At 31.4% G+C, this 144,179-nt stretch overlaps 6 protein-coding genes across 6 annotated transcripts; 2 read left to right on the plus strand and 4 right to left on the minus strand.

Moving 5' to 3' along the window:
- Positions 1–5,381: 5,381 nt before the first annotated feature.
- On the plus strand, positions 5,382–12,505 carry LOC124362375 (phytepsin-like). Its single transcript, XM_046816814.1, has 9 exons — positions 5,382–5,503; positions 6,514–6,643; positions 7,513–7,639; positions 7,906–8,024; positions 8,787–8,983; positions 10,046–10,183; positions 10,858–10,999; positions 11,441–11,533; positions 12,297–12,505. Exons 1-9 carry the CDS (start codon positions 5,439–5,441, stop codon positions 12,441–12,443), a joined length of 1,158 nt encoding a protein of 385 aa, XP_046672770.1. The 5' UTR covers positions 5,382–5,438; the 3' UTR covers positions 12,444–12,505.
- A 1,434-nt stretch (positions 12,506–13,939) lies between these two features.
- Positions 13,940–42,737, plus strand: LOC124362376 (lysosomal aspartic protease-like). The gene is made up of 9 exons (XM_046816815.1): positions 13,940–14,019; positions 15,294–15,423; positions 16,805–16,931; positions 17,415–17,533; positions 18,790–18,986; positions 19,238–19,375; positions 19,965–20,106; positions 40,734–40,826; positions 42,528–42,737. Exons 1-9 carry the CDS (start codon positions 13,955–13,957, stop codon positions 42,672–42,674), a joined length of 1,158 nt encoding a protein of 385 aa, XP_046672771.1. The 5' UTR covers positions 13,940–13,954; the 3' UTR covers positions 42,675–42,737.
- Positions 42,738–48,788: 6,051 nt separating this feature from the next.
- Positions 48,789–49,448, minus strand: LOC124363518. The gene has a single exon (XM_046818766.1). It carries the CDS (start codon positions 49,446–49,448, stop codon positions 48,789–48,791), a length of 660 nt encoding a protein of 219 aa, XP_046674722.1.
- A 956-nt stretch (positions 49,449–50,404) lies between these two features.
- Positions 50,405–69,181, minus strand: LOC124362377 (lysosomal aspartic protease-like). Its single transcript, XM_046816816.1, has 9 exons — positions 68,937–69,181; positions 66,251–66,392; positions 64,306–64,432; positions 62,684–62,802; positions 60,978–61,174; positions 59,558–59,680; positions 54,420–54,561; positions 53,166–53,258; positions 50,405–51,873 (listed from the first exon to the last, which is right to left on the minus strand). The coding sequence occupies exons 1-9, from the start codon at positions 69,101–69,103 to the stop codon at positions 51,604–51,606; spliced, it is 1,380 nt and encodes a 459-aa protein (XP_046672772.1). The 5' UTR covers positions 69,104–69,181; the 3' UTR covers positions 50,405–51,603.
- Positions 69,182–71,566: 2,385 nt separating this feature from the next.
- On the minus strand, positions 71,567–89,840 carry LOC124362378 (cyprosin-like). Its single transcript, XM_046816817.1, has 9 exons — positions 89,700–89,840; positions 84,848–84,992; positions 82,999–83,125; positions 81,415–81,533; positions 79,492–79,688; positions 78,387–78,506; positions 76,453–76,594; positions 73,325–73,417; positions 71,567–71,881 (listed from the first exon to the last, which is right to left on the minus strand). Exons 1-9 carry the CDS (start codon positions 89,753–89,755, stop codon positions 71,639–71,641), a joined length of 1,242 nt encoding a protein of 413 aa, XP_046672773.1. The 5' UTR covers positions 89,756–89,840; the 3' UTR covers positions 71,567–71,638.
- A 1,320-nt stretch (positions 89,841–91,160) lies between these two features.
- On the minus strand, positions 91,161–108,733 carry LOC124362379 (aspartic proteinase A2-like). Its single transcript, XM_046816818.1, has 9 exons — positions 108,636–108,733; positions 103,716–103,845; positions 102,835–102,961; positions 101,433–101,551; positions 99,783–99,979; positions 98,209–98,352; positions 96,139–96,280; positions 92,929–93,021; positions 91,161–91,472 (listed from the first exon to the last, which is right to left on the minus strand). Exons 1-9 carry the CDS (start codon positions 108,698–108,700, stop codon positions 91,320–91,322), a joined length of 1,170 nt encoding a protein of 389 aa, XP_046672774.1. The 5' UTR covers positions 108,701–108,733; the 3' UTR covers positions 91,161–91,319.
- Positions 108,734–144,179: the final 35,446 nt, after the last annotated feature.

The following is a 144,179-nucleotide window of genomic DNA, read 5'->3' on the forward strand; positions in this document are numbered from 1 at the left end:
TTCAAAATTTAAACCCAATTTTTACTGGATTTCGTGTCCGGTTTGGCACATGCAACTGCTAAAGTTTCTTGTTCGAATCAATTACATTTGAGTTTGCTTGCCCTTATGTCCCGTTTAAGGAAATGTATACGTACACGTCTCGAAAACCCACTTCCGCCAAAAAGCGACTACCTTGTAATTTAATTCCAGTCTAAGATATTTCCAGTGATATGTTTTAGTTGCCCTGTTGTCATAGGAAGAAAATATATGTGCATACGCATGACTGAAAAACAAACTTTCTGACCAAATTCTAACAAACAATCATGTAGTAGTATTATGACTGCATTTATGTAAATAGTGATGTGAGTAACATGTGTGTGATTTTAGCATAAAAAGAAATAAATAAATACTTACTGCACTGACGTGAGTGATGCAAAATATAGTGTCATATTGTTAAAATTACTCATGTCAAACTTTTTGTCTAGCTATACATCATATTGAAAATTCTAATGAAGTACTGCACTCTAACTACCTACTCAAAAAATCCCCCAGTTCTAATGTAGTATAATACTTGTCAGTTAAATCTTCGCACTTAAACTGATAATAGTGATATTCTTTCATTATGTGGAACAACTTAACAATTTCAGAGCTGATAACCCATAACGTGGATTGTCAAACGGTTCGTAGATAACAGATTCCTTTTGATAAGTATAATGGTTTTCCATTGAACGTTTGTTATATGTTGTAACATAGTTTAGTTCAATGCTTAGATTTCAGTACGTCACCGTACAATAACGCATATTTACATTTATTGGCTGAGCGATAGTGAAGCATTAAATCCAAGAGGCTTGAAAATTGTCATTCATGTCTGGCCTGTATACTTGAAATTTTGCATAAAGCTTTAATTCTATATCGGCAACAATAAGTTTGATGATAACGGAAACATTATAAAAACGAAAAAATAGCAAAATAAAGTTCTTAAATAAACTGAGCACAGTTGCATGATATTTTAGCATGTAACATATTAACACACGTCACTTAACTACACCAACACAAACCATATCATCATCTTTCGGTGACTTGGTGTGTAGACTTTTATTATTCAAACAGTACTATACAACTCTTTAAAAACCGTGAATTTGCCATTTTCTAAGATATGTCGAGAAATATATCATCTGTAGAATTAAATTTGGGATAAAACTTCTTTCTTCATAGCTAAGAATGAGTTCTATGACGATGAGAGTCCAACCACGAAACTTGGCTGAGCGTAATGACTATACACTCAGCAGGCTACCCCAAGTTCCTTTCTGTTTTCTGCTGGGAGGACGCATACATTATTTTTTTGTATAGGCTGTATATCTGTCTACTGAACATCTGAAAAATGATATCAGCAACTGCAATTTCAGTGGTCTTATACGCGTCATGGGGTGCAGCGCTTTCTTGCCTTGTGTGTAAAAGTTTGTTATATACATTGGCAACGTATCTAAAATTTAGAAAATTTAAACCTTCTCTTTTATCTTTATGAAATCGAAACCGTATCGAGAAACAGTACCCATTTCTAACTTAATCAATAGTTCAGTTTTTTATATCTTTAGTGAACTACTTTCTACCTCAGCTTGCAAAAAGGAAACCTAAGTTTAGACGATTTTTGAGTTTTGATAATTGTTTACTGTTTATTTCGAATGCTATTTTGTATTAACTCTTATCAAATAAAAGCACGTAAAATAATAATGTCAGATAAACACGTCAGTTAAAGTGCTGCTACTGCGCATCTTGCATTGAGAAAATCTTGCAAAGCTATTTTATATACCATTATCAAATATGTTTTGTGCCGGTGTCAGATCAACAATGTTAGCATACTACTATATTATTTACACTAATGGTTTCAATTCATTCATTAACATTTTAAATTTAAAATTCCAACAATGATCTCTTATAGAAGTTTATTTAAATCAATAAAGTTTTTGAATCCTTGAGAAAGTACTAGAGTACGGTCGTGGATGTAAAGTAATCCCTACTCACACACAAACATGTAAACTGAAACAAAACACCTAAAAATAGTACGAGTATATGTAGAGGCTATGTTTGATCCAAATATCAGGGTTTGGGGCTTAGCATAAGGATGACTGCAAGCGCACATTTCTCCTAAAGCAGATTACGTGAGGAAATATGACTTTTACGTACATCTTAACTTGACTTTGCCTAATGATCAGCTCATATAATCATTATGTAAAGTTTTGTCAATATCACTTCTTAGCATAATAGTGGCTTATATGGCATTCTAATACGAAGCTAGTCCATCTTCCTTTATGTTGGGCTGATGAACAAAGTTCAGTTGTGTATTTGCCAAAATTATCGGAACTCGTAAAAATTATTTCCTCCTCCATTGAATACAGGCTCATGTAACTGTTGTACATGTTCTTAATCAGGTTTATAAGTGTAATATATGTATAATCATTATTAGGTCTAAAATTATGAAAGATCCTTACGAATATTGTCATAAACAATAATTTCTTTGCTAGAACCAAGTGGACTATAACAGGAGAAGCCCCAGAGAAAAAAATCGTATTTTCACACCAATTCTAGAAGTCTACTGTTTACATGAACTCACCGTTATTTTTAATCGAAATTTTTCGTTCAAAAAGCGTGGGCCTTCTAAGGGACAAAATATATTTTCATTAAAACTATTCTTGGCGTTTAAAATAACCAAAGGAGGATTTTAACTAGTATTGCCATAAATATATTCTGCGAATGCCATCCTGAATAATTGCAAGTAACCTTTGCTCCAAGACAACGTATTACAAGGACAATATAATGCATTATAAATATTTTATATGGTCTATAATATGATTTAAAACAAAATCGGCAAGAAGATTCTATGGAACAAATTTATTCGAGAATAGATCTCTAATTCCTTTGCCAAGGAGAAAAAGTTCCAGACACAAAAACATTTTTATCCTTGGCGATTTTGTTGTCTATAAATTTGAACTAAAATTACTAAGATTTCTTCGAATTAAATTCCAGTCCCGCTTAATTAATCAAATTCTTTAAGGTTAGAGCTCAAAAGTTAAGGATGTTATTTTGCATTTGAACCACTACTATGTTTCTCTCAATGGTTTAAGGTAGCTTTGAACCAATAGTAACGTAAACGTTATATTAACAGGTATTTAAACAAGACAAAGCGTAGAGCTCAAGGATCAAACATGTTATTAGGCCCAATGCACAAGCATTACTAATGAGCTCTTATAAATTTCACTAACCAGTTATCAATATCAGTTTTATTCAATGTTTGTTTAGTTTATGTAGCTCATAGCGGTTAAATAAGGTAGCTACAAAGTAGTCGGTCTCACATACTCGTGCCTCTCACTCTTGGAGGTCCCAGAATTCGAAAACCTCAACAGTTTCTCCAAATGCTTTAGTAAGCTCGCTAAGAATAGGCGATCTAAGAGGCCGAACTTTATCTTGTGCTCTAGAGGCATACTACGGAAGGATGTTTCTCTCCAACCACAGAAATCAGCCCCACTAATTTCTATACTTCCCATAAAACATACAGTGCTGCAAAAATGGTGTTTAATTACAATGATCAATAATATACACTTTTTAACAAATTATCTTGATCGGGCTACAAGAAAACTCACTCTTTGTGTATAAAATAGAATTAATTCGAACGAGAAGTGCCCATGGATGTACAATGTTTATAATTAGAGCTATTGGAAATTGCGCTTAACATTTTAATTTTTTTACCTTTAACACTGACATAATATGCAATACGTTTTTAAAAATAAAAAGCTAATGACTCCACACTGGTCTAAGTTGTCCAACTGTTGCTGAAATAGTTGGACCTATTCAATTAAATATCATACAATATTTTAGATTATATTTTGAATTATTTTATGGGTACTTATAAATATTGTTTCATCCTGCGACTTCAGGATTCCAAAACACTGCTATTTAAACTTAAATGTAAATTATAACTGGAAATTATAATATATTTCAGATAATCTCTATCACTTATTTAAGGAGGGCATTTATATGTAGTAGTATAGCTGTTTTTCAACAAGAAATTGTATGCAGAGCCAATGTGTAACTAAAACTGCTGTAAGTTTAGAAAAGCCAAGCGTTTATCTGTATAGAATGCAATTTCTCTAGTAACTCCCCCAGAAACCCATCTCTGCTACGAGTACAGAGCTCTCATAGAGCAAAGGATTTAAGAGATTGGGAGCTTCCAAAGACCCAGATCCAAACCAAACACTCCAGAATCATTTAACATTACTACAAGATAAAAATAGCTCCTAAAAATTAGGTGAAGCCATACTCCCCTCTAATTCGAAGAGGCTGTAGGTTAGGCCCCTATTACTACCTATACATGTATAATTAAAGGCTCCAAGATGCTATATAAGAACCATTGTTATTAGGTTTTACTTCTAGTAGCAAGCAGGGAATATAAGCCAAAGCCTTATAATGGGCTAATACCTCTTTAATGAGAAACTTCCAGTTGCCATAATAAAATAAAAGAAAGTCAAATATTCATTAGGACTATACCATTACTTCTAAAGAATTACAAAAACTGATTAATTGGCCGACTAATACGTAGTTAAATTATTGTTTAAATTAAATGCAGATTGCACTGTGTGAAAAATAATATCATTTAATGAAAATGCTTATGAATTAGATGGGTACTGTAGTTTAATTATTATAACGTTGATGAAGATATTTTTAAAGGTTTTAGTTTTTATAGTAACTATATATTAATCGTTGGTAAAAGTTATCTTAACCAGAGATAAGGTCCAATAAGGTCCATAGGATTCCTTGTAGCAGGAATGATCCTACTTCGATACGATTACTAAGTACAGTTTTATAATCAAACTCATAAAATAAACACATATATTCATTAGGACTACCTACTATAATATAGGATTACCTATAGGAATACCATTACTTGTAAAAAATAACAAAAACCGATTAATTAGCCGACTAATAAGTTACCGATTGTACTGTTTGTAATAATATTATTTAATCAATGCTTACGAATGTGATATGTACTGTAGTTTGATTAGTAGAACTTCCGCTTGATTATGTTGGTAACTTTAAATTCGAAGTTTTGTTCTTTTCCTTGTATAGAGTTTCAGGTGCTCTGTTTTATTGGAAAGGTATTGTCGAAATTCAAATGTATGTATTACTATAATAAAGTAACGTTGTTTAAGATATTGCTGGACTATTATTTTTCGAGTAATCTATTAATCGTTGGTAAAAGTTATCATAACGGGATTTCTATCGATAAAGGGTACATGCGATTTTTTGAAGCAGGAGTCATCCCACTTGGATACGTCTAAAAAATACATTTTCATAATCAGACTGATAACCGGTGACTGAAGAGCGTAATGTCCACACTCGAGGTGATGTGACAGCTGCTGTATATATAACCGCAGTAAGATAGATGATCCATCACAGTCTACAGCATGTACCGGACAGCGACCATTGTAGCAGTCCAGCTGGTCGGCCTTCTCTGTGCTGCGAGTATCAGGTAACCTCTAGGGGTATTTGATAAAAATTGCTTGTAACACAATATTGAACTCGTATATTATCACATTTTATGCATTCTGTGTAATTCCATATACCTATCGGAACGATTCTGAATTGAAGCGTATTCTCTGTAGGTTTTAGTATGGCCTGTAAATTTTACTTAGAAACCATATACTTCATTAAACATTGTGTTATAAATAATAGTCATATTCAGTATATAAAAATTGTGACGTTCTTGCCTGCGTTTCCAAATGTAGTGCACAAGTTTCCAAGTAGGTAACACAATTTTCAGTGGAAGTGTAGAATGTTTGTTAGAAAGCCTGTTACACTTAATATTGGTAGTTTTAAAATATATTCAGTTACATGAGAAAATACATTAATCACCTAATTTTGAACTAATTCACGAATATCAAGAATTCATTTAAGTGAAAAATGAGTTACGTATTCTAGTTAGATAGCAGAGTCCGTAAAATATTCTCTCCATTATTTAAAAATCTTAGCGACTTTGACTACGGTTTTAATATTTATTTAGGCCAGTGATTGGTTGATCTATTCAATATTACTGTTGAAAAACGGGGTACGGTGAATATGTAATAAAAGAATTTCAGGTATTTATTGTAAAGGAAAAAAAAATAGGCTGGTCAAAAGTCCAACTGCAAGGTGCTTATTGTCAATTTGAATTTTGAAACGCCTTTGAAAGCTTCGAAAAATAAGATGACACTGAATATTCATGCCATTTTTATTTGTAGAATAAATAAAATAAATAAATGGAAATATATAAGGATGTAAACAAGTATACTCAAATGAAAAAGTTGAAAAAATAGTAACTGAAAAAAACAAACTTATTCAGTGTAACCAAGGAATGAAAATGAGTGTTAATTTTTGGAAGAGTTGGCTATTACATTATATGTACCTACGACTATACTGTGTTATTTGTTTATACTATACACATTTATTTATAAAATTACTGGATTGATTTATGACGTAAGGGCCGTTTCCGTTTGGTTATAGTGACTCGAGTAATGATGGTGTTCTAACAATAGGACTACAGAAAAATGCATTAAATTTGGCACACCTAACAGGCCATTTAAAGGCCCTTAGCAAGAAAAGTGGAGAAATTAGTCTAAAGGATGTTCAAGATGTAAGTATAATACTATATTAATTAAAATATTTATTGCATTTACAGTCACAACATTGAATCTAATTACTTTAAGATTAATTTAAATACTAATATACAGGCATTTATTTTAAACTAAACATTTTTGTAACAACTAACTTTGTTGTTTGCACATACATTCTTTACAATGTAGATTAAACTTTGCTTTTGGCAATGTTATAGCAACTATATCTTACTATACTCAAACAACGCATTTAAATTTAAACAGAGACATTTAATTTTAATAATTACTACACAAATTCCTCACAGATTGGGACATTGGTAAACACTTATTTTTATAAACCAAACTATTTATAAGGTTTATATAAAATCACATAAACCAGAATTAAAAATGATTTAAACTGTGTATTTCATTTGAGTATGTTTAATGCATAAGTAAAAAATTTATTTGGCAAACCAATGTTTTATCTGGTAGCATTTAATAAAATACTTATTATCCTAAACAATTTTGTTCAGTTGGTCATATTTTTGTGTGTTTCTGCACTCTTGAATACATGTTTCAGTTTTCTTTTAATATAAAACGAATTTTCGTGTTCATATTTTTAAATTTAACAGCCAGTTTTAGATTATAATAATAGTAAGGTAACATTTTATTTTAAAATTAAATATGCTTAGTTCTTGAGCGTCAAACATTGGTGAACTCAAATTATAATATAAAAAAAAAAATAATTTCTATGTTATTAAATTAAAGAGAACATAAAATATTGAACAATAAATTTTTATATTAATTTAAGAATGCAAATTTTGTGTGATTACTCTTTTATAAAATGGGAAAATTAATATGCATGTAATTGAGAAGGACGCGAATTTAATAAAAATAACTTTGTTTTCAGATGTACTACTACGGACCCATAACTGTTGGAACACCTCCCCAGAAAGAGATGATAGACTTTGACACCGGGTCTGCTGACTTGTGGGTTCCTTCTAAACAAATATGCAAAAGTCAACCAAGTTATTGCAGTACGTACAAACTTATACAAGTAATAAAATTAGAACAGATTACTTGTAGGTTTTTTAAATAGGCAAACTGTTGAAAAGTGAGGAATATTAAAAGAATTTTAGAATTATAAAATAAGGCATATTATTTAGTTAGATTAATATAATTAATTATTAGTAAAATTCGAATTTAAATCTAGAAAAAACTCGTATAATAGTTTTAAAATAAAGAAAATAAATAACAATTAACTAGGAAATAGTTTTGTATGATATTTTGTGTAACTTTACAGAGGTGCATAGAACGTATAACGACAAGAAAAGTAAAACATATAAGAAAAATGGGAAACCATTCAGTATCTCTTATGGCAGTGGAGCAGTCTCTGGCTTCGTTTCGCAGGATAATATTAAGGTGAGAATCATTATAGAATTTGGGATAGATATGCTATTTGTTTCTTATGGCATTCACCATTCTTACTTTCTCTCTTTGCATAATACATGGAAAATTAATGTATTGATAAAAATAATGACATTCAATTTTTAAGTTAAAATACGAATATTATTTTCATTCAGGCAGACAATGTTTTGTAAATGTGCTAACAAAACTTTAGTTTTTATTGGGTGTCATAAAAATAAAGCGTATAAAATGCCTATTATAAACTGTTGGTTGGTTTGTGTTCAACGAAAAAATGAGAGGTTTGTATTTAATATGGTTATGGTTGAAGAACTTATGTGATTAAAGTTTCACCATTTACTTTAAACTATTTAATTTTTGTTTGATTTAGAAATAAATTATAGATGTAAAATAATGTATTTACCTTAGAGATCTTCCAGAGGTCCCTATATTTTGGATGTCTCAAAAAAGATTCGTGTTTACGTGAAAAAGTTTGTTTGATTCAAGAACTATTTCTTTTTTAAACAAGGATGAGTCAAAATCAAAAGTTTATTGAGCGTGCCAATTTTTGTATATCTTGTTAAACCAACGAAAACAAGAATTATATAGTGCTGATCTATTATTTTTAATTAATATATATTTCAAAAGTTAAAACATGCCTTCAATTTCTTAATAATACTATATGCTGTTACTTTTAGTAATAGGGAATTGAAAGTTTAACATGTTGATAAGAAAGAATAAGGTCCAGACGATTTTCTGACACATGATTTCCTGTTACAGGTAGGAGGTCTGCCAGTGAAAGGTCAACTGTTTGGCGAGGCCACAGATATAGACTCCAATATAGCTTCTACTAAGTTTGACGGCTTGCTGGGGATGTCATTTACCTCACTCTCTAGCATTGGCACCGACCCTCCCTTCGTCAACATGGTCAAACAGAAGGTGGTCAAAAAACCAGTGTTCGCATTTTATCTCAACAAGTAAGAAAATTGAGCTTACAATTCTTAGCTGTACATTAAATTTAAATGTTGTTAAATAACCATTTTGTATAATTTTATTAAAATATTAAATATTTTTTATATTGTAAATTAGTTACTTATAAGTTGAAAAATAAAAAAACTTTCATATTTTTCACGTAGTTATGAGTAATATGAATTAAATGAGTGAGTTAATCGACATTTTGTTTAATCATACCATATAATAAAAATTAAGTAACATACATAAAAAATGAAGCATTAAAAATACAATTTTTGCGGATTATAAACGTAAGACTTGGTTGTAAACTTCAACACATTTGAAATCAGCACTGGAAAGACTAACTATCATCATTAGAATTTCCAGATACTGATAGATCTAAAATTTAGAACTATTAAGCCTTTAGTGATGTTTATTTTATTTAGTAACGGATGTTATACTTGATCTATGTATCTGGGAAGCCGGTTAGGGATATATGCATCGTTTTTAATTGAATTATTGGAGCCGTCACCCATTAGCATTTTACAGTAACGTATATCATGTGGGCACTCCAAGAAAATAAGAGTCAGCTCTGAACTCACATAGCTGCTCATGACTTATGCTTAAACATTTTAAAACTTCCAGTACAGCAATATTTCATGAATTCAAGCAGTTCCAGGGCTCTGGAAGGTTATACCTATGGGGATAAGGAATAGCCTCTCAGAGATTTCGTTTTTCGGATGGTCCGTATAACTGGAGGCATTAGCACTATATCCGTTCTGCAACAAAAGTCCTGGAGTTTCTATCCTCTTGGAGATTCTTACCTCTGGTATCTACTGGATTCTGATAGATTTATCTGTAAACCTTCGCCCTTTAGGCTCTATCAGTTGTGCAGAATCGTTATGTGGAAGCCATTTTTGCCCTGTAGATTCGCCTCCTTGGCTTAAAGAATGTTGAACAATTCTCATGGATTAAAGATAATTCGATAGATTATTCTTACAGATTTTATAAAGATCCATGGGTGAAATAAAACATAGTACACTAGAGGAGTTCACTGCATTACATTAGTTTCATGTTCTTAATTACAGGGATGAGCCATCGTCAGACGCTAGCAAGAAACAAAGTGCAGAGTTGGTTCTTGGAGGCGTGGACCCTAAACATTATACTGGAGATTTCGTCTTCGCTCCTGTCAAGGTACCGCTGTATTGGAACATCACCGTTGATGGGTAAGGAACATTTATTTGGTATACTACTGATTTATTTATTTTATTTAAAGCTAATAGTTTAACGCTCTTAAAACCTGTAGAACAATTCTGAACGTATTTTGGTAAATAGTAATAGGTGTGTACGACAAAGAAAAGATCTGTAAGAAACAAATATTTTGTGTACGTAACATTTCATTGTTTGTGTTTTTCTGTATACCAGTACATATTGACCGTCTAAGTGAATTTCAAAACACCATAAACTCCATTTTTACGTTTCAAATGCTATTTATGAAGAATGGTTAATAAATAATGGTTATTTGTATTACATGCAAGTTTTATACTATTTTTTAACTTAAGTGAATGTAAAAATCAATTCAATCCTTTGTACGGATGCATTTACGTGATAAATATTCCGGATCGTACGGTTTCTTACAAACATATACAACAACGGTTATACCATACATTGTTAACACGAGTTAAAGTTGCAGTGGTAATATAAAATGGTGTCTTTTTCGACATAATTTATTTAGATTTAAGCTTGTTGCAGTCGGTTATATTTGTGACTACTTTTATATCCCTTTGGCTACATATGTCGATGTTACTCATTGACTCATGTAGGTTAATATAATAAATTTATGAGAAATATTGAAAATATTTTTAAATTTCAACAAGGTTATCCTAGTTTATACTTACAGCATGTATTTGAAAAAGAAGAAATTATTCGGAAGCTACCCCGCCATCCCTGACACTGGTACCAGCCTCATCTACGGGCCTCCCGATGCCATAATCCCCATCAACAAGGCCATTGGAGGCCAACCGGAACAAGACGTTTACGTGGTAACTATTTCATATCATAATTACAGAAAGCTGTGGCACTCTACTATGATAAAACTTTGAATTCACTGTAGTTGAACAAACTCTTTGGTTTCCTTAGATTATTATTTTGGTTAGGAGATTCTACAGGTGATTGTAATAGTTATATTATTCCAGTTTGAATTCTCATGATTTAATTTTACCACTGATAGTGTAAGTTAAAATATTGTTACCTTTGAAGTGAATAATATTCCTGTATGTGAAACAAAATTTCAAACATTATATATATATATATATATATATATATATATATATATATATATATATATATATATATATATATTGGTGCGTATAACAGTTTTTTAATTTTGATAACCACAATTATTAATTAAAAGTTAATTATGATCCTAAAATATGATTTACGGAACTTTTCCAACATGTTTACAAGTTAAATTATATTTCCAGGTCGACTGTTCTAAAATAGACTCCTTCCCTGATGTCTACATATCTATAAGCGGCCAGAAACTAGTTATGCACGGGCCGGACTATGTTATTAAGGTATTTGAATTAGGTTAATTATACAATTATTAGGAAATATATATTTTTGACTAACATTATTTTTAGTTGAGTGGATTAAGCTGTTTTGACATGCTCGTTGCTGCCTGTGTGCAACATACCTTTAAAGTGGTTGTGCTTGCTTATATGTTGACGTTTTCGTTGAAAACAGTACTATTGCATTAGTAGTAAACATTTTAAAAATAGTTATTATCTTTTAAAAATGTTATAAATATTTTGTTAATATTAATGCTAACCACTCAGTTCTTTCCTCTTTTTTGTCATTAGCTACGAATGTTTTTGTAGATTTTATAGTTATACGCAGAAATAATAATTTTCTTATAATAAAATCAAAATGTCCTATAACAGTGTGCGGTTTAAAATTTGATGACCTATGTTTATATGATACTTTTCACTTCAAATAGGAATAATATCAGCCAAAGAAGTTGTGACTTTTCTGAACACCCTCCATATATAATAGCTATATAAATGTGTGTTTTTTTAATTTTATATTTTAATAGATTTTAAATGTAGTTTTTCACTATTGATAGTTGAGCTATGAAGTTTATTTGCAGACCAATATATGGGATTTTACTAAGTAGTTCACCGACAGTTAATTAATACTATGTTATTAATTGTAGCACATTGTTGATTTATCTTTTCATTTTATATAGTACGTACTTTATCAACTGTTATTAATTATTTATGTACCTAAATTTTATTATTAAATTTCCAGTATAATAGGTTTGAAAATGAATTATTTCAGGTGAAGGACAGTTCAGGATTGACATGCATCAGTGGTTTTGTACCTGGATATTTGCCATTCTACATCCTGGGAGATCCATTCCTGCGCAAATACTACACTCAGTTTGACATGGGCAACAACCAGATTGGCTTCGCTCTTGCCAAGTGATAAGTTATCAACATGTCTTGTATATCTGTTGTGTTTCACAATTAAATTAAATACATAATTAATAATTATATTATTCATTATTTACCCAAACCTCTAGCACCCTAAAATCACTCACGTTGAATAGTACTGAGAAGTGATCACAACAGCTGAGGTTCGAGTTTCCATTTCATTCATTTATTCTCATTGCTTGTGCTACGCCAAACTTCAATCATTCAGCATTGAAGATTTTCTCAAGGAAAGCCCTGCATGAACTGGTACTCAACCTGTTGATATGTCATGCTATATTGAGTTTGAATAACCAACTTCAATTAGAAAAATAGCGTAATTTGCACCAAATTGATAGATGATGAGATAGATAAGGCATCAAAGGTATTTTATTAGAATGAAACAATTTTAAATCTAAGCTAAAATAATTAATTAATCCTTTCGAAATTTGTACAACTAAAAATATATATTTGGAAAATAACCCAAAAATGTTAATGTATGGTTCATGTAGTAACTCATTTCAAACTCCTGTGAAAATAAAATTTGTACGTATACCATACAGTTTTGAATTAGAACTCAAAGACTTTATTGGAATTAAAAATTTTAAATGTAAGCGAAATAATTAATTAATGCTTTTTAAATGTGTAAAACTAAAAATATATGTTTGGAAAAATAACCCAAATATGTTAATGGACGGTTCAAGTAGTAATTCATTTTAATCGCCTGTGAAAATAATTTTTTTCACATATAGTCCGTAAGTTTTTGAATTTCTCCGTGTGTTGTCCCGTATAATTTATAAATAGCTGACATTTTTTCTAAAGGAATGCCCTATATGAAATGGTCCACAGCCTGTTGAAATGTAATTCTATTTTGCGTTTGAATGACCAATTCTAAGTAAATGCTAGACTTGTACCTAATTTAGAAATGACGTGTAAGATAAGGTACCACTACCGGAGGTACTATATTTTAATTACAAAATTATCATTTGTTAATTTTTTAATTAATAAGTAAACTTAAGTAACTACATTATATTTTCTTAATACTATTTCCAAATTAGTGAAAAAAATGTTTGGAAAATATATCCAGTTTGGATACCTTATAAACCTATAGCTATAGTTTGTCGGTTGTAATAGCCACGTCGCGCTGATTTTTAATTACTAAAGTTTTCATTTCAGTATTTTAAATTTGAAATTGTGAACTTACACTATAATATAACAAATAACTGTTTAATATAATATTATTGTTAATTAGTAATCTTCTGTTGGAATGTTATTAGAACTTACTATTATAACGAGGTTTATAAAATACATAACACAAAAACATACATACATGGATACATAAATTTGCAAGAGTTTGGTTTTGTACTTCTTGAAATTGTTAAACATAACATTATATGCAAATAAAATACTTTTTCGTAATCAGTCTGATAACAAATGATTGTGAAGAGCTCACATGTTTACGACTGATAGGAAAGCTTTTGCATTTATAAACTCAGTAAGTTAGATGATCTATCACAGTCTGCAAGCATGTATTGGACGGGAACCATTGTGGCAGTCCAGCTGGTCGGTCTTCTCTGGGCTGCGAGTATCAGGTAATTACTATGGAAATTTATGTTTCTTATTTAGAAGATCCCCCATTTATATCTAGGAAACTACTATAAATCTGAAATAAAATTTAATATTTTTGTTTTAAAGATATTTTTAAATATATATTTCAAGACGATAGACATTTTCCCATATGACGGATATCTTTTGTTTTTTTTTATGAAACTCTATGTATTTCATTATTATTATTATTGCTGATAAACAAATTGATTGTAAGGCCTTTATTTATCTTCCAAACACTTTTAGAAATTACCATAATAATAAAAATACGAGAGCTCAAAGTTTTAAAATCCCTTATGATGTTTTATATTGAGGGAACACCCTTTTAAAATTGTAAAAATGTGTTAATTTAATATTTAAAACTGCAAATCTAATAATATTATCTTACTTTCTGGAAATTTCGGTTTTTTGCGGATTGGTTACTTATCAACCAATCCAATTCGCTTGGTTGATAAGTAAATAAAAACTGATTGATAAATAATAAAAAATATGTAAATAAATAAGAAAAATATCTCAGGAAGTATGTATGTCAAAGTTGGAAATCATTGGTAGAAAAATACAGCTTTTAAATTATCTAAAAGTTATATTTTTAGATAATCCCAGGTAACAAAAAATTAATAAGGTTTTGTAAGAAAACCCCATCAAGAATACTGTGAGAAAACACACAGGTTTGCATAAAAAGATTTTATATGCTAGATTAAAAAACTGTTTTATCTGTTCAAAAAGTCGAAATTTCTTCGGAATTTACAGTATAAATATATATTGTGAATATGGATTTTATTTCATAACTTAAAAAGGTCTTTTATAAATTATATAACGGATATGAAATGCATATTTATTTAGAAGAAGAAATTGTTTGAGTGCAGTAATAATAAGGAGCTGAAAGTAATATATGAAAAATAAAATACATTTTCTTTATGACAATGTATATTCATTGACTAATGCATCTTATGAGTCAATGAAAACACCTCTTCATCTAGGTAGAAACCTAGAAAGACGGCCGTTCGTTAAACCAGACAGGCCTCTCTCTTATTGTCTAGTACCTAGGTATCTCTGATGTAAAAAGTTCACATTTTGAATGTCTTCATCACCGACTCTTTTTTGAACCTCATTAGACGGACGCGGACTCTTGATTTTAAGATTCAATTCTATGACACTGCCCGATTATAGACGCTTCATTAAGCAGAAGGTGAAATGCAGCTAAACTCGCAGTAGACTATATTTTTTGTAAAGAATCACAAACACATTTTTAATGTTATAGCAACTCGAGTCAAGATGGAGTTCTAAAAATAGGACTACAGAAAAATGCGCTGAGTTTGGAGGAATTATCAATTCATTTAAAGGAATTCAACAAGAAGAGTGGATATATTGATTTAAAGGATGCTCAGGATGTAAGTGTTATTAAATTTAACTTTTTTGAAATTATTTTGTGTATTTATTAAATTATAAATATATTTTTCCAATTAAGTTAAAATTGGTATGAAAACAAACGTTTTTATTACGACGATCGTTGCTTGAATATTCTGTACTACATAGTTTAATACTAGGATTATGTTGCACAATAATTTGACTGTCCCTAAGAACGAAATATATTAAAATGTTTCACTTTCTATTATGGATTGTTTCAAATCGGTTACTTTTATGCACGTATGGGATTATGGGAGTATGTTTTAAAAATCCTTCTAAACGGTGGATAGTTAATTCTTGATTTATTCTAACGACTCTCGAACAAGGAACTCGTTAAGAAAGATTTTTTGACGTTTAAAAAAGACTGGTTTGTTGAATAAAAGAAAATCATACTTGGCTGAGTATGTTTTTTAGCTAAAACGGAGATCGACGAACTGCAAAAATAAGATTAATGTGTAACAAAATTTAAATCAGGATGTGCCGGTAACAAAGGGGGGGAGGACATTTATGCCGTTGTCGAGTTGGTTGCAAGGAGTAGTGTAGTAGTGTACAACAGGGGAGGAATCTCCATCGCTCATAGGCTCCCGGCTCCCAGAGACAGAAGATTTCATCCCGTCGTGGTCCAGTTTTTCTCTCGATCTATTCTGACTGCCGTGAGAAAAAATTTCATTGATACTACATACTTAGCACCTTCACATCTACGAGAGCCACCAAGGCATTCGTCAAACTTGGGGATCTGGCTTATGGTCCAGAGAGGGAAAGGTCGTGGAGAGGAAGGCGGCTGATTCTCCAGCCCAAAGGTCTCGTCGTTGAAAGATATCGAGAGAGCGTGTGTATCACCTTCACATGACACACATACGACACACGGGATAAGGTCATAGGAATTTATAGCGAGTTGTGCATTCAAAATGTTTGGCTTGTTTGTTTAGTTTAAAAATTTCACATATGTGTATTCCTGGGAAGTTAGAATATTCGCTTGGTTATCAATCGTCGTTTGAACCAAATTTTCAATTATGTAATAACAATATAAATATGAGAAAAATTCATAATGTGTAGAATACTACAGTTACCAAGTTTGGTGAAGATTTCTTTTTGGTTATTTGGCTAAAAAACCATGGCTCTATGCCAGTACCTTTCTAGTAAAAGACCCAATTGATAATTTCAGAATATCTTCCTAGTTTTTGAGAGACTAAACTGAATAGCATATAAAATACTTTATATAACATTTTTATCCAATTGTAATGTATAATGTGAGGATTTATGGATAACCCATGTAGTTCTTAACAATCAGTGTATTTTGAAAAAAGTCAAAACTAGTAAAGAAAATAAAGAAGATGCTGATATAAAGTATGGTAATTTTTGCAGATGTACTATTACGGTCCCATGACTGTTGGAACACCTCCCCAGAAAATTTTGGTAAACTTTGATACCGGATCTTCTGACTTGTGGGTGCCTTCTAAGCAAATATGCAAAATTAATCCAAGTTATTGCAGTACGTACTTATATTGCAATATAACTTATAACAGATAAGTATCCAGACCAGTTATATTTTTAATAAATAATCTTACATTAATATATTAAATTTATTAATTAATAATACGTTACACCATGTAGTACAAACTACGACTTCATGCAAACTTAAAATTCTACAGATAAAAATGAAATAAGTTTTCGGATAAGTTCTCGAATTATTCGAAATTCCAACCCCTGCGAGCTGAACCTTTCCTACCCTGGTCTGTGAGAGTTTTCTGGCTCAAGGATATTTTTTAGTTTCTGGACTGTACTGAAGTCTGTACTTTACTTGATTCAGGTAATTTACAGATCATAAATCTAATAATACTAAATAGACTTCATTAACAGATAAGTTTGAATTGAATAATATTTATTTTCTTTTATAGTATACTTTTGAACGAGTTGTATGTGAATGAATTGGGAATCCATCATTGTATTACATATTTCATGTTGAAATTTACAGAGCAACACAAAACATACAACGACCAGAAAAGTAAAACGTATAAGGAAAATGGAACGTCATTTAGTATCATTTATGGCAGTGGGCTAGTTTCAGGCTTCGTGTCACAGGATAATATCAAGGTAAGAGTTATTGAAGAATTTAGATATTATATTTAATTTTATTGTATATTTTTATATTTTATATTTATTTTCTCTCTATCCTATATTTTAATATGGAACAAATAAGATACAAAATCTGCTCAATATATTTGGATGTTTTGAGTAGTAAAATCTTTGGTATAAGTACCTGAAATTGGTTTTACTAGTCATTTGTGTCTGTAATTGTTTGAGGACCTAACATGTACGTGCAGAAGCGAATTTAGGAGAAAAGGAAGCAAAATATCCATCTGTTAACGTCATAAATTAAATTTACAAACACATCAGAAGACGCAATGAATAAATAAATTATGGAATACATAATATTTGATGGGAATACACACGAATATTTACCACTACAAAGCGGTCGGCAGAAGACAGGACAACTGATTCCAAAACTTGGTGCATCAAATAATGGGAGCTGAATTACAGGTTCTCATTTTAAACGAGTACACCTAATAGATTTCTTTAAAAATGCTTATAAATTTCGTACCTTAATCGTTTTGATATTGCTGCCTTTACGGCATTGATTGAAAACTTAAAAGTTTAATTTTTCCACTTATAGTTTGGTTATAACCAATAAAATATTGAGCTAACGATGGAATTTACGTTTGTAATGTACATTTTAGACAATGCTTTCTAATTATTTAATAAACGATATACCTGTCCGGCCGAAATAAAAAAAAGGAAAATCGAAATAAGTTAGTTTATAAATGTCAGGAAAATAATTCAGGATGAGTAAATCATCGTATTTAATACTTATTGACACCAGAAGATGACTTATTGAAAGTTGAACCTACAGTAGCGTTACGATTGCTGATTGAACTCACCTTATATTCTACAATTCCTTTAAGGGTAAATGTTATCTATCATCTTTTAAATAATGAAGTTCATCGCTATCATGCTTGTCTTGAGTATTTATCGGTGGAAGAATGTGACAGACTATTGGTCTACAGATCCTTCAATGTTATATTCTCTGATATTAAATATCATATAAGGAAATATTTACTAAGCTTATACAAAATTTCAAAATTATCATATATTATATGTTTTACGTTATAAAAGTCCTCCTGTTTTTGGACCTACAGTTCTGGATAGATTTTAGTTTATAAATCTCGGCTATAAACATTTATAAGCACTGTAATGTTACTGTTGACCTAGATTATATGGAAACAGTTGAAGAAGAATCTGTACTTGATTGACTGTGATTGATTGTACTTGGTGATGAGTCTCTGTTACAGTTAGGGGGTCTGCCAGTGAAAGGCCAACTATTTGGCGAGGCCACAGAAATAGCATCACTCATAGCGTCTGGCAAGTTTGACGGCGTGCTGGGGATGGCATTTACCTCCCTCTCTAGCATTGGCACCGATCCTCCCTTCGTCAACATGATCAAACAGAAGGTGGTCAAAAAACCAGTGTTCGCCTTTTATCTTAACAAGTAAGAATATTTCAGATAATTTAAAAATTTTACCTACCTACATCTTTTGGGGTCCGGATAAGTTCTCGAATTATTCGAAATTCCAACCCCTGCGAGCTGAACCTTTCGTACCCCGGCCTATGAGAGTTTTCTGGCTCAAGGATATTTTTTAGTTTCTGGACTGTACTAAAGTCTGTAATTTACTTGATTCAGGTAATTTACTTGATATTACATTAAAATTTCATTTTCTGTAGTGTTTTTATTAATTACAGGAATGAACCATCTTCAGACGCTAGCAAAAAGCAAAGTGCAGAGTTGGTTCTTGGAGGCGTGGACCCTAAACATTACACTGGGGATTTCGTCTTCACTCCTGTCACAACGCCGTTGTATTGGAACATCACCATAGACGGGTAAAAAATATTTATTTTAATAAACTATACATTTAGTAACGTAAAAGTAGAGCTAGCAATTTAAACAAATAATAATAATTTATTTGGCTTGAAAAATACATCTTTTAACCGTAGCTGAAGGAGTGTGTGACTAAGAAAATATTAAAACACAACAATTTAATGTATACAACATTGTAATGTTTGGCTGAATCTGTATAAAAGTTCATATGTAAATGTTCATAGTGAATCCCAAGATACCACAAATTCAATTCCTATAATGTAAGTGTTATATATCTAATAACATATAAATTAAAATTCATTTTGACAAATAAATAAAACATTTACGTTCTTGGTATCAAAGGGTAAAGTACCATAAATTGCAATAAAAAGTTAAGGACAGATTTGGAACATAAATAAAAATATTGAGAAAATATAAATATATAAATGTAAAAGTTTATAAATTTTCAAAATTATTAAATATTTTAAGAAAAACGAATACCTTGAAATTTAATGTAACGTTAAGATCGTATTGAATAGTTTTCGATATAAAAGTAAATATTAAAGCACTCATAACGTACTGAAAATATCTAATACCAGTTTAAATTTCCAGTATGTATTTGGAGAAGAAGCAGCTGATTGGCGATTATCCAGCTATCCCTGACACTGGTACCACAGTCATCTACGGGCCTCCCAGTGCTGTAGACCCCATCAATAAGGCCATTGGAGGCCTACTGGTACAAGGCATTTACTTGGTAACTATTTCACATACAACGTCATACAATTATAAATAAAGTAAAGTAAAAACTTATTCTCCAAAACAAAATAAAATTATTACTTTAGTAAAAATTATAAGTTATATAATAATAAAATAACATTTAGATAACTTATCTAGATTTTAGAATTTAGATAACTTTAGAAAACTCAGTTTGTTTCTCTAAATAATGTCGTTAACAGTGTAATTTTCACTTTTTTCATAATACATCTTTAATAATAATTTCTAATTCCATATATATTGGTGGAGATAATTCAAAAAAGGTCTTCCACTATTGCAACTGAAGTCCTTTAAATTACTGATTAAAGTACCTCCCCAACATAAAATTCCATATTGTAGTCTATTTTGTACTAGAGAAAAATACATTGATTTCAAAACAGAAAGAGGAGCAAGACTGCGTAAAAGAAAGAATAGCCTAGCAACTGCATTTATTTTGCTAATTTAATAAGTGCATTAAAAGAATAATTTTCTCTTAGACTAACATTTATGTAAGCTAGACCACTTTAGGAGCCAACAGTAAATAAATGTAAAATACTGTCTAATGAACCATAAATGAATCTGAGAAATCTAACAGTAAATCACGAATGAAAAATAACATAATCTATAGCTGTTTTACTGATAAATGAATCTGAGAAATCACGAATGAAAAAATAACCGAATCTATAGCTGTTTGCTTCTAATTTCTTAAGCAGTGTAAAATCTCCTTAGAATCAATGTAAAATATATTGGAAATGTTGCCAAATCTATTGGAAATGTTGTCAAATCTGCTACGAATAAACTATAAATCATCGAAATCTTTTTAAAAACTATAAACGGAAATTATGGAATTTGCTAACAATCACTCGAGAAGTCGAGCGAATTGTCAACATCTTCATTGTTTGACGAGGTTCATTACTTATCTTTTCCAAGTGTACTATAAAATCACCGAGGATTTCTGGCTTAAAATCGTAGACAAATTCAACATCCAGATAATGAAAAAATACAGGTAATATCTTTTCATAATAAATGTGTGTATTTAAACCAAAAAATCTGATATATTCATCAAATAACATATTGATTTTTTCAATATTTTCAATAGATAATTAGAATTTTTCATTCTTTTTTCTAAATTCTGTAACAAATTTTGTTTGCTTTTCACCTCCATTTTCCAATTTTATAATCAGATTATTCAAATGTGTTAATTTGTTTTTTCTTTTCTTAGGTTTAGGTTTTTCATACAATATCAGATGACAATCATTACAAACTAAATATCTTTTATCAATAACTTCTCCTTTATTATGGCATTTGTAACAGTTGGCAATATACACTTCATTCATTTATATAGAAAGATCTTTTATTATAAATGGAAATTATGGAACTAACTCTGCCGAGATATAAATTTTTCAGCACAAACGTTTATGTTTATATTTTAACTAGTGCGATAAAAAGAAATTATTTTATTATATTATTCAACTATTTAGGATATGTTGTCTATGATTACAAAGATTATTACGGAAGAAATCGAGATTTTTCATCAGCGAAAGAGTATATTTTTGAAGTTTTAGAAGGAATGAAAGAGAATAATATGAACATCATCAATTATTGTTAAAGACAAAATGAATGATTGTGTCTTTGGTGTAGTGTTGTTAGTGTGCGTGTTTGCGCTATGGGGATCACATCACATTCAACTTCTACGGTGTCTATTGTTTAGAGACTTGGCCCTGCACTGCTACTGTCCAACCAAGTTAATGGCTAAGAGCTTTAATTCGGGTCTTGGACTCTGGTTTTTTTTTCAAGTCTCAATTTTCTTTGGTAACTAGTGTGTAGAAGTTGATGGAGAGATACAATTAGGGAATTTGTGTCGGGTGTTTTGTAAGTGTAATGTTGTATTAATGAATGATGTGAATGATGAATGTAATGAACGAATCAAGGAAGAGAAGGAATTAAGGAATGAAGTGGAAAGGTGAGGAATCAAATGGCGTGCCAACCACAGTTGTCATTACTCGGTCTATAGTCATTACACTATGGCCACTCGTGTAAAGACTTGTCCCCAACCACTGAACGACAACCATGTCTTCCTCAATAAAAAGCGCGCCTGAAGCTCTGGGATTTGAACCCAGAACCTCAGGCTTTGAAGGCAAGCGTCTTACCAACTGAGCTACGGAGAGTCTCGAAAGTTATAAGCTAAATCTCTGCTATATAAGTTGTTCTCACTTTTACAATTAGGAGTGCTAGTTTACAAGTTTATTAATAATTTTATATTTCAAAAACCACTCAACCGATTTTAATGAAATTTGGTACACATATAGTAAATACTTAACTCTTTCGACTTAACTTATCCATAAGGGTGAAATCATCCCCTATTTCTTAATATTCATAAAAAAATAAAACATTTTATCAGAAAAATCTGAAACTTCAAAAACAAGCGAGTTCTACTTAAAATTTCATGAAAATAACAAAATTTTCAAAATCCACCCCAATCATCCCTTATCTTTAAACTCTTATATCTCGAGAACTATTGGAGCTTTTTTGATGAAATTTGGTACATAGGTTCAGTAAATATTAAAGTATTTTTTTAAATCATCACTTCCGGTCCAACCCTGAAGATGACCTTGACATAGAATTTTCCTTATATCATCCCTATTTTTCAATATTTCTTTATATAATTTAAATTCAATGTTTTTATCAATGTCTTTAACAATTCTGTAAAGTTGTAAAATTATCCAATGAATAATACAGAAAATAAGACGATTTTTTCTAAAATTGTACTGAATTTCTCTAATATCATTCTTAATCACGTCATATGATAAAAATTTCTCAGAAACAACAACAACATAACAAATCGCGTTTGTAACAGCATTTTTAAAATCCATATTGCTAATTATATCGTTCTTTGAACCAGAAATATTTGTCAAACTCTTTGTTGTATCAATGACATAAATGGGTCTATTTGCTATAAATTCTTTTGGATTGTAATACATTTCCATATTTTTGTAGTAAACTTTCTTAAAATCTTGATACATCTGATACATAATTCTGAAAAGACCTCCGGAAATGTTTAAATTCTGTAATTCATCTGGATAATAAGAACCATTCAATTTTACTCTGATATTTTTCACATTCAAACTATCGAACTTTGAAGGATTTTTTTTCTTGATTATTCTGTCTATCTGTTTGAAAACCAACAATAATGAACTTGGGATTGAATATATTTCTATAAATATTTGTGATATCGAACGAATAAGTTGTTCCAGTAATACCTTTTTGTTCAATACATTGCCAATCTAGAAAATTAAACATAATATTTTGAGTTTTAGTAATATCATTAATCAATTGAATTTTACTTGTAGTTTTTATAATAAATCATTGGAACTCTAATGAAAAACTCGTTAATTGTAATTTTGCCATCAACTGGCATATCATTTCCAGTTTTTGTTTTTAATATCGCATCATCTTCAGCTCTTATAAAAATAATGTAAAATCCACCTTTATAGATTGTAAAATTTACGTTTTCAAAGAATCATAAGCCAAAATGTGCTAAATCACTGACCGCTTCAAATTGTCCAAATTTAAAAGTTGATTCAAAACTGTTTGAAAATACATCACTTTTGGAATAAGATATGGTTCCTTTAATAGTACTTAATTGACCGCGATTTTCAATTTATTCTATCAATTTATTGTGTTTCCTTATTTCAATTTTAGAGAATAAAAATGGTACGAAATTATCAATCAATCTGACATCATTTGTTCCAAGATATGCTTGACCATCTTGTTTTGTTAAATTTCCAGAAATATAAAACTGGAAGTTAGATGAACAAAAATTATCTCCAAAATCAATATTAAACTCAGTTATTTTATTCGGTTCATTCAAATGTTGTTTACTAATTGGATAGAAATGTTTAAACTCCACCCTCTCAATATCGCCTGAATACTTTCTGTAGTCAACCATTTATATAGAAAAAATTTCAAAATTTTAATAAAATTTATTCATAGTTTTTAAAAGAAATGATACAAGTTTTAATAAAATAATGCATGGAATTAAAAATTCAATATATGCCATTTATTAGTGATCAATTTCATCATACTCAGGATTCTCTTCCTTAAATTTTGCAATTTCGGCCACATATTTCAATAAAATCTGCACAGGATAGTAACCACTGTCTATAATATTATTCAATCAACTATATCTTTATTTTCATCCAAAAACTTTATACTCAAGTGTTGATAGAGACAAAGAACACACATATGATCTTTTAATTGATAATGTGTATTTTCTTGAATGAACTCTGATGATAAAGTTTGATATTTAGCAATGTTATACCAATTCAATTTGTTTACGTATAATCTCATCATATCTTCGGATAATTCATATTTTTGAGAAATATCATCCCAATGTTCTTTTTTCAAATCTCTTTCGTGTTGCATTATAAAAAGATCGAAAGCACTGTAATGTCCCGCTATCTCTATTTATTAGGAAAAAAATTTCAAAATCAAGTTTTTATAAATTGGCTCTTTTTAGTGTTACATTCAGCACATTTTCCAGATATTCACTTAACTCCATTGATATTTGCGTAATATTTTATATAATTTGTTGCAGTTTTTTCTTTACATCTCACACAGTATATGAGTGCCATTTATAAAGGAAAAATTTAAAATTAATCATCATATCCATCTAATCCATTAAATCTGTTATCAATATTTTCAAAAGTTTTATTAACATCTTCTTTAAATTTAATAAAGTTTTCTTCCAGTTTATTTACTTTTTCAAGATTTAAAGATTCTTTATCGTATATTCTTTCAAGTAATTCACCATTACTTTTTAATTTTTCACGAACATTTTCTTGATATGTATGAAAATCTTCCTGCATTTTTTATAACGGTTTCACTAACATTATTTTGATATGCATTAAAATCTTGCGCAAGTTTTATAACTTTTTCATTAATTTCACCAACATCGGCTACTGATCTTTTACTTCTGGCTTCTAACTTGTCATAGACTTCTGTTGTAAAATCTTTAACATGTTGTTTATGATTCTCATAATTTTGGTTCAGTTCATTAAACATTTTAATATGATCTTCTAATTGAATCATTACAACAACATCAAACGGATAAATTCCCTTACTAACGATGCTATGTCTTTTTCCTTTAAAATCTAAGGCTTTTTTAACATTCGGATCATGTAAATCAACAATATCGATGTTTTCTGATAATTTTAGAGGTTTTAAAATTTGTTCTTTAACAAAAACATCATGTTTGTCAATACCAGGTCGAACACCGACAATTTTTTTTTATTAGCCAAACTAACATAATTCTTTTTAACTTTGATCGCTTCAGTAATTTTATCAGCTTTTTCGATATGAGACATTAAATTGGTACATAATATTTTTACACCATCATCAACTTCTTTTTCCAATGTTTTTATTTTATCAGCAACTTCATTTGAACTCATGAAATTTGCAAGTTTGTTATCATATTCTGCTTTAAAATCTTCAATCTCGACAGCAAACATATCTGAATCTGGAAGGTTTTGTAATAAATGTTCTAACTTGTAACTCAATTTTTGTAACTCATTTCTGAAACTATAAAAATTCAAACTATTATCTACATTTTGAATATTTTCAGATCTAATTTGTGTTCCAAAAACATCAAAAATATTTTGTGAATCCGTATTTATTAAGCAATAATTTGTTAACAACTTCTTTGAAATCTTTATTATTTGCCAGCTTATTTAATACAAATACACATAAATATCCGCAAATTGGAGGATCTTTGTAGTCTTGAATCTGAGAATTATTATAATATAAATCTGTTTTTCTTAAATATTTTATTAATTCTATTGGAGGTTTATCTTCAATTCTTCCATATGAATCAAAATAATATGCAAATTTATCATTCTTATACTAACAAATCCAATGAGTTCCATTTCCCAAAATTGAATCTAAATTTACAATTCCACATTCAAATTTTTTAACTCTTTGTGGTAAAGTATCTCGCATAAAAATTCCTCTAAAGTGTTTAATATTTTTACAAATGATTTCCAATTCTCCAAATGTTAACGGTTTTATTTCAAAATTTTTTAAATGTGTTTTTACATGATTTAAAGTATTTTCATCTAATTCAGATCCTACAACATCTTCAAATTCTTTATCTAGCCAATTCAAAATATTTCTAACTATAGGAATTACATCTTTTTTAACAATTGGAGCAGCTTTTCTTACATAAGGAACAACATTTTTTACAACTGGAATATCTTCTCCAAAATTTAATAAATATTTTAATAATCCACCATTTTTAAGTTCTTTCAACTGATTATAAGAAAATTCTATTCTAATTCCTTTATTATTTTTCTTATGTTTTTCAAGTTTATTATATTGTCTATTTGTTAAAAATATCTCATCACTTCCATTTTTTAATTGATCTAATTTTAATTGAATACTGACTGGAATTCTTTTCTTAAAAGCTGATTTTATTTTATCTTTTTGATTTTTACTGAAATTCACGTTCACAGATTTCTTCTCCATTTATATATTTAAAATTTTAAGTTCTCTCCAATATTCATTCCTAATTTTCTCTTCAAAAACATTGCTCCAGCTGTTGGAAGTGTAACAAATCTTTCACCAGCATGTTTTGATAAAAATCTATCCATTGCTTTATCTTGCAAAATCTTATCTGCTATATGTCTGGAATTTGTGTCTCTATGATTTGCATAAAATATATCGTGTTCCATTGCAGCATTATCTAATTTATTAATACCAGAATCTCCTCTTTTCATTATTTTAACAAGCTTCGTGCCTGGTCCCAGATATTGATAGCCTGGTACGTGTAATTCGAAAGGTAAATTGTTGATAAAATCATTCAAAAGTCCACTACTTTCAATCAAAATTGGAGAACTTATTTGAGGCAAAATTCGTTTTAAATATTTAATTCCATCAGGTTTTTCAATAAATTCATAAAGTTTGTTCGAAATAAAATCTTTAATTGCTTTCTTTTAGTTTAAAAAATTTTTATTTCCAGCCTTTTCTTGAGCATAAATATAATTAATAATTCCTTCAAGTTTTGTCAAATCGTCGATATATCTGTATTCAATCTTATTATCACTGTATTTTCTCACACCTGATCCATCGATTTGATCTTTATTTTTCCAAATTCCTTTAATTATATTCATATATTTTTTTACCTCTACTTGACTTAGGTTTTTTAGTGGATGGATCATTATTTTTGTAAATTGAATCAGACTTCCATAAAATTTCTGTATACTTTTTCAAATCTTCTTCAGAATATAAATCTTCTTTTGGAACATCATTGTCTGTTATTAATCTCCATAAACCTTGAGTTCCTTCATATTTTACATTATCAATAATTATATCATTAAGTTCAAAATTAACGGGTAAATTTCCAATCATAAAACTTTTCTTTTTTCTATCCCAATACAAACCAAATTTTATCTTTTGCTCTAGGAAGGAATTTTTTACCAATTTCACCAATTATTATATCCGTTGTCCCAGGACTTATTGGTTCAACTATTGTAGAATCTTCAATGATTCGGGGTCTAAATGGTGTAGAAGATGGTAGTTTTGGTAATTAAAAATTTTTCTACTTCAGATTCTGGAATCGAAATATCAGCAAATTGTCGTACAACTGGAACCAAATCCATCATATTTTTATTTTGATTTAAAACATTTTCAATTTTACCTTCAACATTTTTAATTGCAGAAGTTACAGGTTGATTAATGTTTTGAAGAAATTCTTTTTCTTTTTCATCAATTCTAATCTGTTCTTTAAATTCTTTGATTAATTTCTTTTCGATTTGATCAAGTTTTTTCGCTTCTTCAGAAGTTACGTTCACCAATTAATTAGAATAATTTTGAATCGTGGAACGTAAAACGTGAACGTGAAAACGTGAACGTGGAACGTAAAACGTGAACGTGGAACGTAAAACGTGAACAGATTTATCCCTTTTCAGTTATCTTCGTAATGTAAATAAAAAGTAAAGATAATGTAAAAATAATTATAACAAATATTTTATCGATTAAATTTGTCAGACCACAGAGTATCATTTATATTAGAAAATTTATTCAAATATTTACCATTTTTAGGCTTCAAAGTTAGATTAATAGTTAAAAATCCATAGTCTTCTTTCCAAATTTTATCACCTAATTCATTAAAGTGATTAAAACTCATATCAGATCCCACATAATTGTTGTAAATGTTTCTCGAATAGTGATCGTCTTGCTTAAAAACACACAACATATTCAAATTATTTCTTATAACTTGTTTATCAACCTTTGAAAAGCATTGAGAAAGATAGATACAAGATATGTTTTTGTGACGAGACATTACGAAATATTCCTTAATAACATCCTGATTTTCCAAAATACAATCATCAAAAACGATTAAAGAATTGGGTTTACATTCGCTTAATGGAATTATGTCCTCAGAAGCATTATAAAATGATATTTTTTTGCTTAAGTTTTTCTCAATATTTTCAAATCTTTGTTGTAATTTTTTGTATGCATCTTGTTCTAAAGATTTTCTAAAAACATATAAATTTGAATAGGGGATTAATCTATTGTAGTTGAAATTCAATAATAAATTTGTTTTTCCACATCCACTTGAACCAACAATTAACAATCTAATAGGTTGATCTTTCGTGTTTTCTTCAAACGTTTGTAGTTTTATCTGATCTTTGTGCTTTAAAAATTTCTCCATTTAAATAACAAAAATGAAGCTGTTCAAGATAACTTCTGAAAACTCTACATTAATTTTAAACTTAGAACATCCTATTCATTTAGAGGAAGGATCAAATTATTTTATCGGTTTAAGTGGTTTTTATTCTGATAATTTTGTAATAAATATTAGTGAAAGTTCTCCTTATTGTATAGGTTTTAGTGAAAAAAACATAACAAAATATTATGGTTTAAACAAAGGATATTATACCTTCGATCAAATAAAAAATTCCTTCAAAAATTATCTGAAAACATTCAAACAATCAGATAAATCTTTAAACTTTGACGAAAACAAGTTTGAAATGCAAAAAAATTATCTCTTATAAAAATTCAAATAAAATCACCTCAAGAATAATGTTATTCAGCAATTATAGTAGATTTATTAGGGTTTGTTCAAGACGCTATTGAGCCAAATCAGGTATATTTAGGAAATAAAACGCTAAAATTTAGACCGTTTAATGTAATTGAAGTACATTGTAATCTCGTTGAACCTAGTTTTGAAAATCATTCTGAACATCTTCACAAAGAATCTGAAATTTTATACACTTTTTTCCCAAATGTTGCTTATGGATCAAAAATCAGTGAAAAACCGAATGAAATCGATTATATTCCAATTAGAAAAAATATTAAAAGAATTCAAAAAATCGTTCTAATTATTCAAGACTCTGAAGAAAATTTATTGAATAATGAGAGTAAAACAACAATATATTTAAGATTGAAAAAGGAATAAAATGGACCTCAAAATATAAGAAAAGATTCGATAATATACATTTTCAAGGGGGCGTCGATTCGATGCTCCGTTCAAATATTAAAAAAATACTGTTTTTGTTAATGAATCTGGGCTTTATTCTTTAACATTAGAATATGAAAATACGAATAAAGCTATTATAAATAATGTCGAAAAAGACGAGAAAATTGCATTTAAATGTATAAATTACAAGAGTTTGTACCATAGACTCTTTCAAAAGCTTCATCCTGACACTATTTTCGTTAATGAATCTGGATTATATTCTTTGATTCTGAGATCATAAATAATGTCGATAATGACGATAAAACAACTTTTGAATGTATAAATTACAGGAGTCTATCCCATAGACCCTGAGAAAATATTCAAAAACATACTATTTTCGTTAATGAATCTGGATTATATTCTTTGATCCTGAGATCATAAATAATGTTGATAAATTATCATATTCTGAAATAAATAAGGTGGGTCATTCGATTGCCCTACCTTTTAACTTTCTAAAAAAAAATACAATTTTCATATGAAAATGTTAATAAATTTTATTAAACTCTCAAATTATGATATTTTGTTTCTAAATGTCTTTTAAGATTATAGAATTGTTGAATTTCTCTTCCGCATACGCAATGAACTGGTCTAGCAAAGATTTCTCTAATACATTCTTTACAATATGCTTGTTATTTATCTTTACTATAATGGTGATTATAAAATTCTGAAATATTCTTAACTTTTTTACACCGTGTGAATTCTTTCTCTTCCAAGGATAAGATTTCCATTTTATCATATAATTCTTTTCTATATTTATTATGACAATCCTTACAATAATAGTATAATCCATCTTCGGTATTCTTATTTTTAGAAAATTCTTCAAAATCTTTAAATTCTTGACACATTTTACATTTATTTTGAGACTCCATTTATATAGAAACAATTTTTTATAGCTTTGACTTTCTCAATTCATATTCGTAAAAACTTCCAGTTATTTCTTCATTATTTAAATCTTTTATACTATAAGTTACTGGATCTGTGTTATTAATCTGATAAATCACAAAGATTTCTCTTGACCAATTGTTCTTATATTTGTTTGAAAATGTTTGTTTTTTACTAACAATTCTTACATGATCATTGACTTTAAATTTAGTTTTCGTGTGAATTTCTGGTGGAATATACTTGAAAACAGTTTCCAATAATTCTTTTTCAGCTTCTTTATTTACACATTTGGTTTCATTTTAATAGTGCTATGAAAAGTATTATTATAATCTTTTACTATATTTTTAAGAATATCAATCCATTTAAAATTCTTATTAATCTCGAAAATTACTTTCATTCTCTCATTTTGAGTTCTGTTATATCTGTCAATAATGCTAGATTTTTCTTCATTTTCAGTATGATAAAGTTTTATGTTATATTTTCTTAAAACATCATTAAATTCTTTATTCTTAAATTCTAATCCCTTATCTGTATGGAGAAGATTTGGAGGTTTGTGATTGATTTTAATTGCATCTTGGATTATATCTTCAAATGCTTTAGAAACATCTTTTCCGTTTTTTCTCCTAATGGGTCTTGACCAAACATAAAAGTATCTATAACATTTAACATGTACTTGAATTCATTATTTTGATCTGAATAGTTAGACATTATTACTAAATCTGCTGCCCAAAAATCATCTATTCCTAAAGTTATAATTTTTCTCTTTATAAATTTCTTCCTAACAGGTGCATAAATTTCTTTAGCTTCAATCTCAATTTCTTTTTTATCTTTTAATTCTTTTTTAACTTGTTTTTCATAAGGATTCTTTATAAATTTTCTTTTATTAGTTTTGCATTTTGAAAATTTTGCTGCAATTCTATACAATCCATTTTGAGTTTGAACAATCCTAGAATCTATATTTTTAGTTTTCTTTTTACATTTGTGACAATGTATTAAATCATCTTCAATTTATATATCAAAATTTCCAAGTTTATTTAATTCATCTAATATATCAGATTTTGTTTCATTCTTATAACCATATAGTACTGTATCGATCTTATTTTCTAGGACAATTCTTTTATCATCTTTAGCGTTCAGTGCTAGCTTATTTATCGTAACGGTGTATAACTCATGTTTGTAACTTTTGATTACTGTCATCTCCCTAAATTCTTCTTTATCTTCGAACAAACATCTCTTCAAGTTTTCGATATTTATTGTTTTATTTACAACGCTTCTCTTAATTCCTTTACATCTTACTGGATTCTTATCTTGATATTTATATGAATACATTTTTACCCTTAAACCACAAAATTCTTCTAAAATTTCTCCATTAAGCTCATCTTTGAACTTACCAATAACTTTCTTATTTTTACCATCAAAACATTCATGATTTTTAGGATAATCACTTGTATCAAACTCATTTATATTTTCTTTAATACTTTTTTAAGGGTCACGTTTCATTTCTAGAAAATATGAATCAGTATCCATATAACACAGATTCAAATCTGGATCATATTTCTTTAATTTATCCTAATAGAACTTATACATTAATAATTTCGAAAGATCAAGAACTGAAAATCCTATGTAGATCGGCTTGTTATATTTTACTTTCTGTTTGTACATATGACTCGCTATACAGGTGTCATCAAAGATATTAAAGCATTTGAAGTTTGTTTTCTTAGCTTGTTTCATTGAAAATTCATCGTTTCCTAATTTAATGTCGCATCTATTTCTAACATTTTCCATAGATTTTCCAAAAACTGAGTTGTTCATTAACTTGTAAAAATCTTTCTCAAAGTCACTTGTAGCCTTAGTTCTCATATTTGTGTTAAAATCTATGAATTCTTTCATGAAAGGCTTCTGATCAAATGCAATAACTCTATTCACATGTTTCAAAATCATACCTTGTTCCAGATAGAATTTCAAATTTCTTGAATGAACAACGTATTCAGTTTTATTCAGTAAAGTTGTGCAAAGTTTGTTTTTATAATGTTCCGGAGCAAGAGGCAAATCCTTGTGATGTTCACGTAAATTTGTTGGATATCCTAGATCAACTTCGAGAATATAGCCATAATATTCGTCGCCAGTGAGTTCTAAAATTGTTTCTTTCCATTCTGCAGTTGTGTAAGTTTTAGGATCCATCCATTTGATTTCATTATAAGGTAATTTTTGAGATAATGCCCAACCATATAAATTATTTGCATCAACATATAATAAGAAGTTTTCAGGTTTCGATTCATCAAAATCTTTTAAATATTTGTTATTTGCTTTTACATATCTTTTAATACATTGAGAAATACCTCCGCGAATGCCTTTTTCAATCATCAAATACATATTATAATCACTAATTAATTGTAATTCTATTTTCGTTAATTTTAACATTGCGTCCCAAGCGAGACTTGGAGCAGTCAGATAATGAGCAGGGTCTAACTTATAACAATTTAAGCATATTTTCCGAAATCTTCAAATATATCAGCGAGCAATAGTAGATCTTGGATATTGTACAAATCAGAGTAATTTCCTAAATTTTTATCTTTTAATTTTTTCCATACACCTAAGTAATGTTGAAAATCTTTCTCAGATATGCTCTCATCTGTCAAAAGTGAATAGAAATCTTCAATTTTCAGCTCTTCTGTGTAATCAAGTTTTTCAATACTATCGATGAATTCATAAGGAAATATGCCTTTTCCTGACAATATTTTAAAAGTCTCATCTTCATCATTTGGCTGTCTTGCTAAAATTTCATTCAATATTCTTCCATCCTGTATAAAATGATTTGTATGTTTGAAGTCTTCTTTTTTTGAGGTTTTTAGCTAATTTTTCAATAGATGACGTCATGAACCTAAATGTATCTACGAACGAAAACTTAATAAATTTTCTAGGTTTATCATCTTCAAATTCATATCCATATCCTGAATTTACAGAATAATTTATGTATCGTCCATCGGTGTTTGCGATCAAATCAACATTTTCATATTGTTTAGCCATCTCTTTTATGTACAAATGAGTATCGTAATTTGACATATTATGACAGAAAACTGGAATATATTGTGGAAATTTCAAATTCAGATTACAGCATGAATGAGCTGCGCCTCGAAATTTACCTGTTAAATGACAATGATCTCTTACTTTTAATCTTTTTTCACCATCAAAACCTTCTGTTTCACAAATATGACAAACGTTTGAATTTTGATACAAAATTTCTTCTTCTTCAGTTAGTTTCATATTCTTCGAATTATATATTTTCGCTATGTATTTCGATAATTTATTGAGCTCTTCAAACAATTTTGTAGGAACGTTTGATAAATCCTTCTCATTTTTAGCACGAAAACATATAGGTTTATACATGCGATTGGTAACATTCGACACTAAATATAGAGTAAAACCATAAGGAATATGCTTCTGAATCTTGGTTGTAGTCGATCTTTGTGGATTGTTCTTGCATGTCGGAATTTTCTCTAATATGCTTTCAAAATCCATATAAATAACGTACGGATGATTAAACTTCTTTTGATAGTTAGTAAACTTAGTTGTTTGGCTTGGAAATGGTATAATTGGTTTACAAACTTCATGTTGCTTGCAAATTTCTAAATGATCTGTTAAATCTCCAGATTTGTAGAAATGTCTTAAACATCTTCGACACAAGAACATCTTGTGAGCATTTTTTGATAATTGAGAACTCGCTAATCTACTTAAATCTGTTATCAAAACAAAATGGGATTTATCATCTTGTTTAAAATACAATAAGTCAATGTTTAATTCATTATCATATTTTTCAGAAATTTGCATTGGAACAACCTTAATATTTTCATCAAAACTGTAGACATTGATTGACATTTTAGGGTACTTATACTTTGAATTGAAGCTTCGTTTCTCAAATAATTGTATATCTTTTAAGGACATTGGGTACTCAAAACCAGAAAATATTTCATCATTTACAAATTTTTCATATTGTTTTGATCTGTCAACATGAGTCTCGGGTTTTTCAATAGCGCATCGGATAGAATAAATAAAGCATAGTCATCTTTATTTTTGATATTTATACAAGCTTTTTTATCTTTAATTTTCTTAGGTAAATCGATATATGATCCTGAGTTCATCATTTCGTGTTTATTAAGGCTCAAAACTAGCTTTTAAATGTCCATCAAGAACCCTTATTTGGATGATTTGTTTGTTCACGATGCGTTAATTTATTAAATTGTTTAGTGATAAAATCATTTACATTGAAGATTTCATCAGCTTTCATTGTAAAATACATTGAACAAGTTTGTGGTTCACCGTTCATATCTAAAGCTCATTCATATTCACATTCCAAAGAGAGATAGCCCTTCATATTTTTAACATTCTCTTGAAATTTTTCTATTAAACTTTTAATTTATGGCCTCATAATTGATAGATATTTGTAAATTGACATAAAATTATCGTTTAAATTCGTTAAAATGTATTGCTTAAATAGCCCATGTATAGAGGATAAAACCTCGACATCAATGATGTTTTCAGTTTTTTCGTTAAGAGTTTTATCAATTTCTTCGATCATTTCAAGCTTAGTTTTATCGTTAGTTTCGATTGACAATTTTTCAGCGATTGAATTAATTTTTTCATCATTAAATACCTCGAAATTTTTCTTTTCCCTCTTAAAATTTTTCTTTAATTCTCGTAATTTTTCTACATTATACAGGGTGAGGCAGACCACCCGTACAGTACGTATAGCGGCCAAACCAAACGAGGTAGATTATTCGTAACAACTTAAACCCCCCTATTTCCACCCCAAAGAATTTGGAGAAATTATTTTGAAATCTCTAAAACTCCCCAAAAGGGTAGTTTTTGGGGGGTAGGGGTGGTTTTTGGAAAATTTTCAAATGTAAAGGTATGTTGAGTTATACCTCATTTTAAAGGTATTTTTCACTGATTATTTTGATGCAAAAATTTTGAACCTATCTTGCCGCTTATGTACAGGGTACACCAAAACGTTAAAAAATCAGGGGTTTGTGGGTAAATTTATTGCAACTACCTGCACAAATGTAGAGAGACGATATTTTTATTCAAAACTAAAGATGAGACGGCTTATCGAAAAATATCATCAAATGCCACCCTACCCCAAAATTTACACATTTTAAAAATACATACAATTTTGAAATACTTAACAGCCCCAATCTAAAAAAACTCAAATAGCAACCTAGGTTGTGTTGTACATCATTAGAAAGGTCTTTAAAAATAAACATTTTCTACATTTAAAGTTTGTCTCTATCTCCAATGGTTTCAAAACTGTAGTACAAAAATAGATCTTTTAATAATTTTACTAAGTTAGTTTGAATTTTAATATCAAAACCCAATGAAAAAATGGAAAAAAGTTGGACTTTTAAGTTTAATTTGTTTTTAAATAATGTAATAAAAACAGGATTTCTATCAGTGTAACATGTTTCAAAAGCAATCTAACCGTGGTGTTCATGTTTTAATAATCCCAAATACACGAGTTGTCCCTGTAAGAATTTTGGAACCAATTCCTTGGTCTCTTATCTAATCTCTGTTATTATTGTCTCCCTATTCAGTTGTTATTGTGACCATGTGGTATGAGGTAGATATTAGTTTAATTTTTTTTTAAGTACGTAGTGTAAGTTTTGTTTGTTCTAATATGCCATTCTCAAATGAGGAGGAATTCCAGATGCTTATGGTATTAGGGGGATGTTTCCAAATTTACTCAGCTGCCGCTCTTCTTTATGCCCAACGTTACCCAGACCGCGAACATCACTCCAGGAACGTTTTTCAAAGACTTGCTAGTCGAGTTCGTGAAACAGGTCATGTTCAACCTGATCACAACAAAGGAAAGGAACTCGCTAGACCCGTGAGAAGTGATAGGGCACCCGAAGTTTTGGCAGCCTTTAAACTGAATCCGCATGATTCTACACGAAGAGTAGTTCTTGATTCTGGTATGAGTCAAAGCTCTGTTTTAAGAATTGTTCACGATCATAAAATGCACCCATATAGGATGTCATTACATCAAGAACTCCATGGAGATGACTACCTTCATAGAATGAACTTTTGTTTGTGGGCTCGAGAAAAACTACAACAAAATCAAAACTTTCACCGTAACATTCTGTGGTGTGACGAGGGTTACGTTTAGAAGTAATCGAGAAGTGAACCGACACAATATGAGATACTGGGTGTTTGAAAACCCACACTGGATGCAAGAGGTGGACAACCAAAGGTACTGGACCCTAAATACCTGGTGCGGTATTACCGGTGACAAAATTGTAGGGCCATTCTTCTTTGACGATCGCCTAGACCGAGTAGTTTATATCAACTTTCTAATTGAAATCCCTGAGAAAGTCTTACAACGTATGTGGTTTATGCACGATGGGGCACCAGCACACTACGCCGAAGATTCTCGATTGATTCTAAACGAGCAATACCATGACAGATGGATTGGAATAGGCGGCCCTGTGAACTACCCAGCGAGATCTCCTGATTTAACGTGTATGGACTTTTACTTGTGGGGTAGACTAAAAGACCTACTGTATAAATCAAGACCAACAACTAGAGAGGACATGATGTGGTGGATAAGGGAGGCTATAAACACGATCAGTAGAGAAGAGATATTGAGAGCTGTAGATAGCTTCACCTCAAGGATTGAACTCTGTCTGGAAAACAATAGGTTGCAGTTTGAGCACCGGTTTTAACTCTTCATGAGGTCAGTTACTAGGTTATTGTTAGTTTTAGTTTGATAATTGATAATTGTCATATTCATAATTTACCATGATGCTGCTGTAACATGGTAGATTTGTTTTCAAAACCAGTTTGAAGTTTTTATCTTTTTTAATATTGACAGGATACTCTTTCCTTCCATGGCACTTACATCAATGATTAAATAACAACAGGTTTTCTCCTATACATTTTGTGTAATTTAAGTGTAAAACTTTTTATAATTCAAAATTTACTAATTTAATAACTGGGTAATTTTCCTGTTTCATGAGAGAACTCAGCACTTATCGTAAGACATTGTAGTTTACGGTGTTCCAATACCTTTTTAAATTTTAAAAGACTTTTAAAAATTGGGTAGAGTATTTTTTTCAATCATAAACATAAGAGACCAGTTTACTGTTGGAACTTTTTTTTACTTGCACATTGCACTAATTTTTATAATAAATACTTGAGTAAAGTTATTAAAAAATCTATTTTTGTACCACAGTTTTGAAACCATTGGAGATAGAGACAAACTTTAAACGTAGAAAATGTTTATTTTTTAAAGACCTTTCTAATGATGTACAACACAACCTAGGTTGCTATTTGAGTTTTTTTTAGATTGGGGCTGTTAATTATTTCAAAATTCTATGTATTTTTAAAATGTGTAAATTTTGGGGTAGGGTGGCATTTGATGATATTTTTCGATAAGCCGTCTCATCGTTAGTTTTGAATAAAAATATCGTCTCTCTACATTTGTGCAGGTAGTTGCAATAAATTTACCCACAAACCCCTGATTTTTTAACGTTTTGGTGTACCCTGTACATAAGCGGCAAGATAGGTTCAAAATTTTTGCATCAAAATAATCAGTGAAAAATACCTTTAAAATGAGGTATAACTCAACATACCTTTACATTTGAAAATTTTCCAAAAACCACCCCTACCCCCCAAAAACTACCCTTTTGGGGAGTTTTAGAGATTTCAAAATAATTTCTCCAAATTCTTTGGGGTGGAAATAGGGGGGTTTAAGTTGTTACGAATAATCTACCTCGTTTGGTTTGGCCGCTACACGTACTGTACGGGTGGTCTGCCTCACCCTGTACATGTTTTGGTGATCATCAATTTGATTTTCTTAAGCCCAATTCCTCAAAAAATTCAATTCTTTCTCATAAAGTTCTTTGTTTTTTAGATGAGTTTTAGAATTATAATGGCGATCCTAGTTATGTTTTAGGACTTCTTTCTTACAAAATGGACATGTTATTTTTTCGCCCTTCATTTATATGGGAAAAATTTTATTTATAGATATTTTAAATTTCAATTTTATATTGAATTTTCGATAAATATCGTTCAAATTATCAACTTTAAAGCTAAAAATCTACAATAATTAGAGATAATTCAGTAGATTTTCAGCTTTAAAGTTGATAATTGGAACGATATTTATCGAAAATTCACTATAAAACTGGAATTTAGAAAATCACTAATAATTTTTTTTTCCTTTATAAATAGAGCTACTAAAGGAATTAAATGAAATTGGTGAACTAAGATTTAAAGAATATAAGAAATTAATTGATTTAGAAGAAAATAAGAAATACAAAATTGTGACATTGGAGAAAATCAAAGATAAATTCGGGCTTACAATCATAGCAGAATTGGAAGATTTCAAAGTACATTTACCAAATAGATTTTTGACTGATTTGGATGAAAAAAAGAATTGAATAAAAATGATAAATTACACTTGATTGTTACTGGGAAAAAGACAATAAAAGATAAAGAATGTGTTACAATTAACTTTGTAGAATAAATATTAAGAATTCGAAGATTTTACATTGATTCTAAGGAGATTTAACATTAGTAATATACATTAAAACAGCTTAAGAAATTAGAAGCAAACAGCTATAGATTCGGTTATTCGTGATTACTTGGATTCATTTATCAGTAACACAGCTATAGATTCGGTTATTTTTTCATTCGTGATTTCTCAGATTCATTTATGGTTTATTAGACCGTATTTTAAATTGATTTACTGTTTTCTTCTAAAGTGGTCTAGAACCGGCAGATATATATCTACTTATATAATATATATATATATATTATTTTTGTTGAACCACCATTTAAGTGACGTGAGATCTTTATATATCAACCACGCAGTATCATCCGCAAAAGCTGTTACTTTACCTTCAAATGTTCCATTGCAAAGGTCCATGATAAGTATAGTAAAGATAATGGCCCCCAATACAGATCCTTGTGGCACTTCCTATTTAATTATTCTTTATCCACTGATTTCATAATTTATTTTAAACATTTGTGTTCTATTTGATAAATAGCTTTCGAACCAGCCAAGCACCTATAGACGAATTCCAGAGGCTTCCAATTTTTGCAGTGGTACTGTATGGACTACAGTATCGAAGGCTCTCCTTATATCAAGAAATAGGGCCGTGAATCTTTCATTTTAAATAATTCCTGCCGGTACATATTTAATAAATAACACTAGAGCAGATTTTGTATTCTTTTACTTCTAAAACCAAACTGATTGTGACTGAAAATAATCTGTTCAGGTAGTCTATAGTTTTGTGTTTCATAATGGTTTCTTTTACTTTAGAGAAGTACGTGAGCACGTGATATAGGCCTGTAATTGTTGCACAACTGTTTAGAGCCACTTTTGTGGGTATGTATCACTAAAAAAGTTTCCAGTTGAAAGAATTTAAATTTACAATTAAATTAAATATACACGTATTTTAGGAAATGTTTCTTTTACTAGTTCAGAACTAATTTTATCTATTCCTGGACACTTATTCACTTATTAAACATTTCATGAAAATATCCTAAAAACATAGATGTCATTTAATTTTTCAATGAAAATTTGTCTTTAAATTCAGAATATTAAAATTATTTGGTATTGTTTCTATAATACAAATACCCTCTACAACGATAAGAAATACGTAATTAATTTCCCACATCCTTACTAATTAGATTACCATTTACTATGAGAGATTTGATTGGATCTTTATGTCTTGGTATTTGCCCAGTTATTTCATTAATTATCTTCCAGGTGTTCTTTGAGTCCCCATGACATTCCTCAAACATTTTAGAATAGTAGTGATTTTTTGCCTGTTCTTATTTCCAGTTGCAATTATTTCTATTAATTTAAAATCATTCTGCAACTGAAAATTGTTTTATACATCTACAAATAGAATGAGTAATCCATGGCCTTAACTTTCTCAACTTATTTTGCCCCCTTTTCTGACTTTTCAAAATTTATTTATTATATCACTAAATTTACCAACCACGACCTGGTATTAATATTTAATGGTATTTAATAATTTATGGTATATATAAATTTAATAATTTATCGTGTGCGTTAAAATTTTTTTAATGGTTAAGAGAATCGGCAATAACCGGAATGATTAACAGTTTTAATATGACAGTAGTTATATAATGTATAATGATGAAAATTCAAGAATTTCGGAATAACACTGAGTATGTTTTCATTATTAATTTTTTTAAATTTACAGGTTGACTGCTCTAAAGTAGACTCATTCCCTGATGTATTCTTATCTATAAGCGGCCAAAAACTTGTCATGAATGGTCCAGACTACATTTTGAAGGTAACAGTGCATTTTAAAAAAGTTAAAATAATTTGATACTAGAATACAAGAATTTTACAATGAATTATTGGAACTTTAAACAACAAAATGTATACAATAGCGTTAAAGAGTATAGACTAAAAAATAAATTTTCTGATTAAAATACGTAATTCGCAACAATGAAGATTTTCTGTAGCATTTCATTACAACTATTCAAAAACATTGTTTATGTACTTCACTTCTCAATGCCTATTTCTTGATTTATATATGAAAAGGAAGATAATAACAGTAAATCATCTTTGCATTCTGTTTCATGTTTTTACTGATATGACTGTGGAGTTAATATTTAAACATTTTGAATGCATACCTTTTAAAACTTTACAACTTCAACGACAATTATGTGCAGAATGAACACGGATATTATTTAGTAAGGAATTTGATTTAGTTTTTCTTTTCTCTAAGTTAAATTGAATATAATATTTTACCAAGTGGTATTTAGATTTTGAATTGTTTTTACACATTTTTGAAAGGAGATAGTGAGTCGAAGTAAACGTAAACATTAACAAGTCCATCAAACCTTTGAAAAACGATTTATTATGCTTCAGGCAGATTTAATGGAAATAGGCCAATTGATTTTCTCCGATCACCAGAGTCTAAAACTACGAAAGGATGACAACCTATGTACTGTATGTGCAACCTTGACACACATATACACACACGCACACAAACACACATTCATGTGCGTGTTTATTCTCTTTTTTGGAGAGAAAAGAAATTTCCTCCATATTACATAAAAGTTTAAAGATTGATTTGTAAGATTTTATCTTTGGAATTTTATAACACAAACCAAAATTTACTATTTTATTTAAATTTCATAACACTTAAGGTTTCAAGATGATCGCCATTTAGAAAAGTGTACAATTATTAAAACTCTGAAATTAAAATTTTACAGATATAATTTCGGATTAATTGTAACTTAATCAGGTAAAAATTTCTACGAGGAAATCATGTGTATTAAGAAAATTAAGTACAACGTACAGTTTAGAGTCCTTATAAAGTGATTCGAATTAAACATCTAAATTAATAATGCATCTTGAAATTGACGTTTTGAGAAAATGACCATATGAGAAATATATCTTATAACGGACTGGGCCGGATGGAATATTTCATTATTGAAACACTTCATAAGGACTATAAAGCGTACGTTATACTTAATTTTTGTAATATACATAGTTTAACACTCTAATGGAACATACATTGATATTATCTCGTATATGCATTGATACATAATTAAACAGAGTTGTTTCTGATGAGTATTGTGATTTTACCCATCACTATTTAGTCTATAAAGTATATTCTGAATTTTAGCGTTTAATAGGGATTTAATTGTTAAATTTGAGGAGTTATTTGAACTGTGTCCGCAGAACAAAATAATTGTTGTGCAGCCTTGGCTAAAATACATTGCATCATATCGATTGTCCTTGTTAGATCAAGAATAATCAATTTAGAAATAATACCAAATTAAAAATAAATTAAAACATCTTTGCAAGTTTTAATTGTATCATTCAGTGACTTGTGATACTTATTTACTCTAGCGAATAGTTATGTTCTAGAACAGTTCACTGCTACTGACTTCATATTCTGTAAGCTTAAGGTATTTTATTACCAGATATTTTGATCAATTCCAGCACAATATATTGAACAATAAACAACCTATTTCAGATAAAAGTTGGTTCAGGAGTGACGTGCATCAGCAGTTTTGTACCAGTAAATGCGCCCTTCTTCATCCTGGGAGATCCGTTCATGCGCAAATACTACACTCAGTTCAACATGGGCAACAACCAGGTTGGTTTTGCTCTTGCCAAGTGATTAATGTTTGATCTGTATTTTACCTCTGTTTCGGTTTAAAATTAAACTGTTCTACAGGTAATAGATATAGTACTCATTTTTGACCCAAAATCAGTTTATCAGCAAAAAAATAGAGATTGTATATTACCATCTATGTCTCTCACTTTCAGAATAATACTGTTTTATAAAATAAACAATTTGTGTTGAATAGAGTTCAGAAGCCAACACATCAGCTGAGACTGGAGTTGCCCATATTATTCACTACATTCATACTCGTTACTTATATTACTATAAGATTTCACCTCTTCAGTCTTAAACGTATAATGGCATTCTCTCTGTCAGAATTAGAACACTTGTTACCTTACCTTATTGTCAAAATCGTAACATTCATAACCAGAATTTACATGTGTTTAAATTCCTTATCCCTATATTTGGGCAGAAAAGTAATCTTTTGTATAACCTTGAAATATCACTTCTAGGCAATAATTTATAAGCCTCAAAATCAATACTGTGTATCACGTCTTAACGGTTTCTTTGTACTTCGCTGAGTCTATAAAAGGCCTACATAAAGTTGTAGCCAGCCTTATTTTGTAATGCATTTTTCTGTTGCACGTTATTAACCAACTCTAAGGCAGTGTTTGTACGCAGAAACTGTTTTCTAATATTTTGAGTAACTTGTAAACAGTTTATACAGGAAGAGTTAGATAAGTTGTCCTATACGGATAACGAAAGAACATTTCTGATAGTTTGTAGCGGTGAAAAAGAAATCCATACCCCTAAATCATGTGAAGGGATTTAATTTAATACGTTTTTGAGTAGTAGACAGTGTGTCAAAATCAGTGATCCTATATTCTAATCTAGAAATTTTAAAATGTAAACCCACACAACTATCTGTCTGAAAATAAGGGTTAAATTATAAAAATATGTGGGTTTTATAAACTCCCGGTACATTCTATGATTTAAAAGTAATATAATTATAATAGCTTAGCTCTTAACCTAAATGGAATTTAATTTAAAATTATATAGAGGGACGGGCAAAGTGGCCACTTAGAGTTTGTTGTTTGCTTATTTTTGCAATGTCTTATGAATCACCAAAATCATTGAACCTAATACCAACATGTACTAAAGCCATTATGTTTAAGATAATATAGTGTTTAATTTTAACTCTCATTTTAATTTAACTTTAAACAGTTTAAAAAAAAAATACAGAATGGCAATTTTTCCCTCACAGGTCGGGTAAAGTGGCCAGACCCTGAATGGGTGAGTGCACGAATTGACAACACTATTATCCTTTAAATAGTAAATGGAAAGAAAAGGTTTACACATTAGGCCTGCTTTATTTTAAAATAGTCACACTGGAAATCATCATCCTCTTCCTCGAACCCTGAACACTCATGGTGGGCCCATTGCTTACAGAAAGATCAGGCCTTCATTGTCTTTAGATCTGGAGAAAGGTTCATTGCAATAGAAACAAAGGCAATCTTCTTCATCTTTCTCTTTTCCTGATGCTTCTTGGACATCAAATTCGTTTCTTTGTTTTAGTAGAGTTTTCGTTTTTTGAGCTTGTTTCTTTCTTTTCTTTGACTGTTCATCCTGTAACTTTTTAGTTTCTTCTTCTAATTCGTTTTTGTAAAGACTGTCGGTGTTGATTACCATTCTCCCCCTTTTTCTATTCTATTGTCTTTTCTTTATCACAGTTTGTTTTGCAAAGGAGTAATATGTTTTGGATTTACTTTAAAGATACTTCGAACTAAGCCTACTCCACCGTGTCCGTGAACTGCCAAATATTCACTGCTAGGATCATTAGCTGTTTTTTTCCATTTACGTTTGTTCTGGTTGAAGAAATGCTGAGTAGCATTTTTTGTCTTTCTTCTTTCACTTCGAACTAATTTATTGGGTCAAATTTAATGTATTGACATGTTCTAAAAAGTATCAAACCATTTCAAGAAAATATTAGTTTGCATCCAGCCATTGGAAGTACATGTAAAGTTTGATCCTGAAGGAGCACCGTATGCAAGCTCAGCCTGGGGGAGGAATGAAAGTTCCCTCCGACATGCAAAATTCAAATGTCGAAAGTAAGTATCTTTCTGCCGAAGTTATCGCTCCGACTTGCCTCCTTCCCTTTAAAGCGAAAACCTTTGAGTGTCTACTTTGGAATGTTAGTAGACCTGTTTCGTCACAATTGTAAATTGTATGAGCTGGAAACTCTTGATTATCTAGAACTGCATTTTTAAAATATCAAAAAATCATCTTATCTCGTTTTACAGCTAGAATAGCTTCTTTAATCGCCTCTGCACTTCGAGATTTTTGGGTAAACTTTTATTATATATGTGTACGGCATCTTGATATGATCTGAAAATTACGAAATACAATATAACGTTATATTGAGACTATTAGCATATTAAGGGTTGGTAAATTAAATAAAACACAATATTCTTCTCCAACAAAAATTTAATTAGTGTACTGGCATATAAATATGTAGGGATTACACAGACATACTATTCAACACACCTTTACTTAAATATAAACAACTCATAGAGCAAAAGGACAATCGATTTCGGTAGACCATGCGACCATTATCAAGCCTCAATGAAAATTATTTCCATCTAATATTATATTTTTACAATAAAATACATTTAAAAAGTCGATTTAAATTTATAGTACATTAAGAATAAAAGTTAGTGAGCCATATTTATTTCAAAGATAATATTTATATGTAATAAGAAAATGTACTGCCACTTTGCCAGCTGAGAAAGAACCTAACCTGAGTGAAAAATCACATTCAAATAAATAAATATTATTTGAAATCTTTAATCATGACTACCAATCTCACCTTATTACTTTATTCCTAATTATTACTTAGTTAAAACTATTGAAATAATAAAATTATGAAATTTATTCCTTTAAAGTTCACAACATACAGTATAAAATATACAGTATAATGAGAAAAAATTAACAAACAGGTATATTAGTTGACCACAATTAAAAGTATGTGTGGCCAACTCTAACCTAAAAATCAACTAAAAACAAAATTCACTTAAAAAACAAGAGTCCAGTCAACTTAGAAAAAAAACTCGCTATCTGTGGCGCTTGCAAGAAACAATTATTTCACAGAGAAAAAAAATCGAAACTCTGTAAGTTATATACTTTATCACTACCAGCATTAATTACAATAGTTATAATTCAAATTAATAATATATTACAATAATAAGTATTTTTTGTAGTAAATTACTAACTCATCTTATAAATGTACAAAAAATGTAAACTGGCACTTTTAGCCTATTAGGCCTATATATTATATTAGCATATACTATTATATTATGTATTATTATTTAGCATATTATGAATACAAATTTGTAAAAAATAAAAACATGAACAATTACAGAAATAGGAAATAACTGAAATCCTAGCACAAAACTACATGGTAAACAGTTAATTTAAATTGCAATAGTAATGTTAATATATTCTGCTGACATTTGACAATTAATAATATCTTTACAATTTAAGTTTTAATAGATCCGTATCATCAATACAAAAAAGCCAAACTTTTAATAAAAAAATAATTTTAAATTTATACTATTTTTTATCTCAAAAGGCAAACAATTGAACAATTTTAGCCCAATGTATTGATATGAATGCTTAAATAACGATTTATTTACTTTAGGCACTCTAAAAACTCGTTTATAGCAACTTCTTGTTTTGTAGAAAAGGTAATTTGTTCCGGTATTTCCGCTTCTAATGTAAAATATCTTCAAGACTTTATAAATAAACATATGCTGGATTGGTAGTAATCTTAGTTCGCAAAATAGAAGATATGACCTGTCATGTTTATATTTCCGAAGGATAATTCTAATAATATGGTTTTGAGTGTAGTCTTAGTCTTTGAATGTAGCTTTTATAAGTTCCTCCCCAACAATGAACACCGTACTGCAAACGAGAATCGACCAGTGCAAAGTATAACATTCTTAATACTTGTACGTCACAAAAATTTCTTAAGAAGTAAAAAGTTCTTATGGTAAACTTTAATTTGTCATGTGTTGAAGAAATATGGGGTTCCCAATTTAAGTTTTGGTTTAAAATAACGCCTAGGTATTTAACATTATTACTTTTCTGTATTATTTCACACTTGCAATTTGTTCTTAAACATTCGTGCACATGGTAAACCAAACTTGTTAGGAAGTCAAAACTTTTAACCAAACTGAAATTTATAAAATTTGTTTTACTAACACTAACTCTCATTTTGTTACAAAAACACCATTTACTCAAAAGTTTTAGATCTTCATTTATGTAATGCCGGATATCATTAATATTGTTTTCAGAATAAAAAATCGCAGGCTAATCGGTCGTATGTTGTCCATTTTTCTTGAAGTAGATTTTTTTAAATCGGAACTACGTTAATAGTTTTTAGTATGTTTGGGAAGACGCCGTTTTGAAAGCTAAGATTAACAATATGAACAATCACAGGTGAAATAACTTCCGCAGATTTTTTAAACAATTTCGACAGTTATATTATCAAAACCGGATGATTTTTTATTTTTTAAATTTTTAATTGTTGTTAATACTTTGTTAACATCTGTGGGAGAAATAAAAAAGGACTGTGTTAAGTGTTGGCCCACATGCTCAGCAAGTGTGAGTGGTGTTACGCTAGAGGTAGGGTTCAGGTGTATGTCCTGACTTTGAAATGAAATGAAATGAAATGAAAAATGACTTTATTTAGAGGCGAAGTGATAAGATAAGAGTTTAACCTTTCAGCTATCTCTTTAGGATCACTGAAAATCTCACCGTTATCTAACACAATGTGTTCAATATTTTTGCTCCTTGACTGACCTGTTACCTCATTTATTACTTTCCAAATTTGCGTCGAGTCACCGTTGCAAAAATTTATTTTATTCATTATAAAAGAGTTTTTTTTGCACTATCTATGTCATGTTTTAGCCTATTACAATATGAGTCAAAATATATTTTAAAAGCCTAATCGTAAGGACGTTTCTTTCTTAATTTGTACAGCTTATTACGTTTTTGGAGCCTATACAAAATACTTGAATTTATCCATGGGCTAAGAGATTTTGCTTTAAGTAATTTATGCTTTTTAATAACTACCTGAGTGTCCTCAATCGTGTTTTTGAAAGTATAGTAAAAATTTTTGTAACTGATATTAACTTCACTTGAGTACAAACAATCATCCCATTTAACTGCCTTTAATTTTAAATGTAATAAATCAAAATCACATAGAGTTCTTTTTGTTAAAACTTTACTAAATACTGTATTTAACCTTTTAAATTTAGACCCGCAGTCCAGCTTAAGGCCAAGCAAACAGTGATCGGTGATTCCCATATCAAAAATAGCACTTTCAAAAGAATCTACATTAGTGTGACGAACGAAAATACGATCCAAAACTGAACGCGAATTGTGAGTAATTCTTGTTGGATTGTTAATTAGCGAAATTAAGCCGTTATTATTCAAGAAATTGCTATAGTATTGTACATATTTACAATTAGATAAAAATAAATTTATATTTATATCTCCAATTAATACAATATGATTATTAATATATTGAATTTTGTTCTCGAGTTCAGTAATAAAATCACTTTCAGAGTGGCTGTGCAAACGATATAAATAAAAAAGTTAAAAAAGCCCGTTCATAACTTATGTTTGGCAACAATACATCAGCTGTTATCATATTTATATCAATCTGATTAACAATAATACTATCACTAACATAACACATTACTCCACCGGCTCTGTAGTTGTTATTACAATTAAAAAGCATATTATAACCAGGTAGCTTATACAAACTCATGCCATCTTCATTTATCCAGATTTCGCATAGCACTAAAAAGTTTATTCTATTTTTAAGCTGGCTTATCTCAGCAAGAAAGCTAATGAAATTTGCTCTCATACTACTAATATTAGCGTATAATAGTGTCAAAAAACCATCATTACTTTCAGAATCATAAAAAGAATTTAGATTATATTTATATATTTGTGAATTCATGAAAATTAACTAAAAACGACCCTACAACATTTTATGTAAGAATTTATTTTAAGTATATATTATTTACCTAAATCCTAAAATTTAGAAAAAAATAAATTTTAAATTTTTACAAATACTATTTTGTGGAGTATAAAATATTTTTATTTAATGTTCTCGATGACAGCCAAGGTACTTACTTTTTGAACTTTAGAGTCAGCATTTTTCTTGATGAAAAATTTTCCGTCTCTGCACCACACAAACACGTAACCCACCTCCTGACACTTTTGTTTGAGCTTGGCAAGAAACTGCTTGTTCTCCGGAGCCAGATGATCATTCACATACACCTTGTTGGGAGGAAAAGCCTTGTTGATCTTGTCTGCTGTCAGGTGAGCGCTTCTACGTCGAGCTTCCCGGAACTTGGCGAGGAGATTTTCTTTTACAGCTCTGTCGTGGAACTTCACCACCACAGCGGGTGCACGGGCCTTGCTGAAGGATGGGATCCTGTGACCAGCTGCAATTTGAGCAGGTAGTATCTCCACTCCCAAAGCACTTCCCAGGTCCTTCACTATGTCGTTCACATGTTCATTCGGTGTGGTAGGAATTCCGCTGATCTCAATGTTATTTTTGCGGCTGTACTGCTCCAAGTTCCTCATTCTCTCTTGCATATCTACAACTTCTTTCTTCAGTGTTACATTTTGCTGAAGTAAACCCTCGTTCTCTTTCTTGGTCAAAGCCAGCTCCTTCCTGATCTCGTCCATCAACTTATTGGAAGCATCAACCTTGTCTGACAAAAACTGCATTGATGTTGTCATCTCACCCATTTCATTTCTAACAGATTTAAACTCGTTAAACATGTCATTCTTAAACTCCTCTAAAACACGGAGAAGGAAGTCCTGCGTTAGGGCTGTGCTCGTGGATGAGGATGATGTGTTACTGGAGGTCTTCTGACGACAGTCTGAACACTTCCAATTCTTCACAGACCTTGTTGTTACTCCATCACTCTCGGTCTTAACACATGCACCGTGGAAGAAACGATTACACCCTCCGGTACACTTAATATCATACCCTCATTAATTGGGGCACTACAAGCGCCACAGGTAGACATTTAGAAAAGAAAACGTAAAAGAAACTCTTTAAAAATTAAAAGTTTTCCTTGCAACAGTAACTCGTGCACGATACAACGATGCACGCACAATCACGTTAAACCTGTACACACGGAGCGATAAGCGAGTGGTCTTATCTGCTCGGCTGCCTGAGCTGGACTATTACAACTCCCTACTTACCAAAAGTCATACATGTAGAAAAACGTAAAAAATAACAAGAATTTAAGAACGATTGCTCACTTAGACACACAGAGAACACTAAAAGCCATCGGTGTGAACTAGTTGTGGCGATTTCCACTAGATAGCAGACATATCCAGCAGATTAACCTAGGGTAGCCACTTTACCCGCATTGACCATATTGCCCGTCTTTCCCTTACAACATCTACAGGATTTATGATATAATATATATTTAACTATATTTGAAAATTATATTTCGAAAAAGCTGTAATTGAAATTGTTTACGAGTATAAACTGACATATATAGTATAAAACCATTTTATAAAATAATTAGTTTTTGAAATAAAACAGTAGACTAGTTATAAGATAAATAATAATAAAATTTTTTGATGCAGTTGAAAAATATACTTTGTTTGAAAAACAGCAAGAAAAAGTATATTTATTCTAAATAGTAACAATATAAAAAAGACAAAATAGGGAGATTCAAAACTCAAAATACATCACAAATTAAGGAATTCTTTATTAATTAAAGAAAAAAATGTCTTTGGTCAATAATATCTTAACTGTTTACACATGTATATATGTTGGTATATACTGAAAGCCTCTTAAAAAACTAACTAAAGATAATTTGTGAAATAATTTACGTACGAGAAGTAAATTCCAGTAGCTTATAGGATAGTTAGCATGAATGTTTTAAATTGAACGTGAATGTTTTTATCTGCAGGTACGTTGTCATACCTCTCGTACATCTACTATAATATTCATATTTGTAATAGTTATCTTAACAAGTACACCGTTAGAACGATGCTCATTTGGTGATAATACGAGTTTCATATATATATTATAAATATATAAGGAAACTCGTATCATCATCAAATGAGCATATATATATATATATATATATATATACAGTATGTATATATATATATATATATATAATATATATATAATATATACATAATATTGTATTAAATACTTTAACTATGTGTAAGCATTAGTCAGGAAACGAAATAGATTTATAATTTTGTATCTAAATGTTGATACTCTATGAACTGCCTTCTGTATATGTTTGTACGACAATTAATATCACTTGTTTGTGTACTTTTTACACACAAAGTTTCGATAAGTGATATCTGCTCTCTTGTTCAGGTGAAAACCATGAAAGCATACAATTTCAAAAGAAAGGTAATTAAAAGTTAAAGAATTCCAAACAAAAATCCAGAGATGTTGCACTAAGTTTAAAATGAAACTCAAGACTTCGCTGATGGCCTTGATATCTAATTGCACTTCACTCCATTAATGAATGCATCAGCAATATTAATGATGGTGTTAAAAATAGTGCTACATGTTCCGAAAATCATGCCTTAAACTAAACCATGCAAAACCAAAACCAATCATAAAAAAAACAAATATCAGTCCTAGAGTCATTTGTTGTAAAAACAATCCATATTAATAATAAAAGTTTAAAAATTAGTATCTTATTATACAAGTTACTCTTAAATCTAATAACCTATAATTTAATATCATGTCCGTCACTGTTTTAAAGTTTTTATTGCAATTATTATTAATTAAAAATGTTTGTAATATTCAAGAACTCAAAATGGAATGCGGTTTTACAATCATTAAAATATTGAAAACAGTTGTTAGTAAACTATGTGCACAATCTTAATATTAAGTTGAGCATTAAGCTAAAGTTCAATATATGTAATGCGAGCAACAAATTATCAGTATGACTAACACATGTTTTATAACACTAATGTCTTGTAGTATAAAGGCACTATTACTAGAGTCGTCCGAATCGTGTTTTGCCGTCGAGGGATCCCCGATAGTTTTCGCTTTAGCGAAACCAACTTGGTTCTTTCCCATGTCAAACTTGGTATAATATTTGCGCATGAACACATCTCCAAGGATGAAGAATGGGAAGCTGGTTTCTCCTATGAAACCGCTGACACATACTCCAGAAATCTAAAAAAGAAAATCCACAAACAAGTTTAAATCCGTCTCCTGATGTCATTATATGACAGTAATTGTAGAGTTTTAAAGATTTATGTAAGAATAGACCATTTTAAATGCTTATTAATAAACACTAAAAACTCCTGCTACGAGACTCGAACTGGGATATCTCATTTACCTGTTGAAATACCTACCAAAGAACCATTACATTTTCCCATAACTAGTTTTCTCTTACATATATTTTTAGTAACTAATAGGCCTAAGAATTAATCGTTGATTTCCACTTCTAATACGCTACTGTTTAGAACGTTACTGTTAAAATGTTTAATAACTACAATGTTGTGCTATTTTACCATCTAAGGTTTTAAATAATATCTAAACATTCTCGTTCACACCGTTGGATACCAAAATTCAAAATTCAATTCTTTAAATACTTTTATTTCTCTGTTGAAGACGTGTAATATATCTACAAGTCATATTACTTATATTAATAATAAGCAAACGACTGTATATGTGTCAGGAGGACATTATACAACACATTACTGGAGAAAGTGTGTATGTGTACTACACACATTAAAAAGGTATTAAAAAACCAAATTATAAACGTTACATGCAAGAATGTACCACATTTATATAAATTTCAAAATGAAAATAATAACATTAGCATATTTGCCTTAGATTCAAGGAACGAGCGATAAAGCAGAGATGATACTAAGGAAACACAATGTTAAAACAGTATTCAAGACAGCTCAAAAGTGTAGGAACTGTTTGAAACCAGTGATAGAGACTGGACCTATGTGTACGCCGTGTGAATGTAGCTCACAATATATCATGGGAACGAAATGTTTTATACAAGTGTGAATAAATTCTTCAGTTAACAGAATTTTGCCTCAACTGCCAACAATGTTAATCATGCAAGTATTAGTAATTCTACTAATAACTATATCCTGTTTAGGTTTAACATCTGTTGACTGCTCTCCAAAGCGAGAACTAAATATTGCAAGAACTTACTCCAATGTGAGGTGGTACAAACATAAAAACTTAGACGTTGTTTATGAAATAAACACCGTTATCCTAAGAACTAAGCTTGTTTTTACTGTCGAGTTTACCAAAACTTCATAAGTTTTAAATTAGTCTCGAATGTAGTGACAGAGGATTTATAACATTATATATGCGATAATGGACAAACTAATCATTGAACAAAACAGAATAATAAGGAATGTGTTTGTACACAATCAAATATCTTTTTCTTCCCTTAGGAACAGTCACCATATCTAATAATAGTAGTGTTATAGTCATAATACCTTAACAATGTAATCTTCTGGTAGTAATACAAACGGTGTGCTGTTGATAACAAAGGTCACACTGGGCAAACTTTCGGTCGAGGAACAGGGAACCTGGAACAATAGTAAAAGTATCCGCACAGTGTCAATGTTACCAAAATTGTTTCATTTGAAAAAATGGATGTTTGGAGTCCCCAAAATGTTATTTTAATCATAATTGCAAAGTAAACGTCCCCAATAAATCATCTGACGCATCAACATTTAAAGCACACTTCATACAGCATTATTAAAAACTTTGTTAAAGCCAAACTGTTCCTAACTATCGCACATCAGTTTATAATGTATACACTACAACATACATTATTATTGTTGTAGCTGACAAGTACAACTATTTTTTTTATAAATATGTATTGGTCTGAAACCAATTTTTTCCTTGGAAACATCTAGTACGCATTTAGATTTACATATAATAAATAAATATGGAAATTAATTATTAGCCTTTCAGTATAATAAGAATAATTGTTTATTTCCATATTATTTAAATTTAACTAGTACAATTAGGCACTGTTGAATTTACAGTGTTTAGACTATTACAAAAAATGCATTAAGATTTACCATTGAAAATTTTATTTCATTTCATTTTATTTTATTTCATAATCAACCGCACATAATTATATATAGAACATTACTATTTATTAGACGTTAAAGGTTCAATAGTCTGCTTCAATTTTGGTTTTTAATTACGTAACACTGATTTAAATAGCAGTGTAATACGAAACCTTCAATAAAATAGTTTTTTTTAACCGATTGTATAAATAAAGTATAATTGGTAGGGAAAAGTTATTTTTAAACTTTTGTTGTGTCTTATAAGTTTGTAAAATTCGTAAATAAAACAAAAAAGATACAATTGTTATAACAAAAAAGGCGAATAGCTGCAAAACGAAGTACAAATTGGGGAAAACAAATTATTCTTCAATTTTAGCTTAGAATCAAACACAGAATCTAAAAATGCCTAGCTATCCCAACCTTTTCGTTTTTTGTTCTCTTAGGATATGAACACAAAACAGTCTAGGCTATTAGGGGTATGGGTGGTTAAGGTTGGAGTTAGCGGCCGCAATAAAAATGAGTTTATAATCGTGTTGATCTGGTAAAAAATAAACTGTAGAATATGATATGAAATTTGATTATAAATCTCTTTTTGATTTTATAAAAATAACATCTGGAATTGTATAAGTATAAATAAATGAATGTTATCAAGTTGAAGTATTTACTTACAATATACAAACCGTTCTGATACTGGCCTCCAATAGCATTAATAATAACATTCATAACATCAGAAGGTCCATACATAAAACTTGTTCCGGAGTCTGGAATGGCTTGTTGTGAACCGCTCACTGCATTTGAATTGATCTGGACACTACAAAATAAAACAATTAATCAAAATATTCAACTATAATGCAATTATTTGAGGTCACCATGAAAAAATAAAATATGTCATAAATGTATGGTTCTAAAAGACAGTTAAAATTTCTGAGAATTAAATGTTTTACAAATCGATCGATGCTAATATAAAAGTGTATTTTACCTCAAAAATACTCTGAAATATAATTGAGAGTTAAATAAAAACACGAATATTAGTTAATATTCTAAAACTGATTATTACTAAAATTTCATACTTACAAATTCAGTAATATAGAAAAAACTATTAAGGTGTTGAATATAAACGCACTACTAAAAAGTACAATTCATATTTAACTTTTCGGAACGTTAATGTTTTAATTAAAAGTTGGGGTGATATTTTATTTTATCTACACATAACGCAGGTATGGCGAGAAGGGATGATTCAATGTAAATGTTTAGTTTGGATCCAATTCATTTTCCTCTTAGTGTAGCGTCTGAAATCTGATACTGTCACAGTCTTGACTCCTGTCATTCGTTTGAAGAGATAAAAAAATTGACAGTAAAGAAGTTCAAAATTTTTTATTTACATCTTTTCCACATGCACCCAGACTACAAAATATAGTGTAATATATGTAAAAGAGATATTCTCATTGGCTCATCGGGTGCTCAATTGAGTGCACAACGATGTTTATGACACGGTTTTTAAGCACGATGGAGCAACTGAGCTTTTTATACGTCTTGTAGCTATTCCCACCGTAGGTAATACAAATAAACATATTAATACACTTAGGCACTGTAATGTGGAAAAGCATTGCCAATTTGATCAGATATTAAGCAAATTTGATCAGATATTAGGTAAACAGTGCTTGACTAGTAGTGCAATGCAGATAGTAAATAAAATGTTAATATCAAAATTTTACTCCAGATCGCGCCAGTGACGAATTTAAATCATCTAATGCATGTGAAATATTATTTAAAATAGGTTTGTAACCAACCTTAATGAAAAAAGTTATGAATGTTTTCATATAAGTTACTTTAAACTGATGGGCTTCCTTGACATTGTGATATGGCATTTAACAGTGACTTTTGGAAAAACAAAGAAATGAACACTAAAATGCCTTAACGATTCATTCTTTCTATGGCTACAGTCCAAACAACAAGTGTAACGCAATACTTTAATAACGATTATTTTGGAATGTTGCATAGCCTTAATAAGGATTTCCCCCTTATACCGAAAGTACATAGGAAGTAGGTATTACTGCCCCTTGGCCTTAATAGGTCCTACGTATGAGTATATTTTCTTTATCAAGGCAGCAAAACAAACAACTATGTCCCTGGAAATATTTTAGACTGAAAACAGATTACAGAAGCCGATAGAAGACGATTTTGACCAAAGTAGATTTCTGAGAACTGCATAATCGAACGTATATAGAATTTGATTGAGGAAATATTGCAAGCTGAAATTTGACATAGTAAGTGAAGTTAAACGATCTAAAGTAGGTACTTTAAACCGAAGTAGGCTTCTCGGTTGTACGTAAGTATATATTTTTTCTTCGTCAGGACAAGGCAAACTCTACTATGGTTCTGGAAATATCTTAGACCTAAAATATGCAATAAAGGCTAGAAATAGACGCTTTTTGACCGAAGTAGGTTTCCGAGACCCGAGTATTGTATTTTCTTGATCAGGGTAACAATGCGGGCTCAGTTGTGACGTTGGAAATATAATTAATTTGAACCAGAAATGCTCTTCCACGTGCAGAACATGATATATCTATGAAATTAAACTCTGATAATATTTGCCATAAACTTAAATAATATCTACTTGATGTATGCCTACTTATGTTTTAACATTTTCATAGAACTCCATCATTTTACATCATAAGTGCTTTTACTAAGTAATATAAGGACTTCGGTTCTAAATATTGCGTGCGAAGCCGCGGGTAACAGCTAGTACAGTATTAAATTTAAGTACTTTTTTATTATCAAAACAAATTATCCTTATCTACAAAACTGTTTTCATAAGGGTTAAATTCAAGTAAAAAGGGGGAGAAACCGTGCATAGCACTACATTGAGAGGTACATGATTCCCCATATTTTGATACTGTGCTTGAAAACCATTGAATACAATTTTTGGTTGTGTAAACAATAAATTCGCTTAAAAGTACGTACAAATTTAAATTATGTTTCATTGTTAGTCAGTGATAGGCAAAAAATGGTTTACAGTCGCAAAGCCTAGAGGAAATTTGCACTGTATAAGAACACAAACTAAGGCATGACGATCGATTTATTTCTTAGTAAATATTCAACTTTCGCTGAAAAAGGACCAGGTCCTTCAATTGCAAAAACCATGTGTTAATTATTCTTAAAACTTGATTACTGAAAGTGTACACACTACTCTGAATAAAAACTACTAAGCACTCAGTATTTGGTAAGTGAACAAACTAGACCTTTCAAGCGAAATGTTAGACATTTGGGAAAACCTGTCATAAACTGATTAGATAAGTATAGCATTGCACAAGTTACGAATTAGATAAACAACAAGAGGTTATTGGTTTTCCGAACTACTTGTTTCCCCAATACCACAATCCTTATCTTAGTTAACTACCTAAATAAGATTTAACTTAATTGATTTTTCTTTACTTGTTAAATTTCATATTATTCTAAACTATATGCATCACGTTTAAGCTCATTTACGTTTAAGACTGCTTTAATTAAGTGTATTTTTATTGAATAATAAAGACCTATCAAATTATATGTTACAAGACATAAGTGCTACTTGAAGATTTTGAGTAACCCCACCCTCCTTTACACCGATGCTCAAAAATTTTAAAACTAGATTTATTAGTGTGACCCTTTGTAGCTTAGTAAGAGTGTCGGAAACATGTTTCACATATCTAAAATAATTAAAAAGTTTAAGGAGGGTGCAACTTACTATTCAATCACGTTGTATATCCTCAATGGGCGACTGGAGAAGTATTATTTTACCAAAGGTCTCTTCTTGGCTTGTACAAATTTAAGCGTTTAAAAAACCCATTACAATTTAATATTAGAATAGCATTTTAATTAGACAAATATCATAAAGGGTTAGTATTAAATGTCTTGTCCCTCCATTGTAGTCTAAATTTACTGAACTATTAAATTCGATTAATTTCACTCGTTGTGGTATGGTAAAGATTTTGTTTTAGGTCATAATACAACATGATAGAATTTAACAAAATAGAATTTGGCCGTTAAATTAAATTCGATATGTTGTAACTAACTTGTTCTGTTGTAAATACAGTGTTTTTGGTATACATTTTATATTTTTGATTATGATTAACTGCAAAACTTAGTTTGCATAATTTCATACTAAAAGTATTAAAACATAAAAAAATACGAAATGGAATATCCTAAATTTTTTACCTATTTATATTCAAAAGTGTATGCCAATAATCAAAGCTTTTCTAAATACAACATTGAACAATAGATCTTGTTGGCTTTATTAATACTTATATTGAAAATACCAAAGATAAAATAAAGTATATTGTAGTATTAAATTGTATAAAATAAATAAACTCATATTATTTACATGCATTTAAGCTCCTTAAGGTTCAAGAAGTAAACACAACATAGAAAGGAAAACTATGAATGAAATAAATAGAAACGCAATTATAGTTTCATTACTATTTTCTAAAATTAAATTAAATAGCCTTTAGAAAATAATAAACAGTAATGTCGGATTTTAAGTGTGTTTCCAATATCTTATATTCCAGTGTAGTGGTAACATGCTCCCTCGGCCAGTGATAAACTCGGGTTCGAGTCCCGATTGAGCAAGTTGATCGAAAATTAAACCACGTTATTGGCGATTAAACAAATTTAGTAATAAGTGTTAAAAGTTGCTTAACATATATTTGGTCTTTCGATTATATGTTACTTTGCTTATTTAAACAAAACACGTGTTCTTAGCTTGTATGTGACAGAAACGACCAAATACAAAATTATTAATTCGTAACAGAAAGGGCTCTATTGTTTAGTGGTAAAATAGACGAGGAAGAAGTATTTTTAGTGATAAAATGTTGGTTGAAAAGTGTGTATATATATATATATCTCTCTTGAGAATAAAACCACTTTATACAAGTTTTAGAATGAATATTTGGCATAGTATCATATTTTAATGAAAAGGATGGTTTCCTTTAAAATTTTAAAATTAATGCTACATAAGAGTAAAAACCAACGACTTTAAGCAATTGTTTTATGCTGTAGTCTTTTTAATGATTAGTAATGAAGAGAGAACCTTTTTAAAACTAATAGAGACAGGATTGCTTATTGAAATGCATTATTTAATCGAGAGGGATTTGGAAAAGTTGGGAATGCGTTTTTAAGTAAACTCTGTTGGTTGGAATGAGTTAGTGATGATTTGTTGTAACTTTCACTAGTATTAATGGGACCATGCATTGTTAAAGTCTCTGTACGAGTAAATACAAATGGTTATAGAATAAGAACTTACTGTAAATTACCCAAACATGGTAAAACCATTATCATTTAGGTTTAAGAGAGTTAATGCATGATTTATAAGTATATAATAACTTTAAAACTATTTATTCAATCCATATTATAAATTATATTTTACCCATGCGTTATATGCATTTTACAATATATTGAGTTTCTTAAGTTTACTGTAGTAAAACCAGATCAAGTAATGTGATATTTAAATTGAAAGTTAGAGATTTTATCTTCGTAATTAAAAAATGCAGCCTACAAGTGTACTTATTTATACGAAGCAACCAATTGGGAACGAAAACTATGAAGTCACCCTGTTAATGTTTAACGCTCCAGTTTGATATTATTTTTAGAATGTTATTAAATTTTGGCTGAGAAAGTCACCAACCATTATAATTCGAACGTCATTGGATTTGTTGTTGCTTTTGGTGTTGTCCTTAAACCGAGTACGGATTTTTAATTTTTCGATTTACATTTAATTTATATGTCTATGTAGTAAAATCTATTACTAAACACTTCAGCTGAAGGAGTACCTGTCCATTTTTATAATCCAGTAACTTGGAGACAGTACAGGTGTGTATGTGAAGCTACCACTGTAGTGGTCGGAACTTACGCCTCCTAGAACCAACTCCCCTCTGTCCTCAGACGAATCGTCTCTGAAAAAAAAAAAAACACACACACACACATTAGACATTATAAAAAGCGTGAAATTAGCTAAATGCATAATCCATGTTGTAAGGGAACTATAAAGCAAAAGCTGTAGAAAATGTTCAAAAAAACCATTATTACAGGATATTTTTAATACTAACAGCTCGTTACTATATGCAAGAAATAAGTTTTAAAGTCACATGGATTAAACTTTAAATATCCGTCATAACATAAAGAGATCACGTTGTACAACATTCTGAAACTTTCAACTGGTTTTCCAGTCTCTTTATTTAGTTTACTATAGACACCATGATCGTTGAAAAGGAAACACATATTTGGTATACAGGGTGACTATTAAAACCGGGTCACTGTTGTCATCTTAGAAAATATCGTACACACATATGCGCGCGCGAGTGTACATACACCACTTACAACTAATATTTGGTTGCGTTAAAAAAACATAAATTTTAAATTATATTTACAGGTTAAAGCATTCGAATGAACACCTATTTAAAAAAATGATTTTCAAGACGTTGAACACTATAAACTCATCATTTTTAGTAGTAAATAACTCTAAGGACGTCTTATATCTTCGTAATTAAGGCCAGTATAAAGTAGAATACCGAAAACATAGAGTCGTAAAATGACTTTTTCTATATAAAATATTATAAAAATGGCGCCAGTTTTAAGTTTTTGTAAAATAAAGGAAACATTTCACATTTTAAGTTTTTTTGTCAGATTCATGTTTTCTAAGATCACAATGGTGGCTTAAATAGGCTAAAATAAAAAGCCATCCTGTATTTCGTGTCCACAGCAAGTAGGATAGTTAAACTATCAGTTGTCCGAGGTTTAAATTAAGTTTAAGTAAGTAAGTAATTTAATTAATTGCTAAAATAACAATTCATAATAACCAATTTCAAAAACATTTCTCTTAATTGAATTTACCTTATTAAGGAACTAATCTAAAATAACTCATAAATGAAACATTAATCCAATTTTTAAGAAACGAAATTTTTTAATACTAAAAACACACTTATGAAGATCAATGGTTGGTTTAAATTACACCTTTTCAGTCATGGACGACAAAATAGGTTATATGTAGCCGTATATTGTTGCACGGATCACGGCAAATCGAAGAATGTGATAAAGTAAACACATTAGAAACATCTTACATTTTGTATCTACGTGTGTTTATTGTTTAGACGAACAAATCAGTTGCATTGTAACCTAATTTGTAGGAGTGCCTGCGAACGCTGATTATTAAAAATAAAATAAATTCTACTTTCATTGGTGATTATTACTTACTTATTCAAATAGAAAGCGAAAACAGGTTGCTCCAGAACGCCTTGCCGAATCATGTTCACAAAAGGAGGGTTAGTTCCAATGTTAGAGAGTTTCGGATAAGCCAGACCAAATATTCCATCGAAATATGAAGCCATACCTGCGCTATCAATTGATGTTGCCTCTCCAAACACTTGTCCTGTAACCTGTACTCCTGCCACCTATATCATATAATATCAATAAAGGTTAAGTGTACATTGTCAACTAATATCTAATTGCAAGGTAACAATATGATTTTGATCATTGCCTATTTTTATTCGATTGATACTTGGTTTTCTATTTTTAAAACATCTTCTGTTTAAACACGAATTCCACTTGAATCTTAGTTGGTTTATATTGTTTGGATTATTCTGTAAGTTTCTAATTTCCATGATAATTAGATGTAAGACCAAGGTAACATTTGAATGTTGAGTTTAGGATTTAGCTCACCTTCCTCCAGTGCAGCGCTGGAATCTAACGCTGTTACAGACTTGACTCCAGGAATCTGGAGCCATGTTCGTATGAAGAGATCCAAAAATGTCAACGATGAAAAGTTCATAACAAACAATTTACATCGTCTCGACATCAGAGACATCTAGATTACAAAATATAGTATAATCCAAGTGAATTGATATATTCATTGTCTCATCAGATGCACAATTGAATGAGCTTCGATTCTTCTGAGAAGACTTATAAGCATAATGGAACAACCGAGTATTTTGGATCTGTTCAGACGAACATGGTTCCAGATTCCAGGAATTAAGTCTGTAGCAGCATCAGATTCCTGTCTCTGCACTAAGAGGAAGGTCGAATGGAGCTAAACTCAATATTCATATTGAATAAACCCTTCCCACCATAGTTACGTTATGTGTAACTTTGAATGAATGTAAATTTGTTAGAGTTTTACTTTTACCTTTGACCCTTTTAATTTGGACCTAAAATCAATATAATTCTTTCTTGGACTAAGGGGAATATACTTTGGAACTGTTTAACAAGTTTCAAATCTCTAGGGCAAGAGTTTTCTCACGAACGGACAGAAACGATTTAGAAAAATATCTGTCAGTTCCGTAGTAATTTTAAGAGAGATGTCAGTATCAACTGTACCAGTAGTAATGAAGTGGTCTGTGTTAGCAAATTTGCCTCAAACAAATGCTTTTATGGCGGCAGTTTTTAAAAGCTGACTGTGATTACCATAATTTGACCATTAGAGGTTCATAAGAAAAATATTCAAATGCCCTGAATGGGCAGATATTGTGCGTTGTTAGCTTGTTATTAATATTTCTAAAAATGTGAGTAAAGTTTGTGCGACAATGCGAGCAAAACTTTAGACGATGAATTAACTGTTTTATTACTACCCACACGTATTTGGATTGAAAATTAATTCTTTTCCCGCCGAGAAGTGAGGACTTATTAAGAAAAAAACCAAAATCACTCAACGTCCATCTGGTTGTGGCAAAGACGCGAAGTAAGTTGTTGTCATAGATTTTTGATTATCCTTATTATGTATACAATATCCCTTACTTTTCTATCGAGTACCAATCCTTGACTTATGCTTATGTTTATCATTGTTACTGGACTTCTCAATGATCAGGTGGACTAAGAAAGTGATAAAATGCTACAAATAAATAGGAATCTTCCTATACCAAAATCATGTATGTATCCAAGATTTAAATACTTTAATTAGAACTCACCTCAATGTTATCCTGTGACACGAAACCTGAAGCTCCGCCTTTTCCGTAAGTTATACTAAACTGTTGTCCATCCTTTTTGTAGGTATTACTTGTGCTTGACTTATATACTTTGTGTCTTTCTGGTGAAAAAAGTTGTTGCTACATAAATAATACATAATGACACTGATTTCATAGTACATAATTAACTTCATTAACCAAACTTCAATAGTTGTAGCCTACTTTTATTTTAGCATTAAAAAACGTTAACTGAGAACATATGATTTAGTATCAACATATAGGTAAAACCTCCATCTCTAACCAAAGTCTTTACCATATTTGACCCCTGTCCATTTACAGTGTAACTTTTGTCCGGCCCTTGATTCGATTCTTCCAAAAGGCAACTCGTTTCCTTCAACTACTGTAACTTCTCACTTGCACCTCGTTACGTAGTCTCATATACCTCTTACTCTATTTTTAAACTTCCCATCCCTGTTAAATGTATCTTAACAGTTGGGTTTGTAGTCGTTTACTGAATTGCAGTTTAATTAAGAAATGGTTTGTTCTTATAACCCTAAAACAGATGAAGTAGTAAGATGAAGTGTCATGAAGTGTCAGTACAATTTGGAGACTCGAAGTCCCGTGAGATGTTTTTGTAATTTAAATTTGTCCCAATTCTTCTGACAGTTCTTCTGAGTTTTCAGAGGTTTTTACGGTCTGCACATATATCTCCCACTGTCCATAAGAGTTAGGATGGTACGGAACTGTGGTTTTGTGAATAATCCCATAAATGTCCAAAAAAGCTATTGAAGTAGTAGTCCCAGATTAGTGCCTGCTTTTGTTTTCTTTGCAGCAATACTGCTTTTAGACATAAAATATCTATTTGGCCCATCTGGAGCAGAAATTGAGCATCATTGATTCTTCTGTAGCAATTCTGTTCGTAAACGGAAAAGGTAATCAGCAATATCATGGTGATGTGTTGTTCTCTACTCAATATCATACTTGAACTCTGAAAGAAAGTGGGACAATTAAATATGCGTTTTACTGAGATAATAGGTAGATTGTTAGAATGACTGAAAATCCAAACCAAAGCTTTATTGTCTGCGATAATCGTGACGCGTCTTCCACAATATAAATATGTTGGACCCAATAAGTATGTAATGTTTATTTATCAGTTTGTGAATAATTCTGTTCTGTCTTAGTCAAGGTGCGAGGCGTTCATGCAATGGATTTGTAACTTTTCATTTACTGCAAATGTTGGACAGTGAACTTAATTACATTTTTGTATAAACGTTAAATAATGAATAATATAAAAGTTCATAAACTTGAGACGGAGGATGGAACGGATTTTGTTTTCATGATTTCTTTAACGCATGAATTAATTAATTTAAGGCCACTCAATATCAATATTAAAAGAATTATATTGATCACATATTAAAGAATAACTTTATTTTAAATTTTATTCAATCACTGGTAACTTAATTCATGGAATTGGATGGTATTTAAGTTTATGGAGTATGTATTCGTGCTAAAATATGTGAAATCTGGTGAATAATTAACTTACATAAGATTTCTAAATTATATAGACAATCTTTGATGATCGTTCTGAAAGAATAAAAATGCGAATACATATCATGTATACTTACCGCAAAAACTAGGATATGTGGAACATATCTGGATAGATGGTACCCACAAATCAGCTGATCCTGAATCAAAAATGACGTTAAATGTCTGGGGAGGCGTTCCCACATTCATTGTCCCATAGTAATATGTCTGAAATAAAAACAGTTCTAAACGTTAGTATTCACGTGACAATGTAAATAACGATGATGGCAACGTTAAAATAGCAGAAACAATAAGTTTTTAAACAACATGAATAATTTGTGATTTGATCATGTGTTATTTTCGTTCATAGAGGAGAAAAATAAATAAATAATACAATGGAAAGTCAATGTTGAAAGTAGGTGACAGGATGCAGTTTAAGCGCATTCTTGCCTTGTAGTACCCTCTCTAGCTCATCGAATCTGTTTTATTTTGAAAATTGCTATGCAAATAAATGAATAAATCACGTGGCAAGATATCTTGAGAATGATTTCATCCGTTGACCTTAAAATTTCCATTATTCTTTAACTTAACTTCTACGTAGACAGTAATATGTTCTATAATGGAGAAAGTACAGCCAAGAAATTTGGATGGTCGTAATTTTTTTGTCAATTTATTTTCTATACGATTGTTTTTATTTATGTCTGACCGAACGACATTTCGAGAATTAAATGAGTCTATAAATGATTTTTTTAATAACATTTTAGTCTCAACCTCAGTTAAGCTTGTTACGTGAAACGTGGTGTATTGTAATCTTTGATAAGAATTGTGTTACTTCCCGCATAGGTGAAACTGATTATTCGGAAAGTAGCCATAGCTGGTGATCAAATTCTGGCCTCTGTTAATCCAAGCTCAATGTACAGATCGATGTAGATAGTGCAAATTGACAAGGAACTTTCCAAAACATTAGCCGGGATTAATAAAACTTTAAATATATTATTTCTAACCATATTCTCGCTTTGAGACGATTCGTTAGTGATATAAACCAGACTTAAGCACCTTAATTGTGGGGGTTTTAGGAATAAACAATATATTCAGGTATATATAATATATGCAATTGACTGAGCGTTAGTAAAGGGATCTGAAAAATCACTTATTTATTTACAACTACGGCAATGCCATGTTTATATAAAAATATTTTTAAATTTTACTTAATGTAACAGCACTTAACGGTAATATATATTACGATAAATTAATTCCACAAGTTGGCTTAATGTAGAAAACAAAATATTAAATATAAATCAATGTCTAATACAAAGATCCTAACATCCTCTAAATAACTAATAACTAATTACAATTAAATAATACAGTTATAACAACAGCACTAACTATAATAAGATGAAAGTAATCATACATAATATGACAACAAAATAATAATAAACATATTGTAATAACATAAAGAAATATTAATATAACATTATTGTTTGTAATGAATAAATAACAGTGAGTAGTGCAAGAAAATGTATGAAGGTGTGTGCGAGAGAAGGCACGTGTGCGTATATATGCTTTATAAGGACATTATTAATTAGGTAATAATATAAATAACAATAACGATGTTAAAGTATAGAAAATATTATAATTAAAATATATAAATACGAGTATATATAAAGCATAAAGTATGTCCTTGTTTTCAAATAAACATGTGCGTGTGTGTTCAAATAAATTTTAATGTCTTCACGAAGAATCAGTTCTGCATAGTCAATATACAGTTCGATTATGATGAAAGTCACTCCATAGAATTTAGCTGACTGTGAACAGTAGTGAATTTTTTACGTTGGTATTATGGCAATAGAAAAGGGATTTAAATATGTGACTTATTAATAGATGTAGGTATATACTTCAAATCTTGTATACAATTTCAGTAAAGCGACACAATCCTTATTACGTGACACGTGGCGTGGCCTACTCCTATTTTGTATATAAGTAAAACAATCCTAGTGTACATACAGCAAGTGTACATACATGTTGGTCAATACATATAATACTCACATCTTGCACATCATACAAGGTTACGTTGGCACGACCTTGAAGTAGTCTTAGACCTTTCATATGGCTCCCAATGAGTTCCAGAGTTTCGTTAGTTTTTTGCTTCTTTAGGCTGATGGATATAATATTCTTTGAACTCACCACGCTGTAATATAACAGTATTTATAATATTGATGTTAAATCATGGATGTATTGATAAAGTTAGAAGAAGTAGAGGAAATATATATTTTATAAATGACCACGAAACAGAATTGTTTATTAGAGGAAATGTGGATTTGTGCAACCAGGACAGAATCAAAATTAGGTGGTACAGGATCAGGAGATATCAGTCTGCATCCTGGGCTAAAGATGAATACATTATAATAGACAGAATAGTAAGAAGCATACAAAGGTAGCTTTAGGGCCAATCAATTATTAAAATTAATTCAGGTAACAAATTTGATTTAACATGGCTGTATTGTTTCAGGGGCAGTACATTTAAGTTTTTCAATGGCTTATTAAAGATGGTCATCTCGAGATTTTTAAGGGTTTGCATGATCCTGTGATAAAACACGAACATAGCCTTTATAATATTAAAAACTTGTCTAGTTAGAGTAAGATTTAGCCTCATTAGTCAGAATAAGAGTATTTGTTGTCATTTTAATTAGTTCGGTGTATTCCACTACAAAAATAAATGAACTGGTTGATGAACTTTCGCTTGCGAAGGAAGGATCGCTCTCCTATTGGTGGGGTGATTTAGCGTGGTAATTGTTTATCTGTCCGAAAGCGTCGGTTGACTACCAGCCAGCATTGCCACCCTGACCGTCTTCTCGATATCATTTAGGGAATGAACGGTCTCTCAACAAATTCCGGGTCCGGCAAAGGCCCATTTGTACACCCTGTTAGCAGTCATTTTAGGGGCCCTCTCGATTGTAACCCCTTAGTATGCGACAGACTGATGGAATCCCTTGAACCACAAAAATGGCATTACACATGGGCTTGCTAATTTGCTTACGTAGCAAATACAACAACGAGATTTACTATTTTAAGTTATGGGATCTTTTTGCCGTTTGCCTTGGTTAAATGAAGCAACATTTTGTGAGTAACACATAGTTTCATGATCTGCAATCCACTTTCTTGCTCAGGTAGACATAATAAACACACTACAGATTAGGTTTAACGAAACGAATATCAAAGCGCTGTGAGATTTAGAAGTCTAAAATTATAAGACAAATTTTTTTATCTTGAAGTCTCAGATCTCAGAAAATTCTTCCAGACATAAAGGGAAAAATCTGTTATATAACCAAGGAAAAAATGATATTACGATCTATTTCAGATAAATAATTATTTTAATACTTCTTATACAAATAAAAATATTGAAATAGTTTGAATTTGTGAAACTAATCAATTTAAAAAAAAATATTCATAATTATTTTCATAACAGTATTCTGCTTATTGGCATAGAAATAGAAATTAGAAACCAACCCAATCGCAAATAATTATTTATTAAAATGTTTAGAATTAATCGGTTAGTTAATTTTCTTTCAAATAAAAAAGTTCAGTATTTACGTACCTAACGTTTTCTTATATCAGTGTTAGTACGATTTATTATAAATAAATTATGTTTAAACCTCAAACTATTCTTATCCATCTTAGATCATAATTCATTAACTGGTGTACTAATGTGCCAATAGAGTTAGACTTGCTGTGAATGAATCAGAGATAAGGTGTACAACACTAGACGGTAATGAGTAGAAAACGAGATAAAAAATTCACTGCTTAAGCAGGTTTTAGGTTAGAATATATTTGATATTTTGAAAATAAAGCCTCTTAAGATATATTTAAGACAAGAAAAATATACTAAGATTTTTATCACTACATCAGGAGCTGTAGACATTTAAATTGCGTTTTAGAGTCGTTTTATAATAAGGCCGAAAGAAATATTATAAAAGATAAGGAAATGAATTATTCACGGTATGTGTATAACAGACGACTAAAGGGAATGACATTTATAAACATCAAATTTTTAATAATGTTTTATATAGTCAAGCAAGATTTTAATTAAAGCACATGTAATTTTATTAAACAATATTGGTGTGAAAAATGTAATTTTCCTGTCACATATCTTTAACAAACACCTAACTTACTAAAATTCATGTACTGCTTGTACTGAAAAAATTCATATTTTAATATTAAGCCATTTTTATGTGTCTGGTTAAAACGTTCGCTAAATTTCTCACTTTATAGGTACGACTGAAAAGTTCCATAAAAACATCAGATATTTGTTTCCTTATAATTCATCAAATAACGTTATGAAAGGACAAAACTTCAAACCTCATGCCCATCATACTCTGATATAATTGGGTTTAACGTGTGTCATAATTCCATATACTTAGGAAACTGTATTTTTTTTGTTGGTTGGAAAATAGGTAAAACAGTTTTTCGAGAACAATTAGGATATGGTTAAAAAATAGCTCATCATATTATAATAAAAAAACAAATAAAAATTGTCACACGTATTCGTTTTGTGTTCCGTTCATGTACTTCTTTCTTAGTTTAACCTTAGTTGTTTTAATTAAACTTTCTGTGGCTCCTGTAGTATAGATATAGTTTTTGAAAACAATTTTGAATGTAAGTGTATTGGTAAATAACTGCTGATTGGATTTAAAATTCGTTGACATATTCTACAATCATACAATATTAAACCTACCTTAATGTGAACAGGCATGGCAGCAACAAAATTGTTAAAGATATATTGAAGTACATTATTGAAAGGTATGGGTGGTTATGAGCACTATATGTGACACTAGGTAGGTCTGCTGATTCATTTCTGATGTCTGATAGTTCATCTATTAATAATTGACGTAATGTGTACATTCTACGGAGAGATTAGATTGGTCGCGTTATCATCCTTTAGTCACTTTTTGATGTCAGTCAATCACAATAAATAGCACCATATAAACGACACTCACACTCTCTACTGTTTCTGGCACAATACAGCATTGTTCAATTTTTTCGACTTTTTTATACATACAAACAACTTAATTTTTCAATTTGCCTACTCCACTATCGATTTTTAACCTTAAGACTTAAATATAATACACTTACTTAGCGAAAAATATTTACTTTGTCTATCCCACCAATCCTATTATAATATTGGAAATACTGTTAAAACATCTGAAGAGGGTGTTCACAGGTATCACAGGGGAATCAATATCGAAATCCTCAAAGCGTGCTTAATGGAGTTACAGATAAGTCTGTCTACATTATTGAAAAGTCAAGGTTAACTTAAATCTAAGTGTAAAAATTAACTCGGAAAAACTTAAATGAAGGGTAGTATTGTTCGTGGCCTCATTCATATTTTCTTATTACCATCTTGCTTGTAAGTACATTTATATCTAATTTTTTACATCATTAACAATGAAGGCCCTAAATTTTAACTTAGCCTGCAGTATATAGGGTAAAACTAATTTAAAGATTAAGTTGAGATCATACATCATTACGAGTTATTCACCGATTATCAAGGTAATTGCGAATTTATAACACATGGTCTAACACATTTCCTAATAATTACTCAATTCCCTTTCTGCAATGAAATTAAAATTTTGGTCTTAATGCTTTGACACCAATTTCACGTGACATGCATTGATACTTCAATAGGGGCATCTTGAAAAGCTGTTATCTCTTATATCTAGTTTAATTCAAAGTTATTGCTGCTCTATCTTTGTGTTCTGCCCATCGAGTATTTTCTTTACCTCTGCCATCAGCCGACATATGTGTTTACTACTTTTAACTCCATTTCATCCAATATTCCACACGCAGTTCTTAGTTTTATCTTTAACAGTCTGAAATACCGACATGTTAACATGCATTTAAGGATAAATATAATAAAATGGACAAGTGTAGTAGAGGACGGATGAAAGCATTTGGTTTATTATTAGTTAAAATTGATGTTTTCTCAGGAATAGTTATATAATAGTAATAATGCGAAATAGTAATAATTGTAATACGCCTCAATTTACATAAATTGCTTAGGAAAGGATTGTAGATTTTAACAAACTCAAATCTCAACACTGCGTTATTATCCACTTATTGATAACGCATTTTCTAAGTAAACAACAATTCTTTTTATTTAAGTTTGTTTTTGGCAATAGAAGGATTGTGAAGAAAACAGGATTTTTCCTGCATTTGACATCGTTCAGTGATACAAAAAATCAGTAACATAATAAGGTCATCACCCCGAACTCAAAAGTGAACTCATTATCTTAAGGTAAAGGTTTAGTACGACAAGTTATGGTCATTGGGGATACTTGTATCTTTCACAATTACTTTGTTATACGTATATACGGTCCATACTACACAAGTTTTCGGCGGCTATTCAGTGGTTTTGTACACCCTAAAGGATTAAAATCAATGTTTTACTTCGTCATAGCACTGGATGGCGCACCATCCTGCTGCCAAATATAATCTCTTGCCCATCTTTTTCCAAAAATGGATAGAACTCCAATTTGATTAATATAAGAAACAACAGTTCTTTGCTTCCAGTTTGTTATTGACGATGTAAGTTTGAAAAGGATTTTGGAAATTTGCCGACATCGTTGTATGCTACAAAATGTGCAACACAATGTTCCGAAGGTTGAATTCCATCCTCTTCGTCAGGTAATAAGACAATTAGTACATGAGAGTCAGAAAGTGCGGCAATGGACTGTCACTAATAAAAGAAAGGAAATAAGAAAAATAGAAAGAAATTGGATTAAACACTACGAAGTTCAGAGAAGAGAAAATCAACCCAGGCGTTAAGAGGAAAAACACACGACATATCAGAACAGGGGAAAGTCTAAATTCCCAACTATAGAAAGTCTTATTCTAACACCTCGTAGTAATTTGCTTCCCCAATGAATATTTTGACTATTTATGATTTTTATTTGGTGAGTTGGTGAGTTGATGAGTTAATACGACTCTAACAAGAAAATTCCCATAGTCAATCGTAAAATGTCTCTGAAGGATGCAGAGCTTGTAAAAGCTGTAAACGATACGTGGTTGTAAGTACACCTGTACTTTTTCCGATAAAAACTTACGAGAATTGCCAAATCACGACCAGCCAAACAGACGACTCGACGACAGATTTCTTGAGACAACTCATGAAAAGTTCATTTATTCATAACGTTATTCAGTTACTATTGGACCTTCGGTTGCCTTCTCCAAAACAGAATATTTTTCATACAGAAGATACAGTTTAGGTATGATATTATCCATTTGACGATTTTAACAGAAGTGAGTGTGGAACACACGTTGAACTGATAATTTAATAATTTCAGAGGTAAGAAAGTTTCTATGACATTTTTACTATGCAAAATTTATTGTAAAATTTCGTCCTAAACAAAAGACAATATTTGAAAAATTAGAAACCTTCTATAAATTTCTTAAAAATATATACACAGTTTGAAAAATCAATGTTATCAACAATGTATTCATGTTGAAGATTCCGAATCCTCCGGAGGTGACGACGAGAGCTTCAGCGAATCCGACTTGATTGTTACCCATGTCGAACACTGTGTAGTACTTGCGCATGAACACATCTCCCAAGATGAAGAAACCCGGTGAGTCAGAACCAACAAAACCACTCACACATGCAACAGCACTGCCGTTTGAGACCTATAAAAATAGAAAATATTAGTTACAACGTCAACTCAAGTGTTATCCGACAGGGGGAGAGATTAAATGGTCGCACGGTTTTAAGCGTCGGACTTTGGATCTTATCTAGAGCCTGTACAAGTTCAAATAATGTCTGCATCCTTAGCAGTACTGTCGATCTTGTAAGTTGTCTGCATCCTTAGCAGTACTGTCGATCTTGTAAGTTGTCTGCATCCTTAGCAGTACTGTCGATCTTGTAAGTTGTCTGCATCCTTAGCAGTACTGTCGATCTTGTAAGTTGTCTGCATCCTTAGCAGTACTGTCGATCTTGTAAGTTGTCTGCATCCTTAGCAGTACTGTCGATCTTGTAAGTTGTCTGCATCCTTAGCAGTACTGTCGATCTTGTAAGTTGTCTGCATCCTTAGCAGTACTGTCGATCTTGTAAGTTGTCTGCATCCTTAGCAGTACTGTCGATCTTGTAAGTTGTCTGCAGCCTTAGCAGTACTGTCGATCTTGTAAGTTGTCTGCAGCCTTAGCAGTACTGTCGATCTTGTAAGTTGTCTGCAGCCTTAGCAGTACTGTCGTTCTTGTAAGTTGTCTGCAGCCTTAGCAGTACTGTCGATCTTTTAAGTTGTCTGCATCCTTAGCAGTACTGTCGATCTTGTAAGTTGTATTGTCCCCCCTTGTTCTCTATGATACGATTGTCTATTGCACGTCGAATACTAATACTAAAAAGAGATCGAAATATATATTTTTAATCAAGAAGTTTTATCAATCATCCATATTGAGGTCATTATCTATATGTTGAGCGATACCCGGGGGCTGCAACGCAACTCAATAGAGCACGCAATACTGAAAGAGGCTCCAAACCTCTAAAAATATTATTTAGAAATTGTTTAGTTATATTAATGAACAAGGAATGACGGACATACGGATATACTAAATACTGGCTGCTACAGTAAAGCTTTTATAAAAACAATATTTCACACTTTCAATGCCTTCGATTGATTCGTAAATTAGTAGACGTAAGTATAGTAATATTTTTCACCTATTTTTTTAACCGAGTAGGTAGTTTAAACAGATAAAGATATTAGAATAAAAACTACTATCGGACATAACCGTCTGACTTAAGAGACGAACTGGGCTTTTAATATTGATCGTGAAAAGGTTGCTACATACGCTAAGTGTGCAAATGTTATTATACTTTCAAATATAAACATAAATAGAAATGAGGTAAAAACTAATGTTGCTTGGCTTTAATTAAACATTGGAATTAATTCTATAGGTTTCTCATGTAAAGTTTAGAGAAATATTTCAAAGTGTGAAATCCGTTGATGTTCCTTGTATTCTCATTCGATCCTGTAATAAAAGTTATACATACATAAAAACGACACACACACACACACACACACACACACACACACACACACGCATGCACTCATAGCTTTAAGAAGTGATTCTTACCTTCAAAATGTAGTCTTTAGGTTCTAACACAAAGGATGTGTTGCTGATGACAAAAGTGACATTTGGCAAACTGTCAACAGCTGAGCAATCAACCTACGACACAAACCACTGTATTTATTAAAACACTAAAAACATAAAACATTCATTAACATATTATTATGTGTGCAATGACGTATGAAGAACATTAGTGTTAAATTAAGTACAAACAAACATACCAAGTTGGCCTTTACAAATTAGAATTCCCATCTTAGAAGCCCTTATTTAAAAATATCGTATCCGAAAATATAGTCATTTTAAAATGTACCCTCTCTGTCACCACCACCTAAAAACCAAATAAATTATTTCTCTAACAGTAAAATGGTTTAATTAATAATTTAAGTACTAAAGTTTATCATTATACTTTATTGAAAACGCCCAGATGTACAGATCTTTTAAAACTCATGTTTGGTATTGCGCAGCGTTATACCTTTTGTATAGCGATAGAAAATCCCAGAAACCCAACTATTCTTACAAACAATCTGCAATAATAAAATTAAAACAAATAAGCATATGCCTATATTTGTCTATTAGTATATGTGTTTTTGCATACAAAGGAACATGTAGTTTGTTATATCATATCGGACAATAACGCTCAAGCAATATTTCTTGTAACATTAATTTAACATTTAAAGGTGGTATTTGTATTATGATATGAGTTTTTCTTACCATAATCTCAAACACTTTAGCAGTGCTTTCTTTAAAAAAATGTAATCTAATCTTTTATTAATGATGCGAGAAACATTGATGCAACATGGCCACATTTAAATAATTAAATATAATAAATAATGTGCTTTCATATTTATTTTAAAGAAATCTAACAGACGAAAAAAATTAGGTATGAACCTAATAAAATTCATTCATTTAGTATTAGGAACATTGATATTAAATTAAATAAAAAGGTATCTATTCTCTATTATTATAGAGTACATCCTCATTGATATCCCAATAAAACTGTAATTAACTGAAATATTTAAATGTTATGGAATACTAATGAATTTTTTCATTAATACCAACACTGCTATCAGATTATGTGCAGTTGCAAAAGACGACTTAAGTTCTACCTGTGTTTTTTTTTGTGGCACATACAGGGTGATTACCGGGAAACGCATGTTTTTGTGTTGCGTAGTATACAAGGAATATCGGTCGGCGACGGCCGGAAGTTGTTGCGCTGTGGAGGGGGGAGTGTGCAGTTGTAGTAGTTGTGCAGTTTCAGTTGTAGCCGAGATGTGGAACCTTGAGCATCGTACGTTTGTCATACGACGGTTTTACGCAAATGGTGAATCAGTCACTCATACTCAGCGAGACTTTCGTGTACATTTTAACATTGCACGGCATGGTGCTATCCCTGGTCGTAACACAACTGGATCTTTGCTTAAGAAGAAACCTCCTGGACCAGCATTGACAGTTAGTACCCCTGACCCATTTGAAAGAGTGTGCCTTGCAACAGTCCTAGCCGCTCAAGTTGGAAGCGGACATCTGCTCTCGGACTTCGCCCATCCACAGTGAGGAAGATTTTGGTCACACATCTTAAATTTAATCTTTTCAAGCTGGCAGTATGTCATCAATTGAGTCAAGCATATAAGAGACAACGTGTAAATGTTTGTAACACAACGAGTGAAATTTTGGAAGAAAATGACGAAGCAGTTATCCTTATGAGTTATGAAGCGCATTTCAACTTGGACGTATCAGTCAATAAACAGAATTTATGATTTTGGTGTGCAGAAAATCCTTAAAACGTAGCTGAGAGACCTCTTCATAGCTTACGTGTGATTGTGTGGTGTGCGGTTAGTGAAAAGGGGATCATTGGTCCTTATTTTGTTGAAGACAACGATGGCAGAGCAGTGACAGTGAATGCACAACGGTACGTGGAAATGTCGGAAGAATATCTCTTGCCAGAACTGCGCCGTCAACGTATAGAGATACGTAATGTTTAGTTCCAACAAGATGGAGCAACAGCCCATACGGCTCGCATTAGTATGGAATTCCTTCGGGAACATTTCCTACAAGAGTGATCTCTCGTTTTGGTGATGCCACTTGGCATTCCCGCTCACCGGATCTTATAATTCCAGATTTCTTTCTGTGGGGATTTTTGAAATCTAGAGTTTACATAAACAAGCCATGAACAATAGAGGAACTTAAATAAGCTATTCGCTAGGAAATCAACGCCATTCCTAGAGATATGTTAGCAAAATCCATAGCAAGTTTTAAAGAACGCCTTCAACACTGTATCCAAGCAGAAGGCGGCCACCTTAGAGATGTAATTTTTAAACGCTAAATTGTAAGTAATTTTATTATGAAATTGCATATTGTATACACTGTTTTTTTCCACTCATAAATACATTTTTTGCTTTGAATTGCCTGATTACTCATTATTTGAAAAACATGCGTTTCTCGGTAAACACCCTGTATTAAATCAGTATGCGTTTACAAGAAAAATATAAATTACTCAACAAAAATATGTTTATTTATGCTTATTCATATTGAAACATATAATATTATTGTTAGTTATAGACAAATATACAAATTTATTTATAGTGAATGCACACTGAAAGTGTTGCACTACATGCACAGGCTTTTGAAAATCCCCAATAATCAGTTTGTAAGCTACTAATGTTGAAAAACTTAAAATAATTTCGTCTACCGTAATACTCTACGCATGAGATTATACCGTAAACTGACTTACTTGTCATGTGACCACTTTTAATAATTTTACATAAAAAGAAGATATTTTAAACAAAAAATTAATTTTGCATGCAACGGAGGGAATAAGAGTAAAAATCCCTTTCTCTAACTTAATGATATAAAAATATAAAAGCGAGGTAAGTAAGCATACAATGATAATTTATTTTATTATCTGTTTCAATTGTAACGAATATTGACTTTAACTTACGTGGGAGCAGGTATTTTTGAAACCCCATACTATTTAATATTTCAAATTCTTTTAAAACATGCCACTAAAGCTGTCTTTGTCATGGATTTCTGTGATGAGCTTCAATAAGCAGTACGATAGGTATGGAAATAAAGATATATTTTGTACCTTACCAAATCAGAAAAGTCATACAGATCACATAATATTTTCTCTTACTTACAAAATATAACCCTCCAGATTCCTGTCCTCCAATGAGAGTATTAACCTCATCCATATACTTGGTGGGTCCATACAGAAGACTCGTCCCTGAGTCGGGAACCGCTGTATTGTTTAATGAAATTACCTTGGAGTTGACATACATTCTGTAAAATAGTTTTGGAATTAAGGCATAAATATAAACATATTGTTTAAGGTCAATTTCAAGATACCCTCCAAAGTTCATAACGTTAATGTAAACTAAATTAAATTGAAATTATTAAAAAGTTTTGAAAAAATAGATGTTCGAAAATTAAAAATTAGTGTTATATCTGCTGATTTAAGAAACTGAGTTAAATGAAATGTAATAAAATAAAGGAGGATTACTAGTATTTCCTTACCGGGCATTTATTTTTCATATTAATTTTCAACGATTCTATGAATTAAAACGTATTTCCCCTCCAATTTATAAAATGAGGTCCCTAATATAACCTAGTTGTTATCTGCGTCACACTGTTAATAATTTTAATATCTATATTTCTTGGTATATTAAAATTATATAATAAATATATTAAAATATATAAACAAATAAATGTCTATAAAATCTGTAAATTGTTTCCAATTATAAGATTACAAATTATTTAAGCTTGTAAATATAATTTTACGTCGAAATCAGTAATATGTACTTATTTTACTGAGGCAGAAAAATTACGATTGTGTGCAATAAATCGAGCTAAGTAATCGGTAAAATAATTAAGTGTTTTTGAACTTATACTGAGCGAATGATGGTATGCATTTTCCCAAAGTCTAATACAAGAAAGTAATACGTACGTTTTTAGCATACGAAAATTGTTATAAGGCATCTCAAAATATCTCACGAGTTATTTTAAAACCATGGCTTACCCAAGGTTTTATGTTAGATCCACTACTATTGCTTAAATATATATTTTAGTAACAAATTAAATAGTGGAAACTAGTGTCTTTTTGATAGTAATAAATATGAACTAGAGAAAAAGACTGGGACAAAATAGTTACGTCGATTCAAATATTTTGATACCAATTACTTTTTATAAAATGTTTAGTAGCGTAAGCGTAATTGTCTTACAGTATAAATGTTTTGTGCAAAATAAACAAATAACTCAAATATTTATTTTAAAATACATGCAAGAAATCGGAACTAATATATTCTAGGTAATATTTAAGATTCTGAAATTTTTTAGCAAATAGTTTTTACAGCATTTTTACATTAATCCTTTACATCATCCTTTAATAAAACAAAAATACAGACGTTAAATAATGTAATAATTTATAGGATATTTTATTTATTTTTTGTTGGAGGATTTGAGGTTTGTTTTCATTGTTACACTAAGGAAGTTTATCAATAGAATGATTGGAAAAATCATATGATAAAAAGTATTTTACACTTAGTATCTGTAATGTTTACTGATGAACATGAACATAACGGATAAAATAATACATTAGACGAAAATTATGTGATTAGTCTACGTAGTATTTTTTTTATTTTAGTGTCAGAGAGCCTTTTAGGAAACTTTAATAAAAAATGACTTACAGACACAATATTTACTGAAAATTTTTACATAGTAAAGAATAACTCGCTTTTAAGAAGCTGACTTAGTTTCTCTTCAGTCCGCTTGAGAACTGTAAAACTTTGTTATCATTATGATTGTCTATCCGTCTTACTGTCCGTGCTCAGGATTTATCGGAAATGAGATGGGAATTTTTGCTATTACACGCTATGTGCTTAACGTACTGCTAATTTATCTTTAATAAAGATATAACTATAAAATTTATAAAATAATTATAAACTAATAAAATAAACTATAAAATAACTATAAACGATATATATATAGTCATAACCAATAAATGATGTTAATGTCAGGATAATAAGCTTTTGAGTTAAATAAGGAATATAAGGATAGGAGAAAAAAGATACTGTACCCGTCGATGTTTATCAACCAATAACTTTGTTCTACGACAGGAGTGTAGGTTATGTTTCCAGTGTAGTGACTGGGGTCTATTCCACCCAGAACAAGCTCTCCTTCAGTAGTTTCATCAACTCTGAAAAATGAATAAAATATAAAAGGAGGAACAATAAATAACGCTACATGAACTTGAGATTGAAAATACAGCAAATATAAGATGCTCATTTATCTTATCTGAATATATTATTTTGATGCATGTTGGCTTTTTGAAGGAGGGCCACTTTTATGCTGACACGACGGATATTCCTTTCCGCTGAAGATGGGGAGAAAGGTTCTTTTCATCTCTCTCCACGACTCCGGAAGGACAGTTGAGGCAAATAAAAACTTGCGTACGGAAACACCTCCAGACACCGGAAAGACGTGTGTGTGTGTAAAAATATTTGGAAATACAAATATCGATCGGGATCCATTCCAAGAGTCTGAGAGAGACCTGAAATCAAGTCTTCTGGCAATGCAACTAAGCAACGACATTGAACGTGAGTTCAAAGTGCTCTGAACCAGTGAATCTGATGGACTCTCCTGAAAGACGAATGCGATCTCCAGAGAGCAGATTCACAGGTAAGGCTTTCAGGTTCTCCTTGATAACTCTGTGCAATCCAAGCCGAAGTTCCACTTGCTTTCGTCCTGCCAAGGAACTAACTAGTCAAGCCAACAAGAGCAGATCTCACTTCAATAATAATAGCATAATACAAAATATGTTTATACGAACAAATTGTATTGGATTATAATCACTTGTTTCGTAATGGTGATGCGTATTTAAAAATAGTAGTGTAGTTAAGTGTGAAAAGTAGGTCAAATCCGTATTATATAAAACGGGTTATGTGTTAAATTAGTCCTAAAATTTACGTTGTAAAATATTTTATAATTCTTATTGTGTTAATCATTTATATCGTATATATTTAATAAATATAAACAAATCTTTATCATTGTAGTGGTTAATAAAAATAATTTGCTACAACAAATACTTTTAAATACCAGTTTTTTATACTTAAAATAAAACAAAAGGTTCATTGATTAAAGTAGTATCTGTAGACCTATTTCCTAAAAGTTAAATAATATACCTGTTTAGATAAAAGGCGAAGACTGATTCATTTACTACGTTTTGTATGATCATGTTAACGAACGGTGGTGCGGTACCTATAACCGAGAGTGCAGGGTAAGCCAGGCCGAAAATTCCGTCAAACTGCGTAGCGGCCGTATTGGTGTCAATACTTGTAGCTTCTCCAAAATACTGACCGGTGACTAGCAGCTGTCCTACCTTGAACAAACATTCTTGTTAGTGTATAATAGGATTCATATCTAATGCGAATTGTTGAGTTTAAAATTTCTTGAAAAATTTGTAAAACTTTTAAGGATCTTAAGTTGCATTTTTTAATCTATTATTATGGTATAAACTTTTATTTAAACAATTAAACAATAAAATATATTTGAGAAAAAAAATCATTTCTTCGGAATTATAGTTTTTATAAACATATGTCATGAATTGCAACAAAACTGTTATCAGTCAACTACATACGAGTATATAGTGCCTCTAACACATCTTCACCTCAGTTATCAGTAGTTGATAGGAGGCCAATCGTGATTTGTATTCTCTAGTTCAGTTTAAATAATTAATGTTTGTTTTATTAAGTGTATGTCTTATAGATAGTGTATGGAGCTGATACTCATGTTTGTTGTGATATCGAAATTTATGCGTGCTCACAACGCTTTGACATAGGTTGTTATGTTAATTATCCATCTGATGAAGAAACTATATGGCAGATGTCGAAATGTAGTGTTAATCATCTCTTGTATCACTGTTCAATGCTAATGCCTGAAAAACTCATGTTTACATTGCAATACATAATACTGTTATGGAATTTATTTTGACGTGACAACGTCTTAAATTAGGTTGCGGCTCGGAGTCACTCATGAAAAAGTGTAACGCCCGGTAACGTTACGATGCCCGTCCAGTGGGTCCGCCGCACGAGATCCGCACGGGATAAAGCAGATAACTGTGGGTCCGCCGCACGGGATAAAGCAGATAACTATGTTTATTCTTGAAAATGTGGAGTGCTTAGATTCGTCATTTACAACAACTACAACAATAAAGGTAAATAATTGTACACTGATATTTCATTATCGTAAACTATGATTGATTGATTAATTGTTAGATTGACACAAAAGTTGAGAAACTGAGTTTATAGGTTATGTCATACTATTGACAAATTTTGATAGTGTTAAGTAAATTATTAGTTTAAATCACTCTGCAATCAATCGTAATTCAGTCGATTGAGAAGAAACAGCGCGTATTGCTAGTCAAACATTTAAAATAACAAATTATAACCTCTAACCTGTCATAACAGTGCGACCAAACAAACGAACTAAAACGACCAATCACCACGCGCGGAGTTAGAATTTAACTGTGTTTAGCAAGAATTTCAAATTCCAATTTTAGTAAATGTTTTATTCAACTTTACCATTTACAATAACAAATTTTAATTAATTTCAAATTATGTACAATGTTTTAGTAAACAAAATATATTTCTATAGTTAAAATTTGTGCAATTCTTATTTTCATTCAATTCCTTGTTCCTATTGTGCAATTTAATAATATTCATATCAATAAATATTCTACCGAGAAAAAGACGTTGTCACGTAAAATCTTCGCCCGTAAAACCGACTTTACAGGCAACCATAATTTTTTTTGAATATTTTTGACTTCCATCGTCAAAAAAGAAAGAATAAATAAAGAATCATTTATTTCTGTACAAGAGTAGTTGTTGAAGTTTCACTTTTACAATCGGTATTACTTAATAATTATGATTACATTAGATTGGTAGGATATAATCATATAATTTCATAGCTTGAAATTATACAAAACATGCATGATAAGACTTTTAAGGGATTTTATAAAAGTTTACAGATCTGTTCTTGCCAGAATACAAAACGTTCTGCTATGTGGTTCTTAATAGTTGTTGGATAAATTTTAGTTAAACACTTACCTCAATGTTATCTATAGAAACGTAACCACTCGTTGAACCAATTCCATACTGTATGGCAAAAGTGGAACCATTTTTGTGGTAGGTTTGACTAACATTATGCGAGTATGTGCTATGAACCCCTGCAAACATACACAATAATTCACTATAAGTTCAACCCTTAAAATGATTTTATAATTATAAATGATAAAATAATTTGAATTTATGATTTTGTAATTATGTATATGAGACAGATCCCCAATCCCCTCTAAATCTGGTCTATGTAGACTGTGTTGGGGTTTCCTTAAGCACTAAAATGGGACCAGTTTATATTATAAATAGTAATAGTAAAGCAAACTATTAAGAACTGATGTTGTAGAGAACTGTTTTGTGTAAAAAATTCGCTCAAAACAACTGTATACCATAAACAGTATTAAAACTCACATTGAAATAAAAATTGCAATTTCTCATATAGTTCTTCCCAAACTTACTGTATGACATACAGTAAGTTGTAAAAAGTTATCACTTACTTTAATAATATTACTTCCACCAAAAAAAGTATATATAAAATAGTTTATGTATATAAATTAACAAAAACCTGCATTCTATTAGTACCCTATTCCATTTATCTTATCGATACTTACTACAGTAATCAGGGTATTTTGTACGCTTTTCTTTCATTTTAGTGTTTACTTAGCGTATCTTTGATTATTCTGGGTTGTTAGTGTCTACCCGAGGTACTATACTCAATAATCTTTATGTAAAAAAACTATCTAGTGAGGATAGACTAATCCGAAGTCTGATCAATTTAACACAAAGACTACACCGAATATTGATGTCAAACTTCTTTATGCGTTGTATCATTAACTGCAACTTAATTTGAATGATTGATTCATTATTGACTAAGTTTGAGTATGAAGACTATAGTTATTGGTTCCAATATGATTGGTGAGTAGGTTATATAATCTAATGGGAATTATTTTTGTTATAAATTTGAAATTATAAGTTGTGAAAAGGGTATTAATTAAGCTATAGGGGAATTTGGTGAGTGAATCGGGAGTGCGGATGGCCGAGAGGTCTAATACGTTAAACTTTGGGCTTGAGTTAGAGATAGAGCAGGTTCAAATCCTGTCTGTGACCGTTGAACTCTTTACCTCGACCTTGTACTGTATCGACTCTTTCCCTTATTCTGTTTGATAAGATCCGTGCCCATGCCAGTGGCCCATGAGGACGGACAAATAAGGCTTGAAAGGGGATCGGCCTCTCCTAAAAAAATAATAATTTGGTTATAATTAATAGCGTATCGGACCAGTGACTTCAGTCTTTGTGCAGTTGATTGGATTGCTTAAGTGTGTAGTTACTCTGGTGATTGGCCTATCCGTCTTTCATGGCTGTCCGTCATATCTTTCAGAGCTAGCCTCTGAATTAGTTATTTTTGTGATATAATGTAGTAAAGCTTAAATAATTTAGCAAACATTGCTGCAAGAAACAATAGTTTGATGAATGCCTTAATCTCATAATCTTAAATTAATACAAAACTTTCATTCTTTGTTTCAACATAAAAAACAATTTTCTATGTTACGACAGTAAAAAAATAAATATACTCACTACAGTATGTATTGTCATAGGTGCAAATGTCAATAGAGGCAACCCATAAGTCAGCGGATCCTGAATCAAAAAGTATATTCACCAACTGTTTAGGAGTGCCGAAGCTCATAATGCCATAATAGTATACCTGGAAAAGAAATGGAATACATAATAGATGTTTTAACAAAATTAACCTATAAAATAATGTTTCTTTTTAATTCTGTTTATAAAAATCAAGGCGAATGTATAGTAAGTGGAATTCTAGAAAAAACTTATTGTAGGAGAGACTATAATATGTACAATTCAAAATCACTATTCTTGTTTATATATTTCAGATGTATCTGAAATATATAAAGATTTAATATACAATGAAATATATAAAAAATATATATATGAAATATATAAAAAAATATATATATATATATATATGAAATATATAAAGATTTAAACAAGTTATGTATAACAGTCATAAAGTAATGCTCTCCTAGAATCTCTAATCAACTATTTTAGGTTACAGAAAGTTAAAAAATGTAGTATCAAGTTTAAAGAACTTATATAATGATATAGGAGGGTCGGTCATCATGAATCGTACATTTTATACCTGAATCAGTAAGTTGGTGAGTCAGTTACACATGTGAATGTACAGTATTTAAAATAGATTTTTTTATCTAAGTAAACATATTTTTATCTTCTACTGAAGTGTATGACTAATTTGTGATTAAACCGTAAGGATGCTCAACTATAAGCTTTGTTCTAGACTAGAAATATTACATTCAACATTAGCGAAATCATGAAAATTGGTGAGGGTTAGAATTTAGACTCTATTTGAGAAAAAGAGTTTACAACTGCTTTTGGTACCTGGTTGTGTGAAAGGTTGAGCCATTCTTTGTGGTAATTATAAAGTATCAGTATTAGTTGCAAATTATTTCCATGAACATGAATTCAGTAAAATCTGGTTAGATGAAATGTTGGAATCAACTAATATTTCCCATAATATTCTAGAGATTTAAACAAGTTTTTTATTTGTTACATATTTACATATCTGTAGAGAAAACGATTCACATCGAGCATATCGTGCTCTGAGCCTGAAACATTTGGGTGCCTAGCTTCGAAAGTTGTCAATTCAAAGACTTATCTTATTGAGCTATTAGTATTATGCGATTAAAAAGGCCCTGGCGCTTCTAAACACAAGTTTAACAGAATAATAGTAACTAAAAACAGTTTTTTAATACATTCCCAGTGTGAAAATATTTAGTATGTAAGAGTCAAAGCAGGCAATGTTCAAATAAACAAAATTCGTCGCGTTTGCCTATACGATCAGATATATATAAATACATATGTGTATATGTATATATATATACATATATATATATATTATATATATATATATATACATTCATTAAATTTGTATAAATGGCAATAGCCGAATTTAATTTATTTCAATAAACATTACATCACAAAAAGTACTTGCTCCGCCGGAACTCGAACCCGGATCTCTCACTTGCCGGGTGAATGTGCTACCATTACACAACAGAGCCCTCACTTTTTACGAATCAATGATTTTGTATTTGGCCGTATCTGTCACATATCCGTTAAAATAACAAAACCATTTCAATTACAAAAAATATTTTCGTTAAGATCTAAAATTTTAAAATAGACTTATTTGTCAATGGTGTCACCCTTTACTTGTATATTAACATTTGTAAATAGTGATGGGTTATTTTAGACGTCCATTGAGTTGCGCAGATAGTACATACGACATAACATGTTACAGTACCCTGGTACACAACCATCGATACATTAACTTTTCTGACGAATTTGTACTTTAATCTAAGCAAAAAAATATCAGTTTTAATTGGTATCAACTTACGTCTTGTACGTCCTTGAGAGTGACAGCCTGTTGATCGCCAAAGCTGTTGCTCTTGACTGCACGAGCTAGGGCAGATAACCTCTCTACATTGTGCTCGCGCTGCACCCTCTTTAAACCAACGGTGAGAACATTTTCCTTTCTCAAACTGAAACAGTTTTCAAATTAATTGACATCAGTTTTGTTCTGGAATTACTATGTGATTAAGTAAAATACCTCTTATGATTAATTAATGACTACATACCTTTAATAAGAGTACAAAATATTTACTTTCGTTTTTAATAATGAGTGTGCAAAGCTGTTTTGTTTAATACAAACAGCTTTGGATGAAATTAGAGAATCCTGACACTTAGGATAAGGCAATTAAGACTCCAAATGTGTTATACAATATCTTTGCAAGGGTAGAATGTACTTATATCTTGTATAAAGTAAAGGAACTCAAATAAAAAAAAGATGTAAATATTAACAAAATCTGACGATCTTGTTTAAACGGGTAAAATTGTTATACCTGTAATACGAAAATATTTGTTTATAAAATTATATTAAAAAATTTCCATTTTTTTAATAAAAATAGAGAAAAATAAGTAGTAAATATCATTTGGTGAAATGCCTAAAGATATTTTTATCCAAAAGTTATAGAAATGTTTGTACATTATGTGATATCTTTATCTAAGAGTCTAAGAACTTTACAACAGTTATATATCAAGCAGGTACAATAAGCAGATACAGTTATGATATGGTACTAACTAGTTTTTATAACATTCAATCATCACTGTTGCTTGGAGAACTTACGGTGATAAATCAATATAGTTAAATTATTATTACTGATTTGCGAACTTACTCTGATTACATTACTAGAACTCTTTTTCTGAGGACGCTTAAAACAAAGTTTGACTCCGCTTTGATCTAAAAATGAATGTTTAAAATTTAAGTAATGCCTAAGTTCGACGTGTATTAATCTAAAAATGTCATTTGAAAATGAAATAGCTTAAATAGTCCGACAGCAAATATTTACATTATAAAAGCACACAAACTGATTTTATTTGAATCGATAGAGGGCTTATCCGTAAGAAAGAAATCGATGGTTAGCCGTGTTAGGTTCGGGGGAAGGTCAAAATGGAAAGGGGTTAAAAATTTCAAAACTATAATTATTTTCTTCTGATTAAAATTTTTTTTCTTTGACACATTAAGACAAGTAAGCAAATGTTAAATCAACTTCAGATAACCATTTATAGACCCTGAAACTGGCGACTTTTAATGTATTCACTTAATTGTCTCAGGGTGACATTACTTTATGTATGCATAAACGATCGGGTTTAAGTGTAGCAATCAAGAAAAAAATCTTACCTGAGAAAAGTTATCTATTCAAGGTTTAAAACATTTTGATATACTTCAATTTCGACCACAACCAAAAATAGTAAGACAATACAATTTCTCTTTCAGAAAAAAATTCCTTTATCGAGTTTAAGAAAAAACTAAGTTGTTTGTTTATTCATGTAAATTGGCTCTTGGTTCTAAGATGTAATCATCAGATCATCTCATCTGAAACCAATTTCTTGTATCTTTAACTCTAACAGATTTCTATGTGGGCCTTCCATTATAATTCTAGATTCTAGGTAAGTACTTTTCAATACTAAGGATACAAAAACTTTACTCGTATAATATAAATCTGGCTATTACACACATTGACTTATATCGCAACTCTGTTTATTTTACGGTAATTTTATTTTATTGTTAATGAAGATAGTGGTTATCAATTTTGGTGTTGGGTTTTATGGTTTGTTTTTCCTAAAGCAAACGGAGTCAAATTCGACAATACTATTTATGTCATCAGTAGAAGTTATTTTAGTTGGTATTAAAAATAATGTATAGTTTAGTTTTAATAATGTAATTTAATACATACTGTGGTTTTGAAATGAACGGAATAAAATCTAAGGAGTAGAGTTAAATTTTCGACGTGTTACTTCATTACAGTAAACTAATTCTATAAATTTCAAATGTTCGTAAAGTTTTAGATTTCATTGCTGGTTTATGATAAAAGGAAGATAGGTTTTATGAAAATTGGTAGCTTTATTAAAAAAACAATTTTGAACATAAGGCTGATTTAAATAGGGTTGAACATATTAAAGTTGATAGTGCGTTACAATTAATTTAATGTTAAAATATATTTTAAATAGCTTAAACTATCACTGTTTCTTGAATACCCTTTAGGGAGTCACCACAAAAAAATTTTGCATAAAAGATATTAGTTCATTTATGGTAAACAGGTAAAGGTAAAACACGGTAAAAAAGTAAAAAAAAATGTTTTCACACTTTGTAATGGTTATTATGGTGAAATCACGAAGAAGCAGTGTGAATAAATTAACACTTTCTACAAAATTTTGTTATTTTGCCCATTGTCGAGCTGTTGTCCTGGTGAGAAGGAACTTAAAGTTGGTCAGCATATTCTATGTAAATTTGAAATAAGTAAATTATTTGCGATCAATTCAAAAATTTAAAGTCTCGTTGGATTTTATGATACACTTTCTACAAACACCTAGTTTTTATCACATTCGTATAAAATGAGTGCTTTTTACGATATTTAAACTTTTTAAATTATAGCTATTTTTAAATTTAAATTGCACATACAATCAAAAACGATTTATTAATTCATCCTGTCATCGCAAAGACTTTAAACATTGACATTCATTAGTAAAAATTGAAATATAATAATAATGAAGAGTGACACATATGAGATAATAATACGAAAGTAAAACCTCTGCTAGGCTTTATATGGATTGTCTTGGATCAGTGAACATGATGGAGTGCCGAGATTAGGGCAGATTTCTTCAAGTAATCTGCAAGTAACTTATTTCATATACTATGGGCGCAATCATTTTATTTAGTAGCCCAGATTTTAATACACTGTATAATTTTACTGAATACTATGCACTCGTATGTATTTATTTTTATTACGTTTGCAGTATAATATTTTCTGATATTTGCTCTTCATAAAAATATTTTGAAAGATTTACAATTACTAACTAAAACGAGTAAAGCTCGTTAAATAACGTCCAAGTTGTTATATTACTTTTAAATTAGACTTATTGTGGTATAATTTTGGTTCATATAATATTGTTCCATTGAAGTTGAAAAACAACTGAGAAAAATGCTTTAATTGTTGTTTCAAGATGCAAAATCTTGAAAACATGACAGTTTCGGATATTATCACTGTTTAATCACAAATTTTATTGAAATGTTACAAAAATATTTTAAAATAAACTGAACATGTTTGTTATTACGACGATTCGATGTTTTAACGAACAGACAATTGAAAATTATGTTAGAGTTTTTAATTGTTACAACACTTTGTAAATAGTTTTAACTGCATATTTAGCCATTAGATGTACTGTCGTATGTTAATGAGTATTAAGAACCGTCCCTTCAAAACCACATATTAGCAGATTTAACTGATAACTGGAATTTACACTTAACATGATCACCAGTTGGGCGACAAGCGTTTTTGCTGAGACGTTTGATGAAATATGAGATTTTAGTACGCTGTATAGACAACCAAACAGTTGTATTGTGTTCCGAAATAAATGTTTAAGCATTGATATATTAAGTTGATTCTGCGAACTAACTTAACTTCAACCACGTAGAGAAATAATCAAGTCTCGCCTTTACAACTTTTTTCTATTTTTAATATGCTTTATGATTTGGTTTTAATTAAGTAAACAGTATAACATAACTCAAAAACGCTCTTAATATTAATTTCGGGATGCTGTAAGGAAATATAATGAATTTTCCTTTTTGGTCATTATCTACATAATGATTACAGTAGATTATTGCTCAGCAACTATTTAGTTTAAATGAATAAAAGAATATTATAACAAGAGGTTTTATTTGATTTATTATATTTATGGCACTGTATTCATGGTTATTTTGGGTGGGATAAATCTCATATAAAGTTATGGATACTGAATAGTAAATAAATTAGTTTACCTAACATCGTCTATTTATATTTATCTGTCTATGTGTTTGTGTAGGTAAATTAAACAATATGTCATAAAATTAGTTGACAACTTAGTGTTGAAATTCAGCGTGATCGTTTAATTTAATGGAATATTAATTTTCGTTAAAGCTACAAAAGAAATAAATACAATTCATAATTATTGAAAATAATTGATTGACTCCACTCATGACTGTCTTAAAATGTACATGAATATTAATACGTCATGAAACTCATGGCTACAGAGAAAGATTTTAAGAATAAAATCACGGGTGAAAAGATTGAGAGGTTAACGAAATATTTTTAGAAATATAATTCAACTACACGGAGGTTAGTAACTAAAATTATTCCACAGAACTCTATAGTGTGGGTCTGCCTCACAGCTTTTCTACAGTAAACAGTTTTTCTAGTGAGACTTCTGAATTTAATGTATATAGAAGTCAATGTTAAATTGTCTTTGATGATTTTACTTTCACAATAAAAGTAAAAGTGCTGTATTAAGTAACATTTTGTTTATTCATATGAAGATAAAACATTCATAAACAATAATGTGTCTAATTTTATTACCTTTTAGCATTTTATTTTGAAGAAATTAGTAACGTTAGAGTGGGTAAATATATGTCAGGTTCTAGTGTAGGTTATAAGAAACAAAACACATTGCAGCATTGTGCCCAATTTATGTTTTAAGGGTTTTTTTAAAACAGACACTGATACAAAACACCACCAAAAGAATAATATAAATGTATTAATATAACCTTTTTGTAATAAATTTTCGAAATTTTCACTTAAACATAATTTCACCCTAAATTATACTGAAAGAATAGTACTAAATATAAAGAATATTAGTTATATTAGTACTAGTACCTTTCAACTGAGAAACAAGTAAAGAGAAGAAACAGCAAGGTACACCCAAGCAGCATTGAGAAACATCGTGTCGACAGGAACTAGAGTGATGTAGACAAGTATTATCTGTCGCCTGACGTTATCGGTTGGTACCTTATTGAATAGCAAGACTTGTCAGCCCATCAGAAGAAGATATCATAATCTCACTGTTCTCAAGTGGTTTGTTATTTCGTAAATCATGATTCAACCGAGGAGATCCGGGATTAGAAAGTATTAATTTTAGGACAGTAGAGGATTTTATTCCCCTTGTGCTAAAAATAAAATGCCTTTGTAGCTTTTGAACTGGCACTGGTGGTTTGATTCATGTAGTTGGATTTTAATGAATGTGAAAATGGTTTATTGATATTTTATACCTAAGGTATTCACGCATTAACAGTCCTGCAGTCGCCGACTATTAATGTTGTGTTGTTAAAAAAAAATTGTGTTGTTACACAATGATAATTGTTTTTCGTGTACAGGAATAGAGCGCTGTAGATGGTATTGAAGTTTGTAAGGATGTAGAGGTTAGTTTTAGGCTACGGAGAGATTAAATTGGAATTGAACGAAAAACTATATTAGCCTAAAGTTTAGCTAAGACCAAAACTTTAGTTTAAATACAAAATATCCTGCAGAATTTCTCTGTCTAGGATCGGAGATAGTGGTTTTTTTTGCTTTATCTAGTCAGGCTTTTAATGTGAAAAATAATTTTCAATGCGTAGTATACGTAACGATATGTTTTTAAATATGATCCACCTAAGAGCCATATACTCTTTTACAATTAATAAAAATACGATATTAACTGTAAATGCATTTTATTTGTAGACACCGCATTAAACCGCATATGATTATACTTTGTGAAGCTGTTGGAAAGCTATCGTATATTAAACAAACTGACATTTTGATATTTTCGTCCAGTAAATGAAGCTGTAGGCTCACGATAACTTCGGTTAAATTATGCTATATGCTATTAAATTAATCAGTTTTTTTTACTGATCGAGTTAAATTATATAGTATTAAAATACAAATATTAACCAGCGATCCAAAATAAATGTTGCAATTACGCGTTACGATGTTACAACATCGATGTAAAAAACGCGTAGGGTACGTGAAGACATTTAAATACTGATTATTTCAACCCAGGAGCTAAAACATTATTCTTGATTTAAAATAGTTCTCCATTTTAATTTAATCCAAATTTAAAAAGGCTATATATCTCTCTGTGTAACTGCACGACGTGTTTGGTACACTCATTAGTGAATGGGTTTGCTTAGATTAAGATGCCAAATTTTATAGCACTTAGCATTAGTCAATATTTCATGCTTAGCACAAAGTAATCAGATCATTTACATTATGATTTATTAAAAGTATATTCCATACTAATTTTTGTATAAAGAATAGTATCACAGTAAATATTTAATATCCAAGGGGTAAAGACTCAAAAGGTGACTTTAAAGTGTATTTATTTTACTTTAATCCATCCGACTACATTCTTTAACTTATATATAATATATCATAATAATGTAGATGCAAATTCAAGTACTGGGACGCAATCCATTGTTAATCCTCGACCATCTGAGCCACACAGTTGTGGACGGTTCTTGTCTACTGAGCAAGGGCAAACCCAACCTGGTTGTTCCCCATGTCGAACACCGTGTAGTACTTGCGCATAAACACATCTCCCAGAATAAAGAATGAGAGGTTGTCGGAGCCAATAAATGTGCTCACACAGACATCTTCTCCACTTTCTGTTGGCATCTGAAAAACAATCCATCCTAATTATTGAAATCATATTTGAATTAATTTCTCTCGCTAGAGAATATTAGTTTATGCATATTGTTTACATGCATACTCGATAATTTTTAAAGAGAGGACGATCTCCTTTTAAGCCTTTTTCTGCCCATCAAACTGAAACTTTCAAATCTAACTGTCTGTCAGTCTTTACACTCGGTATCTCCAAAACGAACTGAGCTTTAATTGTATTTGAGGGACGCTTAGTTCGATGATGTTCCATGTCACTTCATATGATTTGGCTAAGTGTTAGAGAGTATTTGTACATTTGTGTGTAACCATGATGGCAACGATGAAATAGCAGAATAAATAAATTGTTAAGCAAACAAAAATCAATGTATTACATATATATATATATATATATATATATATAAAATGAGAAAATTTTATGTATTACATATTAACACATGAAGCCTAACTATCCCAACACATTCAACTTGTTATTTTGATGACTTGGTGGTGCAACAAGTTTTGATGACCACAAATGTAAATGTATCACGTGTAAATGTCTCGAGAGTAGTTTTATTTCTATATTTGAAATGTTCCATGAAACTTTATTTCTACATAGAAAAGAATGAGTTCTATAATTGTGCATGTCCTATCATTGGAATTTAGCTAAGCATCGTCGAAGCTTATCATTCAGTAAGCTGACACAAGTTCTCTTTTGTTTATCAGGGGATGTACACATGTGTTTTTCGTACGATTGACAAAAAGAATTGACACGTTAGAATTGTTTGCTTATTTCTACTTTCTATAATTTTGGGTTGAAAAATTTGTTTTTGAATATTTACTTTACTACTATATCTATAGATTAAAGACTTGTATAAATAATCAACTATTGGCTGATAAAATCACTTTTGTACTATCAATATTCACTGAAATTAAGTTAGTTATTGATACTCATTCGAATTCCAAGATCCATGTTTGAGTACCAATGGAATTATAACTTTAATTAGGCAATTGCATATAATAAAAATTTAACGAAGTTACTCTGTTTAAAACACTCACACTTTATACATACGTTAACATGTTTTAAATGCACATTGAGATAAATTAGTCTAAGGGAAACATAATGTTGAATCATTAAAAAAACATTCACACAATATGTATAGTTAATATAGTTAGTACTTGTAACACTACAACAAGCAGAATACGTCTAAGTAATAAGTTCTTTAAAAAGACAAAACCTTATTATTTATTTTCGCCAAATAATTAAAGTGATTATAAATAAATAAATATATTGCTTTGTTATGTATACTTTTCTCCCTTTATTATTATGGTATTTATTCACGTTATGCGACAGGTTAGGAAATTCCGAATTGTTGCACTACCATGTAAGTGACACAAAACCATTATTTAATCATAAAGAAAAAAATTAAAATTAAATTAAAGTATAATTATGATAACAAAGGGGGTGTAGTACCGAGATAATGTAGTCCTGAGGGTGAAGTACGAAAGGCTTTCCACTAATGTAGATCGTAACATCTGGCAAGCTGTCTATTGTTGTGCAGTCCACCTGGGTAACATAAAGCATTTATGGTATATTGACTCAGTGTTTATATATTATATAAGCAAGAATATTAAGTAAAATTATCAAACAAGATAGGCTCCATTTAAATATACCTACTCTATTAAAAAAAAACCTATGGAATATTTACGGAATCTATTATTGAATCTTTACCGCTACATTACTGCTTTCTTAGTTAAGTTTTTAAAAATTTTTGTTTATGTACATTCGTAGGATATAGATTCTTTTGTACTTGAATATAAACTATAAGTTGAACCAATGATGCACTGTATAATTTTAGTGACCAACTATTTCTTAGTAGCCTTAAAATGAGTATTGAGTAGTTAATGTAAATGTTAAGTTTGTTCCAGTTCACACTACACTTAGTACAGCGTCTGAAATCTGTCGATGTCACAGCTTGATTTCTGGAATGTTCTTCTGAAGAGATCCAAAGATAGAATCAACCCCTACCACCATGTGCAAAAACTCGGTTGCCCAACCGTGCTTTTGGATTGTGTCTAACACGTATCAAATGCACATATGATGAGACAATGAGAATATTACTTAAAATAGATAGCATTATATTTTGTGTAGTATGTATATACCTTCCTCATTGCCAAATTATTTTTTTTCTTCAGACGAACATGACTAAGATAATAAGAAAAAGGTAAACAGGGCCAACTTAACATTCGCATTATTGAATAAATTTCTCCAACCGTAGGTACGTTATGAGTAGTTACTTTGGTTTTAGTGTAAATTTTCTTTCAAGTTATGCAATTTGAACTTACCTATGCTATCTTTCCATTCTATGTAAGACATTTCAAGCAGAACATACTCACTTAGATTTCAAGAGATCTTAAAGTAAATCTAACCGCAATGGCAATATATAAAAAGATTTAAAATATTAATTTCATCATGTACCATTATAATGGCCAATATAATTTGGGCTATATGTCATTAGGTAATCTTTCAAGAATGCAATAATTAAGATTGAGGTTTATTGAATATCCCGTATGAATCCCGTCTAGATCTACACATTTATCCACGTTATCCAAAAGAAACATTAGTAACAAGGTTGAAAACTTGCTTTGTAAAAAGTATAGTACACAACTCAATTTTATCGGTTTCGGGATGACAAAAGACGTAGCGAAGGTCATGGTGGATAATGGAATAAACAAGTTTTCCACATTCCATACCTCCTGAGAGTATGTATAAAGCTTCGGGTCTCAACAGAATTTTTTAAATTAATGCACCTATGAATGTATTTGTGATGATGTATTAGTGATCATATCTGTTTTATGGAACCATATCATCTGGTCAAAAATCTACATAAATTAAGTTTAAGCTTATTGAAACTAAATGAGAGTTACATAAATTACTGAAACACATTGTGTTAAATTTTAAATTTAATCAGTATGATATTGTTTCAATAGCTGCACCTCTTGAAAATCTTACAGCATCTTGCTGGTAAATCGAGTGTTTTAAAATTACGTTTGGATTTGCCTTAACGCAGTAAATTAAGCAACATCTATCAATTGACTAATTAATATTATATTTTAACTCTTTATTGCTTAGGTGCGCTAAATAAATACATTAAAAGTTACTTAAATTATGAATTATTTTACTTGAAACCGTAACAACCGCATGTCTAGATCTTCACTGAGTCTTGTAGACATCATAGAATTTAAATTTGATCGTTAGTATTAATTTTTAAACTTCTGTCAACATATTGTTTTTAAATATTCGTAATTTAAATATTGTATAATATATTTACTTGGGGGTTGTGTGAAAGTCTGAATCACCAAAGCGACGTATTCATTGTATTCAAAGATTGTTTTTGCCCAAAGCACTCCTTGTTGATGTTATTCTGTGTCCCTTGAACTTTAAATATATCGCATGTTTGAAAATGTTTACACTTTCGGGTAATTGCATTCCAAACTCCATTTTTAATGTAGTAAAACAAGAGATCATGAATAAATAAGTGGAATCACGTAACGGAAAATCTTATTTCAAAAAAAACGAACAGATATTCAATTGTCTAGCGTCAAACAGTGCATATGTTTTTGAGACACTGTATATAAGAGGCATATATATTTTTATATACTATATATAAATATAAATAAATAAATATATATATATATATATATATTATCATAGACAGAGTGGACCTAAACAGGTACAAAAGAAAATTTTGTTTTGTTTTTTTAAGTAAAAAAAGATTTTACTGTTGTAGTGGAATTTTGAACAATTATTTACAGGACATGGTTTTTAAGATCGAAGAAATTTTAGACACGGCAGAGTTGAAGTATTCGGCTGTTCAATCAAAGATACAATATAATTTAATTATCTTTTTATCAAGTTAATATGTGATATTTCTATTAGAAAAGATATCAATAGAAATGTAACGTGTTAAATCGCAAGAAAAACTAACAGTATTGAGATAACCAAAACGTTTCAATGTTATTTTACGAGTGTGAGCAACGTGTGAAGTCCACAACTCTAAGGCCTGGACAAATTTTGTTTCTGTGCGTCTGTCCGCACTAGATCTCGAGGAATCAGTTTGTTGATTGTGCATGTTACTCTATGTGATTTATCTGATCATTAGCAAAAATTTATATTGTGGTCTTATAGGTAACCATCATGGCAACGAGAAAATAGTGGAATAAATAAATTTTAAACCAAACTGAATACTCTGATATGAAATTTCAACGTGTTACATACTAGTCTAGTGAAATACGTACATGAATTGGTGCATGCAACCACAGAGAAGTCTATTACGCAACACATAATATACTCCTACCTTGCATAATAAATATTCTTTCCGAGTTTGTTAAAAACTAAAGAGTAATAATAATAAATTGTTAATTTTTATAGGTTTTTGACAATTTAAAATAGTATTTTAATAGACAAATCATAAACCTATACAAATCAAAGTACACATACACAAAAAAAACTTACATTGTATACATTCACTCCTGTCACAGACACACTACCTTAGATCCAGCATCTTTCAGAAATCCTAGAGGTTCATCATGAAGTCAAACGCTTTAGATACTAGCAGTTTGAGGCAAGTTTTTAAATAGTATTAGTTGTTGGAGTTTTTCAAATTTTGTAAGAGACACTTACGATATAAGTTCCGTCACTCTCTTCACCGCCTATAGCCTGGTTGATCTGATCGGTAAACTCTGAAGGCCCATACAACAGACTGGTCCCGGAGTCTGGGATGGCGGGATAGGTAGAGCAGATCTCGTTAGATCCCAACGTAATGCTATAATGTAAAACAGCTATTATATACAACATAATCTTATCAACTGCAAGAGTTTAAAAGTAATGTCTAACTAATTCTGCTTCTACGTTAAACAATTATTAAATGTCTAGATTTTATAGAAAAAATAATTACAAATCACAATTAAAGGAATAAATATACAACTCGAAAAAATCCTTGCTAAAATATAAAGTAAAATAAATATCTATTTGCAATACAAGCCTAAGAAAAATGATGAAGTATTGTATGTGGATTACGTTTTTAACAACTGTATTTAAAAATTGTATGTGACAAAGTAATGAAGCATACAGTAATAGTATAAAACCAATCAAACTATTATGAAATAAATGTAAATTAGGTCGAACTATTTTACAAACTGAATGAGATTGTTTATAAATATACAAAGTTTACTCCAGGGAAAATACCATTACATTAATCTATTATAGTCTATAGGCTTCCCAATATTTCCAAATTATGACTAATAAATAACAAAGATTTTAGTTACCTAGTTAAATAAATCTTAACACTAAATTGTCGATATAATATTTTTAAGCTACGAATAGCGTATAGGAATACAACTAAATTTTCATAAATGTAAATAACTGTGCATGTATTTTTGATGATGTTTGTAATACTTCAAAATAATAAAATACATACTGGTCGTAGTGTGTAATGAAAATTATAAGCCGTTAGTGGGAAACAAAGCAATTTTGTCATAATTTTCTAAACGCATTGTTATTCCTTAGATTTAACAAAATAAAAGATAAAAACTAAGAATAATAACCACAACTAAAATTACTACTTTCTATTGATAATTTTTTCTTGGTTTTCCATTTCAATACTTTGCTAGGTACTATGATAAGCTTCTCCAGCTGTTCTTAACCTTTCATGATTTAGTTATCTTTTGTGAAAATACATTGGAGGAAAATAGTTGTCACATTCAATATCCTTTTGGATCTAGATATTATTCGTTAATATTATGTTAAGGAAAACGTTAATAACGTACATTATTAGCAGGTTTCTGAACATGAGGCATGGTTAACTACGGTCAAAGTCGGGTACTCGAAACCTTCGAAAGAAAGATCGTCCAACATAGAAATAGATATAAATAATATTTAATCTTCATGAGCAACAGAACCAATAGAGCATATAATAGAGACATAATACTAGTTAGTGTAAATTAAAAGGTTATGTTCATAACCACGTTTAAGTTGAAGAAGACTTTTCTTGAAAACATTTTGTGAACAGGCAAAATAGAGAAGACAAATATATTTATATGTGTATGTAACTGAAATAATAAGAATAATAAGAATTCAATGTTAAAAAATTATGGACACCATGCAACGTCTTAATGTGTCTCCCTCAAGATACGGTTATACCCAGAATATAAGTCTTTTATTTCTATAACTTAAAGAGGATTGTAATCTACAACGTGAATGAACAATAATAAGGATAATTCTTTGGCTATTCTTTTGGTTTTTACAGATCTAATCTGGTAAGAGGTTTTTATCTTTACTGGTGTTAAGGTCTATAACTATAATTGATTACATTGAAAACAAGGAAATATTTTATTGAATCAGCTTTTAGTAAGTCTCTCACATCATTTGTTGATGACGTTTTCGATTTCTGTTTGCCTGTCTTCAAGATAATGGTTGAACTAGGTCACTTAGAGATTTAAGATTTGATGTAAAACTCTACCTCTACGTCGGCACAGAAAAGGGTTAAAATTGGTCTCTCTGGGCCAGGATGTTGTTGGGCTAACTTGGAACCTCATACGCTAACCCGAAGCCTGGCTTGCGACTAATCTTGATCTTATCTCACTGGATCATTATACTTATGTTCACTAAAATTTACTGAACGGTAAATAAACAAGTATCATTCATTGTATATAAATTTTATTATTTTATCTTTTTATAGAGTTGAGTTCTTACCCATCGATTTGTATCTTCCAGTATGTTTGCTCGATTACAGGAGTGTACGTGAAGTCTCCGGTATAGTGGTTAGGATCCACACCTCCAAGGACCAACTCAGCACCTTCACCAGATGACGAGTCACCCGATGACGAGTCACTTGCTCTGAAACAGAGTTTGAAAACACTAATTTAATAATTAACACAAAAATAATAATTTGTAGAGACGTTACACTTTTAGTAATTACCAGTTTAACTATTTAACAGTAAACCAGCTTCTTACCGAAGATAAACATTTAAATAAGCATTCGTTTTATATGAGTATTATAGAAGTGTTGCACATGTGTATTATAAAACCTCAAATGTCTTAAACTTACAATTGAGGTTTCAAAGGTCACCCCATTAAATTCCAACGGAAGTCTTTATTAAGAAACTGGTCTATGAAATATGTCTATACGAGCACTTTATTGTCTACCTCTACCATGATCTATATGTTAGCGTTTGAATTGTTGCCATGAAAGTAAAATATAAACATGTATAGTTCATAAAAGTCTTCTTCAACCAAAAAGTGTCACCTTCCAGCCATTGTAATATAATTTGGGTCTAAAGTATTCTTGGTGCTTTAGAGGTACCTTTCCTTAACAAGAAAGAATTTTCATATGTTGGTCTTAAATATCTGCTTATGTTAAAAAGCTACTACATACGGCCATTGCAATCTACCTCAAATCTAAGGCATTTCAAGTAGTGATAGTCTGTTGAGAGCATAATACACGTGTGTATCAAATTTAATATTTCTAGGAAAACAAAAAGTTGAAGAACATAATAGTGGTTGCAACTCCAATCGATGTTTGGACTTTATAAAAATGCTTTACTGCATACTCTTAATTTAGTAATAACATGTAATTGTGAAAAATTAACTTTCTGACATATAGGGAAATTTGAAAATTAGTAATAAATAAGTAAGTGAGTAAGGGCTTTGCCTTTTATATATATAGACATTAAATATATCGAATGAAAGATTACAAACATAATTTTAATCCTAGTTGTTTTAAAAAATTGAAAATGCAATATTAGTTAGGTAATACAATGTTAAACGTTTTTAAAACCCCCAAATCTGAGAGAGTACTGCGTCCTATCTACTTTGCTTTGACTGGAGAGGTTAAAACAGTTAGACTCCCTTTCCCCCAAGGTGATATGACAAACAGAGATAGTGTTCACTATCACTTCTATCATGGTGGATACAACATGGGGTCTCGACAGGAGGCGATACCTATTCACTATTTTTACATCTGGAATATTAAGTCACTCTGGAATTAGCTTAAAGGTATTTCAAGTGCAATGAGAGGTTTCCTCAACTTCTTATCCTGTGACGCACTGTGATTAATTCGCCGGATATCTATTTGGTTACAAGCTCTATAGTAGTCTCGTATTATCTCAAACCATATCTTCAGCTTGATTCATAAAAAAAACATTTTACATAACTAGTATGAATGGAAAACAACCTTATCTTTTCTTACTTTACTGTACAATACTATAGTATCCTAACTCTAGTAAAATATTTAAACATTTTTTCTAAATTATATTATAACTGCATACTTATTGAGATAGAATGCGAAGACGGGTTCATTAACGACTCCCTGTTTGATCATGTTCACAAAAGGAGGGTTAGTCTGCATTTCGGAAATAGCAGGGTAGGCGAGCCCGAAAATGCCATCGAACTGTGAATCAGCAGTTTGAGTATCGATGAACGTCGCCTCACCAAAAGTTTGATCTTGAACCTGAAGATTGGCTACCTGAAAAATTATGATGGTGATTTTATTAATAAGCTACCAGACTGCAAATCAAGAGCACATTAATTTATCGAATTCTGTGCTAGAGAACAATCAGATAGCTAAAGTCGTATCCACCGTGTTGTGACCATAATCTCTATGATGTCAACTCAGTATCATGTGTGAATCAGTTTCAGACTCTAGTAAATGATTTCGTAACTGAGCATTAAAATATGCCACCGGAGGTTTTGATATAAAGATGCATGCCTGTTTATTTTAATAGTTATTTATTTTAATAGTTTATTTTTTCGGAAAAGAAATAAATGAAACTACTCCTCACTAGAGAATTAGAATCCACCAATAATACAATGAAACGGTGAAATTAAGACTCTCTAATAAATAATCATTCATGGAATTTTGAAATATCCACTAGTACTTCCTTATGCTACTTTGAACAGGAAAAGTTTCCCACGATAGTGAGTAAGAGCACTCCGAGCCAGAGGGAATTTTCCAAGCATTCCAATCCTCGGACAAGCTTTTTAACTTTTCAGACGTTAAATTTATTATCGGAGTTGCTAGTTTTTTTGTCAACTGTATCTTTGTTGGAGTAGGCTACGTGACAAAATATCTTTTGGTTGCCAGCGAGGGATTTGGTCTTTTCTAATATCAACTTATTAGAGATGTTTTTTATAAAGAGGTAAACAAGCAATAAGCAAAAATAAAGCGTAAGTGTGGTTTAGCCTGGCAAAGGAGCCTTTTTTATCTAATTAATATATTATTACGTGTACCCTTCTTCAATTTCGTCTTGACATTATATACGGTTGTAAATTTTGTATTTTGACCTACAACTATTTAATTCGATGAGCCGAGAGTCAATTTGCATTGATTAAGCACATAATCTGATTTTATTTCAATAAAAAAGAAAAATTTCCATGAAAAAGAAATTTAACGTTAGCCGTGTTATTTTTGGTTTATAATTACATTTTACTGGATTTATATTTATAAATTGGGTCAGATATATAAATAATAGTTATAATAATGTCAGGCAACCAGGTAGAGGAGCTGAAAATCGCCATTTTAATGGTGTGTAAATTGTTAGCTGACACTGGTTTGACGTTTATTTATATAACTGATGGCTTGTTTTAAGGATTTTAAACTAAAACATTATCATTTAATATTTTAACTCTAGTTACTTACTCATTTCAATCTCTACAAAAGTCAGTAGCGTGACTGAAAATCGAGTTTTTCTTGTGCGAAATGTCTCTACCGATATCAAGAAAACCAGATTCGTGCACAACAATATAAATTGGTTCTCGGCTTGTGGACTATAAAAGGTGGAAATGATAAACGGTGATAATTCATAAATAATCATATTATACAACTTGTGGAAAGAGGCAAATCTGATGCCTTCATATTCTATATCTTTAATTAATTATGATATTGTGTAAAAACCGGTTCCTTATCAAGGATTACTAACCGCTATGTTATCTTGGGAGACGAAACCATACACTTCACCACTGCCATATTTCACATGGAACTTTTTCCCGCTAGTCTTGTACGTAGAACTCTTGTTGTGTGTGTAGGTGTTGTGGTTACCTTTAAAAATAGAAATGCACATATTAATGAAGCACTGAGAATTTGTAGCATAGCTAAAAGTATTATTTCTAATTATAGCACATCCAGTACGAGATGAATTTTATCTGGTTTAATCATTATTTGCTATTAACTCGTACATGGTACTAAGAATGCTACGGAAATATATATATTCCTAAATTAGATATATTTGATAAGAATTCACTTTCATACCTTATGTAACCAATATATATATTGGTTACATAAGGTATGAAAGTGAATTCTTTTATCAATATAATCATGTTTGAGATCCTGATAGAAAAACATTTTTTAAATATTTGATACTATGATAAAATAACTCATTATAGTGTATTAAAAGTTGATTTCTAAATCTTCTTGATATGGAATCTATTAAAAGTATTGAAAAATATATAAATAAATAAAAAATAAATTCCTTTGAAAAATCAAGTATGTTTTGGGTGAACCCTAGTTCACTACTATATAAACCTAGTACATATTTACCTAAATAGGGACGAGAAGGGCTTATAATATTTATTATCAAGAAGAGGACAGTTAAAGGCTCTCTCTCTCATGTTTAAGGACTGCAAAACTTTTAACTTAGATTTAAGGTTAAGTTAAGGTGTTCCATACACACAAACTACCATTAAATTGACCAACAGTATCAATTTACTGCAATTTCATGGAATTTGATGTTGGTGTTTTGGTTTTTTTTTATATAATACCAATTGGATTTTCCAGAAAATATGAGCGGGTAATTACTTTTGTTTTATCATATGTGTGTTCTAAATATGGGTATAAACCAACCAGATTTGAAACTTCTTTGTATTTAAAACCAGTTTTAACATTCTGGGCGGTCTAGAACGTATATTAGTGGATCTTGATGGTGATACCGTAGGTACAATTTGATTTGAACTGGTAAATAGTGACGAATTATACTCTTTGGTCTATAGAACCTTCACCTAATAATTTCAAACTGAAATAAAATAGCTTTAATTCGTGTTTTGATATCAATAATTTTTATCTTTTTTCTGTTATAAAACTGTTCTTGAGTTTTTTCCTTACATGGCAAATATTTATTGACACTTACTGCAGTAATTAGTATCATTGCTGCATATCTTGTTGGATGGAACCCACAAGTCTGAAGACCCAGTGTCGAAACAGCACTCGGATCGTCTGCGGAGGAGTGCCTACATCCATTGTCCCGTAGTAGTACAGCTGAAGAAATATTATAATCATTGAAATATGAAGGAATAGTTAACATTACTAAATTGTACCTGTTCACTTACTGCAGTAATTAGTATCATTGCTACATATCTTGTTGGATGGAACCCACAAGTCTGAAGACCCAGTATCGAACAGCACTCGGATCGTCTGCGGAGGAGTGCCTACATCCATTGTCCCGTAGTAGTACAGCTGAAGAAATATTATAATCATTGAAATATGAAGGAATAGTTAACATTACTAAATTGTACCTGTTCACTTATATGTGGTTCAATTAATTTATATAACAACACATTTTAAACCCCCCTATTTTGAAAGTAACATAGTGAACATTATGATAATACTAGTGTGTTAATGGGGGTTGTTGGTTATACCTAATTACTTAATCAGATGATTAATGTCAATGGTTTGAGTAAGGTTTCGATATGATGATACGGTGTTTTTATTATATCGTATCAATTCATGAGGGTCTTTTGAAGATAGTATGAAACAACATTGTTTGATCTATATTCTCGTATTCATCAATATACAAACCATGTACTTATGTACATATGAATATGTAAATTGTAGTCACTAGTTCCTATAATACATCTTTAAATTGGTGCAGGTGAAATAGTATAACCAATACGTTATGTAAAACCTCTTTACGGCACTAGAGCAACTACTGGAATTCGCCTTTCATTATTTGAAACTTCCCTTCCCGTTATGTAATAGACACAATTACCTATGTAATGTGTGATGTAAGAACTTACAAGAGGTTTAAGTCTTAATAGTATTTTGACCAATATGCAGAATAATTTCGGTACAAAAACTGCTTTAAACTATGATGCTTTATTCTGTACTAGTGAAATGTTCTTGAAGTACGGGTGTTTTACAAATAAATAGTACAGTTTTACTGCAGGAACGCTTGCTGTACTAAGTCAAGATTAGTACAATTAATACTTACATCCTGAACATCTCTAAGTGCAATATCTGCGGTGCCCTTGATACTTCGTACATGGCCAGTGTAATTTTCGATGGAATTTCGATGAATTCTATTGTATCTCCTCAGTCCAAGATGCACCATTGTCGGATCACTGGAATTAGAAAGGCAATTAAATTTAAATTTAGTTCGAAACGTTTCATATACATAACAATAATTAATACAACATACTATTTACTTTAGAAATTTAACTGAAAAGATATGTAAACGTTTAATCACTAGAAAGAAGAAAATACACGACAATACGAATTTTTGGGAGTTTAAGTTAATATAATTAACATAAAATAAATGATTTAAGTAAAGGGCAGTGCTAATAAGGTTATCCTTGAACTAAAGAGTTAAAATTTTAGAATGAAGGGACTCAGTCAATGATTTAAATAATGATTTATTTCCATTCTGTGATTTAACACGTATAAACATAATATTGAATTCGGAAATAAATGACCGCATTTACAAATATTTGTGGCATATATAAAATTTATAAAATAACAACTACAGGTTAACAACAAAATATTCCACTTAACAAAAGCAGATTATAAATAAATTTAATAATACAGCTTATAACCGTTGAAATATTATCACTCTCTATGGCGTTAGGATTACTTAGAAAATAGCAGCTTAAATTCTAAATATGAGTTTGTGGTTTATCTTAAATATTCATAATTTAATATATGAATACTTCTACAGTCAATTTTATATTAGGAATCAAATAACATTTCATTAAAAAATAACCAGAAGGATACTGTTGTCAAGTGTACAGTATTTAAACTGTATTATAAGTATTATAAGAAAATATTCATAAAAATTTACTTCTTAAGTGAATAGCTAGTCTTTTCGTTAAAAACCCTTATTTAGTTTTCTAGACCCTTTGCCATAGTGACTCAATTGTTTAAAATACTCAGATACAATGCATTGGAGGAAATGTTTAAAAGTCCTTTTGGTTATTTAAATGTTCTATTTGATCCACTTCATGTATTATGCAACATATTTGTAGTTCCAGTATTACCACTTTAAACGTAACATGATTTAAAAATTGTATATGTAAAAAGGTGTTCAATTGGAGGAAATTTTTAATATGCAGTATAATGGAAAAAGAACAATCTCTGATTTTGTACAAGTAATTATTCTTATAAGGTGATTTTGGATTTTACTCATTTTCAAAATATTAGTCTTGTTAGCAACTACCCAATATTGTGCTACGTACTTAAGTCTCGATTGTACAAGGGCAAAATAAAGAGATTTTATAATTAATTTAATTCAGCATACATTTCTAAAATGGTCAAATATCCTTATTATTGCTTTAGTTTTAGTACTCAAAGTTACAGTTACTCAACCGTTCGTCCAATACAACTCCCAGGTATTTTAAAATATTGTAAATTTTCTACAGTTTAACACTTTAAGTGATTTTGAATACAATTATACACATGGTATACAATGTCAGAAGGAAAATATAAAGGTAGATAACATAAATTTAAAAATTTAGTCTTAATGGCATTAACTTTTATTTTTTTTCAAAACATCAATCTTTTAAAGTATATAAGTCTTCTGACAGGCCTTACCAGTATATGTGAATGAATAAAATATCGCAATTTTATCAGGAAACGCACATATTTGACAGTTAAAACCCAATTTTAACAGGCCTTTTATTTAAATTAAAAGTAGAATTGAGGAGGTCATCCAACCTTGAGGTACACCAACCTTAACGAAGTTAATAAACTAAGTAGAAATCTTGAACTGTTAGATGTTATTGTTCTTCGAAGCCAATTAAGGGCGTTAACTCTTATTTTGCGAGTTATAATTTTTTAAATAAAGAGTTGTGGTCTACAAAAATCAAGATATTTTTTAAGAACAATAAAAAAACATGATTATTGTTCATTCTTATCTAAAATACAATGGGCTTTTTTCAGATATTGCGAATATAGTTTCTTTGGTTAATTTTCCTTTCATAGAAACAAACTGAAAGGGAAAAAAATCTTTCTATCATAAAATATTATTAGTGGAAGATTCATAATTTGATCAATTATTTTATAAACAGTTCGTAACAAGCTTATGGGGGGATTTACATGACAATTATTTTTTTAACGGAAAAAAGGAAATCTTTTTATACTTCCACATTAAATTTATTCAAAAAGCGCTTTCGCCGGTTTAACGCATCATCAGTTTGATATTGGCATCATATTAAGGCATCATAATACTGATGATGCCTTACCGGCGAAAGCGTTTTTTGAATAAATTTAATGTGGAAGTATAAACATGTCTTTTCCATTAAAACCTACTGACTTCCACCAAGAATGCAAAGCAGAAAATGACAATTATTTCTTGAATACTGGAAAAAAGGTATTTAGTTTAAGTCGTCTAGGTAAAAATTCCTTGTTACAAAAATTAGGTGTGTGAGTGGACAGGTGGGTTTGACCTTGGGTCGCGATAAGATAAAAATTAATCGTCTCCGCTACTTGCCATGCTTGGAACACAATTTCTCCGCTATCAAACTCAAATCTGTCTTCAGTAATATGGTTTCTCGACCCACTCAGGTTGTTTATAATTTTTCAGTTCTGAGCATAGTCACCAATGGAGTTATTTAATTTTGTACTGTAATAAGTTCGTTTAGTTAAATTAATATAACTTCTCTGTATATCTGTAAATGTTTTGTTAATGTTTAAATGTCAAGTCGTAGGGACATTTTTGCATAATTGATATAAGTTTCTTCTTATTTTTAATTCATTTAATAAATTCCCATTAATTAAAGCTGTTGATAGATTTTGCTTTACTTATTTACAAAGTACGGTAGAAGTATTATATGATTCAATACTTAATGATAATATCTGGACTATCGTATTTAACATAAATTAACATCATTTCATGTATAAATTAACACTTCAACCAATCAGTTTATCAGAGCTTATTTCTAAGCATATTGTAATTTAATTTAAAACTACTAATCGACGTGCTTTCTATTGACGCATCGATTCTGCCCATGGTTTTTGTTTACGTCGTCACATTTCAACCTCATCTTAGAACAACATTTATGACATGTAAAATACTTATAGTTTGAGTAGTTAGAATCCTTTGACTTGTGATTTTTGAATATACAGATTTTTTCGTAATCACACACACACACACACACACACACACACACACACACACACACACACACACACACACACACACACACAACACACACACACACACACACACACACACACACATGTAAATACAATACATAATGTATGTAATTACGAGATAAGATTGTATATACGTGTTGATAAAAATCGATAAATAAATTTTTGTAAATGTACAGACAAAGACATTCATATACGTATATGTTTGTAAAAAATGAAGTTATTCATCTACCAGCATCTATGTGTGTTTTAAATAAAGCCGTAATTTACAATCTGCCACACCAAAAGATTAAAAATATTTTGGTATGAATGTTGTAATTTACAATGGAATATTATAAAAAGATACAAAAATAATACCTCATTTCAATATGGTGGACATTACATTTTGAAATTCCTGGCCGATATAAAATTGCAGAAACTTAATAATATAGTGACAAGGTCTTCTAGTTCTAAAACTGAATCGATAGATTGGCACTTCGGAATCTCTCAGTGGAGAGCTGCTGAAATACATCTTTAATTTACGTTGCAGGATTGATTTTAGGAGTTAAGATCATTTGTTTCCTAAGGAAATATTATTTAGAATTCAAATTGTGCTTGGCGTGTAAATTTTAATATCTTGAACAAGAGATAATAAACAACGTGTAATTTACGTGAGTGTAATAGGAAAGCATACTGAATGGGAATAAAATTTAAAAGGTTTTTAAGGTAATGATAAAGGCAATAAGAAACTTGTAGCAAGTATTAAGTGTACAGTGAATGATCATTAGTGTAGTGCAGATATGAAAGACAAAACTATCTAATTCTTGTTGCAGATTTAACGCCTGTTATTAAGCACGTCTTGGTTGTTTTTTGCCTGAAGTAGTTATTTTAAACGCTCTAATAGGGCAACAAAATAAAATACTACAACATGAGTTAACTATAATGACCGTAAGTATACATTCTTGGACTGAAGTAGGCTTATTTGACCTGTGACCATGTATATATTTTTGATCAGAGCATCACCGTAAAATCAACTTTTGTTCCAAAATAAAATAAAGCCCTATTATTATTCCTTACATCATGAGTGTGTTAACTGAAAAGCTATAAACTTTCGACTTTAAGATTACTCTACGCTGAACATTGCCGAACACTGTTTAAATATTACTGAAATCGTTTAAAATGAAATATTATAGAGAAATTCGAATTATTTCCGGTACTTATACAAATTTTTTACTCTCCACATGAGGACCCCCCCAAAAACACAGCTTACATCTGGAGTAGATAAAAATCTTGGAATCATTTTAGTGATTCAGAATGCTTAAACTGGAACTTTATAATAATATATTCAGTTTTAAATAGTATTCTTAAAACTCCTTTTTCAGGAAATTTTGTGTAAAGTCGCGGGTAACTGCTAGTATTAAATAAATATAATATCCTAATCATTTGTATTAGAATGTAGAAATTTAAAATACGCAAATGAGTATAAGTCCAAACAACATAATATGGTTTATTACAAAATTATCTTCAAGAATTAATAGTTAAATGTGTTTACTTTGTATTTATTATTTAGTTTTTAAAATATAACATTGTTTTGCCCAAGTATCGGGTTTTCATTGCTGAATATGTGACCATACAAAACCTTAAAGTTACATTTCCTTACATTTATGTCTTATATGTTTCATGTATACATAACACTGTTAACATTCGCTAGAAATGTACAGTTTTTAAATCGTTGATTGAAACTATTTTAAGGACATTGATCTATTCAACAATAATATTTACTTACCCGGCACTAGATGTGACTAGTCCCATAAGATACAACAGACTAATGCCTAAGGCTAAGTAATACATATTGATAAGGAGAGTGCGAGATTTGCAGACGTATTATCGGCTTATATTGTGAAACGTTATCAAACTCTTAGACAAGGGAGGCGAGGCCTTTACTCATTTCAGATAAGAAGTTAGCTTAATTGATTTTTAGTTAAGGAAAATTCTGGGAAGATATTACGATATAAGTGCGTGGATGTTGCAAAAATTTAATTTTAAACTGGAAAAGTTTTTTATTTATTGACTATACGAACAAAAGTTTCTTATATTTACATTGGTAATCGTTCTTAAAGCGAATAATATTGTTTTAATGCAATGGTTTAGAATTACATTTAATGGTTTAAACAGGATAGGGAAAATATATACCAGAATAGATTTGAACCATTTAAGAAAATATTGAAAATATTTGGGAGAGCCATGTGCCACACAGTATTAGGCATCGTATTTTCCTTCTGATTTTAGAGACAGCACACATTCAAGTCCTATTTCTGTGTACTATCATTACACACGCCAGTGGCGCAAGAGGACAGACTAAGGATACAAGGATATTATTCTATGCTTTAACAATTTCACAATGTGTCTCCTATCTATATAGTAAGTTCAGATTTGGCTGACCGTTGGTCGTAACTCCTACAATGATTTGATTTCTTTATATACGTAGCGTACAGATTTTTCAGATAAGGCGAAATAAATTCTTAAAAATAATAAATGCAGTATAAATATTAGTACGAACGGAAGAATCAGATGTATGTATGTTCGAATTTAATGATTAAGCAAAGTTTTTTTTGTATATACAACAAGTATATAATAAGAATAATAAGTTTTAGAAGTATGGACACTACTTTTCTATGTATAATATTGAGATTCCTTTCGATTAATCGTGAGAGAGAACTATTAAATTCGAGTTTTCAGACTAAGGATATTCTTGATTTTAACATTCCAAGACAAAACAAGCTAGGTAGATAAATTTTGAAAATGGACGTATTTAAATGTAGGTATACAGGGTGAGGCGGACCACTCATCCGCGATGTATAGCGGCTAAGCCGAGGTAGGTTACCTTCTTATAAAAACATATTTTAACTACAAAGAATTCCGGAAAAACACCCGAAAATATCCTAATATGCCACTGAGAGGGGGGGGGAGGCGTATGAGGCATGTTTTATAGAGTTTCAAACGTAAACGTAGGTCGAACCATGCCTTAATTTACAGGTATCTACTCACTGTTCACTTAGGAAAATCGTTTTAATTTTATATCGCTTCTAGTATGCAGGGTGGTCCAAAATGTCAAAGTGGTACGGTTTCACAGATGTTTACTATCACGTCGTTAAAATTTTTAGCCAATCAAAATTTCTATATAAGGTTACCACCGCAGTACTCTTTCTAAAAATATGTTACAGTTGTCACTTTTCAGTACATTTCTAATTTTTTTAATAGTTCCAATTTAGGACATTTAATGTTCATAAAACCTATAAAGTTAACCTATAAAGTATGTTATGCGACACATGACTAAATTTTATATATACTTCTACAAACTTTGCCACAAAAAACTCTTTTATTATTAAGCAATCTATAATAACAAAATAAAATTATATTACAAAAAAATAAATTTGTTTACAGTCTGTGTGTAGCATTAGCTTTAAAAACAACTAATATTATTACTTAAAACAAATGTCTAAATGGAAGAATGGCCTAAAAATCTTAATATCTCAAGAACTTCCAATCACGTTATATAGGGCATTGATAGTAAAATAGTTTTCCCTTTTTTAAAGGAAATTTTGGAAAATGTACAACTATGCATAATGTTAAAGCAATGGGGATTCCAATGGAATATTTACTAAGAGTTTGTGTAATAAAACCTCAGTCTGTGTATCCATATGAGCTGCTATTAATATATTTAATAATTAAAAATAATTTGAGCATAGACACATTTTACTTTGTACTTTTTTGCAGACATATATTTAATTTGTACAAAACTTGTAAAATAAATACGAATTTCACAATACAGAATGTTCTAATCAAAGTCAATTCGTAAAACTTTAATTTATAATCTAATTGAAGTAGACAAGAGAGTTTTTAACTGATAAATCTTATATGTGGTGCTTGAAAATCCATTAGTATGACTCAGATGACACTTCAAAACTTTATTTTACTAAAATTTAAAATTGATATATCAGCAAGTAGAATTTTGTACGGTATAGGATTTTATACTGCAAAAACCCAATGGTTAAGGTTGTTTTTGACGAAAGTTTAACTTATTTAAGTTTAGTAATACTATAAGAAATATTCATTAAAGATTACTAAGGACCGTAATTCCACTAGATCGCGGTTTCTGTGACATTTAAAGTAATAGGGCGTTACTGCATTACAATATTACACGATTAATACGTTCTGTTCGGATGTTATTTATGTTAACAGTGTCAATTCATTAACTGTCAGAACACGTTTGTTCAATACGTAGGCTGTGTATTTAGTAAGCCTCTAACAAAGTGCTAGTAAACCGACATATGACTGGAACATAGATTATACAACATCTGGCCGAACATGTGCAGGCTGACACAGTATTAATGTATGCAACAAGATTCGTACAAGTCGGTCAAAATATTACGCTGCTCCAACAGTACATTCTAAAATGAACAAAAAAGTAACGTTTTCTTTAGCTCTGCAAGGTTATTTATTGATGGATTTTAAATATAAGTAATATAGACAAATTATTGAGAGTAAATATTTAAATCCCTTACAATTTTTATTTTTATCCGTCTACTTTCTTCAAACCATAGCATATAAAATTAAATCAGTTTTATTGTTATAATTCTACATAACAGTTCACTTAATTACTTCCCTTTCGTAGTAGGCTCAGGTACACAATTGAATGAGAGAATGACTCCAGGAGACGATGAGATTATCTCTCGACATATACTCACTATATTTTGTAGTCAGGTGTCTGTGATGTTAAAACGACGTAACGAGTTAATTTTTGCTTTTTTGCTACCGGATTTTCTTGGATCTCTTCAGACAAACAAGACTCCAGGAAGATCCAGGAATCAACTCTGTGACAGCATCAGATTGCAGACGCTGAACTAAGAGGAAGGAATGAACCCTTCCCAACGTAGCAATGTTATGCTTAAGTACAAGTTGTTACAGTAAAAGAAAAGTTATGTTTATGTTTGAACCATAAAGTGTTTCACTTCTAGTGGAACTTGTTCAATTATTTCAGGCCCACATGATAAATATTTGTTCCAACCTATAAGTTACACAATAAGAATTAATACAATACGCTGTCTGGCGAGCAGTAACCCCTACTACCTGCAAGCTGTAATAAAATTGATACCATGTTATCTCCCTGTAAAACTAAATAAATCGAATCCAAACATGGCTTAAATGTTATACTTATCGGAACAACGAGTTTAATAAAAATGTATACATTTAATTTCAATATTAGCTTTTTTTATTTTAAAAGTAAATAAAATTGTGTTTGTACTCTTTTTATTTACATTAGTATAAAGATTAAAAATTCAATACAATGAACTAACTTTAATAAAAATGACAAAACAGGTAAATAAACATTGGAAGCACAATTAATGAACGGGTGCGAAAAAGCGCGTGTGGCAGTGCTTGGGTTGGCGATGGTGCGTAATCTTTCTGGGGCCATAGTCTACTGACAGAGCATAAGGCAATAATCAGTCCATAAGCCGCCGACACAACACTTTGATCAATGTCATCGCCAAAAGTAAGGTACTTTGATACAAGATGTTCATACGACATTCATAACCTAACCTGTCTGTTGATGTTAAACATTTAACGTAGGCTCTTATAAGCTCAGTATTTAATTGTTTCGTTTCTGAAATCTTTATATAATTATCTGAATTTATTACTACTCTTATTATCATTATATATCTTAAATATTATTTTTTGGAGTAATTTTAAACGCTGAATTTAACATTTGGAATTGTTACGATAATGTTGTTGAAATGGAGTTACGTGAAATTTGATTGCTCAAACTAGCACTCAAGTGATAATTATGGCTCGGATTCGCCTGATTCAACAATCACCTCCTTCCAAAACACATAGCTTCAAACAATAAGAGGAACAATCATTAATATCAGTTAAATAAAATATGTATTACTAAGAAAAAAAGGTAATTGACGTTATAAATCGACAGAATACACTAATACTCGAGGAGCAGAGAACCAATTTAGATCGAATAAGCACGCAACCTGCTTTTTCTTGAAACCGATAAAAAACTTTATCTAAGAAAGAAACCGATCGTCAGCAGTTTTAATTTCGAGGGCACATTGGTAGGGTATCAAAAGGGATAAAAACATAAAAATTGTGAAGATTAATATTTTTTCCTAGCTCGTTACACATAAAACCGACTGTGAGACACCTATAAATAATAGGTATATCATCGTCACACTACTTTAATATAAATAGGCAAAGTTGATAATTTCAGGGTCTGTGCATGGTTAGCTGACTCTGATTTTATATTTATTTTTATGTCTGAAGGTTGGTTTTAAGTGTAAAGCCAAGAGAAATGTGAATTGAGAACAAATTTTTCTTTCGTTTCATATTTTTAGCTTTTTGATACCTTCACATTTTGACCCCCACTAAAATTATGATAACCGATTTTATTTCTTAGAATAAATTCTTTAATCGATCTTAAGAAGCAACTAGGTTATGTACTTAAAAAATAAAAATAGGCTCTAGAATCCTGGAAAATAAATTCAGTGTGGAATAGGGGTATTTTAATACATAACCCATCATCACAATACTAAAAGATTTTTTCATCATGAGAACAGATAAAATAATAATAATAAATGGTATGTATTCATTAGTATTTCTCGTAAGAGTCGTCAGTAAAATATATAATTTAAAGTTAATCATTGAAATACATTGTTATAATTAAAATTCATATTTATTTTTTCTATTCATTTCATTTGTATTGTGTTAAGTTTTATATGTTATTTTTGACATTAAACATAATAAAAAAATCTTTATTTTCTGTATGTCATGTAATTGTCATACTATGTTTTGTTATATATTAGTTACATTTAACTTATCCCCCCCCCCCCCCACCCCCCCCCCCCCCCACCCCCCCCCCCCCCCACCCCCCCCCCCCCCCACCCCCCCCCCCCCCCACCCCCCCCCCCCCCCACCCCAGCCATAAAAAAAAAAAAAAGGTGTTTTCCCTAAACATCTTTTTTTTTTTTTTTTTATATTAAAATGTGTTTATAAGGTTTTGGCAGTTTTTTCAATTTTTTTTTTTTACAATTTCGGCGAAAATTTTTTTAAAATTATTACATGAAAAACAAAATAATAAAAACAAAAAAAATGATTTGAAAAAAAAAAAAAAAAAGTTCTTTACGATATGACAACATATACTTTTAAAAATTTCCCCAATGCTTCCCCTCAAAAAAAAAAAGATTCCCCAACTTATTCACCCAAAACCCATCAAACACATTTTAAATTTTTTAAAATTGCACATATTCCCCTTTTTTCAACGCAACCCCAATATTTTGGGGGCCCAGATATATAAAAAAAACCCAAAATTTTTCCTGCTAGCTAAAAAAATTTTTCCCCCCCCCCACTAAATAAAAAATTTTGAAAAAAGGGGTTAATTGACGTTTAAAACCGAGCTTTAAACCCTTTTTCCCCGGCACATGACCCTCTCCAGAATTACAGGGAAAATTTTTTTTAAAAAAAATACCAAGGTGTAAAAACCCCTACAGTCTTGTGTTTTCTAATTCTTAATTTAACCCCTGCCTCTAATATCATGAGTGGTACGTCCTTGCTCTCGTATGAAACTCCCTATAATTATATAGATGAGAAGTTTCGAGTAAATAGCCCCCGGGTAACTAAAAACAGCCCCAGCTCCCCCGAAAGGGGCTTGTACAAAAAAATTGGGTTTTTTTCCCAAAATTTTTTTTTATTGACCTGAACAGCTTTTTTTTTCCAGTCAAAGGGGGCCCTTTTTGAGGATGCATTGCCCCTGAACACCCCCCCCAAAGTGGAATCCCTTTTAATGTAAAAAATAAAAAAAAACCCAAAAAAAAATTTTTTTACCTACGAAACTTGTCCCCCCCCCAAAAACTTGGATTTTTTTTCCCAAAAAAGAAAAAAAACCCGTAAAAAAAATTTTCACAAACATTTCCATGGGGTTTTTTCCCCCAAAGTAATACTTTTTATCCATTTAAAAAAAAAAGGGGGAAACTTGTTTTGAGTCGGTCTTCTTGAAATTTGGGGCCCCCCTTTTTTTTTTTTACGTTTCGGGCAAAAACAGAAAACACTTTTTAAAGGGGTTAAAATTTTAAAATTTTTTTAAAAATTTGTTTTTTTTAAAATTTTTAATTTTTTAAAAATTAATTAAAATTTTTTGGGGGAAAAGCAGCGGTTTCTTTAAAAAAAACCCCTTTTTTTATGTCAAAAAAATCAATCGATGGGTTAAAAATTTTTTTAAAAGTCAAGGTATCGGTATACGTATGACCCCCTCCGTTTTGGGGTAGCAAAGATCCAGCCTTTTCACATAAAATCAAAAAAAAATTTTACAAATAAATGATTATTTTTTTCCCCTGGAGGATCCCTTTTTTTTTCAGATTTTTTTGGGTTTTGAATTATTTCATTTTTAAATTTTTTTGACCAAAAAAATTTTTCTGCCGGGTACGAGTTAAGGCCATCCCGGGGGAGCTCTCGGCACCCCCCCAAAGAGTCCTGCTTGCTAAGAGACATATTTGTGATTTACCCCCCCCCCGGAAAAGGCCCCAAAAAGGTCAAATAAAACACAAAATATCACTTTGCTTTTTTCAAGGGCTTCCAAAACCCCCCCCCCAAATCAGAAAAAAATACACTCTTTTGTTTTTTTTTTACAGCCCTGCCCCCAAAAATTTTTTTCCCTTCGGGACCTTTTTTTTTTTTTAAAAAAAATTTTAAAAAAAGCTGACTCTAAATTTTTTTCTCACACCAGAAAAATTAAAAACTTGTCTTTTAAATAGAACAAAAAAATTTTTTTCTTTTTAACATATATTTTTTTTGAATTTTTTTTGTATACATTAAAAAAAATTTTAAATTTTTTCTAGTTTCTTTTTGGCCCCCCCGGGGGCCCGAAGTTTAAAATTTTTTTAAAAATTGTTAGATTTTTAAAAACAAAAAAAGTTTCTCCCCGAAAGGAAAATTCATATAAATTTATTCAAAAGGGGGTTTACAGTGATGGAAAATTTAGTTTTTTTTTAAAAGGGGAAAATAAATCTTTTTTTTTAAAACCTTTTAATACTAAAGATCGCCCTTTTGGGGTTTTCCCTAAAAAACTTGTACACACCCTTTTTTTAGCCCGTTTTTTTCTCAAACCCCGAAAAACCTTTGCGGGGTTAAAAAGGGGGTTTTTAGCACTTTTTAGATTCTTGCTAAAAATTTTTTCCTGGCAAAAAAAAGTAGGTAAAATAAGTGCATACACCACCCCCTTTTGGGCAAAAGTCCCAGAAGAAAATACCCTATTTTGGGGGGGTTTTTTGAAGAACGGGGGAACATGGAATTGGCTCCCCAAAAGGACTATTCATTTTTTTGGAAACGGGGCATTGGGGAAATTCCCGGACCCCAGTCAGATAGTTTGGGGTTTTCGCCACTTGCATAAAAAAAAAAAAATTTTGTTCTCAGTCATCCTAAAACGATCTTTGGAAAAAAGGGGGTTTCAAAACCAAAAAAAACCCCTTTTAAATTTTTCCCTTTTTGCTCAACACACAAAAAAACCTTTTTAGCTTGGGGGGACCAGGCTAAAAGTTGTAATGTTTCGTGGGGGTTTTTACTGTCCCCAAATCCTAAAGCTACTTAATTTTTTTCCCCCCTCAAAAAAAAATTTTTTTTTAAAAAAAAATAAAAAAAAAAAATCGTTTTAAAAAAAACCCCCCCACCCCGAAGAAAAAACCCCCTAGGGTTTTTAAAATTTTCAGAGGTTTTTTTTTAAAAAACCAAAAAAAACCCCTCGAAATTTGGAAAATTTTCAGCGCACAATATTTACGCTGTGCCGGGCCTTTTTTCCCTAGAGATTTTTATAAAACTTTGTTTTATAAACACCTGCTCAACTCCCAAAAACCCTTTCCCCCAACCCCACATCAAAAACATGTTTTGGGGGGGACCTGACGTTTCTTACTTTTTTAAAATGGGGAAAACCCCTTTTTTCCCCCAAAAAAAAAAGCAGCCACTCATCCCCCTTAAAACCTGCTAAAAGCATTTTTTTCCCTTCTTGGAAAAAAAAATTATTCGAATTTCCCCGTCGTAGGGGGTTTTATTTTTCAAACCAAAACACGCGCTTGGTTGCAAAAGGTCTAGAAAAAAAACAGCCATAATTAAGGAAACCCGGGGCCCTTACGCTTGTTGGGGGGATGTTTTTTTCATTTAGCGAGCTACGCGAGTAAAAACCCCTTTTTGTTTTTTTTTTAAAAAATGACAAAAAAAGCATTTTTTTTTTAAAAAATTTTTATCGTTTTTTTTCATTTTTCCTTTTTAATCATCCTGCATAGAAAGTATAAAAACAGAAAAAATTTTTTAAAACAAAAAATATATTTTTCTCGAAATAAATTAAAAAGGGCATTTTTAAAATTTAAAAAAATATAAGTTACAATCTTTTCGTTAAAAAAAAAAATTTAAGATAAGAACTCTCTTTAAAACCCAGTAAAAGAAATCTGCCCCCGGGGGATAAAATAGAGGTCAGTACACACTCTTTACACAAATATAATGAAAATTAAAAAAAAACCCCGTGTCAAAAGCAAAAAAATTTCACTGCCCCCCCCACAAGGGGGGGAAGTTGGGAAATAAGGGGCTCGGGGCCAGTTTTGGGTTTTTTTACAAAACCAAGGGTTTTCCCCCGTCCCCGGCGAGGTGGGGTTTTTGGGGTTTTAAACCTTTTATACATAAACAAAAACTTTTAAAAAACGGGTTTTTTAACTATTTTTTCAGACAATTAAGTTTTAAAATTTTCCCAAAAACAAAATGATATTTATTATCAAAAATTTTTAAAACTTTTTTGTTGACTAATTTTTAAAAAAATTTTATTACATCTATTTTTTAAACGTTTTAAAAAATTTTTTATTTTTTTTTTTTCGAAACTTAGAAAATTCCAGCAAAAGAAAAAAATCGATTTTTTTTTAAAAAATCTTTAAATTTTTTTTTAAATTTAAAAAAAGGGGAGATTTTGTTTGTTTAAAAAATTTTTAAAAAAACTTGAAAAAAAAAAAAAGGGGAAAAATTTTTATTTAAAAAAAATTTTTAAAATGTATGCTGTACCTTTAAAAAAAAAAAAACCGAAATCAAAAGGGGGGTTTTTTTTGCATTTTTTAAAAAAAAAACATTTTCACGTCCATTGTTTTTTTTTTTTAAATTTTTAAGGATACTTTTTTTGGGGCATAAATTAAGTTTTTTAATTTTTTTTAAGTTTTAACAAATCAAAAAAAAAACAACTTATTTTTTTTAAAACTACACCCCAAAAATCTAAAATGATAAATTTCCCAAAAAAGGGGGATACAAACTCAAAAAAACCCCCTTTAAAAAAAATTTAATAAAAATTAAAACCAACAAGTTTACACTACTCCAAAATTTTTTTTTTAAAACCAAAAACCCTAAAAAATTTATATATGAAACGAACAAAACAATAGCCCCCCCATTTTTAAAACGAAAGGGGTGATTAGAAAAAAAAAAAATTTGAATTTAAATACCCCACGGGGAAAAGAACCAAACGGGGAAAAATTTATCATCAGTGAATCTAATTATCACCTGCACACAAAAGAAAAAATTTTTAAATTTAATGTTTTTAAAACGGGGCTTTTTAAAAAAACCTTTTTCCCAAAGGGAAAAAAAAAATAAATAATTTTAAAATTTCATAAAAGAAATTTCAAATTTTAAAAAGTTTAAAAAAAACCAAATTTGGGGGGGGGGTTTTGTGGGGTTTTTTTAAAAAATTTTTTTTTTTTTTGGGAAATTTTGGGGTTTAAAAAAATTTTTTTGGGGGGGGGGTATTTTTTAAAGGGAAAGGGGGGGGGTTTTGGGGGGTTTTTTGGGTTTTTTTTTTTAAATATTTTTTTTAAAAATTTTAAAAATTTTTTGGGGGGGGTTGTTTAAAAAGGGGTTTTTAAAATTTTTTTTTGGGAAAAAGGTGCCCCTTTTTTTTTTTTAAAATTTGGAATTTTTTGGGGGGTTTTTAATTTTTTTTTTTTTTAAAAATTTTTTTGGGGGGGAAAAAGGGGGGGGTTTGGGTTTTTTGGGTTTGGGTTTTTTTAAAATAAAGGGGGAAAAGAGGGAAAAAAGGGGGGGAAAAAAAAATTTAAAAAATTTTTTTAAAAAATTTTTTGTTTTAAAATTTAAAAAATTTTTAAAAAAAGGGGGGGGGGTTTAAAAAATTTTTAAAATTTTTTTTTTTTAATTTTAAAAAAATTTAAATTTTTTTTATAGGGGAAAGGGGTTTTTTTAAAAATTTTGAAATTTGGGGGATTTTTTTGGGGGGGGGTTTTTAATTAAAAATTTGGGTTTTTTTTGGTGGGTTTGGGGGTGGGGGGGGGAAAGGGGGGGGGGGGGGGGGGGTTTTGGGGGGGGAAAGGGGGGGGGAAAAAAAATTTTTTTTTGGGGGGGAAGGGGTTGGGGGGTTTATTTTTGGTTTAATTAAAATTTAAATTTTTTAAAATTTTAAAAATTAGGGGGGGTTTTTAAAAAGGGTTGGGGGGGGGGGGGGATTTAAAAGGAAAAAAAAAAAATTTTTAAAAATTTTTTTTGGGGTTTTTTTGGGGGGGGGGGGGGGGGGGAGTTTTGGGAAAATTTTATGGGGGTTTTTTTGGGGGGGTTTTGGGGAAAAAGGGGGGGGGTTTTTTTAAAGGGTGGGGGGGGGGGGGGGGGTTGTTTTATTAATTTTATAAATTTTTGGGGGGGAAATAATGTGGATTTTATTAAAAGGGTTTTTTGGGGGAAAAATTTTTTATGTTTAAATTTTTGGGTTATTTTAAAAGATTGGTTTTTAAAATGATTGGGGGGTAAGATTTTAAAATTTTGGTATTTTAAAAATTTTGGGGGGGGGGTTTAAAGGGGGGGGGGGGGGGGGGGGGGGGGAAAAAATTTGGGAAATTTTGGGGGGTTTTTTTTTGGGGATAATTTTTAAAGTAATTTTTGGGGTTTTGGGGTTTTAAATGTAAAGGGGGGGGGAGGGGAAATTTGGGGGGGGGGGGGGGGTTGTTTTTTTTTGAGGGGTTTTTAAAGTGTTTTGGGGGGGGGGTTGGGGAAAAATTTTTGGTTGTTTTTTTGTTTTTTGTTTTTTTTTTTTAATTAATTATAATTATTAAAAAAAATTTTTATTTATTTTTTAAGGGGTATTCCCCCAATTTTTTTTTTTGTAAAATTTTTTTTGTGCTCGGACATGAATAATGAGGCAAGCTGATAATTATGATAATCAACAGCTTCATGGTTAATTAATTATAGTTTACATATATATCTAAATTCCACTGTCAGCTGTATCTATATGGTCCACGTTCATATTTTTATAACATAAGGATTTTAAGGTTGAAAACTATTTATCTAAAAACTATATATTTTACAAATAATAAAATCCAATTACATAAAGAACCTGTTTCAGGACTTTTATGTAAAGAAAATGTTATTTATGATACACCATAAACTACAATATTTTACTATACATTTTCTTACTTATCTTCTTACTTATCTTCTTACTTATCTAACTTACTATATCTTCCCGCACCATATTGAGACATTTTTTAACGCTATTAAAACCTTGAAATCTTTCGGCTCCATTATAAAGAGTGTTCTTTTATGAAAACTGTTTAGATTAAAACTGTCAAAACCAGTAATGCATATCCGCTTACGAATATGAGTGGATGTGATATAGCTGAAACTAAACCAATTAGACGTCAATATAACCTATAAAATATAACTTTTTGATTTGAGATTGCTAGTTTTTTGGTAATGTGATAAATACATCCAAAGATCAAGTTTAACATAAAAGTAGACAAAAATGATGTTGATATTTTTCCATAATATCAAGAAAATTAGAATCAATCTTAGTTTAATATCTTCTGTACTAAAATTGATTCCAATCTCGTTGCTGAAATATCTCAAGTTTACTGTTGTGTTACTAATGTTTTACGCTTGCTTGAACAGATATACACAAATTATTCTACTTCGCCATATTATAATCTTTAAAGTCAAATTTAAAATACAAACTGTCATAAATGACTAGTAAAATTCTGATTATAAAATATAGTTAAGACCTCTAAGTTTTAAGTTAAGAACAATACAAACAATGATCATTTTAATGATATCAGTGGATATTATCATGCTCTAAGGCCACAAAATTATGTGGAGATTGTTTATACACCCGTGGTAGAAATATAATCAAGTTGTTTAAATGTATATTTTTCACGTAGCAAGAACACCATTTTATGTTATAATATTTTATTTCAAAATAGTCAAATGTTATATAAAATATGTTATTATTTTAATATAATAGTACAAAAATATTGATTAAATAAATCAGTTCTCTGTCCTACGTATTTTAGATGTCTGAAATATTTGTGTGTAATTCATTAAAACTTTTAAAATGTAATACATACTTTACTTTTAATATACATACACTTTGTTTTGACCTGTAACTGCATAGCTTGAACAAAACTATTTTAACAAAACATGAAATATATAACATGATTTTGGCGACAGGTTTTAAAGTGTGGTGGACAAAATATTGGTCACATACTTGAAATACAAAATTACTATTACTGGCAAGAGCCCTCCAGTGGAAGTGGCTCACATTTACTACTAGACTAGCATTCATACTATTCTAATGTAATACATTACATTAAAAACCTAATATGTAAATTTATATAGGATTACTCAATGTTTAGATATTTTTTGTATTGAATTAACAATATTTGCAGATTGCAGTTGTTACAGAGCGAGAAAATCTGAGTTAGGACCTAGAATATCGAATACTCAGGGTTATAGATGATGTTCTCTGAGACAGATACATGAACGTTCTAAGGAAGCACATATGTACCCAAAAAAAGAGATTCCAATTTAAAACTAAAAATAAGTATAAAAACACAATCCCCCTTTTTTGCATGCCACTCTGGTGGGAGATAAGAAAAATTTGTTTTAGAGCCAAAATCTTCTCATTTTACAAAATTAACATACAAATCCCCATATCGGTATAAAGAAATTACTGTGATTTATTGTAAAGTTAATTATGTACTAAAAACAAACTTTGACAATTGTATTACAAATCTATTCAAAAACTAAAGGAAAATTAATATAATAAGCAAACCTTTTGTTACAAGTAACAAAATCTTTTACTAAAATAGTTTTGTGAACCCAAAGGCCAATAAATTAATCGAGTTCCAAATAATTATTGCAATTTGACAATATTAGTTACGGGTAATAGCTCCACTAGTGGTAGCAAGATACAAAAAACGTAAATTTTGTGTGAAAAATATTTTAAATTTTTTATGAATAGAATGTTACTATTTTAAAATTTTCAAAGAGCACAGGTTAACTTGCATTGGCAATAATTAATACGGAATAAATAAAAAATAACACATAGGTCCAGACCTAACATTAGGCTATAAACATAGACAAATAGGCTATTTAAATGTGGTAGAAGGGCAGAGTTAAAAAGCCAATTTAGCTGTTCAAGCTTTAGCCTTGATGGGTGCCTGGGAGCACAAGATCCACAGGTAACCACAAAGAAAATCGATTTCACTCGATCAAATAGTATTCCAAATAGAAAGGATAGGCACAGATGAAAAATGTTTGAGGCAGATACCTGATGTTCTAAGGAGAAATAAGATTGGCATATATTATTTAGATAGCTATTCTAACCACTCCACACCTGGTTCCGGAATAAAGTTTTGAGTCTTATATTTTTAACAGCATTTCCTGTAATTTCTGGGCTATCCTGTCTGAACCCCCTTTAGTTATTTCTTTGTTAAGTAATAAATGTTGTATTTGTACGAACAATCAAGATACAAGTATAAACATACGCAACAAAATGAGGATTGAGGAAAAGTTCAATTGTAGTTGCTTATCCCGAACTGCATGCTCAACTCTTTTGTGTTATTTCAAAGTTTCTGTTTCCTTTTGTGTGAGCAACACTACAGAAGAAAAATGTACACCGTTCGATGCTTATTGTTCTCAAAACAATGTTTTAAAACTTCAACTGTTTTCTTTCTTTTATGGACTAAAATATAATGGTAATACATAGTTCCTCTTGACCACTTCCTAAGAATCTCCGACCTTACTATTGAAGTAGGTAAGTATTAGGCTACATGTATGTAATATTCTATCAATGGTATTGCAAAAAAAACAACATTGTGTATACGTATCCAAAATGCACACTATTTACATATCTCAATAACCTAATTGTCAAACAATTGCCGTTTTTGCAATAATTTTAAACGCAAGCATCTTGAAACGTAAACTATGATCTTTATACTTTTTTAAGGAACACTTTCTAACTACGACCATTTCATGCCGTTGCCTGTATATGTGCAACGTATTGATAAGAAAGTTGTTTTGGCGATTATCAAGTTGTTAAATAAATAGTTATTTATTTTTATTAATAAATAGTTATTTATTAATAAATTAAATAGTTGTTCGCCTAATGCTCGTCAAGTATTTTAAAAACGTCGTATATATTGTATTTAATAATACACTAAAATAACAATGTAGAAGAACACCAGCCCATGTGTCTCGAAATAGGTTGTGTTAAGCTTCGAGATCATTGGCGTTTTCTCTCGACGCGCGATGGCACCCTGGTGGGATATGGTTTATCCTATAACCTGATATCTGCCTTTACCTAGTTTCCCCCAAAAACAAATAAAACTTTGCCTTTTAATATTGTTAGAAGATCTTCCGCCTCCCTGAATCCTATTCAGATGAAGAATATCCCATGAAGGGGCACGCACCATCATCGAACTCGATCTTGCCTGTGAAGAAATTAATTTACATGTAAGCCTTCTCATTAAGTTATTCAAAATCTGTAGATAAATTCGTCCTCTAGATTTCCTGAGGATAGGCAGACAAAAAAGTATACAGAAGGGCAATTTTTTTCCAGCGCATTTTGTTTACCTAGAGCTAGTAAGTAAGTGACGTATGTTTTATTTTGCTGAAAATACTCATTTACACCTCAATGTTTTGTAAGCAAAGACATGCTTAAATATGTTACATAAAAGACAATTTTTGTAAAATTTAATTTTTTGTATCAAAACATCTAAAAGAATATACTGAAACATTGACTATAATAAAGTTTAAGGTGTCAATTTCAATTCTATTCTGGCAAATTAAATCAGAACCTACAATTACTCAGTGAACAGTTGTTAAATAATTACAATCCTTATGTTAAAATTTCTGTAGAAGGGTATAAATTCTTGTCTTCTCAAATCAGTAATTTTACTTGTTCTTGAATTTTAAATAATATAATATGACCCAGTTTGCATTTATAAACGTATTATGTACACCTTACATTTTCTTTATGAAGTTTCATTTTGAGATTTGGGAACTGTGCAATTCAGTCAAACTCTTGTTATAGTAAATTATGAACTTCACACACGCTCATTGAGGTTATTTACTTAAGCAAAACACCAACTGACTTGGTTGCAAACATAAATGTACGCAAATATGTCTATAAACTCCAAATGGTAGTAATTTTAATCTCACCATGAGAGTAAAGCGTCTTTCAACAAGATAGTAAACAGCGGTGTTGTAGTTTAAGTGCTAGAAGCCCAATTACGTCCAGCTCCTGTTTACTGTTTTATGTGTGCCTGTGCCGCAAAGACTAATTTAGCACGTTTGGTGTAGCGGTAAGTAAACTTATTTGAACCTAATTGGGTCTCCATAAACCAGTAATAATTTTACAGTAAACCCTATTTTTTACACAACCCTACTTTTTAAACTACTCTCGATGAATACTTTAACTGATAAAATTTGATAGAAACTTAGTTTCAAAGAGGTTACATGCAAAACGTAATTTAAATCAACCTTTATGTTGAACTAAATAATATTTATATTGTATTATCCACCTTAAAATGCTGAAAACATTTTTCCTTAACATTGCTTCTGAGCATTTGTGTTAATATTTTTTAACATTAGTTAAAGAAAAAAAGTTTATAAAATTCTTTCATTTAAATTAACCATATAACAATCGAAATGAGTCTAAACAGTAGACCAGGTTTGGACAAACTATTCCATATGTGTTATATGTGCATCGTATTTCATACTCCACTGTCAGAGAAGTTAAAAATTAAAAATTTTGATTTCAATGTGACAGATTTCTAAAAAGAAAACAGTTAAAGCTAATTAAACATTGTATGTAGGCCTCCAAAACCCTATTCGGAATATACTCATAACGCATTTATTCAAAATTTAACAAAGAATTTATTGTATAAAAATTAGGACTTCGTTTAAAAACGAAAACACTATTACACATAACCAGTTTAAAAACACTCTCATACTCAAACCGGTTCAAATATAATGCTACACAAATGTCGTTAATTAATCTGCGCTTCACTTGTGCCTGACATTACACAAACCATTAACACGAGCTGGAAGCACGAGTAATTAGTCTCTTAGCGCAAGTAACCACAACACCTCTGTTTACTGCCTTCCTGGAGCTCGCTTTACTCGATGAGTTCAGTAAACATATACTGGATCGAGTAATATTTCTACCATATGCCGTTTCTATCAGTAAACTCTGACATTTACATCTACAACCAAAACATTCGATGCACGACTAAATACCGTGTTACGTTGCTGAGCGTGTGCGAAGCTACTGAGATCTTGGAACTGAATTTCTTTGTATAAGAACACAACGTTTTTATCAAAATCGATAGAGGAATTTCTCGAAACAAATAAATGCATCCTCAAATGCGTTAGTTTTTGTTGTGTTGGTCAAAATGGGAGGGTATATAATTGGTATAAAAAGTATATAAAAAGATATTGTTTTTAATCTTGCCCTTTAATCAATACCCTTAAAACAGACCGTTAGACAACTACATTAAGAAAATAAAAGTCACCATTTTAACAGTATGTAAAAAATATGAGTTCAGAAACAATTTGTATTTCATATATTTAACCCTTTTAATATCCTCCCATTTAAACATCCATATAAAAAAATAGTGCAGCTTAAGATTAATTTTCTTCTTAGAGATAGTTTTTCTACCAATTTTAAGACAATTTAAGCACTTTGATGCAACAAATTCAATTTAAGTATGCTCTACTCTCATGGGCTAAACTAACTTAATTACATATTAAATTTGCAGAACTATTAAATGTGTTATGTAAAATGTTTTAGTTTTCACCATAAGTTAAGTTATAACAAGTCGTATTCATGTCCCCGTATTACTCTTGGCAAAAAAGCACTTCCTTCATTAAAATAAATAAAAATTTATTCCAATTTAAGACACCAGTTGGTTTACATCTCGTTCATATCTCACACGAATTTCACATTGTACGCAAAATTACAAAAGGGATCAAATGAAAGTCAATAAATCATTTCCGTTCTCAGCAGTCTACTTATTTTCTAAAAGCCAATTCATTCAAGGATCGTCCAATATATAGTGCTCCTAGGTCACTGGCTCTTTATTTTTCAGATAGAAAATCACTTTTATGTGTATATTTGTTGGCCAAATGTAACCGAGACTCCAAGACGAAGAAGCGGGACCATTCACACACACGAAAGCAATATCGGTATAATTAGTATCGACCATTATACCTAGTAGATACTATTATCACCATTTAAAAATAAAGTTAAAATATTTTTAGAGCAAGCAGGATTCAAATATAAAATTTTCATCACTACACAACAAGCGGATAACTACCGAACAGTTCAGTTGTCGTTGTGCAGCTCTGTTGTGTCATTTGCAAAGTTTTCTCGCTCCTTTTGTGTGTTTGTGTGAAGAAAACTGCAGAAGAAAATGCGTGTCGTTCTTTGCCTATTATTACCGGAACAATGTTTCACAATTCCTACGGTTTTCTTTTCTTCGGTAGCCGTATTGATGAATCACAGTTTCCTTTTCACTGTATATAGAAATATGTTTTCTAAACATTTTATACTGTTATTTTTATGTTATTCTGAGAATCTGGAAAATAAAAAACAGTGTTTTATTCGTAAGTGGTAATGCGATATTTCATTTAAACGCCAAAATCAATGGAGGTTCAATTAACTCCTATCTTGATATTTAAGTTATCTTCAACCCCTGCTCCTTCGACTAGCTGACCAACATTACAAATAATATTCTCTATCTTCTTCAAATAATAAAAATACCCTTTAAATAAATATGTGTAGGCTATGAAATGTTATTTAGAGTTACTTTACTCCTAATTAAGAGACATGTTCATCAAGTCTTACTATCCGTTTACCCGTGATATTCCGTACACCATAGACAAGCATACTTCTCTTATTACGGTCCATATATTTATTTGACTAATACAGTTAAAATGAATTTGAAATGGATGAGTAAGGAGGCTTTTAATCAATGACATATATTTTATTGGGTTCATTGATTGAAGTATGAATAAAAGAGAAATAAAACTATTCATTATTTCTATTTCCTTCAATTAGTGGCATACAGCTCTATGATCTGTGTGCAAAATTATATTAATTCATTTCTAAAATAATCAGTTGAAAACATACTTCATTTTTACTCATAGTGGAATTTTAGAGAGTTAGACGTGCTGTTTATCGAAATATAACTACATTATTTTATATTGAGAAAATGTGTACGCAATTTGTTTTAAATTTCAAATATTTACAGTAATATTATATTTACATACACACAAAATTGGGAGAATGCCCGTGGGAAGTGTAATGAAACTCTTAAAGGAAAACCTAGATTAGAATATTATTTTAAAGGTCTTTATTACTAGAACATAACGCCGCAAACTACAAATCTTAAACTTTATTCATTAAAAACGACGATTGCCGAAATAAGATAAATATTGAATCACTAAATGGCCGTCAATTAGTTTACAATAAACGTTTTAGGAATCACTTTATTTTAAAATGGAACGCTTTGAGTACATACCGTTTAAGTTTCAAGATTACGTAACAAATCAAGATTGGATAACAACCATATGCGATTGTAATAATAAGGTCCTCACCAAGTTATTAGGGATTATGTAAATTTAGAACTATTGAGTGTTAGCTATCAAAGTTGATCTGATAAGTATCATCCAAGATATCCGTGTCACACGATATTGAAACATATTTAAACACTATAAAAATCTTGTCATACGATGTTAGTGACGTTTCAACGCGGTGTAAATGAGGTAAGATAGTCGTGACATTGTCTAAGTAATCTGAAGAATTCAATCTCAAGCGATTGGGCTTGTTGCTTTCAAATAGCAGCTATTTTAAATATTTGAAAAGAATTATTAGCCAAGAGTCGTTGGAGAGCAGTAAAAATAAAAATAAGCACTAGTTGGACTTTATGTTCTTCATAAACTATAGAACGATAAGCTCTCCACTTTGCAGCTTTTTTCCCGCCAAATTCTTCGAAATAGAATGGTGTAGTAAATATCTGGAAGATCTAATGAAATTGCATGACTACTCTCATGACATTTTTGAATGAAATGTAAATTCTGAACAATTTCTACCCCTTTATTTTACTTTAAGAAGTGACTAAATTTCAGCTACTAGTGCACAAGTCTTTCATCTGACTTAAATTTTATTAGTTTTTCTTAAAAATTATAGGTCTGCCAATCATGGTACAGGGAAATCGTTTCAATGGTTATTGAGGACCGGTTAAAGGTAATCACATCGGAATGTATAAACTTTACGTCATTTAAAAGCCCTATAGCGAACCCTGCTCCAGAGAAATAAACATTCTTGCCAATACTGGAACAAAAAAGCGTAGTATGCTAAAGTCAAGATGTTTCTCCTAACGGTTTTGATATCCGTCCCAGGAGTCAGAGTAAAATAAGTCAATAAGTCAAACCTTGCCATTATGCTACTACCTTCTACTTCGAAGACCAAATTAATGTTATTATCAACGACCATCCAGCTACAGTTATACCAGTCTGTTCATCGTCAGTTGCTTATCACCATTCAAGTATATGGCAAGGTGGTTAGAAATGGTGAAACAGCATGGTGAACAGCTTTCAATATTAGGAAGCTTGCAATATGTTTTAGTTATGTATCACACATATAACTGTATTATATATCATCTACACTGTTTTTATAGATAACAAAATGCAATGTAAGCACTCCATACAGTTTTACTAATTTACAAAATTTCCTCCATAAGGGATCTTCTAATTTAGTGTATTAAAATACAAATACATATATTTACTTAGTGCCCCCCTTGCAGACCATCATAAAAATCGTTCTCTACACTTAGAGAAGCTGATAGAGTTCGGAAATCACAAACAAGTAACGGACGACCTCTCTAGAACTACTGCTTGATTAGAATCACTCGAAAGAATCATGGAGTTTTAATGGTGTTTTAACGGCAAACAATGTATGTCCCTCCCGGTGATGTACGAGATAATAATAGAAACATTGAGCTTTTTCAGGACATTCTCATAGTACCTTTAAGTGAACCTGTGAGTGATGTCAGAGAACTTCTGAACTACCAACTGTTTAGAATAAAAGCCGTCGTGTGGTGACGGAACTGTTGGAGCGCAACGGGATTACAAGCCGCCAACATGACAGGCGCAGATGTGCCATAAATACGGCTTAGTGTTGCCAACAATCCGGCTCTTTAATTATACAAGCGGCAGATAAAAGTAGGAGATGGAATGCCCGGATATACGTTTTCTTTGAAGAGGAAATGTGTATTTTAATTTGAATCATTTACCTGGCACACAGGAAGCTTTTTTACATTATTAAGTACGCTCTATTGCTCCACTTTGAAATTAACCGATTTTTTAACATCATTTTTAAGTCAGGGCTGTATTTAATAATTTACAGTGTCTAATGCGCGCTTCAAATTTGAATATTGTTTACAAAAAGAATAATATCAATTCTGTCTCAGCCAGAAGAAGTGGAAATTTCACTTTTTGACTGAGAGGTCAAACTAAAGAAGCTTCATTACTTGAAACGTTTAATTTGCACAATACTACTGAAACTATAACTGTAAATTTAAAAATTTTACTATAACTATAACTGCCTTATTTTAATGTTAGCTGTTTATATTCAGTCTAGAAGATTACCCGCGCGTTTGCACGCGATTTCCTATTAATTTCATTATACCAGGTAAGTCATATGCCCTATTTACGGGGAAACATTTTTGAGGCACTAAAAACTACATAGAGATATACAGGGTTGGGAAAAGTGTGGAAACGGCTCTATAACCGTGGAACGGTATACTCTACAAATACCAAATTCAGCACACTAAAACTACTAACAAATTTGATTTTTAATGACATTTGGGACTTTGTCCTTTTTTTCCAAAACGGGGGATATGGGAGGTAACACCAACATTTCATATGGCATGCTGCATCACGCGATCCCTCATTAGTAAGGTCTTGTTAAAAGAAGAGAAATGGTGAAAAGTAGAGTTGTCTATCTAATCCCATAACAAAAAGGCGCTTATTTGAATCGTTTGCATAGTACGCACATTTATCTTCTTAACCATTTCATCAGAAGATCTGAACTCTGCACATTTTTATAAATTATGTTGTCCTTATAATATTAGATTGCATTTGTTAAAATTACTAAAAAAATTAAATTGTTCGATTGAATTGCGTGCTTTTAGAAAACCGAAATACCTTGGGAGTCAAATAACCGTTAGCCTAATCTTACTTGTTTTGGGAAAATCCCGAATTAATCCTTATCAGTTGCCCTGATATTATACCTGACTGCCTTTTGACATGTATTTGAAACCCAGTAGTCCTTTAGTATTGTGCAAGTCTTCTTCAAGTCAAGAATTGTTTCCAGTGACAATGGAGCTAAGTGAAGGTGAGAGTATTATTTTGTTAATGATGCGATGTTTTGGAGATAGAATTAGATCTTACGAAGAGATAAAAACGCACCTTCCCAGATCACAACCCTATATCAAAATCTGTCGTTTATAAAATGGTTCAACGTTTTCAAGAAACTGGCAGTATTAATATAATAATTGTCCCAAACCTGGATGGCCAGGATCAGCTTTAAACGAGGATCTTTCTATGGATGTTTTACAATCTGTAGTAGATCCTAATTTTTCAACAACTTCGATCTCTCAAATTGCTGCTATATCTAAAAGAACGGTCCTTAGAGTTTTGCATTAGAACCATTACAAACCGTATTAAATTAATTTAGTCCAATAACTGTCAGAAGATGACTTTGATCGTAGGGTATAGCTCTGCAAACTTATGATGGCGAACACAGATAACACAAGTGTACTGAATAATATTGTTTTCTCTGACGAAGCGACTTTTATTTTAAACGGTAACGTCAACCGGCACAATTTTTCGTTATTGTTCTAATATCAATCCTCACCGGATGAGGGAACAACATACACAACACCCAGAAAAGTTGAATGTATAGCTTGAGATTGCAGGAGCTCAGATCTTAGAACCAATTTTCAGTAATGGAAATCTTTCTGCTGATGGATATCAAAGGATGCTTGAAGAACAGATTGTTCCGGCGATTCACCAAGTTTTTGACAATCTCGATCAAGTTTGGTTTAGCAAGATGGGGCACTTCCACATTACGGATTAAATGTCCGTGCTTATTAGAGTGAAAAATTTCCAAATCGATGGATTGGTGGAAGGAGTTAAATCGAGTGGACCGCAACATCCTCTGACTTGTTACCTCTTGATTTTTTCGCTTGGGGTCACATTAAAGAAAATGTCTACAAAACCAAACCTCAGAATATCTAAGATGTAAGAGAAAAATTGTACAAGTGGTCCAAAGTGTTTCCCACGAATCTATAGCACTTGCTGTTTCACATTTCTACGTCAGGCTGGGACACTGCCAGACAGGCCAAGGAGAGCAGTTGAATCAACTACTTTAATTATCAGGTAATCCCTACATGCTTTTTTACCTTATTCAAATAAGCGGTGTTTTTTTGTTATGAGACAAGATAGACACCTCTAGTTTTCACCATTTGTCTTCTTTTAATAAGACCTTTTTAATAAGGTATCGCGTGATGGTGCGTTCCATATGAAATTTTGGGGTTACCCCCCCCCCATGTCCTCAATTTTGGAAATAGGGACAGAGTCCCAAAGGCCATTGAAAAGCACATTTTTTAGTAGTTATAGTGTGCTAAATTTTTTATTTTTAGAGAATGCCGTTCCAGGTATAAACAGCCGTTTCCACATATTTGGCTAACCCTGTATTTCTCCACTCCATCGCTTAGAATGATGCAGTTTTTTACCTCATTACAAACCTCGACTGGAGCTTTTTCCCTTCCAAATGAGATGACGGATGAAACCGCGTATTTCTCACTTCGAGGGAAGTTGAAATGACGTTTTTTCACGAAACATATTGTCGTAGCCATGGTTCTCAAGGTACTGACCGAGAACCGGTTGCGGAAGAGGAGGAATCAGATTTCATGGCAGTGTAGCCAATATGTTTAAAAAATTCCCCCGGCCGTGAGAGCCTCAGTACACTTGCTTTTCTGGATATACCTGGTATTAATATCTTAAATGTTATAATATAATTGTTTGGATAAGCTTTACATCATCAGCTCCTAATTAGTCTCTTTCAAGAATGAAATATGAAATTTGTATGCATTTAACAATATTTAGAATTCATAATACCGTTCAAGCAGTGTGTTCGTCTTTAAGCCATTATTTGTCTATTTAAATAGTAGAAGGCCAAGGACATTAAGAAAACGTAAAAATAAAACCTAAGTATTGTAAGTTTTTATCAAAATAGTCGTGATATGATTTAACACAAACACTTTTGGGAACAGAAAACGGGATGGTGACGTCGTTGGGTGTAACTAATCTTCGGACACAGGGAGAGTAATGGTTGTACCAGCCTACCCCTCCACCTCTTCCTCTCACTCGCCACCACCTTCAGTGTCAGTGCCTCCATCTTAACATTACTAATAACAATATTAGTAAAAAGATGTTAATTTATAAATATACGATATCGTGTTTAAACTACTAATATAGCTAACATGTTTACGGTAGCTGAAACTATTTTACCCAACAAAAATAACTGGAAATGGAGAAAATTATTTAAGATTAAGTGTTTACAGTCTAAGTACTTCGAATAATAGAATTTTATGGGTGTTTAGAAGCGTTAACCAACCGTGAAATGGGAATTTGTTTTCTTCAATTAAACAAAATGTTCAAAAGGAGGATTTTTACTATAATTTATAGCTGATAGCATAGGATTGCTCTTAATGAGTACAACATAGGATTAAAGCTTTTCTGCCAAACATTACAAGCAAGAAAATAATTTTAAATCGTAATCAAATTAACTTTTTTCTTTATTACTCTAATAGAACAATTTTAATATATTTAACGATATTATTAATATTAGTATGCCTTCGGCTCTTTTAATTTAATTTATGTGTAGGATTTTTTAGTGCTATAACGATAGTTTCATTTTTGTCCCGATAAAGAGAATATATATTTCTTCCGTATGACTGAAAAGTAACTATGATCAAAAAGTCAGATAGGGCCATTTAAACTCACTTACGCTGTAGCTCATTTACGGTTACAAAGTTGATTTGAAATTTGTTTACGGTTAAAGTTGTTTGCACTGACCAAGAATATAAACACATATGTGAGTTTTTGGAATCCAACTTAGAATAAAAAGCGTTTATTTGCGGTCAGCGATGTTTCTGGTGATATAAGTAATATTGAAATTAATTCCCGATAAAGAAAATATCTACATACGTAAGATACTAAAAGACAACTTTAGTGAAAGTGCTTCTACTTCCATCACTAGTATTCTGGGAATGGTTTTACACCCCTTGGGTTTTTTTCTTTAACTACAGTAAAATTGTTAAGGGATAGAACCAGTTTCGATAACCTTATATGAGAAAGATTTACAGCTTTGTTCATCAAGGTGGATTTTAAAACACCGTTTAAATAGTATTTATAATAAATTAGATAGTTAATTCGGCACTGGTACAATCTAAAATAAAATTACGTAATACCTTTTTCATTGCAATCTAAATAACGCAACTGATCTTTTCAAAAATTAAAAGTGTAACCACATACTACAGTGGTGTACTTCAGTTTTAAAGTGTCAACAGCTGTTTAGAGTTGAGTTATTGAATATTCTGAGAAACCTGTCCAATGTTTCCTTCTAGAAACCTTCTAAAACCTTCGTTGGACTTTATGGTTGAAAATATTTTCAAACCATTCAACAAATATTTCAGCCATTATTTAACACTATTCCGGACATTAGTTTCCCTCGTTCACTCACATGCAGACCCGCGTTAGTTAAACAAGCTAGAATCATTCTTCTGCAATCTTACTTTTAGTTAAATACTCACGAACAACCACTCAGACCGGAGCAAAATCAGCCATTATTAAACCCTGGTCACTTTGTTATTATTTTATGACTTACAGTATATAGTACTTTATTATTTTTTAGCTATTATTAGTTTCACCGCGTTATAGTTCCTCTCGTTGGTTGTTAAAAAGGTTTTTAGTTAGAAGAATATTTTTGAGAGAACTTTTAAATGACTAAACCTTGTGACGATTACTCACGGACAGCCACTCAGACCGGAGCAAAATCAGCCATTATTAAACCCTGGTCACTTTATTATTATTTTATGACTTACAGTATATAATACTTTATTAGTTTTTAACAATTATTAGTTTCACCGCATTATAATTCCTCTCGTTGGTTGTTAAAAAGGTTTTTAGTTAGAAGAATATTTTTGAGAGAACTATTAAAAGACTAAACCTTGCGACGATTACTCACGGACAACCTCTCAAGGCCGAGCAAGTTCAGCCATTATTTAACCCTGGTCCACACATTAGTTTCACCCGTCACTCACAGCTCAGACCCGCGTTTATATTATCAAACTAGAATCATTCTTCTGCAATCTTACTTAGTTAAATACTCACGGACAGCCACTCAGGCCCGAGCAAGTTCAGCCATTATTTAACCCTGGTCCGCACATTAGTTTCACCCGTCACTCACAGTTCTGTCCCGCGTTTATATTATCAAACTGGAAACGTTCCTCAGCAATCTTACATATATTCCATGTATATGTATATGGGTAAACTATTACTCATTTAGTACATGTTCATAAACACATAAATTTAATGGCCAGTCATATTTATTATAAACATTGTGTTCCAAATTAAGACACACCTAAGGGATCTTGGAAAATACAGGTACAAGATATACAGCTAAGATAAAATGTACAAGGATTTGCTTGATACCAAGAGCAACGAATTAATGTGGTCATTTAATTATTAGTTGCGTCGTTCACTCGCTGGGCTCAAAAAAATGATTTTTGTTGTACATTTTAGACTCTCACAGCTCTTTTATTAATGCCTATGTTGAAACTTGTTTACATTATATCTGTGTGGAATTTCTTATAGTTCTTAAATACTATAATTACATATTTGTTTAACCAGCAAGCAGGAGATGTACGGTTTGAGTAATTCTTTTCATGCAAGAAATTAAATTTTTACCGATTTCAAAAATTCTATACATTATTTTTGTATTTTTCCTCTTGGATTTCGCCCAATTATTAATAAAACCCCGTTTTTGTATCGTTCTGAAGATAATTTTTATTCTAATATTCAGATAATTTGTAGACCTGACAGCTACACACAGAATTGGGTCAGCCGTTAAATATTAATTTTAAATATCCTTATTTATAAAAATGATTATTAGTGTAATTTTTTTAATTGATTAGCAAAATAGTATGTTAGTTTTATATCGTTTAATAACTTATAATTTCATAAATTGTAAAAATAGAGATCTTGCTTATACATCCTGTTTATACATCGTAGGACACTCAATTGTGCACCTGACGAGACTCTGATAATACCTCTTCACGAAGATTACACTATATTTTGTATTCTAGTTGTCTCTGATGTCGAAATGATGTAAAGTTTTCATTTGGAGGAGTGAAATATGTGAAAGCGTCGGATCTCAGACGCTGCACTAAGAGGAAGGTAAACTGAAGGTTCAACATTAACATTGATTCAACTCTTCCCACCATAGGTACGTCATGTGAAGGAAATTAAAGTATTTTTAAACGTTTCTTACTATTAAAAGACAAAAAAATTGAGCGATTTAACAGAATATTCTCGAGAAATTATGTCTGCGTATTTTTATGCCCTAAGCAATGGGGAGGTGTGTCCTTCCTTCTAGCCTAATGCTATTTGGCTAAATTTGGTAGAGACCCGTGATAAAATATTATCAGACAGAGTAAAGAGAAGATTTCAAACTGTAAAGTAAAGACGGACGCTACTGAAAAAAAAACTTCTACCGTAAAATGTGTAATTGCCTCCAAATTAGAATAGAGAAATTATCATGTGAGGATTCCATCTCTCAACAAATTACGTATTGTACTTATGAATGGAAATACACTGAGGGTTCAAGATCCTATTTCACTGACCTTTGTTATTAAAACGACATATATGTCAGACAAATCTGGAATAAATAGTATTATAGTTGGCAGGTAACTTATTCCACACTGTGGACTTCTAGCAAACACATACGTGCTTCACTCTTGTAGCATTAAGTTTATATAGCAACTAAAAAACAGAAACAGTTTTACTGCCTGATTTCAGTATTTCAACCCACTGGTTTCAATATTTCGTAGATATTTATACCTATCGTTCAACCATAGCGATGTGTCTCTAGGTTAACTATTGGGATTTATAAAAAAGAAATTAAAGCATAAGTGCAGTGCAATTTTGTTCAAACGTTCCTTTTACTTGATGAGTATATATAGTTTTACGACAACTTTTTTCTTAAAGAGATTACGAAGATATGGTGAAAATCTACTTCTTTTTTTAAATATACTATAAAAGAATTTTGTATTAAGAATATCCTATTTTTCATTACATTTTCGAAGTATTTAATACAAACATTAATGTAAAATATTTGAAGAAGCACGTTGTTCGTTCATAGGAAAGGTGTTTCTTGGAACAATCTAATGTAATGCGTCATTATTTTTAACCACCGGTATCCTTATTTGATTTTAAACACCATAATTGATCAATTATCTTTAAGTTGATAGTCCGTCGCATCATGCAATCCCAGAATCTATTCCATTCGATAGATAAATTAACGTTAAGAAGATACACATTTTTTGTAATCTGCTCTAATTTTGGTAGAGGTAAAAATGAGAAGGTATTAAAAGGTAAAAAATATGAAGCGAAAGCCTTTTATAGGGTTTATAGATTTTCCTTTCTCATAATATATGTGTACATTCCTTAACTGACTTTTTTTCAAAAGATGCACTTTTCTTTGTGTGTTATCATGTATCATTTCATGCATGTTTTCATGAAAGACTGGTCTGTGTGTGAATCACATCAATCTGAATAATAGGAAGTGTCAACAAATTTATATGGTCACAGACATGATTAGTAGCGGCAAAAATCTCTGAGACCCAAAGTCCAAACATGACAGTTCATCGCTCATCGGTGGATACACTGACTCTGTAATACTGACTCTTCTTGGGTGGAATACACCGTATCTATGTAAGACCAACGTTGACATCTTTGTAAACTACTTTTACTATAATGTATTACTGAAACTTTTAAAATCAAAAACTTAAACAGGTTGTATTTGTAATTACATTTCAGTAGTGTTTTATTAATGTAAAATAACATTTATGTTTTTTTTATGACAATATAATTATATTGGTTTATTACATAGGTTTCCAAAGCAGTAATCTCTGATTCCAGTTTGAAATGTAAAGAAAAGAAACAGCTACATCTGGAAGATGGATTAACTACGGAATTCAGCCAATGTAAGGTACCGGGATTGTTCAACAAATCACGGTCGCTTATTGTTTGGCTGCTCGCCTCACATCGACCTGCAGCAGAGATATGTTACACTGTGAGAGTTGCTGCTACTATTGCACGAATTCCGTTTGTAGAAACCAGAATGTAATTTCTCTCAAAAGTGTCTCACGGTATCAATATAAGTAATTCACAAGAGTAGCTTAGTAAATAAATGTTTGAAAATGTAGTTTTGAACGTGTGACATTTTAACACATTTAAAGTACATATTAACAGTAAAAAGTAAAAAACAGAGATACGCTTCTTTTATATGAAATCTAAACCGCATATATACGTGTGTATATATATTATATACAGGGTGTTTGAAAAGTATGGGTACGGCTTAATATTTTAAAGACCATAGGAGATAACATCTATAAACTTTGCACAGTGTCGTATGGCTATGTAAACTATTTCCCCTTGCTATTACCATGACATACCAACCATGGGGGGACGGCCCACTGAGGAAAACATGGAAATCTTAAATTGAAGCATGGGTCGAGTGATACCTCATTTGAAAGAGCTCATTTAGTAGAGTTGAATTCCGCAAACCGCATCTCAAAAGGTTTATCCAATCAGAAATGGCGGGTTGTTTTAGGTACACATTGTGAAGTACATTATGCGCTGCCATTTCTGACTGGATCGTCGTATTCTGATGCGGTAGGCGGCGTTTCACTCTAATAACCAATGTGTTTTCACTGACTTTTTTTAATTAGCAAATTATGTCATAAATTCATAACACAAAAAATAAAACACAATAAATACCGATGTTTTTTAGTTTTATTTATGAAACATAATGTACTTCACAATGTGTACCTAAAACAACCCGCCATTTCTGATTGGATAAACCTTTTGAGATGCGGTTTGCGGAATTCAACTCTACTAAGTGATCTCTTTCAAATGAGGTATCACTCGACCCATGCTTCAATTTAAGATTTCCATGTTTTCCTCTGTGGGCCGTCCCCCCATGGTTGGCATGTCATGGTAATAGCAAGGGGAAATAGTTTACATAGCCATACGACACTGTGCAAAGTTTATAGATGTTATCTCCTATGGTTTTTAAAATACTAAGCCGTACCCATTTTTTTTTTTTTTTTTTTTTTTCCTTTGGGATATTGGGGTGGATTCCTAGATCCTCACTCGTCAACCTGAGCTTATTGTGTGCCCCTTTGATGTTAGAGGGGTAAGCCTATCTTCGTGCCCTTAATTAGGCTAAGAAGCTTTTCCCCGATACTAGCATCTGGTTCGTCGCCTGGTTGTTTATCACCGAAAAGAGCCCTTCTCCTTGCTCCCAGTCTCTCACAGTCCAGTATTATGTGTTTTGCAGTCTCTTCAGACTTATTGCAGAGTCTACACTCCGAGTCCTCATTTCGTAAACCTAGAGTGTTTAGGTGTTTCCTGAAGTGGCCGTGTCCAGTGATCAAGGCAATCACTTGCTTAACCCGATCCCTCCCCAGCCCCATCAGCCATCTGGTGAATCCGGAGCTAGAATCGGCAAGCAGTCTTTTGCCGAGTGCTTGTCCTTGGTGACTCTGCCACCGCAAGCGGTGTGTCTTCCTGGACCATTTGTTTATACTTTGATAAGCGGCTGACTTGCTTATACCACAACTCGGTTCTGGACCGGTGTATGGCATGCTTGCTCCGCTTTTGGCAAGCCTGTCGGCGCATTCGTTGCCACCTATGCCTGTGTGGCCCGGTACCCAACCAAGACGCACACAGTTGCGTGATCCAAGCTTGCAGAGAGTGTTAAAGCACTCCCACACAAGCTTGGATGAAATGCTGTTGGAGTCAAGAGCTTTAAGAGCTGCCTGACTGTCTGACATTATACAGATGTTCATTTCCTGGTACCTTCTGGTGAGGCCTAGGTTGGCACAGGCTAGGATACCATAGATTTCGGTTTGAAATATGGAGCAGTTCCGACCAAACTGCCGCTAAGGGCAGTTCTAGGGGATTGACTAAACACTCCATATCCAGTTCTACCCTTAATAAGCGAGCCATCCGTGTACCAGACAAAGCTCTTTCTTATTGTTGGGATGTTATCTTGCGATTTCCACTCATCTCTGGAGTAGAAGTCAACAGAGAATGGCTTATTGAATACGAACTCCGTTCTCATTGTGTCGGAGACCATTTCGAGAATAGCGCTTGGGTTTACAGCTTCAGTGATGGCGCCATGGCTCGCGTTAGACGCGCCATTCCTCCACAAGCCAGCAACCATCAGCCGATAAGCTGACTTACGCGCTTCAGCTTTTATATGAACATCAAGAGGTAGAAGTCCTAAAGCCACCTCGAGGGTCGCTGAGGGACTGCTCCTGAATGCTCCGGTTACAAAGATTGTGCCAAGGCTTTGTAAGCTTTCAAGCTTGGCTTTGGCAGTTACCTGATTCACCTTTGTCCACCAGACTAATGAACCATAAGTGATTTGAGGCCTTACAACTGCTTTGTAAAGCCATAGTGCTATATGGGGTTTTACGCCCCATGAGATTCCTGCAAGTCTCCTGGACGTCATGAGCGCCCACTTTGCTTTGTGCAGGATATTATTAAGATGATCATTCCACGTAAGCTTATGGTCTAGAGTCAGTCCTAAATATTTGACTGTCTTTGACCACTCCAGCTGAGTGGATGCGAGTTTCAGCCTAGAAAGAGACTCTAGGTTCTTTTTTCTAGTGAATGGTACAACTACTGTCTTAGAGGGATTTACTTTCAGTCCCTCTCCCTGACACCAGTTGTGTACATGTTGAAGGTTGGTATTCATGATATCAACAACAACATTTGTGTATTTTCCCTGTACCATAAGGACTATGTCGTCTGCATATCCTTGGACATAGATTCCGTTGTTAGTAAGGTCCTCAAGTAGACCATCTACTACTAGGTTCCACAGTAGAGGTGACAGGATGCCTCCTTGAGGACATCCCCTTGTGGGTGCGATCACAAGCGATACTTCATTGAGATCGGCCCTGATCCGTCTGGAGCACAGCATGGCCCTAAGCCACCGGCACAGAGCTGGCTCGAGGCCACGTCGCTGTGCTCTACTTACCATTGCAGTGAATTTGGCATTGTCGAAAGCTCCTTCAATGTCTATGAAGGTGCACAATGCCAATTCCTTGGCGGACAGGCTATCCTCAATCCTACTGACTAATTGGTGCAGTGCTGATTCACAGGATTTGCCTTGCTGGTATGCATGTTGGTTGCGATGAAGGGGAGTGTCTGAGAGAACTCCCTTTCTCAGGTGCCTCTCCACCAGTCTTTCTAATGTTTTCAGTAGAAACGAAGATAAACTGATGGGACGAAAAGATTTAGGGACAGAGTAGTCCGCTCTCCCTTTTTTAGGGATGAAGACCACCCTGTTGAGACGCCAGACTTGTGGTATGTACCCATAGGCTAGGCTCGCCCTGAATAGTTCACATAGAAGGGTAAGGAGATTCTCCGGCCCTTGTTGAAGCAGGGCCGGAAAGATTCCATCCCCTCCTGCAGATTTGAAAGGGGCAAATTTAGAAATTGCCCATTTGGCTTTAGAGAGAGTGACAATCCTTCTGGCAATGGCCCAGCTACCACGACAAGCTCTTGGCCGTGAGCCTGCCTCGTGATTACCAGACGTTCCAGTGTCGTCATTCTCAAAGATACAATCAGGGAAGTGAGTCTCAAGGAGAAGTTTGAGGCTATCACTAGACCCGGAAGTGTGTTGACCTCCCTGGGACCTTAAAGATCCCAAGTGACCGGTTGGACTTGAGGCTAGCAAGCGTTGCAGTCTAGCTGCCGCGCTTAACTCATTTACCTTCTGTGTAAACTGCCTCCAGGAACTTTGTTTTGCTTTTTTTAATTGCTAGGCTGTATTCTGTTAGAGCTCTATGATAGGACTCCCAGATACGGCTCCTTTTGCATTGATTGTACAGCTTCCTGACATTAGCCCTTTTGCGAGCGAGGTCTGCAGTCCACCACTTACTATTGGTTCGACTCTTCCCCGTCGCAATGGGCAATTGTCATGGAAGCTATTGATTATAGCATTCTGCAGGTCAGAAGCTATCTGATCTATGTCTGTGAAGCATCGCACCCTTCCGCCTACCGATCCCAACTGTGACTGAAGGTCAGACTTATATCCCAACCAGTCAGTCCTCCTGGGATTACGATAGAGGACCTCTGCAGCCTCATCTTGCAAGTTAAAGAGGATATACCTGTGATCCGATAATGAGGCCTCTTCGCTTACGTGCCACTTATCAACCATTCCAAGTATTCCTTGTGTGCAGATTGTTATGTCAATAACTTCTTGTCTAATTCGTGTTGCGAACGTAGGGCGGTTACCTTTATTACATATAAATAGGTCCCTACTTAGAAGAAATTGTAAAAGTGCCTCACCTCTAGGGTTAGTGTTGGTGCTGCCCCATCCAGCAGAGTGATGGGTGTTGGCGTCACAACCTAGAAGAAGTTGTTGACGTCTGGCTTGTGCTTCTTCCACCAGGAGCTCTAGGTCTCTTGATGGAGGGAGTTCCCTGGCATCATATGGCAAGTATACGGAGCCTACAATTGTGCTCTGCACTATACCTCCATTCTTCCAGGTCAGTGTGCCCACAGTGAGATCTCTGGAGCAGAATTCGTTGAGGGTTAGAAAATCCAAGCCTCTCCTCAACAGGATGCAGGTTCTGACATTCCTTAGAGAGGTACAGTAAATTAACTTACCTTTGGTTTCATTTAGGCCCGCCACTCTCCCTTGGTGAAGCCATGGTTCTTGAATCAGTGCCAGATCAAATCCCTCCTGGAGGAAGAACTGGCAGAAGGCTGCCGAGGCAGCCCTACTGTGCTGGAGGTTGATTTGTAGAACTCGTGGCATTGTCCTTGACTGTCGAGGAGACAATTGAGACCTGCCAGAGTCCTAAGTTGGCTCTACAGTTGGAAGCCTTCACAGCCTTGTAGCAGACCTCGTCCAGGAAGCAGACGAATCCGTAACCTTTCGGGTCTGGCTTGGATGGAAGGATTTTCCACTCGTTTACATTCAGGTTGGGGTTCTGCTTATTGAACATCTCAAGTACCTTTTCAGGTGTCTTCTTCAGAAGCTTCGGGTGAGCTCTGAAAAACACCCTGGTGGACCTCAAGATGTCCTTACGCAGACCCACTTTCAGAGAGATATCATCTCCCAGAGGTTTTATTCTTTGGATAACTTCTTCCAGCCAACGTTTGGTGTGTTCGTTGATGCAGGAAGCAATTAAAACACCTTTCTCTAGGTATGTGCCCGCAAACGATGGAACGGAACCATCCTCCAGGGGTTGGATTTCTTCCATAATTGCGTCCTCGATGGCTTCTCCTTGCTCTGCACTAAGCTTCGCTTCCGGGTAGCCTTCGAGGGCTATGGCCATTTTAATCGCTGCGACCTCTCTGTAGGTAGCCTTGGGTGTGCTACCAGAGGCCTCGGGATCGTGGGCTTCGGGCTTTTGGGTTTCCCTCCTAGCCTTCTTTGCGGGTCCCTCAGCGGAGGGCGGGGTGACCAAGGTGCCTCTGGGGCGTTTGGCCGACCCCACCCCCGCCTTGGTACCCGCAGTTGGGCCCGGAGTTGAGACCTCCTGCCGTTCGGGATTCTTTTTCTTCTTCTTTTTCCCCCTCCTCCACTTGGAAGGGTCAAAAGCTTCACCCTTTTCAAGAAGTTTAGCCTTTAGTGCTTCTCTTCTTTGAGCAGTGGTGAGATTGGGCCTCTTCATTCTGAGGTTGCCGAGTTGCTCTGTGGCATCATCCAGCGTTTCCTGTAGACATGGGAGTGCTTGGGCTGTTGAGGAGCTGATCTTCTATATCTTGAAGGGATTTTGCTACCTCAGCGCTTGTACTGCCTTCCTCAGATAAAGCCTTGCCATGTATGGGAGCTTCAGTGTGCAATGGAACCTCCTGTGTTCCTAAGGCACTTTGTTGAGGAGAAGGTAGGGATGTTGGCATAACAACCTCTTGAGTTGTGTTGCCAGGTGGTGGTATGTGCGAGGTAGCTTCAGGAGCTACCTCAGCAGGAAGAGGTAGGTTAGAAACAGCTTCAGGAGCTGTTTCAAGGGTTGGTTTGTTTTGTTTTTTTGTTTTTGTTTCTTTCCATGTTGTTCCCACGAGAAGCTAGGGAATGGAAGGTCCGCCCAGACAGAGCCCCGCATGCCTGGGTAAGCTGCTTTTAAACTGGAGGGTCGCCGGTGTCCCAGAGTCCGCATAGTATAGACTGGTTTGCCACCAGCCATTCAGCCCTGGCCTACGCTGTTCCACCGTGGCTTGGCCCCTAGTGGGAGAAATGAAAGGGAAACTAGATCGAAGAGTTGAGGAACTTTACCTCAGATAGAAGAGAGTGAAGAAGAGAGATAGGCTGACACATAGAGAAGCCGTACCCATACTTTTCAAACACCTTGTATATATAATTCTTTTTACATTCAATCATTACCTACTGCAATGAAATCTCCTACACATCACATGTCTCGTATTAGGATCATACTATTCTTGAGATAGTATGTACAATGTCAAGTACATGTGTTATTTCATTCTCGAGATGATATGCGCGGAAATAAATTGAGAGTTAATAATATGTCATATGCTAAAACCTAGTGTGACTTTACTTACCTTGTTTACAAATTTATTTACTATGCTACTTTAA

This window comes from Homalodisca vitripennis, chromosome 5, assembly GCF_021130785.1.
Source record: "Homalodisca vitripennis isolate AUS2020 chromosome 5, UT_GWSS_2.1, whole genome shotgun sequence".
NCBI classification, from domain to species: domain Eukaryota; kingdom Metazoa; phylum Arthropoda; class Insecta; order Hemiptera; family Cicadellidae; genus Homalodisca; species Homalodisca vitripennis.

What these genes read in the sequence shown, in the direction of transcription:
- LOC124362375 (XM_046816814.1), top strand. Translation starts at nt 5,439, where the DNA reads ATGTACCGGACAGCGACCATTGTAGCAGTCCAGCTGGTCGGCCTTCTC. An exon ending in CTCTGTGCTGCGAGTATCAG is followed by an intron (nt 5,504 to 6,513) that starts GTAACCTCTAGG and finishes GTTTGGTTATAG; the next exon opens with TGACTCGAGTAATGATGGTG. An exon ending in AAGTCAACCAAGTTATTGCA is followed by an intron (nt 7,640 to 7,905) that starts GTACGTACAAAC and finishes GTAACTTTACAG; the next exon opens with AGGTGCATAGAACGTATAAC.
- LOC124362376 (XM_046816815.1), top strand. Translation starts at nt 13,955, where the DNA reads ATGTATTGGACGGGAACCATTGTGGCAGTCCAGCTGGTCGGTCTTCTC. An exon ending in TTCGCCTTTTATCTTAACAA is followed by an intron (nt 18,987 to 19,237) that starts GTAAGAATATTT and finishes TATTAATTACAG; the next exon opens with GAATGAACCATCTTCAGACG. An exon ending in GTCCAGACTACATTTTGAAG is followed by an intron (nt 40,827 to 42,527) that starts GTAACAGTGCAT and finishes AACCTATTTCAG; the next exon opens with ATAAAAGTTGGTTCAGGAGT.
- LOC124363518 (XM_046818766.1), bottom strand. Translation starts at nt 49,448, where the DNA reads ATGGGTGAGATGACAACATCAATGCAGTTTTTGTCAGACAAGGTTGAT.
- LOC124362377 (XM_046816816.1), bottom strand. Translation starts at nt 69,103, where the DNA reads ATGTACACATTACGTCAATTATTAATAGATGAACTATCAGACATCAGA. An exon ending in CACATATCCTAGTTTTTGCG is followed by an intron (nt 62,803 to 64,305) that starts GTAAGTATACAT and finishes TTTTTTCACCAG; the next exon opens with AAAGACACAAAGTATATAAG. An exon ending in TTCGCTTTCTATTTGAATAA is followed by an intron (nt 59,681 to 60,977) that starts GTAAGTAATAAT and finishes TTTTTTTTTCAG; the next exon opens with AGACGATTCGTCTGAGGACA.
- LOC124362378 (XM_046816817.1), bottom strand. Translation starts at nt 89,755, where the DNA reads ATGCTGCTTGGGTGTACCTTGCTGTTTCTTCTCTTTACTTGTTTCTCA. An exon ending in TTTCTATAGATAACATTGAG is followed by an intron (nt 79,689 to 81,414) that starts GTAAGTGTTTAA and finishes TGTTTGTTCAAG; the next exon opens with GTAGGACAGCTGCTAGTCAC. An exon ending in AATCTGGAGGGTTATATTTT is followed by an intron (nt 73,418 to 76,452) that starts GTAAGTAAGAGA and finishes TTTGTGTCGTAG; the next exon opens with GTTGATTGCTCAGCTGTTGA.
- LOC124362379 (XM_046816818.1), bottom strand. Translation starts at nt 108,700, where the DNA reads ATGTATTACTTAGCCTTAGGCATTAGTCTGTTGTATCTTATGGGACTA. An exon ending in CTAGTCACATCTAGTGCCGG is followed by an intron (nt 103,846 to 108,635) that starts GTAAGTAAATAT and finishes TTCTAATTCCAG; the next exon opens with TGATCCGACAATGGTGCATC. An exon ending in CTCAGGACTACATTATCTCG is followed by an intron (nt 91,473 to 92,928) that starts GTACTACACCCC and finishes ATTGTTTTTCAG; the next exon opens with ATGCCAACAGAAAGTGGAGA.